This window comes from Rhopalosiphum maidis, chromosome 4 (assembly GCF_003676215.2).
Source record: "Rhopalosiphum maidis isolate BTI-1 chromosome 4, ASM367621v3, whole genome shotgun sequence".
Classification (NCBI taxonomy): domain Eukaryota; kingdom Metazoa; phylum Arthropoda; class Insecta; order Hemiptera; family Aphididae; genus Rhopalosiphum; species Rhopalosiphum maidis.
The window spans coordinates 28,455,036-28,587,309 of NC_040880.1; the positions used below are offsets into that span (position 1 = coordinate 28,455,036).

At 27.0% G+C, this 132,274-nt stretch overlaps 9 protein-coding genes and 1 pseudogene across 16 annotated transcripts; 6 read left to right on the forward strand and 4 right to left on the reverse strand.

Annotated features, from left to right (window-relative positions):
- The first annotated feature begins 3,980 nt into the window (after positions 1 to 3,980).
- Positions 3,981 to 18,765, forward strand: LOC113561335 (protein obstructor-E-like). Its single transcript, XM_026967682.1, has 7 exons — positions 3,981 to 4,145; positions 14,373 to 14,450; positions 14,520 to 14,577; positions 15,778 to 15,914; positions 16,114 to 16,308; positions 17,152 to 17,341; positions 18,507 to 18,765. The coding sequence occupies exons 1-7, from the start codon at positions 4,088 to 4,090 to the stop codon at positions 18,544 to 18,546; spliced, it is 756 nt and encodes a 251-aa protein (XP_026823483.1). The 5' UTR covers positions 3,981 to 4,087; the 3' UTR covers positions 18,547 to 18,765.
- Positions 18,589 to 20,730, forward strand: LOC113548682 (annotated as a pseudogene).
- A 1,622-nt stretch (positions 20,731 to 22,352) lies between these two features.
- Positions 22,353 to 24,601, forward strand: LOC113549942. Its single transcript, XM_026951477.1, has 5 exons — positions 22,353 to 23,020; positions 23,407 to 23,515; positions 23,757 to 23,861; positions 24,204 to 24,362; positions 24,524 to 24,601. The coding sequence occupies exons 1-5, from the start codon at positions 22,353 to 22,355 to the stop codon at positions 24,599 to 24,601; spliced, it is 1,119 nt and encodes a 372-aa protein (XP_026807278.1).
- A 2,802-nt stretch (positions 24,602 to 27,403) lies between these two features.
- On the forward strand, positions 27,404 to 40,698 carry LOC113550075 (probable cytochrome P450 6a14). The gene is made up of 7 exons (XM_026951687.1): positions 27,404 to 27,733; positions 34,904 to 35,136; positions 35,844 to 36,138; positions 36,695 to 37,111; positions 38,053 to 38,245; positions 39,460 to 39,726; positions 40,423 to 40,698. Exons 2-7 carry the CDS (start codon positions 34,940 to 34,942, stop codon positions 40,590 to 40,592), a joined length of 1,539 nt encoding a protein of 512 aa, XP_026807488.1. The 5' UTR covers positions 27,404 to 27,733; positions 34,904 to 34,939; the 3' UTR covers positions 40,593 to 40,698.
- Positions 40,699 to 43,929: 3,231 nt separating this feature from the next.
- LOC113550078 (bromodomain-containing protein 3-like) lies at positions 43,930 to 68,747 on the reverse strand. Of its 5 annotated transcripts, none has more exons than XM_026951707.1 (24): positions 68,061 to 68,746; positions 66,000 to 66,054; positions 65,006 to 65,239; positions 61,971 to 62,165; positions 61,730 to 61,903; positions 60,754 to 61,059; positions 60,606 to 60,689; positions 60,433 to 60,534; positions 60,218 to 60,363; positions 60,002 to 60,155; positions 56,067 to 56,580; positions 55,846 to 56,004; positions 55,518 to 55,625; positions 55,163 to 55,288; positions 49,329 to 49,381; positions 49,150 to 49,252; positions 48,093 to 48,263; positions 47,649 to 47,957; positions 47,296 to 47,447; positions 46,589 to 46,726; positions 45,575 to 45,739; positions 45,372 to 45,499; positions 45,160 to 45,310; positions 43,930 to 44,188 (listed from the first exon to the last, which is right to left on the reverse strand). In XM_026951707.1, exons 1-24 carry the CDS (start codon positions 68,084 to 68,086, stop codon positions 44,117 to 44,119), a joined length of 3,825 nt encoding a protein of 1,274 aa, XP_026807508.1. In that variant the 5' UTR covers positions 68,087 to 68,746; the 3' UTR covers positions 43,930 to 44,116. The 5 variants fall into 5 exon arrangements, with proteins under 5 accessions (XP_026807508.1, XP_026807498.1, XP_026807516.1 ...); XM_026951697.1 differs by having other exon boundaries at positions 55,834 to 56,004; positions 68,061 to 68,744; XM_026951715.1 differs by lacking the exon at positions 68,061 to 68,746 and adding an exon at positions 67,256 to 67,464 and having other exon boundaries at positions 55,834 to 56,004.
- Positions 68,748 to 78,321: 9,574 nt separating this feature from the next.
- On the forward strand, positions 78,322 to 82,120 carry LOC113548160 (dual specificity protein kinase TTK-like). Of its 2 annotated transcripts, XM_026948885.1 has the most exons (7): positions 78,322 to 78,585; positions 79,504 to 79,631; positions 79,818 to 80,646; positions 80,711 to 80,859; positions 80,969 to 81,126; positions 81,455 to 81,648; positions 81,712 to 81,999. In XM_026948885.1, the coding sequence occupies exons 2-7, from the start codon at positions 79,507 to 79,509 to the stop codon at positions 81,997 to 81,999; spliced, it is 1,743 nt and encodes a 580-aa protein (XP_026804686.1). In that variant the 5' UTR covers positions 78,322 to 78,585; positions 79,504 to 79,506. The 2 variants fall into 2 exon arrangements, with proteins under 2 accessions (XP_026804686.1, XP_026804687.1); XM_026948886.1 differs by lacking the exon at positions 78,322 to 78,585 and having other exon boundaries at positions 79,507 to 79,631; positions 81,712 to 82,120.
- A 116-nt stretch (positions 82,121 to 82,236) lies between these two features.
- Positions 82,237 to 87,833, reverse strand: LOC113560557 (protein FAM91A1). Its single transcript, XM_026966499.1, has 15 exons — positions 87,657 to 87,833; positions 87,305 to 87,389; positions 87,031 to 87,240; positions 86,518 to 86,702; positions 86,335 to 86,435; positions 86,099 to 86,258; positions 85,725 to 86,039; positions 85,336 to 85,652; positions 85,115 to 85,278; positions 84,901 to 85,049; positions 84,787 to 84,844; positions 84,571 to 84,708; positions 84,272 to 84,497; positions 83,040 to 83,109; positions 82,237 to 82,450 (listed from the first exon to the last, which is right to left on the reverse strand). The coding sequence occupies exons 1-15, from the start codon at positions 87,744 to 87,746 to the stop codon at positions 82,343 to 82,345; spliced, it is 2,376 nt and encodes a 791-aa protein (XP_026822300.1). The 5' UTR covers positions 87,747 to 87,833; the 3' UTR covers positions 82,237 to 82,342.
- A 4,373-nt stretch (positions 87,834 to 92,206) lies between these two features.
- On the reverse strand, positions 92,207 to 95,138 carry LOC113548725 (origin recognition complex subunit 4). The gene is made up of 8 exons (XM_026949761.1): positions 94,828 to 95,138; positions 94,357 to 94,539; positions 94,104 to 94,263; positions 93,353 to 93,504; positions 92,991 to 93,290; positions 92,774 to 92,882; positions 92,518 to 92,696; positions 92,207 to 92,452 (listed from the first exon to the last, which is right to left on the reverse strand). The coding sequence occupies exons 2-8, from the start codon at positions 94,534 to 94,536 to the stop codon at positions 92,285 to 92,287; spliced, it is 1,248 nt and encodes a 415-aa protein (XP_026805562.1). The 5' UTR covers positions 94,537 to 94,539; positions 94,828 to 95,138; the 3' UTR covers positions 92,207 to 92,284.
- A 169-nt stretch (positions 95,139 to 95,307) lies between these two features.
- Positions 95,308 to 104,642, forward strand: LOC113549679 (E3 ubiquitin-protein ligase arkadia). 3 transcript variants are annotated; one of them, XM_026951087.1, is made up of 12 exons: positions 95,308 to 95,686; positions 97,208 to 97,601; positions 99,700 to 99,919; positions 99,985 to 100,274; positions 100,663 to 100,838; positions 101,013 to 101,539; positions 101,809 to 101,998; positions 102,655 to 102,740; positions 102,808 to 102,922; positions 103,000 to 103,209; positions 103,290 to 103,375; positions 103,442 to 104,642. In XM_026951087.1, exons 2-12 carry the CDS (start codon positions 97,391 to 97,393, stop codon positions 103,605 to 103,607), a joined length of 2,277 nt encoding a protein of 758 aa, XP_026806888.1. In that variant the 5' UTR covers positions 95,308 to 95,686; positions 97,208 to 97,390; the 3' UTR covers positions 103,608 to 104,642. The 3 variants fall into 3 exon arrangements, with proteins under 3 accessions (XP_026806888.1, XP_026806886.1, XP_026806887.1); XM_026951085.1 differs by having other exon boundaries at positions 101,806 to 101,998; positions 103,442 to 103,607; XM_026951086.1 differs by lacking the exon at positions 95,308 to 95,686 and having other exon boundaries at positions 97,391 to 97,601; positions 101,806 to 101,998.
- Positions 104,643 to 105,694: 1,052 nt separating this feature from the next.
- Positions 105,695 to 112,856, reverse strand: LOC113549680 (protein krasavietz). The gene is made up of 8 exons (XM_026951088.1): positions 112,698 to 112,856; positions 109,625 to 109,696; positions 109,297 to 109,473; positions 108,923 to 109,227; positions 108,483 to 108,848; positions 107,598 to 107,817; positions 107,407 to 107,526; positions 105,695 to 106,179 (listed from the first exon to the last, which is right to left on the reverse strand). The coding sequence occupies exons 2-8, from the start codon at positions 109,683 to 109,685 to the stop codon at positions 106,151 to 106,153; spliced, it is 1,278 nt and encodes a 425-aa protein (XP_026806889.1). The 5' UTR covers positions 109,686 to 109,696; positions 112,698 to 112,856; the 3' UTR covers positions 105,695 to 106,150.
- Between the last annotated feature and the right edge of the window lie 19,418 nt (positions 112,857 to 132,274).

The window sequence follows — 132,274 nt, forward strand, 5'->3', positions numbered from 1 at the left end:
TATACGTATAAATGTGTATACCTTAAGAAGCTGTCACGATAGAATTTATTGTCTTTGTCCATTTCACACGGTTTACGTAGCATACAAACATGGGGATCTGTATATTTTTAAAACGCAAGGTTAACATGCGTTATACACTTATACTGTAATATAATAGATCCATTAAAAACATAAAGGGATACACGTAGTATAAATCCTCATAAGGGTTTTTATTTTAAATAATTTAACTTTATAACAAACCACGAAACATATAATATATATATATATATATATACTTTCTGCAGCTTCTCGATCATTAATGCGAGGTCAAAATTGTACTTCAAAACTTAAATACAGAACAAATTCTGTAAATGTATAATACGATTAAACGACAATTAAATTTATGTAACGCTTAAACATTTTTATCAGAGTTATATTCGTGAATTATACAAAAATTCAGAAACCAATTTTATTATTAATACTTAATAGATGTGTGTAGCGCTCAAAGCGTAAACAAAGACGATACAATCTAATTCTATAGGAAGTCGTCTATATACGTGGTTACTTCATTAAGTGTTTGAAACTCGGAAGTCCACATAATTAATAATACATTTTACAATTAGCAGGGTTTTAAAAATCACAACATATCCTATCAATTTGTACGTTATTAATGTATTGATTCGGATATAATAGCGTGCAAACGATTTAAAAAGATCGAGATAAAAAATTCAGTTAAACGGATTTGAAAAACAAGCAACGACAATAATATTAATGTATAATAATAGTATAATACTGAATGCTTATAACAAAACGTGTTTTTTCCTAATCTCTCAAAGCGATATTAACGATATTTTTGTTGGTGCTGTATTTTAATTGATGGCCATTAAGGTTGTAGGATTAAAAATATAGAATTGGCATCGAGTAAATATTTATACTAATAATCTTTGATAAAATAAAAACCCTGACGAGTTACTAAAATCTTCAATCACCATAGTCTCCATATATTCCAAGCTTATCGTGGACCAATTTTTATCCTTAATACACAAATCATTTCTTTAAGCACCTGTTAAAGCGTAAATTCGATGTATACCAAAAGGCTTAATTTTAATTAATTCATAGCTATATGTAAAGCCTATGAACTATTCATCTACTAGGTATTTTTCTGGAGACTATATATAGTTTATATTATGCTAGAACGTTAAAAATAAATAAATATTATGTCTTTCAGATAAATATTTACCTATATGAATGAATAATAAATACAAAATCTGTGCAGCTAATAAATGTGCATAGATAATGTGTATATTTCGGTAGCCAAAATAAAATATCGAGGAAAACTGTTGGAATATTGTAAAATCCATTAAAAAATTATCGAATACACGTGTATCGGATTTGCATGTTCTATTGCAGTTATGTTTATTAATTGTTTTTGAGTTCATTATTTATTTAAAATGCATTTTTACTATCGGTGATCAACGTTTATTGATGAAAAATTCGAACCTTTTATTAGAGTATAATTCTGTACTTATATAGTGATATCATGTTATAAGAATGACGAAAAACAATAAACCTATTAATGACATTTACTAATATGAGAAAATCAGAAAAATAAACCAAGCAATTGCATACAACTTATAAATGCGTCTATAGATCGACCGACGGTCGCAGGAACGCGTGGAAAACGGATGTGCATCGTTTAGGCTTACACACGACGTGACCGTGTGTTTTTGATTAAATTAAATGCACACGCTATATACTGGTGCCAAGAGAAAAGACCAGTCGATGATGAGCGGTGCTCGGCGACCTCGTGTCGAAACTTCCGATGTTCGGCGGCAACAGGTAAAAATATGTATGATATGTCTATCCGATAACGCACATTACCGAGAAAAAGATGTATACATATATAGTAGCAGGCATGTTCGTTTTAAATTACGAGTCTTATTCGACTATAAGAAGATACACGCGACTTGCGGGTAAATTATACCTATATTGATGTAACCACAGTAAAAAATTATATTAAATACATTAAGTGCTTACTTGTACTTGTACACAATACAGATATGAATATTACATATTAAAACTCTGTCGCGGCGGCGGCGCGTCTACCAACATGTTGTCGTCGACCTTGCCTTGACGCCGTCGACGACGACGACGACGGGTGTCGTAGTCGCCCCGAAGCCAGTAAGAGGGGGACTGCAGAAACGAATAAAAATAAAATTTAAATTAACATAATATATATTTTTAATATAAACCGACAAAAAAAAAACACCATCATCGAAAGATACCTGTATGGCAATACATATAGGTAGGTACAATAACTATAATAAGACATGAATTTAAACTAAAATTGCTTTGATCTTCGAATGCTCAGGAACATGATTATTATATTGCTTCTCAAGCATAAAATTCGTTTCATACATCAAAGAAAAAAGAAACTTTTACTTGGTTTTTTTTTTTAAGTACTTTTATATATATATTTGCCATTTCGTCGTATTCAAATGATGAAAGAAATAGTTTAAGATAAACAATCTCTAGTTTAAAGACGACAGTACCGAAAATAAAATCTTATTATAGATTTGAAGATTTTATATTTTTATGTCCCAAATTTATTATTGTAATAAATGCCAAACTATCTAGTATTAAATTCAAAACAATTATCAGGCTAATAAATAATACACACAATTTACGTGAAAAAATATTTTATACACGATAAACACTAAGCTATAGTAAATATATATAATTATGTATAATTTTAACCAACTATGAATTTTTAATATTTTTTTTATGACATTTATAATGCATTTAATCGATAATGATAAAAGTAATATTATTACACGCGATGCTACTGTAGTTGCAGTTCCTCAATCCTCACTACGAATACACGCCATAAATATAATATAGGTAATATGAATGCATAATAATATCTGAAATACCTATGGATTACTACATACGATATCATTACGTTATATACCAGAAATATTACCTATTTAATATGATAATACAGAGTGATTCGTCGATTATTGTATCGTATGTATAATAATAAAGAGTTTTTAAATTTTTAAGTTCAGATTAATGCGTGACGGAATAAGGTTAAAAACAAATCTCCACATCGCACCATAATAGACATGATGGTAACAAAATACAAATATTATCTGCTAAACGGCATTATCTGACGGATCAAATGAATTCTTTCAGTCCCCTTCGCCGCTAACCTAACCTAATCTTGTTTTGAGTAACCCAGTCTATTTTCGACCCTATTTCTGTGATCTACCCTCCATATTCAATGACTATATTTTTACATACCTACTTACTTATATTATTTTATAACTTTTAAGAAATATCCTGGACCAACTTCTGTTTTTCAAATAAAAATTGCCCTTTTCTTCCCATAGTTTGTATATTAGATGACTTTTAAAAAAATGCTGATGTGTCTAAATTGGAAGTTGGTTTTGAATTCTTTAATTTTGTATACTACGATAATATAGGTCCTTGCGATGACAGGTTTGAACGATATGGCCTCATGGCTATGATTATATTTTGAAATTCAGAGTATTTAATAGAAATCTATTACTTACATTAGTTATGTTATAACGTCTTATAATTTGTAAAAGTAGTCGGAGTAAAAAAATGCATTGATTCTCGCTCGAAAAAAATATATATGAAAAATAAAAAAAAAAATCTAAATATTCGAAAATATGGGTCCTCGATACTTTAAAAATTACAAAAATTGCAATTTAAATAAATGGATTAATAAAGAAGGAACGGGGGTGAGCACATGCTTGGAAAATCACTCTGTATATCTCTAGTATATTATTGTATCGGTGTGCATGTGCTCGGGCGAGATGGAAGAATGTTGTTCGGATCATCTGGCGCGAGCATTATGCAACTTTTGATAATGTTATGGCGGACATTATAATATTGTTATATAGTCGTGTGCGTATTATATCGTACGCGGTCCTTCCTCGTCCCACCGCCGCAGCAGCAACACCGACAGACACACTCGCGGCGGCGAGCACGCGCGGTCGATGCAGTGCGTTTTTGTCGCTCGAACCGATTCATCCGAATACGTCTAACGGACATTATTTTAATATATTATTACGTTCGTGTTATGTTTCGCGTACTCGTCGTCGTCGCGGTGATCGCGGCCACGTCGGTCATTTATGCAGGTCAGTGCACTACACATCACATTATTAAATATATTATAATAATATTATGTTCTACTCGTATCTCACAATGCGGCCAATAAGGGCATAAATTATTATTATATTTTACCAGCGAGTTACAACGGACTGTTTTGACTACCGCTGTTGCATACGCGACGAGGTGACTGATCGTGACTAATGTCTTCATCGACCAAATCACTTTATAAAAAACTGGACTTGAATTTCGAATTTATTTTTAGATAATATTTGTGGTTTTTAATTTAAATTACAATTATTTATTGATATTATAATTTTTAAATTGTCACGCTATACTGATTGAATTGTTAAATAATTTTTAATCAAAATCTCAACATTATTTTTCTTTTTCGATTTATATAACACCTATATCTTAGATTTTTTCGATTTTAATTTTGATTTTTACTTAATTACGATAAACCCCCGTCGTCGTTCACGCGTTCGTATTCGTCATAACACGCGGCTGTGAAACGGACCAAAGAAAACTAAATATTAATTATTACTCATTACCTACCGGTGAAAAGTATAACGGTAACTATTTGCTATTATTGAATTCTAAATTTAAGTTATTTTATTTTTACATTTCAAATGTATGTGCATATAAAAATCATACAACGATTGGTATAAATAATTACAACTTTTTTCAATTTCAATATAAATTTTTAATATCGTTGAAAAAAAATCGATTTTGATATTACTTTTGATTTCTTTAGATAGGTTTTTTTAATAAGTGGTGGATACAGAAACGTGCGTTGCCAGTTTGACGAAACTGATGCACGGCATCGATCCCTCGGAATGGTAATCGCGCGCATTTTAATACCTATAACATTTAAAAAAATAACATTAATAACGCAATGCCACTTCGCCAATAGTGCAGAGACAACGGTGGTTCATAATATTTTATTGTCTATAACAGATGCGTATGCGTTTCGTAATAGGTCGCATCGCGTGTTCTGTAATATTTCGTATTAATTCCGTTTCGGCTGCAGCAGAACTGTAATTTTGCCGGATTACGTATTCGGTGGACGAACGGACGAGCATAACACAAATCATGCGCGCGATGTTGTTGTGGCGTCGTCCTCTTAAAACTACTTATTTTTTTTCTGTTTGCATGCGCACAACACACTCAAAGTATTTATCGATCCGATTAAACGATTTTTGCGACGATGTTCACACGCAAACGTGTATTATAATACTGTATAATATTGTAATATATTATATATGTGTTCTCGAACGCGCGGGTTTTTCGATTATTAAAACTTTCACATTCAGATTGTTCACATTATACATCATCTGTTCATCTATCAATTCGCGATCGGTTTGCGTGCACCCATGCGGCGGTGTATTTATATTTCGTTTCAACTGTACCGCATAATAATAATAATAATATCATTTCCACGGACGACCCATATTATTGTTATGCTTATAAAATAATGCGCACGACCTTCTCATCGAAAACAAATTTTTTTAAAAATCCATTTTATTGCGCTATTATAGGTCGACTGTCGAGTGCGGGTTAATACGCAATTTTGTAAGCACAATGTAACATTTTAATAACGGCACTATATATAGAACGTTATGATAAACGTTAAGTAATAATAATTGCATTGTATTTGCCACGTTTGGTTGATGTGCATCGTTATTATAACATTTCAAAAAGATCCGCATGCGAGTATTCTCCAGCAATAACTATAAAATATAATTATACGTAATTTCTTAATATTGCGTAGGAAGCGTATAATAGGACATTAGAATTGAAATTGGACTTCTGAAACATTATAAATCGCGATTAGGTGGTGCACTCCGGTTGTTTCGTGGGAGTCGTAGACAATATAAAATATTATAATCCATTACAGCTTGTCTTAATTTGCTTTCTTATGTAGACTGTATGATGGCCAACATTTGCATTCATGATAGCTCAGAATGATCAAATACGTCATATTAAAATATGAGATGACATTGTTTAAGTAAACAATTTCTTTTTTTCCGAACAAAAAGAAAATAAATTGCACACATGGCTTAAAATAAATCGTTCGTAAAAAACTGTATTTGTTGAGGAAAGTCTATTGATTTCAAAATGAAATATCAAAATGTATATAATAAATATAATATATTAATGATTCAACTAATCTTTAGTCACTATTTTAGCTACATTTAAAATTGTCTGTTCAAAAAATCAAGTCAAAGTAAATAATAACAATACTAATTTAAAATAAAAAATTTGAAAAAAATTATGATTTCTTTAATCTTACTCGATCTTTAAGTACCTTCTTTTTTTCAAATAATAGTCGATCTGGAAAATAAATTGAGTATAAATCATGGATCAGTAATAAATCAGACTTTTTATATTTGTAGAAAATCAATTGTTATTCGTTAGTATATCCACACATATATTAAAAATGTCATAGGTATTGCACTTTCAATAGGCATTGAAATTATTAAACAACATAGAACAATACATTTATAGGTATAACTGTATCAATACATGTCAATTTATCAAATGATTTACGCTGTTACTGACCAATAATAAAGATTGTAGGTGGAATAAAATCTTTGTTTATTATAAAAATAAACATTTTTTTTTTATCGAACAGCTAAATAAGCCCTTACATGGAGTTAAAAAATATAAAAACAATATGATCAATCTGATCAAGGTTAATACTGATTTGGAGGTTTTTTTAGAGAAATTGAACGTATAACGAAATTTCACTTAATCGGTATTTTATCTTTAAAGCTTTTTAAAGCTCCCAGGCGTGGAATATAATGTATTATAATTCATTAGTCAAACGTGATTCTTTAAATTTGCAAGGACACTATTTTATCGGATAATCAATATCGCCCAAGGACGAGGTCCTTCGAGATAATCATTAAAAGGCATCACTGGCTATTTGCCCAAAACCACGACTACAACTTATACGAGACATCTCGATCACAATATTATAAAACAAAACCTTAACCTTTAACTTTTAAAATCAGTTTTTAATTTTTCAAATACCTATGGCATAATTTTTCACTCGTCTGTATCACTCAACACGGAGATGAAACGTTTGATTGTTCTGACTGCTATCTACGAACATTAGAATTAAATATACTTATTTATTATTATTAAATTTTCCCTTAATATCTTTAGGAATAATAAAATTGTTGGCATTAATCATTGCATTATATTATTCCGTCCTGGAATTTATGAGCTACCGTGCGTGATGTGATCTCCTTCCGTACGTATAACAAGCTAAATTATATAGCATTATATGATCATTAGTCGGATTGAACGGCGATCATGATATTACACCCAATCGAGTAAAATTCTTCGTTAAAAAATATACATTTTTCATTCAGACACGTTCGATAGATATGTTTACATATATTATTAAGTATTATTATCGTTGATGACTTAACCTATCCGTATTCTCGGCTATTTACATTCAATGGAAGCAGTTTTTGCGAACGATTTTCTACGATATTTTTTAGTTTTATATTGTATAACATATGTGAAATGTGAGTCGCATTTATGAAGACAACAGTTGTTTGGTTAGTATAATAATATATGTCCGTCATTGGAGTAAAAAAATAAAACACTTTATTCGATATACTTATTTGGTAATTATATGTAACTATTTTTCGTAGTTTTATAACAACTATAAATTATAAAGAACTACCTAGTATCGATTTTACGACGATATATCCACGGCAATTTCAGGATCGAAAAAATCAAAATCATTAGATAATATGAATAATATTATAAAATCTCTTTCTCTTAAAAACAACGCTTGAATTCATAATTACAAAATAAATTTCAAAAATTATCTATAATAAATACTAGATTTTGTATTGCGTATGTCATACGTCGTATGTTATAAATGTTTATCTTTCGTAAAACCATTTTTAAGGGCTGTCATCCTAAATATAATCATTTAAAAACTGAAAATTACTCGTTTAAATTTTAAATTAGGTATTAAAGTATTCAAAATAATAATATATTAAATAATTTACAGTAAAAAAGAGGGAGGTTCATATTTGAAAAACAGAAGTTTGGATCGCCACAGTATTCTCCTTAAGTACTACAATAAATCTCAAGAACTTGTAAATATGGTTGTTTAGTTTATTTAAAAATATCAAAAACCAGAATTTTAATAAATTAAATTAAAAAATGGAGGTGAGCATGCTTGGTGAATCATCCTGTCTATATATAGTTACAAGGGCCACTAGATAGCGGCCTGTGGACAAACCTTATTCAACCTGCAAACAATATATATTTAAATTATTATTTTTACGATTAATTAAACGAGGTTTCTATTTTTTTTCGCCTTTAATGACAAGTTAAATATAATACGAACATGGTAACTCGATATCTATCGAAAACTTCACAAATCCCTCGTTGTGGAGCCCTCCAAAAATATTAGTAGATGATATACGATATATAGGGATGAAGTCTTTAAAAAACAAAAACTATTATAGCGACAAAAAACCGCACCGATTAAAGTCCGCGGTCAAATCGTCCGATTTGAATCCTAAACGCTTTCTTCTACTCGGGCTACGATGATGACGATGATAATCAGTCGCATACAGACGCCGCTTTAAATCACACGCACGCGTATTGTTTGCACGTGATTGCGAGTGGATATATGTGCACGCGGCCCCGGTCGTTATATAAGTGACTATATTATTAAATATTAAAAAACCGCGAGCTCATCCTCGCCGGAGCCGCCGCCGCTGCAGCGTGATTACCTCGGGCTGGAATCTCGACCCGACTTTAACCTCCGACACTCGTGTGCTCCGACGTCGCATCAACAGTCTCCCCTTTTAGTCGTCACCGTAGCCGTGTTCCCTCACCACCCCCTCCCCGAGTCGAAACACGACACGGAATCGTTTGGACGCCGTTGCGCAACGTTCCGCCGCAAACCTTTCGCGGATCTTCACGCAGCGAGCGCAATCCACGACCCGTTTCCGCCAGCACAAATGTGTCTATTGTTTGTTTGGTCCAATCTGAGATAGATAATAAATAATAATAGTATTCATTACACCGACGAGCACTTATATTATTTACATCCCACGCCGCCGTCACTGTGTGTATTGCTCACCACCTGCAGCAGTCGGGTAATACCCGAGAAACGAGATCCCGCGCCAAAATTCCTCAAATAATTAATAAACTACTAGTCGAACATCGTCATCAAATTTTGTTGTTTCATGTTCCAAAACACTGGTTTTGCGCTCCTATCCGTGTGCATAATACGCAGTTCAATAAATTAGTATTATATATTCTTATACGAGGTTGTTAATTACTGTAAGCTGACGCGTGTTTTATATACCAGACAAACAACTTTATGTATATAATGACACATAGATACCAATATATCGCAAGAACTGAAGAGACAAGTTACTACTATTATACGTCTATTATACTGCTGTAATATTTTTCAAAACGAACACATCTTTCATTGAAAAATTATAATTTAAATTATCATAATATGGAAATAATATAGGTAGGTACCTAAAAAAATGAATAATATATATATATATATATACATATTTATAAATGAATGTATAAGTTTGTATGGGATCTATAGATTACTAAACCGATTGCCACCAAATTTTGCACATATATAATCTGAGATTCAAAAAGTATTAATATTGTTTCATTTTTCAACCCCCATTGATTACCGTACAATGCCTCCGAATGGTACTAATTTGAATTTCGGTTTGGCTTAAAAATCGAATAATTTTTTTGTTTGTGTATAGTGGAATACCATTGGTATCGAGTATTAATTCTTACATTAGATACTATTCGTTATTAATGACTATAATTTATTCAAGTATTTATATTATTAATGTGTACATATAATTTAAATATTAAATATGAATATTTAATTACGGGTCTGTATTTGAAAAAAATTGAAATCTACATAGGTAATAACATTATGGAAAAAATCGACCGTTCAATTTATAAAGATTATGATTTATACGATTTAAATAATATTTAAAAATACATATAATGTGTAAAATAGTATAAACTCGTAAGAATAAAATTGGGAGCATTAATTGTTATTTGTTATTGATTCTTATAAGTTGGTTTTCAATTGAATTATAATGTTCAATAAACATAAAATAATAATAATATAAATTTACAAAAATATAATAAATTATACCTATGCGTGAATCTAAAAGTGTAAATATAATATAATAATAAGTTACTCAAAAAGTGATTTCAACGATCATCTACGTTATTATTATTTTTTTCATTGGGTTAATATACACCATCAGGTTTGTCGGACATTATATATGATACACTTGGAGTTGTAACTTGTATTGGTTGTTCGGTATCAACGCCGACAATGGTCGCGATAGTAGACTGCAGTCATCACGTCTATCTTACTAGTTTTGTCAAACGACGAAGTCTTGGATATACACCAATCCAATAAGTGAAACCGGGCTTTAAGACGTGTATCTTAAATGTTCCATACTTAAATATGCTGTTTATTATATTTCATTAGTTTCCAACGATGGTCGAATAAATTTTAATATACTAATAATATATGTACGTTTATTATTCATCGCGATTGATCGAAAATCTTTAAAATTTATCTCATAATTACCGTGCAGTTGTAGGTTGGAAGTTCTTCTGTTACTGGGATTTCAATGTATGATTCGCTGTCACAACATTTTTCGATGTCTTTAGATGAAATTTCTTTGATGTCTACTGAGAACGATTCCAGATCACCGTTGAGTATCCATGGTATGTCTCATTTCAGGGAAATGTATGTGGAGTCTACGTCTGTTGTCCTGAGATTTCTCGATTTACCCAGTTTATCTTCAACTGTTTAGATTCGTTGTAAGACATATACTGTTATTTAACGTTTTTAAGACCAATAACAATATATTATATATTATACTTATATCTATCGCTGAAAATTAGTGACGACCAATGTCGTCAAACCACCTGTTGAATAGTCTAGTGTTGTGGTTTTTATCTATATAAAACAAACAATATTACGAAGTGTTATAACCTAGTTGTTTACAAAAATCTTAAATTTGAGATAAGATATATAATGTTATACTTGTATGGTGTACTACTTGTTTGGTATTAGGTTATCAAAAGTAGTGCAGTAAAATGTAGGCCAAGCAACGCATCTTTCGGGTTCTATGATATTTTGCTTTGCAAAATTATATTATCATCGATTGCAAATCACCATTTGCTTACACTGCGTTTGGTGCGTATTTTATTTTTGTTCGTTCTTTTTTTCTATGACATTATCGGGGCTATACAGTTGGCAATATTATAAAAATTAAATTTACCTATTTAGCCGTAGTATAAACAAAAATATTGTTGTTAATTTAAAAAAAATATAAAACATTTTTTATAAAACTAATAAATTGTATATTCACCGTAATTTTCACTGAGCCACTTGTTTAACGCAGTTTGCCAGTGCAATAAACTGGAAACATTATATTAAAATTCTTAGAAAACTCAGATCAACGAATCAACTTCACATAATACATCATAATATTAATTATAATATTATACCTACTCGATCTACTCATTACTCATCGTTGCCCTGTAAATGGCAGATTACAGATTTTATGATAACGCGCACTTGTAACAAACACATAATATTACAGTAAAATGTTAATAGTTATTAAATTCGAGCTACAGTTTGCAGTCAAGTTTTATCCGTAAACATTATTTATTTATAATGACATGTCGATTGCATGCTACTTCAAGTAAATCGTTTAACCTTTTTGATTGTGTGCAAATAAGCGTAGAACAACGTTTCAGTTACACGAATCGTATATATTGTCAAACGAATTTTACTCTACATCCTTTCTTTTACGTCATATAAGCTGTTTAGTAGTTATGAATAAATCGTATAGCACGTTTATTGTACGCGTTTTTGACACATCCGTGATGATACTGCCTAATTAATCAGTAAAATATAGTATAATTAATCAAAACTTTACAAAACACGTAGCCATTATTAATACTTAATCATAATATGTAAGTATATACAACGATAATAAATTATTAAAACTCTTAAAAAAAAAATGAATAAGACTATACGCGTTCAGGCATTCTTACGATTTCTTATACCAACCATTACCAAGACCACAAAGACAAGTGAAAAATGATCATTAAATAAGCTAAAAATAAAAAGTTTGTACGTTTGCGCCATATAGGTAAGTCTACTATAAAGACAAGGCTAAAAGTTCAACTAGTATAATACTGTTTGAAAACAAAACATAATATTAATATCAAAATAAGTAGATATAATATTTTATAGTTTCAAATGTCATCGTGACGAGAAAAGTGACACGGCAATTATTATTACTCAGCGTAAAAGGTTATCGTCAAAGCTACAAAAACTTTGGCATTGCAACGCGCCGTTTTACATAACAATAAATAATATTACTTCTGTAATCCTATAACATAACAATATATTAATATATACTAACATAGTGCCGAATATCAATATCGAATTTTGTCATTGTGTTCAAACATGACTGTATAGGCTGTAGTCCGCAAATACTGCAGTGTACGTATAATATATATGATACACGCGTACTATTATAATACGCCTATAATAGTACTTATAAACAGTGTATAAACAACATACAACGATCATAATTCAAAACGCGCAAGTCTCCGGGTGGTCGACGCGTGGTCGTCGGGCGACACGTATCGGCGTATTCACGAGAAAAGAACCATAAATCGCCACCCGTTGTGTAATAATTAATAACAACGACGTACAAAAACGTTTAAACCGATATCGTAATAATAATATTATTATTATCATAATACTCCGCCGACCGTATGCAAATACGATGATGAATAACGTATATTGCCTGATACGAATTTTTTCCCGCCTGTTCGTGTATTTAGATAGGCTACGTTATAATACTATAATAGTATTACTATTTCGCCGGTAGGATGACTACGATGCAGACCTAAGTTTTACCGTATGTACTATGAAACTTCCATGTAACGAACTCCATTCTACGAAATTTTCTGTTTAACGTAATATTTTTAAGAACTATGAGCTTCATTGCTAATAAATACGTAATTCTATTTAACGAATTCCTCCATACTACGATTTTTTTTTTTTTGTTGTTGTTGCTTATTCGACTTTGTTATATGGAAGTTTCACTGTATATGCATGTGTGTGATTTTTGTCTCGTACCTTCGGGCTGAATAAAATGACTACAATAACGTTCTATTTTTAGTTTTTTCAAAAATGTAAGACGTAAAACATTAAATCGGCTATCCTGATATTTTGTGTATTATGAGTGTATTTGGAGTAACTTTTTTTCATCACTAGTATTCCAAGTCGCTTGGAAAAAAATAATTTTTGTAATTGTTTTTTCGATATTTAAATAGCATTCACGAAAAAAATATAGCTGATATAAACCATATATAAAACAAAAAATGAAATATAATATAACTTTTTAATTAGTATTAACTATTTAAAACCTCAACGTAATTTTATATTTTATTTAATTATTCTTTAAATACCTATAAAATATATTAAAAATACTTCAAAATTGATGCAGCAAATAGTTAGAAAAATAAGTAGCATTTAATTATTTTTTATATACTGATTATACAAATAGTTTTTTTTTCTAAAATTATTTTATTGTGTGATATAAGTATTAATCGCAGTAAATTTTATATCTGAATGAATTCAGAGATTTTATAAGATCTTATTATTTTAAGACATCGCACGGTAACAACTCAACTTTTATTACGCGTGAATATTATTATTGTCTAATAGCAATTTTTTTTTGTCTACCAAAACTATTATCTATTTATTTACAATTTTTTTTAAATAAATAAAATACATTATTTGTGTGTTATAAATTAAAAATGCGATATATACGATTAATTATGTATAAATACACGCGTTCATCAACGTCACAGTCATTACGTTCTCGATTCGGAGACACATACATACATAGTAAACTCAAAACAGATGCAGTCTGTCATGTGTATTGGGGGGAGACTTCACCAGGATGGGGGAGTGTAGTTATGTGGAACTAGTGTGTTTGTGAGGGGAATCATTGCAAACACATAAACGACAGAGGTCACAGACAGAGAATAATATGAAAACGTTTGCTCTGGTCGATCCGTCAATAGTCTATACTGCATCACCTTTATCATTTATTATAATATTGTGGATAGATATTATCGTCGGATCGCATAATTTATTATATTATCATTTGCAGGTGGTGTTACGCGTAGGACGGTCAGGAGGCAGCGACAGTATTTGGACAACGGCGGATACGATCGCGACGCGGCCACAAGTATGTAGGCAACACACTGCATGAAATTAATAATCGGAAAAATGTTTGTGTAATTTTTGACGTGTTCAGGTAGTAACGTTTGTCCAGAAAGAAACGGACGGTACCCGTTGGGCAATCAGTGCGACAAGTGAGTTTTGACGTATGTCATTATGAGTAATAACATTATCGAGTTGGCTAAAAAAATACATAATAGATAACGTAGGTACATGTGCATACTATTGCACAGAGATAACGCCAACGCGTGCGATATAATAATATAGTACGACGATAATTCAGAATAAGCCCCTCGATCTATGTATATGAAACAATAAAAGAAATAACATAATAAAGCATAAATATTAAAATTAAAAATTAATTGTTTTCTTTTTTTTAAGAGTCATACTCCATATGTTCCATTTATCATTAAACTAAAAAAATTGATGATACAGTGTTGATTTAGGAAACCATTTTTATTTGGTTTATATTAATAGTGTATTTAAAAACCTAATAGTTTTTTTAGATACATTATAGGAAGTACAAAAGAACATTTTTTTTTTTTTTGATAAGTTATATATTTTACTATTTTTACTGTTATAATTGTTAAAAGTTTATTTTCTGTTTTAAATTATGCCACACATATTTTATTTCATTTTAGTTAGCAGAATATTTTTGTGAGAATTTCAAATTAGTAGTTAATTAGTTATAAGTACTTACGTAAAGGTCGGAAAAATGGATCAATGTTTTTCTACCCTTGCCCTATGCCACTCTACTACACTCATCTACATTTTTGTTACTAATTAATTACTCTTTTTTTCATAATTTGATTTTTACATAAATCGCTTTATATATATTATATTAGTCATTTTTCGATCAAAAATTTCGATTTTCGTGAACCATTTTAAAGGATTAAAAAAGAAAACTATAAACACTTCTCAAGTCTCAAGGTAATAAATGAAAACTTTTCGAGAAAATAAGTATGTATCTATAAAAGAATGAGTCTGAATATATTTTAATATAGGTGAATAGATTTAAAAGATAATAATAGTAAATAAGATACGAATCAATTATACGACATACACAGTAAAAAATCTCATGAAAGTACATGACATAAAATTAAGTTTAAAATTATTTATTGTTATTATTCAATTATGGTATATAACACGATTCAAAAGTTTACTGAAAATGTAATTTAATTTTATAAAATGTAATTGTTTTTTATCATTATTATTCTTTTATAACCACCTCATTGTTAATTTTATTTTAACGTCGTCGTTTTTAGTCACTGTAATAACTTTTACAATATTTTTTTTTTAAGATTTTTGTTGAAATAAAATGTATGTTGTATTAGATATTTACAATGCGAGAACGGCGTACCCACAGAAAAACTATGTCCCGACGGACTTTTCTTTAACTCTAAGTCATCGATATTCTCTTACCCGTGTCAATATCCACCAGAAGTAGATTGTGAGGGAAGAACCCAATTGCGTAAGTTTTATTTAAAATAATAACTTATTTATGATTTCCATTTACAGTACAATAATAATGAATCGTGATTCTAAATTAGTTATTTCAAAGCTTCAGATTTGATAGGAATCAGCGGTGGAGTTATACATTATTTTATATATTAAAATTCAGCGATAAGTAATGCCTTAAAACTAAAATTTTTGCTTTAATACCCTTACAGAACCCCCGCAATCCACCAGCGACTGTCCAAGACAGTTTGGTTACTTTCGGCTGGGCGACGAAACAAAATGTGGTAAATTTCTTAATTGCGTAAACGGCATAGGATATAAATTTGATTGTCCTGAAGGATTGGCATTCAACGAGTTGACGTTTAGATGTGACTGGCCGGATCAAGTAGACACGTGTGACGCAGAAGGTAAACTATAATTTAAAATATACACGTTATATTAGCTACAATAATTTAAATAATACAACATGTAAAAAACTAAAACCGAAGTCAAAATCTATGCTAATTCGTATTATACGAAAAGTGTATACCTACTGCAGACGCATACACACATAATAATAAAATGATATATTTACACACGTTGGTATTATAATGAGTAGTATACAAATTGATTGATATTATTATGCGCAATGCGCATCAATATGAGAATCACACTTATAAATCCAATTCCTCATAAATGTGCACTTGGTGAGCGTTATTAGTTTTCAAAAATCTAGTTAAGTATTGAATATTTGAATTGAATGCATACATCGAACATGAAGTAAACGAACCTTAAACATTTAAATTGACGATCTATGGTTCCGATCTGTTATTGTAAATACCAAATACAAGACCAATTTATAATATAATTAATCTGCATTACAGAGTTTTATGGAAATACGTCATAATAATAAAATGAGATGAATATTGATTGGTTTTCCTAGTTATTATATTAGACAGTTTATTTTTGAATAACTATAAATTTAATAAACCGTATTCGTCATTAACTACAACAATGTTGATAGCGAAGACTCAAACCCGAAATTGCAATACCAATTACTTTTTCTAGTTGCAGTACCTACATATCGCGCGGCAATTATACACGAATAAAATAATTTTAAAAAAATCTCATATAATATCATATTTGAAATAGGAATTACATAACAAAAATCACGATATGTTATGAAACTATTTCGTGTTCAGACAAATCTATATAATCATAGTAAATATAAATAAATATATAATTTAAAATTTAAATTACATTTGTTTTAGCATTTCTTGGATTCAGATGCCCACCTGAAGAGAACCCGCTGGAAGGTCACAAGCTCCATCCTAACTCTATGGATTGTCAAAAATTTTACCTTTGCGTTAGCGGTAGGCCTAGGCTATACAATTGTGGAACAGGACTAGGATTCAATGAACTTATTGGTGCTTGCGACATCAGGGAAAACGTAACTTCATGGTAGATACAAATAAAAACATTTTTATCATAATATTTATATACAAAATTAAATTTTAAATGTTTATGCACCTTCTAAGTAATTTATATAGAATCACATGTAACGCAATAAGATTTTCTCATATCTACATTCCAAAATTTAAATGATTAGATGAAAAAAAGTTTAAATTGAATATTTTTAAAAGAATTCATTCATACCTAAGTTTATAAAAATTCCACTCTAATGGAAAAGTGGTATCTTCGAATTTTAACTTGTAAAATTAATTTGTAACTAAATTGTACACTTATAATTTGTAAAATATGATTTTTTGATGGTATAGTCATATGAAGCTAGGGAAATGTACAAAAATTTACAAAAAAAAATCAATTTTAATTGCTAGAACGAGTGGTACTTACATACATTTTGGCATTCAACTTTGAAATCGACATAAATATAGAGCTCTAATATTTAGCAAAAAAAAAAAAAAATGTTAAATGTATGATTTTTATGTTAGGAAGGCTAAAAAATGCGCAAAATAAAAAAAAAAATTTTTATTAGTGCATATGTTGCAAAATTATAAATATCTGTAGCACAATTCATACAACTTCCTTAAGTAATTCACATTAGGAAATCATAAAAAGTACCTTCAAAAAAAAAAAATAATAATAATATAATATTTAAAATTTTAAGTAAATTAAGATTATCATAAACATTAATTTTACAATAAACTTGAGTTTTTATGTGAAAAATCAATTGAATTTATGACAGTGGAAAGTGAATGAAATTTTATTATAAATATAAAAAAATTCAATATAATAAAATTGGTATTAAACGTGACATAAATTATTTAGAAAAATATTTTATTAGATGTATAGTAACATTATAGGTTTAACGTTTAATTCACGTATAATTTAATATTATTATTATCCCTGTACAATGTTATCGTTGAAAAATCCATTATCGATAAACATACTATAAATATTCAGATACCTATTCTGCTTAGTAAAAAAATATACATTTTTTAGTATTATACCTGCTTTGGCGTTATATAAAATCATATTATAATTTGGTACGCCATGTGGTTGCCGATTTACCATAGTCATAACACCTATAATAACCAATATGGATAATGTCTTATGAACACGAGAATATGAATCAAAATATATTTGAATTTTTATGTTTTTACAGTTACTCCAGAACACCAGATAATTTTGTTCGACTAGGATGATATTTAAAAAGCATATGGACAACAATTATAATATGAGTATTTATGGAAGTTACCTTTAATTTCGACTTGTTCCTGTCGGATGAACACACACATGAAACTATAACGGAAGTATAATAAGCTGTAATGTGACTATAATACTTTATTTTATTTTACCCTTGTTATAATAAATTAAGTTTTAACCATCACACGTGCCAATAAACAATTTCGTTAAAATTTAAATTGTATCTAGTTTATGATTCCTTTAAAAAATTACCAATTCTTCATGTTATTACAAGTTTAATATTCATAAAAAAAAAATATATATATATAAATAGTATTGTTTGTTGTTATATTTAATATTAAACATTTTTTTTTATATGTCAATAATATTGAATATGTATTATTATTATTATATAATTAATGTTATGTAATCCAAGTCGATTTACTTGAATGTGTAATATATATTTGCTATGTGTGGTAACAATTAAATGGTTGGTACCAATGACATATTTTATTTCATGTGTTATTTTCACAGATTTCTATAAGTCTGTGGTTATTTTAATGAAATTTTTAAAAATATTAAGATAATGACACATCAGCTACAATACTTATACCTACAAATTTGATGATATTATGTAAATATCTTATTTTATAAGACTATGTAATTTAATAAAATAGTATGCTTTATTATTTTATATCCTCAATTATGTTTTAAGACTTAATTATAGGTTATAGAATACATTTTGTGCCATATATCACCTTAATTCTCAGGTGGTCACCCATCCAAAAACAAACAACCTAAGTAACAGCTTAACGATATACCAGCTTTAGTGTCTAGAATGTTCACTCTGACACTTCATACAAAAATAACACGAACTTTGAGTTAACGATTTTAACGCCGGTACCTACAACAATCAAACTTTACTAATTTAAACAAAGGGTTGCAATATACCTCGCCACTCACCAGTGTGCTACGTGTATGCATTATTGGGTTAGACTAACCTTACTTTTGAATAAGGGTTGCAAAATTATCGTAGTAACTTATATTTATATTTTATATCAATTAATAATGTACCTATTTGTTTTGTATTTTATTAATTTAGAAAAGTTTTAAAACGACTGTAGCGTCAGTTTTTATTTTTGTACAAAATTATTTATAAATATTATACTTATTAATTAATGATATTGTATTGATTTTATTAAAATAATTTATACAACAACGTATTACTTTTAAACCAAACTAATAAAATAACTATGTACAATTATTGCTATATTTTTACTTCAATATTTTTAACTAGAACATACTGTTTCTGGCTTGCATCAAAGAAGTTGTAAAAAAATATTGCGAACTACCTAAAATAACGATACAATTATCATTAAACGCATAGTATAATACAATTTTACTGATTATTATAAATATTAAATAATACTTACTACTTAATAATTAATTTAATATTTAATTTAAATTTTATTAACAATTCCATGAATTTTCTTATATCAGGATTTACTTTTACTAAATTCTAAATATAATTGAAATAGCAATAACTTTTTTTCATTGTATTGAAGTAATCTATGTATACTTCACAATGAAGAAATAAAAATAAAATATCTTAATTAGAAAATACAGAATGAAATCATCGAACTATAGGCATTTAATATTAAAAAATTAATTGAAGTTTCATATAGCAATTGTTCATCCTCTCATTGGTATAACTTTATTTCAGTAACGAAATTGATTTAAAGGACTTCGTTCTGTATCAAGAAATTTAGAATTTTTACTTCCATAAAACATATCTACCTACCATGAAAGAGTCAGAAAGAGTCATCTTGTTATAATTTAAGATCATTTTACAATAATGATGTGACATCAGATTTAATAAGACTAATTAATTCAAACAATTCAAAATTGATATTTTTTGTTATTGAAAATGATCTTTTATCCCTTTATAGTGAAATGCTTGATGCTTGTATTATATATTTAAGTCTTCCAGTTACTATCGCTACGATCGAAAGATTATTTTCCAAATAAAAACTATTAAAAAATTATCTTCGAAATTAAATTTTTCAAGAAAAACTAACTGCTGATCTAAGTATAGTATACTTATTACTTAATATTAAAAAATCGAGAATAAATTAACTTTATCTTGAAAACTAATAAATGACTTTGCAAATATGAAATTTAGAAAGAAAAATATTTTAAAATAAAACCAATTATATAATATTTAAATTGATAGTTTATTTTTGTTATTTAAATTTTAATATAATAATATTATGTTAAAATTTAAAAAATAAAAATAACTATTACCGTTTTTAAATAAATTATTTGCTTTTTAATTAACATGACTACTGGTTGATGAACTGTATAAAATTATAATGAACATGATATTATCAAAATTACTACTATACTGTACTTGTTACTATACTGAAAAAAATGTTAAAAATTTGAGAGCATAAATTTTGTCTTGCATTAGGACCTAGGGCACCTAGGGGCCTACCAAAGGTTAGTTGCGGCACAGTAACTTTATGTTTAGTATGTATATTTACGCGTTACCACTTACCGCTTGTGTTTATAAAATAAAATCCAACCGAATGTCTAATTTTTTCTTCAGACTTAACTTTAATTTTGGAACAACGCGACTGGCTGGCTGCACATACATGCGATCACGATGGTAATGAGAATCGAGTATATACTATTACAATATTTATAGTGTAATGTTTCATAAATACCACTTCTAGCTATAAATGTTATATTTACTTGATTATACAATGAATTACTGATGGTTGTACAAATATTATATTATAAATATACAAATTGTAATATATAAATATAGAATGACAATATCAGACGGCTCAAAATCGATTATCGTATCTATTACAATATATAAACGATTTATCATTGAATTCAAATTTAACACATTACAACGTTAGGTTCGTTCGTATGTATACATTATTAATTACTCGAAATTGAATGTATACGATTGGTAACCCCCCCTCCCTGGACTTGAAGGGACGTAACCCAATGATGAGTATTGAAGGAAGGGTTATTAAACTGTGTTTACATGGACGGATTACCTAATTAATATTTCTGATCAGGTGACTAATCACTTTAAAGAAGTGGAAGTTATACTAAAAATGAAGTATTAACAAAATTATTATTATTTTTTTACAATTTTGAAATCACTTCTTGAAAAAAGTTTATTTATAAACTTGTATTTTATACTTAATAAGTACTATTTTTTTTCCATTTTCAATATTTCCTGTTATTAGAAAACTACTCACCTACAGATTACATCCACAATAATGAATAATTGAAACACTTTTTTTCCTGAAATTGGCGCCACTGGTAATATGATGTAGGTTTACATTAATTATTATTTTTTCAAAGACTTAAATGTATAGGGTACAAATAAAACATAAGTATTGACCAAAGCTTCAAGGTTAGTCTATTATTTATAATATTTTGATAGCATTTTAGCATGTCAATAAAATTTAAAAATAAATAAATAATATTATAATACCTCCCTCGGAGGTCAGTATAATATAACAAAAAATAAGCTGTTAAGTAAATAATATATAAATTAGTGGGGTTAGCCCACGTTAGTACCAGTTCTATACTAATGTAATATAAATAGTAGTTAATTTTACATAATTAATTAGGTCTTACATAATTAAATGCGAACCTTTGGACTAGTTATGGCCTGTAATTATAAAATATTTTATATATCTTTACGTGTCAACATTAATTTATACACACCAGGTCGGCGTTAAATTTTAAACTGAAAAAATTATTACACTCAGTATGCCCATAGTGACACTACTGACACAACATGGAGCACATAGTTGATATATTTTTGAAAAATATGGGATGCAACGACGACCGCAGTTATGACACAATGTGTCTAGTAATTTTTACCTACTGTGAGTTAGCCGTCTCTCTGTTCTTTGCAGTGTTGACTTACCCGTCGATCACCAACTCGAAAGAAGATCTATCAGTTCGCCTCTATGGGCTACTATGCTTCCTTATCGAAAGTCATATTTTCATTTTTATAGCCATCCGGTTATATTATCAGTCACAATATCGCGATATGTACCAGCGTACGCTGAAAACAGGAATCCCGGAACACTTTAGACAGAAAATCGCTATGATGATCAAACACTACTTTATCATATCGAACGTATTCGTAGCAGTTTCCATATTGTATACGATTTCAATGGATTGGGTGCAGATGGGCGATCCATTCACATTTCCTTTCGTAGACATTCTGCCGATAAAAACCACAAACTTGGTTATTTACGTGTGCAAATATATATTATACACTTTGCCCGTGTACATCGCACACTTAGAAATTTGTTTCTTAAATGTGACTTTTATGTATTCGACGGGCGTTGTGAAGAGATATTTTCAGATACTCGACAAACAGGTCGAAGAAGCGATAGTAAACAAGGATGAACAGAAATTAAAAATCGCGATTAAACGCCATCAAGAAGTGTTGAAGTGAGTTGTGTTTAATACTCGTATAATTTTTAAGGTATCTATATTATTTGATGACATGACATATGACTTAAAGTTTCTGTCGGACAAAGAAAAATATTTGAAATAGATTAAACTTTCCTATTTATCCAAATTTAGCCATCTAATAATTACGGTAGGTACCATAAATATAGATAAGGAGTCTCTCATATTGGCATATATTTGTAAACATTCCTACTCGTATTTAGTAATGACTTTTGAATTAATCTATAATAACTTTTAATAACTATAACCTACAATAATCATACAAATAATATCGCCCATATACACAAAAGCGTAAAATTGAGAGAAACTAAAACAAAAAAGTTTATGATATCTAAAATTAACCTTATTATTTACTGTATTTTTAGATTTTTCAATGATATGAAGACGGGATATGAGAAACCAATATTATTTACTATAGAATTTTGTGGATTGTATGTTGGTTTGACTAGTTATTTCACTAGTTTAGTCATACAGGTGTGTGGTAGTAATATATTTGATTAATTTAATTAATAGTTTAAAAAATATTTAATAAATAGAAAATTTAAGATATTTCGAAACATTGCTACCCTATGCATTTGCAGTGCAAGTATAAAGTTTCTATTCAATCCTTAAACCAAAAATAAAATTAATATTCTAAAAATAAATAAACAAAATAATTGTAGTCTTGCAAGAATATAATACTATATATTATTAATTACACTTATATTATGTTTAGGGTTATATTCACAAAATAATATTGGGATTATGTATAGTTAGTAGTATGGCGTGCCTCTTAACAATCATAATTTATTGCATTAATGCAAGTAATATGTATGATTTAGTAAGTATTTATATGTGTATTACCTATGTGTATAGTTATTTTATTTACAACATGACATTTCATAAGGTAAACACTCGTTTTCTCGAAAACTACTAATGTTTTTGGAAATATTTTTCCTAAAATTTATCTTAATTATATTTAATAATATATAAAAGTATAACAATACAATTTGGTAAAAAATATTGTTTTACGATGACTTCAAATTATGTATAAAACAAATATTTCCAAGAACCATTATAAGCACGTTATATTACACACATAATTTTTAATATAATTATTGTTTGCCGTGTATATATAGCTATATTATACTAACCAATATATACAATTGTTTTAACTTTTCAGCACGATGGTATATTGAACGCACTTTTTGAACATCGTTCATGTTTTTTTCGAAACAATTCATTTAAAAGTCTTATTTCAATAATGATGATAAGAGCCACAACACCATTAGAATTTAAAGTTGGTTCCGTTTTTACCATAAACTCAAATTTACTTATAAAAGTAAGCAGTGTAATTATTTATTTATTTTAAAAATTATAATCAACGTTTAATTAATATAATAAGTGGTTCCAAAGTTTGTTTGGAATACTTAAAATTTCTCACTTGTTGTTTTTCAGAAAACATAAATTACAAAGGTATACGTACATTTGTATTTATTTCAGATTCTAAAATGTGTGTATACGGTATTTAATGTATTATTAACTTCAATCAACCGCAAATTTAAAGAAACTGCAATATGAAAACAAATTATACTGTCAAATTAAGTGATTATAACGATAAAAACTTTTTTATTTATAGTTCTGAAATATTTTTTAAGCCAAATTTTGTTTTAAAATGTTTTATTTTATTTTCATCCATCTATTTCAAATCTTAAAGTGTCTTCGCTTATGCTGTGTTTACATCTTTTCACTACTCACTACCATCATTCGACAAAATGTCACAATCCAAATGCTGTTTTTAAACTTTTCTCACATATCAAATTATTAATGTGGTAGAAAAATGTTTCGAGTGACTGTATTATAATCATTCTAATTTCTACACAAGTTAATAATTATAGTAATAGGTATTATAAGTATTATAGGTACGCAATCGTGGTATAATTAATACTTAAAATCAGACTACACCTTGGAGTACACCTAGTGATTACTAAATTCACTTTTATATAATATTGTTTATTTGTCCAATATCAAATGCATAAATTATTACTAGTAATATCTTAAACAAATAATTAGAAATTTACTAACAAATAAAGCGTAAAATAATAATAATAATATACCAGTGTGGAAAGGCTATTTAAATACGCCACTATCGTCAATAGAATTTCCTGATAAAAGTATAGTGTTAATTAATCTATCAAAGTTTGATATTAGTGAAGGAGTATAAGGTTACTAACTTATAGTATAAATATTTATCTACAATTGAATATAATATTAAATTACAGCTAAAAATGAAATAATTGTAATACATTTGTATTTTGAATAGGTGCCAACATTTTAAATTGCCTACAATTTAAAATGAAATAACTATTTTTTGTTAAAATATGTATGAAATGATACATACACATAATATCTCTCAAACCATAACATATTTTATATTCGTCATAACGTACAACTTGTACAAGTCGTAAATAATGTGGGTATTAACAATTAAGTAGATAGTAAAGTAATAACTGGATTCTGTAATTATATACCTTTTCTACTGTTTCGGTGATTGCAAATTGAATTACATTAGCACGATACTTTAGACTATTATTACTATTAATGATTATTGACGTATGAAGAATGTAAATATAGGATAATCGGTAGGTCACAATTATAAAATTATTACGCAAATATGAATAAATATTTGTTAAACATATTTTTTTGAGGCAGTAAGAATTTTTAACATAAAAAACTTTTTAACTAAAAATAAATGACTCAAACACTATAGTTATTTAACAAATTAAATTTCATAAATTATTTTATTTAAATAAATAAGAATTTATTTTCTCTTGAAAATAAAATGTACAAATAATATTTTAAAACAAAATAATATAAAATCATAATTTTTGTTAATTTTAATTTTCTAAAAACTACCTAAAACGTATAAATCGAACCATTGTAATTTACATATCATTGCATCGTGTCCCACTTTATGGTTTTTATTTTCAGTTTTGAAATTGTAAATGATCATAAAACTTTAATGCCTAATAGTAATTATTAGTTAGTATTAATTTGAATAAATTTTTTTTTATATATCCAAATCAATAGAGTTTATCTGTATAATAATAAGTATTAGCTATACGTAATTATTGATTATTATTTTTACTACATTTTATCTGTACAAGTACGCTCGACCTTTGTACAAAATACAAATCAATTTTTATTTTTTACCTACTATTTTGATTGTTTTGAAATTTTATCCTATCTAGGTATATTTTTATTCATCTAACTTAAATACTAGTACCTATTATTATATTATCTAAATCGTATTTCTGTAAAACTAGTATAAAAATAATGTCGTGTACACAACTATACAATTAGTAGTGTTGAAGAAGTACCTAGTCTAATTACATGTTTGATATTATGATACGCATACTAGTATTAAACAATTAAAAATGTAATACATAAATTGCTTAAATTGCTTAATAACTTAATTAGTAAAAAATATAAATTAACTATATTTTATAATACATTAATACGTAGTGTTTTTGACTTGTGCTAAATTGCAATTTTGGTAATAAATAGTTATTGATAAATATCTTAAAAAATTGTTTAAACCTTTTTAATTTGCTTATACGCTGTCGTTGTACATAATATATACTATAGATAAACATTAATTTTGTTGTAAATAAATTTTAAATATTATGTTCAAACTTACTCAAAGTCGCGGTATCATACTGAATTGTGCTTTGACAAATTTGTAACTTTGTGGCGTACATATTGTTACATTTTTATTTTCATGACCAACTAGACGCCTCTAGGTATAATGTTTCTATTATATCTCTCTTTATGTATAAACATAATGAGAATAATGATGAATTTCCAATCTAGTTTAGGATTTTATTTCTTCTTACTAAAACGTCTCTATACCATATGTATAATTCACATATACGACAACAAGATTTAAGAAAAAGCATATATAGTATAGGTACCTATACTATCTACTGTCAAACATACATTTTACTTGAATCGCAAATAGAATAACTTTAAAAAAAAATTTAACGTCAGACTGCTTAAATGGTATAAATATGGCATACCTCAGATACTTGCAGCAGCAGCATCAAGCTATAATGCTATAGATATATCATAGAATTTCTACTATCCAGCAGCTATATATAGTACAACACCACCGGGATGAAGGTCGTCCAAAGACCTAATGATAAATACTACTTTTTTTCATTCATACGTTTATTCTATTCTGCGTATTATATACGAGTACGTATACTCACCTCGACCCGCTTTTCGTCACCGGCCGGTTCCAGCCACAGCACTCGCATAAATTACGATATTAATATTTTATCGCCGACTATCGTCGTTTGAATGTTCAATACGGTGCGCAATTCTCCAACTACCGACGCTACGTGTCGCGCACATCAACAGTTTATATAATCGTATAAAATATACCTAGTCGAATTCTGTCCGGCCGCACAGCAACCGCTCGTATCTTGCACCATGTACTTATGGTATATGAAATGCGAGCTCGTGGGCTTAACCTCCGAATTAAAAACACATAACTAAGTTTACGATAATAATATTGTTTTCTCCAATTTTAATCGTTGAATTAATAACTTATGTGCCTTATAACACACTACTATAGTGATCGACGCCAAAATTCAAAGACAACTGCTACCGCATAATTACTGTTTAAAATCCAACGCAAATAGGACATAGGTAAGTAGTATACCTCCAATCGATTAAGTATATTATTATTTATTAAGACAAATATTACAGTTATTGTAAATTCTGTGTTCTGAGTCACTTTAAATTAATGGTAAAATAATTATGTTAAAAAATAAAAGAGTAAATATCTGTTATACTATACTTCTTAGTTACTAGTATAGTATTAGAAACAATATAATTCTCCGTCGACTCAAGCGTGGACTTCCCCATGATGTTATCGCTTAACAAAAATATTTTAAAAAAAATTTATGTATTATTATCTAGATTATATACTATTCTGTGTATCATTTATTCTATATCTCTGTGTACATTTTTGTAATTAATTAATTTTATATTACACTCAATTGTTAAATTGCTAAAAAAAAACTAATCAGTAAGTTAGGTGGAATTTGTCAGAAAGAAATCTTAAAAAGAAATACATACTAGTTACTAAAATATACATAGTTGCATTTGTTAATAATAAATAATACATTAGTTATTGTAACTTAAATTTTATTTAAAAAAATTACACTAACACAAAAAGTATTCAATTTTGGAATAAACGCCTACAAAAAATATGGCAAAAATAGTTCATTATTTTAATTTTAACATTCAAATTTAATATGAAATATCTCATACATAACATATGATACAGTTAGTAATTATATAAATTTAATAATGACGACATTAGAGCATAATTACTAAACAGTAACTTAAATTTGGTTAGGTACTATTCAACACTATACAAATGTTAAAATATATTATATTATCTATTTAATAAAATTATATAAATATTTAACAAAAAATCCATTTTTTAGTAAATTTTCAATTAATAAGTACTAACCACCAATAAATACTTGTATTTAAATAATTAACAGTTAAATATATTCTTTGGTTTCCCTTTAAGATTTTAATTCCAAGGAACATATTATCTTTATCGTGCATGCTTTATAACTTATTTTAGCATATAGTTATCATAAAATACAAGGGTATATTCGAATACGAATTATATATTATGTATTAAATATATTGTTTTTACACGTTAAAAATGTACTTAATAAACTCCTAAGTTATTTATACGTACAAGAAAATAAGATACAAAATGCATAGATATTAAATAATACTTTTTCTTTTATATCTGTTGTTAAATGTAGTTACTTGTTATATCTTAGTTATTTGTCTATACTGCGAGTAGAAAATGCTCATTAGTGAAAGATTATAAGTAGTGATTGAATAATATATACTTATATTATATGACATACTCGTATACCTATATATACCAGGACCAAAAATAATTTACTAAAAAGATTTCAGTTATATTTCAATAAATCTATAATTAAGACTTTAATGTATTCATGAATTGGCCATCAAGATTCATTATTGAAAAAAATATTTATTATTCATTCCTTCAATTAGTAAATCCAGTTATCAAAAACGATATAAAATATTAGGTTGATGGTAGTTATTCTATATTCCGCTTTTATATTCTTTATGCGAATTGGATGCAAGTTGATTATGCAGTGAAAATAAAAATACGAATAAATCTATTTCGAATATTAGGATACATATCAAAATAGTGAAATTAATTGAATTTAATGAGTTGGTAAAAATTCGAAAATTGTACGCGATATATAAGTGATAGGTATGTTAAGCAATTTTGACAACGCTAGTACAACATTGTATCACTCGGTACCTATAACTACAGTAGGTACCTACCTACCAACCAACCTACAACTGATTATTGACCCGATTCAGTATAATATGATCTATACATAATATGCACGTACAAATTAAACTTCAGATTATTATTATACATCAATGTCATAAGTATTCGATATTTCTAACTGGTGGGTTTATCATCAAGTATAGAACATTCGTTTTCGTCATCGCACACACACAGTGCCGTGTCAGAAGTTTGCATGGCATAACAATAATAATAGTAATATTACAAAAACGCGCACTTAACACAATATTTACAGTCGAAAAATATAAAAACCTGTTTTCATTGATCGATACAAGTAAATTTGTACACATAACGCTGCATGTTTATCAATATATAATAACGAAAATAATTAAACGGTAAAATTGTAATACACTACTCTCTGCTGCAATTATAATATGCAGTAACCTAAGGTCAGCAATAATTGTAGCCCACTATATAATAAAGATACACGATAATAACATTATAATACAGTCCATGCAGGTAAACGCGCGTTTACAACATTTTATCCAATTGACATGTATGGCAACATTTTATGATTTTAAATATATTCATCTATATACAATGGAAATTGCATTAAAAAGAAATAATACTTTTTCACTTAAAAAACTTATTTTGTATACAAGTAGTAATATATAATTATATATATAATATTACTAAATTAAATAAAATAAAAAAATTACGTTTAAATTATATAAAGTATGTAAATTATTATTTGTTTATTTTTTTGTCGAAGAACTCTTTCTGATATCCTATTGGACAACTGGTATACCATTATGACTATAAAAATTATCTCACTTGATTGACAAGTGCGTACTTTATATACATGTAACAATATAATACTTTTTTAAATTTTCTGTAGAAAAATAACACAAAATTAATTCGTTAAATAGAATTTTTGAAATTTGTTAGAAACGTTTTTGAATAAAAATGTGATGGTTCCATAAAATATTTCGTTATTTTTAGAGTTACGTTAAATAGAGGTTCCACTATTATATTATGTATTATAGATATAATATTATAGTAGTTAGCACAACATATGCACTTCTATATTATGCAACGATCCGGATGACAATAACCGCGTGCTGCGTTAAAAAATATACCTACCTGGCGATGTACCTGTAGTCAACACACATAAGTCATAGTAAGCTTATCTCATGGTTAATATTTAATAATAAAATATTCTTCAACCCATATATATTTTTTGTGCACGTTACGGCTACATTTTGTATAAAGCATATACCCTTTTATGACTGTCCTTTCCTTCACTTGGTCTCTCAAACTAGTATAGTTGGTACATAGACAATAATTTATTAATTTAAATAATATCAACTAACACTTAAACTCCAACAATTATTATTAATAATATTAATAATAATAATAATAATAAAGATGGTCAATTTTCCAAATTAAAGTGCCTAAAAATTATTACATAAAGATTTCAGAAATCTTCGTTTGTGCACTATACACATTTGAACATAATTTTTTTTATCATGTAACTACTAAGACATCTTGTTAAAATTATTATATATTATTACTTTTTATTTTCAACTTACCACGTTTACTCACTTTTTTGGGCCAAGGTTTTAGAATTTGGATACGAATTTAATTTCCCGAATGTAAAATGGTCTCAATCGTCTTAGTAGTCTAAAATAAACATAAATAATTAATTTTTTTTTGTAAAACAAAACTGAATAGAATAACCACATCTGATATTTTTCTAATAAATACTTATCGTATCACCTACTGTACTACAATTTAATATTGACATTTTATGATTTTTTAAACAATATTCAAGTTTATATTCAGTTAAGGGCCTTTTCTTGAAGCACAAATGAAAATAAAATTGCCTTGTACAGTATTCCATTCGATTTCAATATTATAAAAAAAAAATATAGATAGGTATTCAATAGTAGTTTATGTAGAGACTGAACTAAGTTTGACGCTTATCTTATTTAAGAACTACAATAACACATTTCACTCATATTGGTATGAGCCATTTTTTTTATTAGAAAGCAACAATAAATATATTCTAAGCAGAACTTGGTTTACTATAATATAAACTGTGTGAAATAAATAAATATGTATTCCACAGTAAAATAGATAACTGAAAAAAATAGCAATTTTTAACAGAAACAATAAAATTGGAACAATCGTAAATTATATATTCAGCACGATTCTATCCATTGAAATAATTTAAAGATGTGTACATGCAGTCCCATAATCAGAGGAAAGAGGCCACTGAAGTCACGTATCCACCCCCCTCTCTAGAAATTTTGTTTTTCTGGTTTGCTGTAGTATATTGTACAGACATTTTTATAAGTTATATCATTAATATACATATTTTTATAATTCAAGGTAAATCTATGATAATGATGAATTATTTGTAATTTGTATTCATGAATGTCAAATAGTAATGATAAGCACGGATTTAAATAATAAATACAAGAAGATCTCATTTTTATAGTGAACACAATAAATTATAGTTTGATTATTATGTAGGATTAATGTTTATCCTTTAAATTTTTTTAGCTGTCTCATCAAAATCTCCTTTATTTTTGACCATCGCATTTGTGTAAAGTCAACTATATAGATTCGTTTATACTCGTATTATATATTTGATAAAAATTAAGAGTTATGATCTTGTATACTTGTTATTAAATATTAATAATAATCGAGCAAAAATTAAATGTTGTGTTTACAGCATATATTAATATACTTAATTAATACATTAATCTATTATGGCTTACAAGTTACAATAATACATTGTTATGGTAATGTATGGAAATCATAGTTGTTATTTATTAACATAATTAATTGTAGTCATAAAAAAATTAGATATGTATAAAACACTTTATAAACAAAGAGGCTATAAAGTAATAAGTGATAAATAGGTATTCTAGCATTGGAAAAATTTGGAAAAATTAATTAAGTGCTCATAGAAAAAAAAAATAATTTCTGGTACAATACTATGTGCATATTATAAATATTAACATAATATACGGCACACGTGTACATTGTATTATAATTTATAATGCGTATTGTATAATAATATGTTCATGGAGCTTATAAAAATTTGATTTGTCACGATAGTATGATAAAATTAAATATATTTGTGGGTATCCCTACAAATTAACAAAAACTGTAGTTATAATTTGTTCATAAATATTTACAATTTTTAATTTACAATAAAAAAAAAAGTATTAAAAAAAATTAGGGGTACTCTCAAGTACCATGGCACTGATCTGAATTTCATTTATAATACGTAATTAAAATTTAAATGCTATCATAAAAATAAATGATAAGTTAAAAGTTTTTAAATCTTGTATCAAAAAAATTATTTTTAGTTGATTAGTGTGTTATAGAATTAATCTCATCTAAAAACATCAAATCTTTAAAATTAAAATTATACATTTTAATTAAATTAATATAAAAATATTATTTTTAATTATAAAATTCGTAAAATTATTATGTTACTCGTTATTCATAAATTAACAACTATAAACAGAAGAAACAATATTTGATTGTAACATCTTAACTATTATCATTAACTTTTTATTTCTATATTTGATTTTTAATACTAAAACTTATAATTACCTACTTAAATTTTTTAAAACGTACGTCTTTAAAAATAAGTATTGAATCCCAAATTCTTTATTCCTAGATCATATTTCAACCTGAATTTCTGAGTTTTTTTAAATATTTTCTAGAAAACTATACTTGGAAATGTCTAAATTGAATTCCTTATAGCATACAATTTTTATTTAAAGCTATATCCTAAAGAAGTGATCTTTATGGAACCTTTGTAATTTTTATTTCTTCCAAAGAAAAAAAATAATAATAAATAAATTTATGTTAATTGTAGCTCTATAAAACTATAAGAAAAACATATAAAATAATACAAAAAAACATTACAAATCCACCATTATGTTTCGTTTTGACCCTTTTTATAGTTGTGCGTGTTCATTTATAATAATATTACAAGTACATCGTTAAATATATTATTCTATGGATCTGTGTAGGAATACGAAATTCTTCACACACTTCGCATAAAAACGTGTATACCATACAGCCATACAGGATACGGTAGCGCATGCTTAACTGTAAATCAGGTCTACTAAATACAATCAATTTTAAAACTTTCTGTTTATGTACAGAATATAACAACATGCATGTTTTGCATTGACACGTTGAAATGAGATAGCGATCAATGCATTCCCTTTAATTATAATCATGTTATCTAAACTATCTAACATATTTTGAAAATATTAAATTTATTAATCTTTTTTAATGAATAACAGAAAGACAGAAATGATAAATATTAGAATGGTTAGAACTGTACAATTTATATATGTCTATTATATCATCTAATATAATACGTATCGTATCTAATAAGTACATCCTAACCAAAATATAAACTATACATTTATCAAATTAAGCTGTCTATATCTTGACTATAAGAATATTTTGCTTATTTATTTTATACAGTATTTTATTTATCTGTCTTATCAAGGGATAAGGTGTACATTTTAAAATTAGGATATTTAAATAGTTCATATGAGCTTAATTTGTTGTACCTACCTAATATTCCAATCAGATCGAATGGAAAAGTGTCAGTATATATGAAAATGTAATCCAAAATCATTTTTCTATTGAAAAAATTATTGTTTTTTTTTTTTTTTTATTATAAATTATTTAACTTCTTATTGATTTTTATTAGTCTTCTACTAAATTTACTTGAAATATTTTAAAGATGAATCGTTACTCTATCTTCATGAATCCTTTTATTTTCTACATTTTGTTATTTTAACAAAATATTATGACTAAATCATAACATTTTATTTTTTTATAACGTATTTATATGTTAATATAATATTAATATATATTATGATAAATTGATAAATATTTATCTCATGTTCACATCAATTAAAAATTACTTTACATAATACATGATAAAACACAATATGTCACCCCTAAAGTGAATATAAATAGAAAAAATTGTAAGTGCCCACCCCAACATCTTAAAAATGCATAAAAACAAAAAAGTAATAAATGTATATTTTTAACAAAAAAAAGTGTAATTTTACAAACCCATGGTAATTATAGAAAAAGTTTTTCTAAAAAATGTCGATATTACCTGAGAAATTTAAAAAACATAAGCAGGTCTGATTATTATACATATAGTAACATACGACAAAATAATCCAACGTGAATAACGTGCGTCAAACAGTGATGGGCAACATGATTTAGAAAGCCATATGTTTCAACGTGTCAACGTACAATATTTGAATTCATTATGGATATATATTTTTATTTTTCATTACGAAACATATAGGTAACTAAGTAGTAATAGTAAGTATAGAAGATAAATTTAAACCGTAAACTTCTTCGATCTACAATAACGAGACAAGTACAACACACGATGTTGTTATAGTATTATTATACCTATCCTCTGTTTTTAGATTCCAACGTACAAAATCGCATTAGGTACCTACATAATGTTTCCAGCGGCCGTCATAATCGTAGCGTGTTGTACGACAATAGTACTACTCATTTACAACTATACGACATCCACGTACAAGTATTGGAAAACGAAGTCGGTGACGTTTGCCACACCCGTACCACTATTCGGTAACATCAAAGACCAAGTGACGCTAAAAATGACTCAGGGCGAGTGCTTGAAAAATATTTACAAGTATGTATAATGTATAATAAACAACTTTATAGAACGAGCACAATGCTCGGCATCTATCACTGAATTTTCTCTCTCCGAGAAAATCACTATTGAAGGCTGCTGATTTAATGAATAACTACAGATTCTATATTTTAAATAATGATGATTACCTATACCGTTTATAAATAGAAGTCTTTCAGTGTTTATCTCTATCAATAACTTTTATACGGAAAATCCAACACAATTTCCTTAAATTAGCTTTTAGTATATACCTACTATTAGCTAATGGAATAGTACCATATTTAAAAAACATATATATTTATATATTTATAAATTAATAATTAAACATTTGATTTTCTGTATTTCAAATTTTTAAATAACATAGACATTTAATGTTTATCTTAATTATAGTAATTATACACAAAAAAAACTATTAATGCCATAATAGCATTCCATCAAAAATACAGTGAATGTACCTTCGATCTTCTGCAATAGTTTCAAAAATAATATTTTAATAACATATTTAATACCTAGAAGAAATAATTTTAATCGGCAGAGAATAGGGATAAACATAATAGGTTGTATAACAATAACATCTATAAATATTATACCATATCACTTAATAGTTAACAGTTATACTAATACTATATTTTCTATACCAATACCTGTGTAGTGTGTGCCTATAAAGCTACAACTTTGTCTACAATATTTTGTGACTTGTTACACAGTGATTTTCCTCATGAAAAGTTTGTGGGCATGTACCAGTTACAAACTCCAACATTATTGCTCCGCGATCCAGAAATCATTCGGTTGTTTCTGGTTAAGAGCTTCGCACACTTTACGGACAGAGGATTCTTGTACGACGGTCACAGGGAACCGTTGACCAAACATCTAGTCAATTTAGAGGGTGACACGTGGAGGATTCTCCGACAAAAGCTCACACCTACATTCAGCTCCGGTAAAATCAAAAGTATGTTAGGACTGTTACAAGGCTGCGGAGCACAACTCATTGAATACATGGAAGTAAGTAATAATTGTGATTGTAGTATAGTGTTCTTAATCATCAATATTACTTTTTTTTTTTTTTAAAAAGCAGTCATTTTTTCTTCCTATTTTTTTTATTTTTAGATTTCACAAGTAATTTAATTATTATTGCGATACGTTTAGTAATAAAATTATTAGAAATTTATATAAGCTATTAAAACAATATTTAGTGTTAAATATACGTGGGATTTTTTTATAAACTGATTTACTGAAAAAAGGCCGTAGCCAGCAAAATATTTTTTTTTTGTGGGGGGGGGATAGAGTATAAATATGTTATATTATGTAATAAAATATGAAATCTTATTTCAAGAAATAAATTTGGGGGGACTCTGAACCCTTAAACCCTCCCCCTTACTACGGCCGTGTGCTGAAATATATAATAACAATAAGACTGTCTTCTAACACTCATATTTCATAATAAACCAATCCATAATATATAATAAATTATATCATGTATAATCCACGCATAACACCAAATAATAAAAAACAATATTATATACAAAGCTCTACATTACGTTTCATGGTTCATTTGCAGGCAACCATCAATTCTGGAAAGACGGAATTCGAAATTCGTGACCTAACAGCCAAGTTCACTACAGATGTAATTGGTACGTGCGCGTTTGGACTAGAATGCAATTCACTGAATGACTCACAATCCGAATTCAGAAGGATGGGATGTGCGGTGCTCAATTCTTCGGCGTCTTTAGCGTTTGCAAAAATAGTCCGAATATTCTTCCCAAAAATTTTCAAAGCGTTGAAACTCCGTACATTCCCGGCCGAAGTACAACAGTTCTTTATGGGCATCGTGAAACAGACAATCGACTTCCGGAATACCAACCAAGTGCGCCGGAACGACTTTATACAGTTGTTGCTTGAGATTAAAAATCAAAATAACCATCAAGAAAACCCGATTAATTCAATTAAACTGACTGAAGAGTTGATCGCCGCTCAAGTAAATATCAACTTAATATTATATAGAATAATATCCATTAAAAATCCATAATTATTATTCCTCGTGTATAAAGTGTTCACCTATATATAAAATTACTCTTCTACCCTCGGCTCCTAATAAACTTAAAGATTTACATAACTATTTGAATATAATAAACCGCCATTTCATTGGTATCTTGAGGGATTTGATATTATTATCAATTTCAATAATATTTTAATAAAACAATAATCAAAACATATTTATTTGAAATATTTAATTTTATTTTATTTGAATATTAATTCAAAGCATTTTAGATAGTCCTATAATATTATTATTGGTACTTTTAATTTTACGTATTACAAAATTATATAAAAAAAACGCATCAAGCGTGTTGATATAAATATTACCTTGTATTTTATCTCCCCCCCCCGCGCGCGCCATTACCAAACTAGAAACAGGTGGGAACTATTTATCCCAATACTACCACCTACCATACTTACTTCATATTAAATTTAATTATTATAATTTAAGCACGTACCATCCAAAGAATCAAAAACTCAAAATGTTTTGATGAAATATAATACATCTATGGTATATATGAATGAATATATTCTGTATTTATGTTACAAAAATTTGTATATTTTGTATAATATTATTTACTTTACATTTTATCATTTTATAGGTATCTTTACACAAATTGTTTAGTTGTGATTAATTATCAACTGACATTTATATTTTATTGATTATTACACAATCGGTAATATTTATGATAAAGATTTACATGTTTAAAACACCAATTTTGGGGAAAAGAGTGATTATATGAATATTTTGATACCTACTTATTTAAATGTAAATTTTATCCAAAACAATTTCAGCCTCCTAAAATTCAACTAAATCTCCGCCTACTCGTATGATAATACAATGATATTATAGAAATACATTCATAAACTTATATTACAAAGGTATTCGTGTTCTTCTTGGCTGGCTTCGAGACATCCTCCACGACACTGAGTTTTTGCTTGCACGAGATGGCCGTCAACCAAGATATACAAAACAGGGTATACGAAGAAATCAACGAAACAGCCGATAAGTATGGAATGCCATTCTCTTATGAAGCAATCTCTTCAATGAACTACTTAGAACAGTGTCTGAAAGGTAAGTAATCGCGTTTTATCCGACCATCGTTTTTACAAGCCGTACACACGCATACTGATAAACCTACGTTATAATATATACATATTTTAATTAAACTATAATGTTAATACAATTCTAATAATTATTATACAATCAGGTAGACTCAAATGATTTATTTGACAATCAAAATATCGGTGTATATATGCATTTAAGCGATAAATCAATGGTATAATTTTGTTATGTTTGTGAGAGTAAGAGATGAAAATTACCCAAGATATTTTTTAATATTGTTTAAATTTTGAGTAAAAGCCCAAAGCCCCACTCAATATGGGATAATTCTATGGCTCATTATTTCAAAATCTATTTATGTCTTTGAAAATATTTTCTTTACATGATTTCTAGTTTAAATAAAATATTTTCTTTAAATACATTTTTTATCGTTATAATTTTTAAGATTTTTTTTTCAATTACAACATACATTTTTAATTTCATATTGAAACAGAATATTTTTCGTGATATTTCGATACATAAAAGCCAAAATTTGAAAGGTAAATAAAGTTTATAAGTTAAAAATATTAATGATAAGGTTCAAGAGGAGTGGATGGGTACGGGGAATCCCTGCAAAATGTTGGTCTACTACTCTGCTAACCTAAACTTTTAACTCATAAACTCATAAACTACTCGTCCGGATTTTGATTTTTATGTATCAAAGTACTATATTGAAAGTATATTATATATGAATCGTTAAATGGAAATAGCGACCTACTGATTTCATTAATTATTTTGAATAACTTTTTGGATTGATTTTTTTTTTTTACAAATCCACAATGTAAATATTGTGTTAAATTGTGGACTAAACTACATTTCAAAAATTTTACAAATTCCAGTTATTAAAGTTAATTATATTTTAGCAATTCATATGTATTCTCTAAATTTATATTCATAATATTAAAAATGCATGAAGGAGTTATACATAAACAAGTATAACCCTGCACCCACAACAACAAAAATCATATAGGTATTATCAAATTATGCTCAAGCATCTATAATAATAAAGACCATAAATTGTCGATTTTTGTGTAATTTTTTTGCTTTTTTTGTTCGTTTATCGGTCATTTCGCCATAAACACTAAATCACCAACTCTCTGATGCACGTACTCCCGTTGACGCGACATGCACCCCTGGAATCTAACCATTAAATATCATTGAATACTTCAAAAATATACCTACTGCAGAAACGATGAGAAAATATCCACCAGTACAGACGTTGGTCCGGGTGTGCACCAAACAGTTCCGGATTCCTGGCACAGAATTAGACCTGGACGTGGGCACGGCTGTGTTGATACCAGTATACGCGATACATCACGACCCAAAGTACTATCCGGAACCGGACACGTTCGACCCGGATCGGTTTGCTAAAGACTGCAACGGTGGTGGTAGCGACCACGGGAGACCCGCCGGAGTTTTTCTACCGTTCGGCGATGGCCCGCGCATATGCATAGGTATACACTAATTTTTATTTGAAATTTAATGACAGCTATTCAATCAAAACAAATCGGACGATTTTAATTCAAACAAAAATTTAATTTAAACATTACACCATTTTACTTAATAGTATTCATTAATACTTCCCTAAATACATTAAAAAACAACTTATGATAAAATGTGTATTTAATCTAAAAATCTTAATATGATTAACAAAAAATAATACGTCTATAAATAGCTTAAAAAGAAACAAAATATTTTAGAAATTACGCCATTTCTAAAAAATATTTATTAAAAATATCAAGTACCAATTAATATAGATTAGTAATTTTTTAAATTATTACAAAATAAAATGTTGTCAATTTATCAATTTTGACAGATATTAACTGATATCGCGTACCTAAACATTATACTGTTCTTCCTCAATTTTTTTAGTTTTTCCGAATCATTTTAACAAATATTGAGATTTGAGAACATTAAATTGTTGACAGCTGAGCTACAAATCCGTCGATTCACTGTATTTATATGAACTATACTTAGAAACTTTAAAATACAATATTAATAGATTCCTATTTAATGTGTGGTACGTCAGTAGAATCAATGGATTACTGATCAAAATATATTATATATTTATAAAATAACTTACATTTAACTGCGAGTCCATTCACTGCACCAAAATTTAAACGCCGGTTGTATTCAATTTTTTTCGACAGGTATGCGGTTTGCCATGTTAGAAATGAAACTAGCGTTGGCCCAGTTCCTGCATAGCTACTTGGTGACACTGAGCGACAAATCCTGTACACGCATCGAGTTCGAACCTGCTTCATTTCTGTCCTGCCCGAAAGGTGGTATATGGTTGAACGTCAATAAACGTACACAGTGAGATCGCACAGCGTACACCAATATTTTTATATTAGTTAATGTCATTAGATCACGTGTAGTTTTAAATATATTATAAAATCTATTCAAACGTTTATCTTTACTCTGTACAATTCCTATATATCAAAGTGTATTGATTAATACATCTTGCTATACATATATTTATATTGATGAAAATAATTCATTTTTTTTTTCTTTGATAAATATGATAAATTGATTAATTTTTATTGACGCAACCGTATTCTTACAAACGCCTCTCGGTTTAGACCATTATAACATCTTCTTTGCAAGATTAATTCCGTATAGGTGTATATAATTGCCATCAAATAAAATTATATTTTCTTTTTTTCAAATATTGTCAGATGATAGTGTGTTACATTTTTCAACTGATACAGCGCCTTACATGGTAATATCAAATATATGCTTAGGATATTTAGATATTTTATATTAGTGATATTATACGTTGAACCCTATTATATTTTAGATGAGTATAATAAGACATAATATATAAGAACATTTTTTATCCATCCTGCGTAGTATGCATTATGGTACACCTATATTGGGACACACGCCCATATGAATAGGCAATACAGGTACACCACGATCATGACATAATCCTACCTATTCTTATTCCGTTCTGAGTAACTCAAAAATGTTATTCAGTGGCGTCATTTGTGGGATGCAAGGGTGTACAAATGCATCCCATGAACAAAATTATTGTTATTTGTTTTATACTATAATTTCTATAAAATGATCTACATTTACAAGTGTTAAAAAAATTCATGGGATGACTCGACCATACGAGTGACTGGTATTACTTTAAATTTTCAATATTGGTTTTGCATCCCATGAAAAAATGTGAAATTACGCCCCTGATGTTATTAATTATTAAAATTTAACACTGTTAACATATAAAAGAAGTACAGTAAAGGTGTGAACAACCATCACAATAATTATATTTTAATTTAATAAAGTATATATTGTGTACTCGTTTATTTTATATTTGTATTACACATGTGTCATTTGTTCTGTATTTTTCATCCAGTCTCACCACACTACACAACCAATACACAGAGTAAAATTAATTTACCTGTTATAAATAGCAAATTGTGACAAATGTAACATCAAATTCCTTTGCTTGGTATTGATTCATCGCTGATACACCAAATTATCAGGAAAAAACTAAGTTCTATAGTTATGGTCAGATGATAGAATATACACAATATACTATAAAACATATATATATATATATATATATATATATATATATAAATTGATAAACTAGCAATATTACATATTTCATAACCTCCACATCAATCAACGGAGATTTATTCAAAATTAAAAATATTCTTATTGTGCCCATGTCTCCATACTTATAATTTAGGTAACTTGATTGTTTTTTTCATAGCCTGTTGTTCTTGTCTTAGGATATTAATAAATGCTGATATATGCAATTTGTACCTATACTTTTTTTATTGTTTAATATATCTCTGTTACATACTAACATATTGTGAATCTTATAAAACAATTATAAAAATTTAAATAAGATATTTTAGAATAAAAGACTGCTATTTCAGTATTAGATTAATTAAAAACATATTTATATTATATTATTGTTTGACAGTAAATTATGTGAATTAGGCTTTATAGAATGATTATAGAATTTGTAAAAAAAAAAAAATTAATCATTTCTACAGCCACATTTAAACACTCCATTTTCAATAGTTTAAAGTGAGATCTTCATTAAGTATCGCTTACAATTTAATTTAAATTAAAATTACCTATGTCAATGTAAATAATAATTTCCTCTACTTATTCTAAGCAAATTCTAAATAGAAAGTATAATTATGACACAAGTCTCATTTTAATTGAAATACAAAAATTAATTATTCAGCAATGCAATGAATGTGCAATTCAAAAACAATGGGAGCTAATGTATGTTTTCCTATAAATGATTGGGTTATGGCACCTATTTTTTTAAAAATTAGGTTAGGTATATTATATAAATGTCAATTCATATCTCATAAAATATAACAAATTCTTTAACCATTGTATAAATAAATATGTAAATGTAATTATTACATTAAAATATGAGTAATCCAAAAAATCTGTTATTTTTTACAAATTTAGTATATTACATACAATCGACTCAATAATTGTTTACATATTCGTTTGTATGTAAATAAGGTGTGACTTATACTGTATACTGTATCCAATATATACAACACCAGATTATAATTTCCAAAGTAATGTATAAAATAATAAAAAAAAATATACCTGTTCAGTGGCATGTTTAATGCTAAAAAAGTGACACTAAAAATGTGGAAAATATCAACCACACAATTATGCAGAATGTAAAACACCTGTATTATATAATTATTTTCATATATCATAACAAATTATAATTAAGTTTCAAGTTATTATTAATATACTAAAAAATAAAAATAAAAATTGGGCAATTTGTATACACTAACAAAAGTCCACTTATGACCACTTGATATATCTTGAAAATAATAAATAAATGATTACAATAATAATAAAAAAAAAAAAAGATAAAAACAACCTGTGTTATAGATTATTCTGTTATTTTAACTATGTTTAACAATCTTTACACACAAAACTTTGCATAATTATATATTAAAACTAAATTAATTTTAATAAGTTTATATATTATATGTTTACATATATAATACAAATATAAATTTTTTTTTAATTATAAATTATGCAAAAGTTATATTTAGTGAACTAAATTTAAGATAATACTGAATTCTAAGTTGCTAAGGGAGAAAGAAAAATGAATGAAATAATAAAAATTAGTTGATAATAAAATATTTTTCAAATTGTAATATTTTATTTTTATTATTATTATTACTTTTTATTATTTTCTTTGACATACAACTATTTTTAGTATTATACAAGGTTCTGTACAAAATTGTTGTTGATTTATGTACAATTTGATTAGGTACTTTAAATGTAATTATATGTACATGAACGAAAAATATAAATATGGTATTTAGGTAGCAAAATTTTCAGCCAACAGGCACACTGCATTCAAAATACTTGTATCAAAACAAAAATAATAATAATAAAATATGCAAAAATGTAATCCCTATACTTTTTATCCTAAATATGATTCTCAACACTAATAAGATATTTGAGCGCTTCGAACAAATTGTTTGTTAAATATAGTTTACACAAAACAAATAAATAATATGTGTCAATCAAGTCCAATTTGTCTTTACTACATTTTGGATTAATTATAGAGAAAAAAACTACCAATATGTCAAGTCTAGAAAACAAATATTGATATAAGTAAAATAATAAAATTTCTGTCTTAACAAAAAAAAAAAAACTATAACATTATTCCAAATTTGAAATTCATTCATAAAATGAATTATTTACATGGAAGGCACACATTTACTCTTATTTACACACATATACATACTCTAAATACATAGGATGAACAGACAAATAGAAGTTCTAAAGATAATTTCTCTCAGTATATTAAGTCATTAGTCATCGCAGTAATTAAGGTGCCAATGTTTGTTCGAATGCTGCCATCAGATCACTTTGGCGATTCATGTCAATCTGGTTCACCATCTAAATCAGAAAAAATCGTATGTTACTCAACTTTATAAACATATTATACAATACAATAACAAATAAATAGCATTAATATATTTTTATCTGTTATACTTAAGCTTGTAAAAAAAATAAAGTAAGTATACGAGGTATTTAAATTTGGGACTAAAATTTAGATAATAGGTTCAAAAATGTTAATTCCCATTTATAACAAAATTTGTTTATTGTCAACAATGATTTATAAATTAAATTTTTTATATACAAAAAATAAGAAATCATTTATTTTTAACCAGCAAGACAATGATTCTTGTTTTTTTTTTTTTTTTTTACTGAGAAACCTAAATTTCACGTCATCCTTTAATACAACCCTATTCAAAAAGTTAAGAGGACGTTATATCCACAAGTGTTGTCTTTGCCTAACTAATGTAAATCATAGCAAATTTTAGTTTAGCAGAACACATTTTGTGATGTTAGCTTTAATATTAGAATAAATTTACCTATTATCAAATTTAAAGGTAAAAATATTATCTAGGGAATCTAAAAGGCTTTTATTGATATCATAACTTTTAAGCGAGTTATAGTTATGTAAAATATTAAAACTTTAAAATGCTCGTAACTCGCTTAAAAATTAAAATACCAATAAAAGCCTATGAGATGTCCTAGATAATATTCTTACCTTTAAATTTGATAATAAATAAATTTACTCTAATATTAAAACTAACATCACAAAATGTGTTCTGCTGAACGAAAATTTGCTATGATCTACATTAGTAAGACAAAGAGAACACATGCGAATATAACATCCTCTTAATCAAAAATCATAATTTAGTCCAGTAGTCCCCTAACCTTTTTGACCAATTTAAAAAAAAATCTTTGATGCCCATTAATGACTAATGGCACACATATATAATGTATATATTATTTTAAATACATAGAATTTTATAAAATGAAGTATCCTAACCAAATGACAACAGTAAAAATAAACTTACAGCTTCTCGACGTCTCCTCTCTTGTTCCCGTAATCTCTGCCTTTCACGTCCCTCAGCAGCACGGTCTTGACTGGGACTTGAACTATCATCTGTATTGCTAGAAGCTTTCACTTCATCCAAGCGAGATGATTGTTGCTCGGCAACAATTTTTCTAAATAATAAAATTAAAAAATTAAATAATTTTTAAATACTTAATAAATAATATAATTTACCTAGCTTTTTCAAGAGCTTCTTCTTCTTCTTTTTCTCTCCTTTTTTCATTTTCAATACGAATTCGTTCTTTTTCTGCTTGTTCTTTTTGATGACGTCTCATCTCTTGTTGTTCAATCAATGCACGTTGCTATAAAATAATAATAAATAATAGTATTTTAGATATTTAAAAGTCTTTTATTTTTTCAATTTATTTTTCTAATACTTTTTTTGCATTTTCCTTTGCTTGCTTTTTAAACTGCTGAAAAGAATCAGCAGTAGATGGTTTTATTGAAGCTCCAGGTACTTGATTATTAGCTTCAGTAGCAGCTTGTTGAGCTAATGAACTCCAAACACTTGTAGCAGCATTAACAACTCTTTGATCAGATAGCTATTTAAAAAAAAAAAAAGTTTACTATTATAATATTATTAAATTGTATAAAAATAAATAAATAAAGACAAAAGAAGGGGTATTTAAGCTAGTTAAATATCTAATACGGTTGTTGTCTAAATATCAATTAATCAATACATTTTACATTAATCAAAATATCATTGTTCTAGCAATTTTAAATAGCTAAAAAATATAGATTTCTACTCGTATAACCATTTTAAAAGCATAATAAATTTGGAATTAGTCAACTAAGATTTTATAATAAAATGTTCTGTTTTTTTTTTTTTTATGAATTTGCAGCAAATTTAGAATACAATTAAAATATCAAAATTTAAACATTATTTTTATTACTAATTTTATGTTACTCTTTAATTAACTAAATGAAATAAAAAATGTATAAGACATTTAGTAAGATGATACGATATAAATATCTCCCAAATATAAATTTATAAACTTACAAATCAAATACTTAAAATTAAAAAAGCTTAGTAAGCAATAAAAAACAAACTATATAATATGAATCACAGTTATTACCCTACAAGGTAAATACATTATTCATTAGTAATAATGACCTTAAAATAATAAAATAATGAATATACATGCAAAAAAAAACCAAAAATCACAAAAATTATTAGTAATATAAAACTTTCATAAGAAAATTGAAAAAAATTCAAAGCATTAAAAAAGCAAAAACAAATGCATACAAATATACATGATACAGTTTTAATCTATTTTGAATAATGTGTGCATGCCTACATTACTACAAAATAAAATTATTTCTTTCATCAAATTAACTATATAGGTTAGATTCGCAAAAGTAGTTCAGTAAGCAAAAAATGTGATAATTACATCTGCTGTGTCATAAGAAGGCCCAATATTAGGATCCCATGGGACAGGGAAAGAATGTAGATGGTGGTGGTGACGTAATGGTCCCATAAATGACGCTGGAACCTGAGGGGAGGAATCTAAATTGAACTGTGGAAATACCTGAACCCCAAAATAGTGTTAAGGTTAATAATGTGTTATTCATATGTTATGTATTCAGAATATTTATGCCAATTTACTGTCATTAATCAATCATTTACGTCTTTACTAATTAACCATCACCTTTGTGTTATTTAAAGTGGCACAAAATACCAAGTTACAAGTTATGTAATAAAATTGATAAATTTGAATGAATAAAACAAATTGATAACCAACCATTAATAATATGAATATATAGTAAATGATTATAATTTTTTTACAACAGTAAACCAAAATATCCTAAATACATACATGCCATATTCCAAATACATAAAAAAAAACAATTTTATACTGTATAGTAATATAAATACTCATACTTAAACAATATTAAATTTTTAAAAACAAAAACTTTAATGTTATTAGTTTAAAATTAAAATTTATCATTTAGTCATAAGTATATAAATATACATGAATTATATCTTTAAAACACATTTCATTATTTATTTAGCAAACTATTTTAGTTTGTTTTATTTTATCTAAGTGCACAAGTGATAGGAATTAATTTTATTAAAAAGCATATTTTCGAAAATTACCTGATTTGTATTTTGAATAATTGGAGCAATTGGAGTTGGACGAGGTTTACTTTCTATTGGGGGTTGTACCATCAATGGTGGTGTAGCTGAATGATGAACAGCAGCTACAGAATTCATAACTGGTGCTATATCAACATGTGGAACTGAAAGTCCTAAAAAATATACAATTAAGAAAAATAATCCTTCACGAAACAATATTATATTATTATTAAATTTTCATATAATTAAACAAATATAGATAAAATTATCCATTTGTAAAACTAGTGAAATATAAGATATTGAATCATATATTTCATAAGCATCAAATAATTTAAATTTATTTATCATAAACTTAAAAATTAAACAAATATTACCATCATTAACAAGAGAGTTGTGCATGTTAGATGTGGGTACAACTGTATGTGCAGCTTGTTTGTCAGGGACACGTAATGAATTATTATTGGTAGGCTGACTGCTAGGAGGTGTAAGAGGATCAAACACTGATGCAATTGATGAGAGTACTGTATTTTCATTAGGTATCGTCCCTAAGGAAACAGTAGGCTGTGAGATGGTACTGCTAATTGGGAGCCCAGGCTCTGTTTTAACTTCAACTTTAGTTGGTTGTAATAGAACTCCATTAGATGTTATATCTTGAGTTACTGATGAAGTATTTGAATCCCCATCTAAAAATAATCAATGTTCTTAATATTAGATAACTAAATAATTAACAAAATAACATAAATAATCAAATTCATCTCATAAAACCAATAAGAATCAAAATTGTAATTAATAGGAAAACAAATAAAAAAATGAGTTACTTGATATATTTCCATTTGTTGTAGGAAGACTTGGAGCTGTAGATACAACTGGTGTTGGTTTAGAGTGAATAGCAGGATTTGTTTTTGAAGTGTTAATAGTCATTGAATTTGTCTTGGAAGTATTTATAGCCATTGGATTTGTTACTACTGGAGGTTTTTTAGGTGGAACGTCTAAAAATTTAAATTAGTTATAGTTTATGATCTTAAAATCTATTAAATAAAAAGCAATTAGTATTAAAGCTTAATACTAGTATAAATTAGAAACTTAAAATTAAAAGCAACATTCATCAACATACAAAATAGTTCATGCAAGATTTAAAGCATAGAGTATTATAAATACACAATATATATATTATATAAATAATGTCCACAATAACATATCAATAAAATGAATTATCCATTAAATGTTTAGGTATAAAAACATAAAAACAAAAAAAATATAAATTTAATTAATTAATTATAATCAAAATAACTCAATCTATTAATTCATTAATTCATTTTATTTGTTTCCTAAGACAGTGTTTCTTTTGTTTTATAAATAATTTTTATAACTAAATGTATGCTAAATAAAGTTTAAAACATGCATAAAAAATTTTAAACCAAAAAACCGAAATATTTAAATAATTTAAATAGAAGTATTAAATAATCAAGTAATTAAATAGATTGTGCAAATTATTATTTTTAACAAATGTAATTTGCAAAATGAGATATCTAAATTAGATACCAGAACGTACACATACGAGTATACCATTCAGAGATTAAATTTGATTAAAATATAAGTAAGAACAAAAAAAGTATATTATCTGACAATATTAAGACTGAAAAAAATATAAACATTGCCAAAATATGTTTAAAGATGAAATGTGGTTAATAAAAAATAAATAAAAACTGAAGTCAAACCCAAGTAACACAGACACGTGCAATATTAAACATAAATTTATAAAAGTATATGCAAAAATAAAAAGAAAACTCAGTAAATAGTGCAACCAACATCCAAAAAGAAAACATTATTTAAAAAAAGAGAATTAACTATTCCCATAATAATTGAAATACTGACTCTGTTGAGCATTAACAACTGGTTTGTTGATCGAATTGACAGATGTTGAGTTTGGACCTGTTTGTTTCATAGTATTTGTCGATTTTTGGCCTTCAGCTGATTTCTATAACAGACCAAAAATCGACAGTTGAAGAAACAAAATAAATGGCACAAACAAAAGAGAAAAGAATAATACTCACGTTTATCGACACGTCGTCGGACAAACGTTTCTTCTTTTTTTGCTTGTTGCCACCTTAAAAAATTAAAATACTTGGTATTTTTTTTTTTTTTTTTATAAATATTATGATCTATTGTAATTATTGTGTTAATAGAAATTTAAATGCGATTAACAACAAATTAGATTCTAATAACTTGGAGGACCTTAATATCTAAAAAATAATTAACTTAAAATGATAAAAATTTTAATTAATTAAGTAGTGACTGAAAAAATATCGATTTAAATTGAAAAACTTTTGATAGTAAATAATCAAATTAAATTAACAAAAACAAATAAATAAACCAAGAAAATTTTACTTCATAAAATATTACAATTTAAAAAATAATTTTAATTCATTAATAAAAGAAACTTAAATTTATATATATATTTAAAGGCCATTCAAGTTTTGCTGTAACATATTTTAATGACTGAACATTTAATTATACATATCTGCAGTATAAGTAAAATTGATATATATTATATACTTGAATGTAAATAATATTCATTGATCATTAAAAATATTAATAGGTAACATTTATTAAAAAAAAAAAAAAAATGTAGCCACATTTATTTAATAAATATAACATTGCTTTTATTGTAATATTTTTTATATATATATAACCATCAAACTGCGCTAAGTATAAAATGTTATCAATATAGTTTTAATTTGTTAATATTCATAAAAATATATTGTACAACTAATAACTGACTGCTTGACATTTTATGGTCAACTGAGAAATAATTTATATTGTTCGAAACACTTTCCATTATTATGAACTTGAAAACCATTTTTTTTTATTTAAATACTTTTAACTGCAGAAAATAATTTCTAATATTGTCTAATATTATCTACTAATATTTTTTTTATAAAAACTTTTGTAAGACATACAAACATCAAAATAAACAAGTAACAACATATAATATACATATGTATATATTATATATACACACATATATATATTTATTTATACTATGAACCATTGTAAGGTAATAAAGATTGTAATAATATTCGACTGGATAAAACAGACAAATTTTAAAACAATAAATAAATATTAATACCCTATTAAAAACTTAAAATATATTTATTGCCCAATTATTTGTTTATCATAAGATAATAAACCAGAGTGCAAATGTGAGCAAAAATTATAAATTAACAAATAAATTAAAAAATATATACATTTTATTATGTTTGTTTTGTATATTATCCAAGTATACAAAATTAATATTTTACAAGTGTACACAATGATTTTTCATGTCAATTTTTTTATACAAAATAAAAAAGATAAAAATTTAGTCAGTTTTGAACACATTTAGGTAGTTAAGCGTAAGAAAGTTAAGTAATGTGTTACTTAAAATTATAAATCTAATATGGCATCATAAATACAATAAAAAAATAATTTTAAAAAAAAGTACAAAAGAATAACATATGGACGGGTTTTCATTAAATTCAACTTACAAAATAATTATCTTGAAAAAATATATAAAAGTTGATAGATAACTGTCTTTATGAGTTCGGGACGAAGGCTAAGAGTGCAAACAATAAAAAAAATTACAATTGTCATAAGTAAATTCAAACCATTGAGAATGTGCATTGTTTGCAATCAATAAGGGGAACTACTAAAAAAACTGACATGTTACTTAAAATATGATAAAAAAAATTCACCATTATAAACTTAAAAACAAATGCTCACATGTTCTGCACTCTAGCCTAATCCCTGAAATATTTTAATTTAAAATAGATCTCCAAAAATCTAGCCTTCTGGTTTTTTCAACCCTTTATCGGTTATTGCATCACCTACAAGAGACAAACAAAAATTGTTGATTTTGAAAATTTAATCTACTTAAATTTTAAAAACACATCACTAAGGTTCATTTTCAGTACAATCACCAAATATCACATACATACACTACTCAGTACAAATTAATGGCCATTAATACTTGACAACTTATGCGAGCATTGAACAATAATTTAAACTAGTGACAAAAAATACTAAAATAAAAATATGAAAGACAACACTTTTTCATTCCTGCTGAAATAAAAAATTGTTGATTATACAAAAAGCAGGATTTTAAAAGTAAAATACAGGACTAAAGGTTGCAATATATAAATTGTTACATTTCAATAGTCTAAAAATTAAATTATTTCCTTATTTAAAAAACTTATTTTTATAAATAGATATTTTAATTTTAGTTTTTATGTAATTTTCTTAAAGTAAAAAAGAAATATTTCTTGAGAACAAATCTTAATAAACAATCAATAGAATATAGAGAATAATACACAACACGTATATTTAAATGCCCAGAAAAAAAGAAAAAAAGTTTTCAAAAAACATATGAAATTTTACTAAAATATATCAAACTTAAATGAAACTTAACTAATCCTTGATTCTATTTTCAAAAATATTAAAATAGAAGTTATATAAGAACTGATTATAAAGACACTCTAGGGAGATTAAATATCTATAAAAAAATTAATTAATAATAGTTTGAAATACAAAAATTAAATATTACAAAAAATAAATTAAAAGAAATATTTTTTTTAATGTTCAATGTATCAAAAGCTCATAACTATGAGTGAAGAAAATATTTTATTGCATATAAATCTCAAAATTAATATAATGATAAAAATTCACAACAAAAAAACAATATACATACATAAACTAAGTAAGTTTTTAACCATTGATAAAAACTAAGACTATCACACACAGTAATAACTAATAATATTTAAACTTAATGAAACAATTATGAATTATGAACATAACCACTTATTATAGTTACAAATACCAAAAGCTACATGACCATTTATTTTCACTATTCTTCTTAATTTATTATTATTTAAATACCAAAAATTTTATACCAATCAAAAAATTATTATATTCTTTAACTATACTATAACTACAAGAATTGAATAAAATAAATATTTTATTTAAAACACTTCTGTTTACTTTATCGAAATATGTGAAAAATAGTCATAATATATGTATTTATACCTATCTGTTTTACTTGAGAAAAAAATGCTTTGATTATTATTCACAATTACACAGACAACAATTGAATAATTTAAAATCATATTTTCAAGATTTGAGAAAAACATCAAGTTAAATTAAAATTGTATATATACAAATACAGAAAAATAGATAACATTTATTTTTAAAACAATACTATCAATTTTTTTTTTTTAATAACTTTAAAATAAATTATTTTAGTTATTTAATTGATATAGGCATTACGTCAAATTTACTTTACCATAGCTTTTTAATATTTAAAAAATATACTTTTAGAAGTAATAAAAGAATAGTAAGATTCATTTTCAAAGCATTTTATAAAAATGATTTAGATTTTTAAATCATGAAATATATAAAATTAGTGGTCAGTATTTTGATTAATAACATATTGAATTAATTCATAAGAAACGACTAACATGTAATATCTTAAAACATCTTATTAAAAAATAATATCTATTTTCTATCATGATAGTATGAAACTATTATCTTTAGATATTGATAATATGTATGCATAAATAAATCTTGATTTAAATAATTAAATGTATTTTAACTAAAAGTCTATTCATAATAAATACATATAAATACGGTGAACATTCTTTATAATAAATCCGAAGAAACTAAGAGGTTTCTTTCGTTAAAGAAAGTTTTTGTAATAGAGAGTTTAAAAAAAAAAAACATTTTTGTTAGGAATTACGTTGATAATAAAATGAACATATTCAACATCGATAACAACAGTATTATTCCGATATTAAAAGTAGATAATAAAAGAATGTATAATCGTTCTTGGAAATTTCAGCATTTTTGCACATTACTTTTATAATTTATAATACTATAATAGGTAAATTGTGTTATGAAACATAAAATATTGTTTTGCTATTGAGAGTGACTATACGTCATAGAGAATGAATTGAAAAATGGGTTATAAAGCAAACCAACATTATTATGTAATGTTTATGTTTTATCCAGTTTTTCGTTGTAAAGAGTTTTGTTATAGTTTTCACTGTATATTTATTATAACTGATTCTTGAAATATACAAATTTTATAGTATGTTATAAAAATATTAACTAATGATATTACAAACACTGATTTATAAGGCTGAATTTAATTTAACCCAAACCAATATTTTTTTCTAATCAACAAATCAGGCAGAACCAAATACACACATTTTTATTTAAACCCAACCAAACCAACATTATCAAATATTTAATGTGACTCAAACCGACCTTTAAAAAGTTAAAATATTCAAAATTCAAAAACAAAAAATGAAAAGACAGCATTATTTAAAATAAAAATCTGTTGTTCTTTGAAACAAAGTAGTTCTTAATATGCAATGAACTGTACCAGTGACAATGCTGAATTGATAGGATAATAGGAAAATATCAATGATTTTTCTATATTCATTATTCTATGCCATTTGCAACATGCAATAAAATATAAATATAGGATATATAACCGTTGACCAAAAAACACGAAAATTAATTTTACCATTCTCAACAGTTTTATTATTAGTATATAAGAAAATAAATTTGAATATAAAAAAAAAGAATCTATATATAAAAATTGCAATCTATAAAGACATTTAATAAAACATTTAGATTTTACGTAAAAATAAACTTATCAATGAAAAAAAATTAATATTTCACTCAAATTCCAAAATACTTATGTGATATTGAATATTAATATGAAAACTTACAATGTTATCAATTGATTTAACATTATTATTTTAAAATATATCATTAAGATTAAATAAAACTGCTATACCTACCATCATATTATGAAATAGGAAACAATGTACTAGGATTTTTTTTTTTTTATAGCAGCTTAAAATTGTTAATTCCAATTAAATTATACAATGTAGAATTAGTATTTAATATTAATATAAAATCTAATATGTATGGAAGTATTATGAGACATATTTTTTACCAAATGTACCAATTAATCAAGTGAAGCAATAAGAAATTCAAATCTGTTTTCAGATTTATTATTGCTTCACTAGATTTATCGGTACATTTGATTAAATCCACATCTAAACTTCTATTCTGCGTATGTTAAACAAAAAGTGTTAAGTATATATCATTGATATTTAAATGACAATAGTAAAAACATTTAATCATTTATAATACCAGAATATACCATGAAGAATAAATAATTTTAAAATCCAATATGTTATCATTCTTAACAAGTAAATCTTCACTAAATACCCTGTTTTAACAGTTTTAATTAATGGGTATACAAAATATTAACAAATTATAACATTAAATGAACATGTTTTCTTAAATTATTTTTTTCCCTAAAAATAAAATAACCAATTGACTTGTACACAAATTATACACCAATACACTTTGTTTATAAGACTACTAATTACTTTTAAATAATATTTTGAGTACTGGTTTGTTTATCAGAGAAAAACATAAATAGTAAAATAAATTTGTGAGCATGATATATATATATATATATATATATATATATATATATATATATATTACACATGAATGATAAATATAAAATAACACATAACATGATCATTCAAAATGATAATTTATAATATAAAAAACAAATACTAAAACCAGATAATAAATATAATACAAATTATAATAAGGACAAACCAAACATAAAGTGTGCTCGACATAAAGCTATCAAATACTGAAGTAAATTTAAGCAAAAGATTATAGCGACACTATTTTAATAACCAAATCTTTGATTATTACAATGATTCAAACGTTCAATGAAAAATTATGATGAATCTTTTAAGTCGTACATTTTTTAACATTTAAATTTTAAGAATTGATTAATCACATTAAAATCACTTACCATGTTCAGAATCACTTGAATCACTAGACGATGTTGAATAACTGGAAGAACTTGAATCAGAATCAGAGCTACTTGAACTAGATGCAGATAATCGAGATGGACCACTAATTTCCGTAGCTTTAGCATCTGTAAAATCAGTAAAAAACTGTTAAGTATATAATATATGTACTATATGTATAAAGGTAAATCTTTGAGTTACAAAAATCATCTTTTCAGACAACTCATTTAAGAAATCTCTAACAGAATTGTAGCACTAATTTAAGGTCAGTTTGTATATCATAGTACACCAAGACTAACTGATATATTCACATAAATAACTTACAAATTATAAATAAAAGTGGATAAATTAAATTACCTTTCTTGCCTTTTTTAGTTGACAGTTGCCCGCTAACGTCTAATCGTTTGTCTATCTCATGTTTTTTCTCTCCAAGTTCTTCTTTAGGTTTTCCAGAAACTTTTTTATCTATAAATGTAGAACATTGATAAAACAACAATAAATTATACAAAGTTATTCTTTATATTACTACTCATTTTAAAATAGTATAAAATACATTCATTTATATCACATTATGTACACAGATTAGCAAGTGAAAAATATATACATCACATTAAAATTAAAAAAGGCAAACATGTAAAGATAAAAGAAGAACCAGGCCAAAACCAAAACTTACTGGTGATCTTACGTGGTTTTTTTCTCAGACATGAAGCCACATAAGACTCGAGTTCCCGTAATGTTGATGGTTTAAGGGTTTCAAAATCAATCTCAATTTCGTCTGGATTAGAGTCCCTAAGTGATGGTTCACGAGACTGGATAATATGTACTACTCGACCAAGTTTATCACCTATGAATCAGTTGTTATACAAGATATTAATATGAAACAAGTACATTTAATTTAATAAATACCTGGTAACTTATTGATATCTAAGCTCAACTGACGTTTTTCATCATAAGACATAGGTTTAGCATTGTCTTCATCTTCAGAGTCAAAAGCTGGGGCACTTACAGAATTCTTTTTCTTCGGATTATTTGCTCTAGAATTAACTCTAGGGCGCTTGGGTTGTGCCGGGGCTTTAGCAGGACCTCTAGTACCAGCACCTTTACCTTTAGCCCCTTTGGTTGTTTGACCAGCTGAAGCATTTGTCATAGGATGGCGCAATTGCTGAGCTGCTGATTTAGCATTCATAGATGGCTCAATTGGTAACATTTTAATATCGTTGGTAATGGTAGAGTTAGCCATAATATTCATTGGTGTACTATTGAGAGCAACAGCTAATGGAGGTTTAGATGCAGATGAAGTTAATTTTTCATTTGTAGAATGTTTCTTCTTTTTAGAACTATTCATACTATTCTTTTTTTGTTTTTTCTTTCTTGCACTTTCTTCAACTAATCTTTTCATTTGATCTTGTAGAGCATTTAACTAAAATAATATTTAATCACAAAATTAATTGTTAAAAATTTCAAATATAATTTCTATCATTTATAAATAAACATTTTTTCAATTTCAGTATCTTAATATTTTATCATAATAAATAACCAAAAATTAGCTTATTACACATAAAACATGCATAATAAACATAACAAATGGTATATCAAATGACGCACATGAATAAAAGAACTCATCATAGTTTTCTTAAGTAAAATATATAAAATATTTATATGCCTTAACTAAATTAAGATTAATTATAATTACAATTACTAGCGATTGACCAAACAATTAATGTCTTCCAAATACAATTCCTCTAATAAATATATATCTTTTCTTACCTTAGAAATATTAATAGTTCTAATAATATATAAATAAGTAATTATTCTGTGCTTAGAAACAATACGTCAGAATTTATCATTCATATCATACGAAATATCTATGAACAAGCTCAATTAACATAAAACATGTAATGAACTACTCAATAGGCAAATCAAATGACGCACATGAAAATCATCATTTCTTAGTTTAATTAATAAAATAGTAAAAACTTAAACAGAAGAATCAGATTATAAAACTTGTATCATTTAGTGATGCCAAAAATATATTTAATTAACATAAAACATGCTTAATTAAATATAATATTAGCAAATCAAATGACGCACATGAATTAATATCATCATAAAAGCATTACCTATTACATTTTCTTTCTGAAATAATATTGAATATTAAATTATCTTCTCATTTTAGAATTCAACACAAATGAAATATTGTTTAAATGTTTCATTTCGTTTAAATTTCATATAAATATGAAAGGCAGGGAAAATTAACATGCTATATACTATTATTTATCATGTTTATATTTACTATAACTAGATTGTTATTTTATTATTTAGTGAATTATATTCATTTTTTAGTTAAATTCAAAATTAAATATGAAAAAATGTTACATAGCATATTCTCATTAACTCTCCAATTTATTAATTTAGAATATTTTATTTCAAAATTAACTAATTTTGTTAAGAGTAATATTACAACACAAATTAAAAAAAAAACTTTTATTATTAATTTTTTATTATTCAGAATCTACAAGATCTATCATTATAAATAACTATTATACAGATCAACTAACATAGAACATGCAAAATTGAACTTAGTATAAATGGTGATCAAATGACGCACATGAGTATATTTCATCATAATACTTTTAATAAATATATTAGTATATCAATATAGTATATAACTATAACTAGCATTAAAATTTAGCCTAAAAACTAAAATATACTAATTGAGTCTAAAAATATTAGAAATATACTAGTTGAGTCCCAAGATGTATAATAATTTATGTAAATTGAGTCCAGACTTTTAAAATTAAAATTTTTTGAATAATAACTTCATTTTAATTTTAAGTGTATAGTTTGATTTTATAAGGTGATTTTTCTTTTATCAAAGAATTCTAATTATTTCAAAAACTATTAACATTTACAATAATATTTTTATTACATAATACATAGCTGGAATAAAACATTTTTTTTTTTAATAATTTATTTTTTAAGATTTTTACTTTTTTCAATAATAACATAATTTAGTCTCATATTCTGAAGCAAAATATGAGGATTTCAATACAAATAAATTTAAAATGGACTAATAATTTATGAATAATAAGTATTTAGTTTAGGTGAGTGAGGAGGAATGGTATAGGAGATACTACGAAATATTATATTGGTAAATTACTTTAATCATTTAAACTTAAATACTTAGAACTCTTATAATTCTAGTACAATTGTTGATTTATATACATCAAAAAACTCCAAAAAGTATTTTGCTTTAGAATATGAGATTAAAAATGTGTTGCATTAAAAAAAAATTATGATAAAAATATTGTTGAAATGTTAATAGATTTTGAAATAATGAGTGTTTTTTGATTGATAAAACAATCATGTATAAGTTTATTTATATTTACTAAATTATTGTAAAGAAATAAATGAAAATTAAAACATTTAAATGGAAGTTATAATAGTCAATATCTATATAGAGAACTCAATAATAATGATGGTGTTTTTTTCCTTAGGACTCAATTGTTCTTTTTTTTGTGGGGGGGAGGGAGGGCTCAAATTAATATTTATTTTTTAATTTTTAGAATAATTCTTGATGCAGTAAATAATTTTATCATAGAAGTCTACACACTTAGTTATGTTATCTAATGATATAAATAGAGTCCGGATTTTTATACAAAAACATATTTTTAAAAAGCATATACTGTTTGATGGGAGTAAAAAATGTTTGCATTAAATAATCTGTAGAATCTGTCAAAAAAAGTTTTTTTTGCATATTAGTGCATATTTTGACTACAGAGAATATTACAGAATATTTTAGTATATTTCCGTAATATTTAATTATATTAAAGGATATTCAGCATAAACAAGACAATTATTATGAACCGCCATACTAACTTTACTCAGGAAAATTTAGAAAAATATATAATTGTACATTCTTTTAAAAACATTGTATAATATATTTTTTTTTTATGATAATGTATTGCATAATGTATCATAAGATATAATTATATAAATTGTGATAAACTATAAATTCATAATCATAATCAATAATCATATTGCATTTTTTTTTTTTACTTATTACTTTATTAGTTAGAATTATCAATATTTTTCAGAATATTTTTGGGAATATTTCATCAATTTTAGCTGCATATAAACATCATATTTCAAACGTTTTAACAGAATATAAATCAGGACGCTATATTTAGCTAGATTGCTAGATAAAAGCAATGTTAATAGTATATTAAATTTCACTAATAAAAAAAAATTAATATGAGCAAGATTACATTTAAAAAATCTAAAATTAGTCTGAATAAAATCAAATCAGGAAGCTTCATTATCTGTACATATAAAATTAACTACAAAAAGAACTTTTAAGAACAAATGTATAAATATATATAAATTTTATGTTATTAAAAAATGATTATTCAGTAATATTAAAACTTAAAAATAATTTTTTTGTTATTAATAAATACTAAATTTCTTAATGAACACATAATTAAAAATGTCTACCATAAAAAGTGCAAACTATTGTTCAACAGTTATGAAAATAAATTTCAGCAAAATAAAATAAAATATGAAAAATTTAAGTCTAATTATAATTTTAATTAAACCAGTCTAGGATAATCAGAATACTCCTTATAAATTTGATTAAAAACAAACAAAATAATTGTTTAAACGATACATTTTAAGTACAATAAAAATGTTCTAAGAATTTGAACAAGAATTTATATAATTAATATAATTTATATATTGATAAGAAATTATATGTAATATGAGCAATCATTATTGAAATAAAAATATCTATTAAAATGTCATGTAAAGGATATATTAAGAATTACACAAATTATTTAACTTACTTTTTCTTGGAATTCTTGAATTTTTCTCGAATTTTCTAGATCTTCAGAATCGTCAGAATCACTAAATGAACCAGAACTTCCTTCTGAACTACTTTCATCTTCAGGTTCCATTTTCATTTCTATTAAAGGTGGGTCTGGTGGTACTTTTGACATTCTTTAAAAAAATAAATTTTATTCAATATAGTTTTAATAATTAAGTATTTAAAATGAACTTACTTAGCTTCAAATACAGCTTGTAGTTTTTTTGCCATTGCTACTACATCGTGATCTTTAGGATTGTACTTATAGCAATTTGAAAATATTAAATTAACATCAGCTGCAAAATCTTTTGAATTTTTATATTCTCTGTTGTCTAATTTGGTCTGAAATCATAATAAATTGTATATGATATTTAATTCAATATTTACCTGAATGTTTCAAAGTTTAATTACCTTTACAGTTCCCAGGTCCATAGGCTTCTTAATAATGTCATGATAATCATGCAGGCCCAACCAAGCAGCATCAACTGGCTTGTAGAACGGCCATGCATATGCCTATAAAACCAGATTAGACATCAATCAGGTATTCTTTAAAATCCCATTTGTAACAAGCCTTATGGTATTACCGCATGTTTTTTGGTAAACAATTCTTTAAGCACTTCAGTACAACCCTTCAATGCCTCAGTCAATTTTTCTTTGGTTTTTCCGTCCTAAGATAATTATATTAAATTTTTAATTGTAATATTTAAGGATTCTTTTTAATAAAAAAATTACTGATATTGAGCCGGATCCAGTAGGTAAAGTCGTGTTTTGAGAGTATAAAATTCCTTCGTCGGGCACTCTTGGTTTTTTTATTTGTCGACCAGATTCTCTACGAATAGATGATTGTAAAGGTTGAACAGGAGTTGTTGGGGTAGCCATTGGGCCAGGATAAACGGTGGAGTCAATTGAATTGATGGGACTAGGATCTGCTTTTCTTTTAACTCCTTTTTTCAGTTTGCCACCAGTTAGTGAATTTGCTGCTCCTATAGGTATGTTTACTGGTTGTGCTACATAATCACTCGTCGTTGGAGCTAAAATCTTAAAATTAAAAAAAAAAAATACATATTTTGATAGAAATTAAAACCCATACCTTAATACGTAATATTTTTAATATTCAACATACAATATTGATATAAACCGTAATGAACTCTTTAAATATAATTTGAATATAGGTACTTATATTTAAAAAAACTTTTTATAAATATTTAAAATAAAATATTAATTTTTAAATAGTTAGGTAATGTAATAGTTTTTATAATGATCAATAATAATAATGGTTACTAAATATTAAAATTAATAATTATAAAAAATTCACAATATATGTTTAATAAATTTTTAAGTTCATCTACATAAATTAAAATTAAAAGCTGGACAATGTATTTCAAGTTGATTGTTTTCTTTATAATATATACCAGGGGTTGGCAATAGACAATAACTGGAACATCACCAAAAATAAAAAAAATGCTGGTTTTCCGTACAAAATATTTTAATGATGTATTTGGAGATTACGATTGCGTTCATTGTTTATTGCCGTTGATAATAATAGTCATGATAACAACAATTATTAGCTAATATTTGAGTTGTTTCTGACCCTTGAAATTTTTTTTCAAATTATCTCAACTGCCATAGTATATAATTGTTGACCCCCTGATATATACAATACTGAACACGTTAATTAATACAGCTTAATACTGTTTATTTAACATACTTGAGGTGGTAGAGAATTATGTTGGGAATGAGGAGTGGTACCCATAGCAGTTGAACCGGGAGCTACAGCTATTGGTTGGTTATGACTGGGAGGAGGTTTCTGAGTAATCGAATGATTTTTCACAGCTGGTTTATGTTGGGGCAATACAGTTTCTTCTTTTACCATTTGACCCATCTAAATAAATACATTTAATTAATTTTATTAATTTATTAATATGAACAGTTGTAATAATAATCCTTACCTTGGCAAGAAATATTTTTTCCAATGTTTGAGCCATGAGAACTACATCTTCTCCAGGTTTATTGTATGTATAACAATTGGAAAACATTGCATTAATATCTTGTATGCATTCATCAGCACACCAATAATAGTTATTTTCTAAACGCTTTTTTACAGTACCCAAATCCATTGGTGTTTTGATTACTTTATGGTAGTCCTACGAAAAATCAACAATATAATTAAAGGTAGAGACCAGAATTTTATGCATTTGCATATTTATACTGAGTGTATGCACTAATACGAGGGTTTAAAATATAGGTGATTCAGACCCAACTGATTCTATAGACCAAATTTAATTTTGCATATAAATGCATATTTGGGCATATTTTTTCATAAGTGCATATAATGTATACATTTTTTACAATCTTAGTAAATACTAAAATTATTTTGTGTTTTTATTTTGGAAATTGGAATTTTTAAATACTGTCATCCTGGCGAAAAAAAAATTACTGTTAAAACAGTATAGCATTTTCTCTTCTCTACTAATTTTATACCGTATTGATAAGAAAAAAAAATTAATATTAATCCAATAGGATACACTGCAAATATGGTAAGTGAACACATTGATTTAAATCATATCTAAAACCGTGATTTAAATTCATGATTTTCCTACCCCAAAATTTTACACCCATGATGAGTTTTTGCATGAAATATGCACCTATAACATCTGTGGACGTTGAACAGTCATTTAGTACATACAAAATTATATTAACTAAAAAAAGAACTAACATGACTCCAGAAAATATGGAAAAGTATATTATTATTAATTGTTATAAAAACAAAAATAATGGTTATTTTATATTTAAATATTTTATTTGTTTAAATGTTTTCAAATCATATAATGATGTTTTTTTTTTTATACATATTAAAATATTTTGTTCATTGATTTAGGTGTTGAAAGGTACAACACTCCAATATTGTTATAAAATATTATTTTATTTGTTTTATATGTTTTAATTTATGATGCATATTTGAGCATATTTTTTCAATTATTTGTGCATATTAATGTATATTATGACATTTTTGCTTTGCATATTTACATCATATTTGCTACATTTTTAGTGCATATGATTCCGGTCTCTAATTATAGGTAACAATAATTACATGTAACATATACAAAATGATTCACTGTGTAACTTTATGAATAATAAAGCTTAAAAAAATAGAGGTACATGAATGCAATTTAACAGTTTTTATAATATCTTCACCTATAATGTTTATTAAGTTGTATCATAATTTTTAGGTATAAATACTATATTTTAATCAAGACAAACATAATATTACATATAAATCAACTATTTATTTTCTAATGACACTCATGGATGTATATTTAACTAATCTATTATTTTTTATATAATATATAAATTGATAAAACTATTAAACGTAACTTCAAAATAACTTTAATAACTTCATCTATCATGCTGCTAACCCATAATATATGGTAAACAGTAATTTAGAGAAGCAATTAGAAGGCGGATGTATGCGATAAATACTAAATCTTACCTCTCAGTCATGCTCATAACATGTGATAAGTATAGAAACATCATGTAATTACCGTTTTAAACTACAAAGATTATTTTTTAAACTGAAAATTGATAATTTAGAAACTTGAATGTTCATTAAATAACAAACAAAATTAATGTAGAATATTTAACAAATTCAATGTACATACATACAATATATTAATACCTACCTAAGTATATTTCTAATATTAAATTTATGTGCCCCTAATACCAAAATTTAATTATTTTTTTTTAATGACTAAAATGTAGACAATACTATTTATTTTATATGCAATCAACAATATTTAAAGAAGATACTGAATCTACTTATGATATTTCCACCTCAATGAGTACAACATGATAGAGTAAATATACTCAATTTTGTGTTGTTATCTTTAATAGGTATACCTAACAATTAAATTTAAAAACTAAGAATATTATCTAATGAATCTCAGGTTTTTATTAATATTTAAATAAATTTTAATCGAATTATGAGCATTATAAAACTATAATACTTCACATGGCAACTAACTTTATAATCAGAATATAAAGAAAAAACATTTTTAGATAATATTCTTACCTTTAATTTTAATAATAGGTTATTTATAGTCTAATAATAAAGTTAGAACATAAATTAGCTAAATAGAATGTATGTAAGATAAAGACAACACATAGGTCTGATTCTCTCAATAGTTTCACTTGTTAAATACTATAGAGAAGTGTATCATATTATAGACCAGCGGTCCCCAAACTGTAAAGTGCGAGGTAAATATTAATATTTTTAGATCAACGATTTTCAACAGTTACGGTATTAACATGTTGACTGCCATGCAACCGCCGACATCCACAAGAATATTTAGCATGGGTACGCCAAGGGCATTTTTCAGTATCATTATAAATTTGTATATATACTATTAAATTTTAAAAAAAAATGTTAAAATTATATTTATTATATCAAAAAATAGGTAGCAATTATTCCCGCTACGCCACAGCGCATTATCTAGATCATTATTATAGCCCACGGAAAAGTTAATAATATAAATCTAAATTAATTTAAGGCAATATAGCCTCCTACGAATGATATGGTGCGACAGCCGGCAGTCTAAACATTATCAATACCTAATTATTTTTATAGACGCCAGAAGCCGCATGGCAGTCAACGTGTTAAAATTTAAGTACCAATTCAAACCTAATGTTGAAAATGAAATGCGAGTGGCAGTAACAACATTGATGCCTATTTTGAAGCATTAATAAACTGGTAACAAGCCCATTTTTCACATTAAATTTTTCAATATACATTAACAGTCATCGTTATTTTTTTAAATAATTTTTGTTATACTAAATAATATGTATAGCTAAATTTTTGTTTATATTTAAATATAAAATGGTAATTTATCTGTGGGAGGCGCATTTATTTATTTTTATTTTTAGGGATGCATGAATCAAAAAAAGTTTAGAAACCACTGTTATAAATTATAGTAAAAATAAAACTTACAGGTAAATTGAGTTTGGTGGCGTCAACTGGCTGATAAAATGGCCATGCATGTTGATGTTTCCAAAGAGCCTTCATTACAGTCTTTTGAAGGAAATTAAGTTTGTTAGTGAGTCGGCCTGGTCGATTTGGTGGAGGTACAACTGGTGGTTGAACAATACCATTCACCGGCTCAATATATGGCTCATTTCGTGGTGGCGGAACCTCTCCACCGTCAGGCTTTGCATTTGCAGTATCCTTTATTTTAATAGAAAAATTTAATTAAAAAATAAGTCATATTATTTACTTGCATAATGTATGTATTATTAAGTATTTATATTTATAATTATTTATTAAAAAATCTTGTTATTTCTATTATCTTTTGTTTTTCTAAATATATTTGTAAATTTGACACTACACAAAAAATCAAATGAATCCTGAATATTTTTAAATCTAAAATTTAAGTTTTCTTCAATTAATTAGATAATATATAGGTTAATTTTTTTGTCTTCAATTTCTCTTCACTATCTTTAATGAGTAAACTTTAATCAACAGACAAAATGTAATTATTTGTTTCGACTGTACTTAGCACGAACAAATATTTCAAATTTTTATTATTTTTGTTCATTAAATGTATATAATATAGATACCACTTAAATTATACATTAACAACTAAGTATAAGATAAATTACAAATACAAGTGCATAACAAAGCAAACTACGTTCAGCAGTTCATGTTTTGCACTTCATTAGTTTTAAATTTTAATAGTAGAGTAAATTAACCAATATTAGAAATTTACATAAATTCTCATGACTCATTTAAAAGACAGAATTATTGTAAAAAACCTACATACAATAATAAATTAAGTTTTTACCATTAAGTAACATAAAAAAAATACATCACTTTAATATTAAAGCTAAATGTGAACTGCTGAGCGCAGATGTGCTATGTTATGCACTTATAAGACAGAAACAATAAATGCAGGTATATCTAGCGTTCTTATGGTAAATATACTTACTGTCGGCACACCACTATTTTGAGTTGAAACTGGCACCTGCTGCATATTGAACCCACTGAAATAATATATAATTATAAAAATTAATGATGATTATTTATTATTACATATGATTTGTAGCGCTTAAAAGGATATAACATTTAAGATTCAATTATACAAAAATAAATAAGAACATATTATATGGTATTAGATTTAACATTATTCAGATTCCAGCTAATTGGTTCATTTGGATAGTATATAATTTGAATATTGACTTTTATTTATTATCAGATCAATTAGCCTATAAATACTTACTAGGTAGCATTTTTCAGATTATATCACTACCAGTTTCAATATAAGATTTATTTCTATGTTAAGACGCTAAATTTATACATTTGGTACCTATCTAATCAAGTATGGTACATAAATATAGAGCTATTAACCAAAAATACTGACTAAAATTGAATGTCTGTACAACAATTTGAATGTAGTGTACAATTGGGTACCACTAATAATCCTACACATTATCTCAAAAAGATTAAAATCAAATCGTAGACATTTTATTCAATATCGATAACTAATTTTATAACACATAAAAGAGCTAGATTGTGTCGATATAGGTCACCCTACAAATATAGAGTTTGGCTGTCTGAAACCGATTAATAATACAATTAAAATATTGCATATTACAAGTTGTAATTGTAACTGTTTTAGTTTCCAAAATAAATATAACCTGAGGATTTTTAATAGAAATTATAGATTTTTAATAATTATTCAAAACTGTATAATAAAAAAAAACTGACGACTATACACAATATAATAACTTGTACGCATAAAATACGACAAAATGGATAATATGAATTAGTTGATGACAGGCAAAAATGATAATTTACTAACGTTCACAATGGAATAACATAGAAATTAAACAAACTACAACAAGAACTACTTACATCGTACATAGCAGACAAGTAATTTTATCGAATAACAACACCACACGTACCGAACAGAACAGTGTCCAGTGGCTGGACCACTGGACGTATTAACAGCAGTTGTACCTGCCTGAATTCTAGACTGATCCCATCCAAGGAAGGTACGTGTGGGTCGACGAAAACCCAAAATGGGGGGCAAAACGAAAACGACGGTAACCGTCACTTACAACACGGGTGATGAGGAGCCCTCAGATACGCGTCGGTCGTACCGAGGCACGAGATATCGTCGTCGTCGGTTTGGTTAACTTAATAAATGCACGACGGGGACAAAACCCAAACACAAGGGGATACCTGTTTGATGGGGCAAACGTAGCGGCGCGTTGGCGGCGGCGTTGCTGGTGCGGTAGCTGTGGTGACGGTGGCGGCGGAGTCAGAGCATCGATGTGACGTTAACGGGCGCGCACCGGACTTGGGCGCGAAAATTGATCAGACAACACTGAAACAGCGCAACGGCGGCATTTAACGCGAACAAAACACGCGCGTACGAAACGCTAACACCCATGTGTGTCCGTAACGAAATAATAATATAATATTATAATATATTAATATAATACAACAATAACATTATAATATAGTTTTTATATAAAATTATATTATTATTATTATTATTTGTTTTGTTATTTATTAATAACCGCCGCGACCAGTAACTGGACGGCGGCCGCGACATGTACGTGGTGCGCGCGGCTTGTGTGTGCGCGCGTTGCCGCGCTTGTGAATGCGTGTGTATGCGTGCGAGACGTGTGTGTGTGTGTACGCGCGCGCTTTTACGTGTACATTACGTACGTACGTACGTGTGTGTGTGTGTGTGTGCGTAAGCCGCCAATACACAGTTAGCGTTATTTTACGGTTTTGGCGCTTACGCCGACATCAACATGGCGGGTTCCCCCGCGCCCGCCCCCCGACAAAAAGACGAAAGCGGTTCCCCGGGGGGGTACCGGACACGATTTTTTTGGCCAACGTGAAAAACCGCGCGACGTATACCTACCTACCTACCTACCTCTACAACTCTACCAATGTAGCTATGGCGCGTATTTAGCGGAAAGCTCCAGGGCACGCGCGTTTTAACTGGCGCCTAGCACCTGACGGATAAACGTACCTTTCGACTGTGGCTGAAACATACATAAACGGTACGCTGGGGCTAATAACGTGAACGACGGCGGCGACAGGACGTGATGATGGCGTATCGCGCGACGAACGACTTCCCGGCGGCGTCGAGGTGGTAACCCGACGGCGCGACCACCATTATTATCGTTAAACGAATTTATGTCGTGGACGTCGTCGTCGCGTTACTATTACTATTATTGTTATTGTTATTGTTATTATTATTACTGCGGTCTGCGACGGCTACGGCTGCGGCTGCGGTGGCGGCGGCGGCGGTAACACGGCGCGCACTCGTCGGTCGCACGTCGACGTATTTCCCGTGTGGTTGATGGCACGCGCGCACGGGCGAAAACACCTATTCCCGCTAATTCGGCACTACGCGGTCATTTCTCGAATGCCCACTGCGGTCCCGGCGCATCGGCGATAAATTAATTTCCGTACCAAAAACGGAGAAACTCACATATACGACCATTAATGCCCGAAAACTACCAACTAGCGGGCGGGACGGGGTGGTGTATTAGGATGCAACGTCCCCATTGGCCGGGCCGGGTCACGTGACGCGCATCATTACGATTCCGATCGATTTTCCGAGAGCTAAATCTCTTCGATTCTACCGATCTTTCTTGGGCTTGGACGCTCAACCGTCGTTTTCGACAATTGCGAACTAGGCCCACAGCGTTTTTCTGCGTACGGATAGTGTCCGTGTTTTGCCGCGACAACCGTTCGGTCGGAATGGTGATGCGATTAAAGGGGAGAAAGGGCACCGACGCTCGTTTTTCGCCCCGTCCATCCGCGCGACGACGGACATCCGTTCATGGAATAAACGCGAGACGTCAACAGTGGTCCCATTGTTTTGACCCACCAGGGCCGCCAACAACGTAACTGATATTTAACGTATTTTTCCTATCATTAACATTCGTAAATCGTGATTCGTCGTCACAACTCACAATCATTAGTCAGAATATTCAGATACTATACTTCTACGACTGTCGTCTACACAGAATTTAATATTAATAAGTATCATGATAATTTGATTCAAGATTTCAAACCTGTTTGTCGTTTATTAATTTGTTAGTGAATCGTTATTTTTTTGTTACTGTAATTAATGTACATTGCACATATTATAATCTACACTGTAAATGTTACATTATTGCAATTATTGAATTATTCATATTATTCTGGACATTTTAAATTTTCACAACAGGATATAATGGATATGGATTTTTTTTGAGAGAATGTCATACCCGTATTTGTATTTTGTTATCTCCATCTAATACACATGTATAATATGACAAATCTATAATATACATATCAAATTATTGCTAATATTTTAATTTTAAAATGAGTTGTCATTTATAAAGTTTAAAAAATATAGGTAAGAAGAAATAAAAGATAACTCCATTGATTTAAATTATTCAATTATATACAACTCATTTTAAAATAAAAATTTAAAAAAACCATCTTCCATATTAATAATAATTTAATATATTATCTATACCTGTGGTACTGGTAACAATATAATGTACCTATTCAATTTTCATGCAAACATGCCATTTATCCGTAACTAAATAAAAAATAAATTAAGAGCCATACTTATTTCTTTCAATATCCGGTTAAGCATCGGTGAACACCCGTTAATCTTAACATAAGTTAATGTATTAACATTAAACAGACGTTAGATATGGACAGTATGTCAGAATAACTAAAATTGTATTTGCGCATATTCTACAGAAATCGAAAATACGATTTCAATTGATTAATGTAGAATTATATTTTTTGAACATTCAATTCCAACTTCCAAATTATGAGAACATTTCGAGCACACTAATGAACTGTATTATTGTATTAACCGTATTGTCTTTATTATAGTTGATTGTTTGACCTTGTCGATCTTGATGCATGTTATTTTTTAGTCCTCAAATCCTGGTCCGTAGTCCTGTTCTTACAATTAGTCTTATAACTATTGTTTATGAAATAATAATTATGAAACATGAACCTATGGACAGATTCGTTGTGACCTACCACATAGGTTAAAGAATTTATTGTGACCTGTCGCTCCGTGAACTGTGAAGATTAAAGCAGCAAATTAACGTTTAGTTAAATCAATTTTTTGTCATTTTAGATTTAGAGCACAGACTAGATAAATCTACGGCCTAAATTTATCTAGTCTGTGTTTAGAGCCATAGGCGGATAGGCCTACCGGGAAACTGGGCATTTCCTAGTAGCCCCCCCCTTCGTATTTCGGTAATGGGGCCTTTATTAGACTTTTTTTTTCATGTGGGGGCCCTCCTTTTTAAAATTTCCCGGTAGGCCAAAAATGGTCTATCCGCCCGTGATTAAAGCATTGTATTAGCTATTAGAGTAAATTCACCAATTATTACCAAATTTAAATGTAAAAATATTATTTTAGAAATCTTATCGACTTATTGATATTTTGAACAGAGTAATATTATATTATGTTTTAAAATGTAATATTTTACATAATTATAACCATGGTCCATGATTAAAGAATTATTAACTTATGTCAAAAATTAAGTAGGTATTTCTTTAATGGTGGTTCACTTCAAAATTAAAACATCAATAATATTATAATACCTACTCAGTATAAACTATGAAATGTCTTGGATTATAGATATATCTATATAATACAATAATCTTGCCTTTAAATTTAATAATGAGTCTATTCACTCTAATATTAAACTTGACAATATATAGATGTATTTATAAACTATATTTAAAGATAATTATTAATTATTGAAGATTTTACGTCAAAGACGGAGACAACTACAGTCTACATGCGGGCGTATCTACAATGTCAATGAGGACAAGCACAAGTTTATGAAGACTGATATTGGCAATTTTCTTTCTTTATCTAACTATCAATACGTACAATATAACAATGTTAGTGTGTTCTATTTCCAACGTACCTACCAATTTATCTAGTAAAACCATAGAATTTTTGAAAACAAATTTAAATTCACCTGTAATAAATCTACTTAAAACCGGATTCCCTTCATTTTAGATTTTATCTCCATAAATTCAAAAAAAGTTAGAAATTAAAAATTTTTCATATTCTATTTTAGAATAAATTAAAAACTTTAAAAAAGGGGTAAAATCTATTTTTAATTCTTATCAATTCATTAATTTTAATTGGTACGTTGGAAATAGAACACTTCTAAATTCTTATGTTAAGAGTTTATATAACAAAGAAAAAATCACTACCTCCAATGTGGTGTTAAAATTGGGAAAAATTTAAGCAATTTACAGTAATGTTATGCAGTGAGCTTACCATAAATGCAATTTGGATTAAATTTATGAGGGTGTTAGATTTAAGTTCATAGTTATATATATCCATAATTCATAATTTATAACCAATAGAAATCGATGATGCTATTAAAAATTTGGGGAAGGGGATACTAATATGAAATTTGAGGGTGCCAAGCACCCCCCCCCCCCAGGCCCCAAGTCACCTTACAACAGGCTGTATTAGTTCTTTGTTTCTTACACAAGAATTACAGGTAAAAAATTACATACGTTAATACTTGATTGTCTTAATTCCTACATAAATTATGTTTAAATTCCTACACGAATATAAAAGTAAGATATGTAAGTTTCTACATTGTTAAAAAAGGTATGATTGTCAATTCTTGCAAGATGGGATAATTTATAAAGGTATTTACATGAGTAAGTAATTTCGAGTATTCAACAAACAAAATTAACTATAATATGATTATTGATTATGTTAAACATTTAAATATCTAAAATAAATGTATTTTTAATCTGCTAGGTCTTATGTAGCCGTGTAGGAGCTTACATTCGCCCCATATTTTAGGTTTACCTAAATAATAAAGGTACATATCGTTTTCGCGCATTTGCTTTTTTCCAATTCGTTTGAACCCAACAGCGTTAACAGCACATACCTTCTCATTTTAATACTTAGGATAAAGAGTTAAGACTATCTCTTTTGCACAATCGTGATTAAAAATGTGTATGTGTTTCAGTGTTTGTTCTAAATAAATTTATAATTATACTATTAAATATTAATAAGTAGTAATAAGTATTAAGTAATAGATAATAGGTACTAGGTAATCTGTTAATTCTGATACTATATACTAATAGGTATACTACTAAATAGTAAATGATATTTAATATACTAATTTGGAATGGTGATATTAAAGTCAGATTTTCTTCATATAAATTAAACGATCGATGGTTATATTTTTTTTATTCATTTTAAATATTCTTCAATTGTGCCTCCTTATTAATAGTCTATTTTCTTTTAAAGATTATGATTTTATTTTAATTTTATATCAATTTTACTTTGAATTTCAATAATTATATTGATTACTTAGTGTATATGTAATGTGTGGATAAACAGTATAAAACAGACTGTTATAATTTTTGTGATAACTTTCTGGACCATTAAAAGTCCAAGCCTCTACGGATTATTAATACTCAATAAGTTCGCAGCATTATAATATTGGAGGAAAATTGTTGTCTAATGTAATGTAATTTTTTTAAACATAATCAAAAAATACAGAAGTACCTAATACTAAATTTTATACTAGGTGCTATAGATACAAAGTCACAAAATCAATCTAAAAATTCTTCAGGGGGTAAATAATCAAATAAAAAAAAAAAAAAACACTATCCATTTATCTATTTTAGAATCGTCGTTTGTTCGAGTATGTTTAAAAGTAGTCTGTCAATAATATTTTGAGTTGTTGAATGTATCTAAATAAATTTTATCCTAAATGAAAGATACAGTATGCAATTTTGCAGTTAGGAAAAGTTTTCAATACTACATTATGTGCAGTTTTTAAAAATCATTATGAAAATTGCTTAAATATATTTTACTATCTCAACTATTTCAACATACATATATTTTGTAACGTTAATGTAAGTATCATCAGTATGTATATTAATCAAAATAAAACGTCATAGAATCATAAAAATTGTTTATATATACGTAAATTATAAATAGCATAAAGTTAAACAACATATATAGAAACGTATAAAAATTTCCCATCCCAAAAAACATGTTCTACACTTTGTAACAATTCCAATTTTTTTTACATGTAAATATGAATAGATTTCCATCATCATTAACAAAACAAAAAGCATATTATCTTCGTAAGTAAGATTATGCCGAACATCAAAAGTGAATTGTTTTTTATCATCTTCTAAACATTTCCGTAAATAAGTTTAGAAACAATATTTTTTGGGTTTCATAGAACTATATAAGTATAGATTTTCAAATTAATTGCATATCAGCATATTGCTAAATTAAAAATGTTTAAGTTATCAATATTTTTCAGTTCCCAGCATCCAGCGTATGAGTTTATTTGGTTTAATGTGTAAATCATTTTTGGCTCTATATGTTTTAAATTACTTACTTCTTGTCTTTTTACTACTTATTTATTAATTGTTCGGTTGTCGTACTCACAATGATTATGCATGTTTGTCATTTTTGAAATTTAATTTAATTTATTGAGCACTACACTTTCGTAAAATGTTTTAATTGTACACCTAAAATGTATATTACCACTACCACTAGATTTTTAAGTTTGATATTCTCTAAATGTATACACTTTTTATCTTATATCTTTTTAAAAAATTCACAAACTTGGATATTCATAGTCAGTATAGCTGTAGTACTGCTTGCTGACGAACAACTATTAAAAGTTTTAAACTACTAACTACCTAGTACTTACCTATCTGTAGTAATAAGTTTAATACACGACGATTATTTTTAATACTATTGTGTATTTAATAGGTAATAAATGAACACTACTAATGATATATTTTTATTACAAGATAAACTTGTATTGCTGATAATTTTTACTGATAGTTTCAGTTTGTATTGATAATTCAATTACTTTAGGTAAGTCCAAATTTAAAAATACAAATTATATGTTTACGTTGTATCTTGTACGCAAACGACATTCATTGATGTTTAGGAAAAAATGTTATATTGCGCGCAAACAAACGAATTGAATCGATTATTAATAAATGTTAAATCTATATGTATAATATATAAACAATATATGAATATGATTATAGACATAAATACATAATGATAGTATAAGATATTTCAATTTAAATACTTTAGGATCGGCTTTCATCATAAAAATCAATTCCAGTAATTAATATAACAATGTAATACTATAATACTATATATGTATAATATAGTTATTTTAATATGCAACAACAGCCTATATACATAAGATATAATTATAAATATATTTTAATTGATTTAATGAAAGATAGAAAAGATCACAGACTAAGGGACCAAGTATACTAAATCATTAATCAATGATTAGTTTTACGTATTAAAATTTTAAATGTTAAACTTGTTATAGTAAACTATTTACTATCAATACTATCCATGTAGACCATATCAGAGTACAAATAAGAAGCCCTTGATATTGACTTATTTTACAAGGCCTATAAGTAATTATTACTAATTAACTACAAGCAATTTTTTTTTAACCATTACCTATTCGTTTACACGACTTCCTATTAAATATTTATAGTTTGATCATTACCTAATAAATGTATTACCTAGATACTTATACGCATAGACAGACATCGGGGGGAGACTTAGGGTGGTTTAGCCCCCAAGTATTTCAATAGACCCCCCCATCCAGAAAAAATTGAAGGCAATATGTTATACGAGTATACTATTGTGTATAGAAAGGGGGTGCGGAGGTGAAGCTATAATAATATAATAATAATAATAATGTTATTCGGTATTGTCAGTGTAGGATTTACGGTGGGGGGGTCAGGGAGTCTGGACTCCCTAAATACCCAAAGACACTGATATATACACATATAATTATATAATAAGACTAGATTTTATTTAGAAAATTTTGAATTTTAGGTCCCCATACAATATAGTATATATACATAAACACAATATAGTATAATGAATTTTGTTTTTATAAAAATAATACATTTGAAATACATATTATTTTTCAGGACCCCCCCCCCACAAAAAATGTTTGAAAATCCGCCACTGGGTATGGTAAAGTAGCGATGGGTCTAAATGGCTTGAAATAAACCTAAAAAAAAAAAATGCGGTATAGCCAAGCCTGAACAAATTGGTGATATATTAAAATTTCTATAACTAATTAAAATTATAGATTATATATTTTTCTATAATTACTACGTTTTATCAGCTTATCACTACTATCACTAATATCATTGATTAAATAAATAATACTAATAAATATTATACTATTTTTGTCGTTGTCGTATGTGATCTACCATCTATCCAAGTCCCGAATATAGTATTGAATTTCCGTCCAGTATAGTATTGTATAATAATTATATGTACAATATTGATTATATTTATTTTCGTAATCATTAATATAACTAATGAGTTAATATATTATTATTATTTATCCCTTAAGGCTTAAATTATAAAAAATTCCTATTTAAATCTATAAGGAAATAGTAAAATATTGTATTCACAGTTGCTATCATTGCCAATCGCTATAACTCTTCTTTCAAGTAAAAGTAAATCTCTATTACTTTTACATATTTTTTTTCATAAAACGCCGAAAAATCTCGATAGATTGATTATATAAAATTATGCTGTACCTAAAGTGAAAACGAAGATTACCATGCATTAAAAAAATATAAACAACCAAAAATATTAAATACAAACGAAAACATCAAAAAAAATATTATCTGACCTTACCTGGTAACTAATAAATAATGATAGGCTTTATATTATATTATTAAGTAAAAAATATTAAATCATGTTTAAATAATTTGTTGTTTTAATGATTATAGATTTTTGTTTGTCAGTGCTTGATTCGAAAAGAAACAGGAAAAATAATCAACAATGTAATATTTTATAAGATTACAATTTTTTAAGGAGTTCTGTGTACTCTGACAACATGTATGTGGAAAGCGTAATAAGATTTGTATCTTATAAATCGAACGTTTTAGATTTAAACGATTGGCGTCGCATGTAATTTGAAAGTATTATACTATCTATTTATACTATACATGACATATGTTTTCAATTTATTTTTATCACTTAAGATTAAACAAATTAAAATAATGATTAATGTTTTCAAGTTCTATTGTATAAAAATAATTAAATACAATTTTAAGTTCTTAGTGAAGAAATGAATGTATTCTTTGATACCGTGCATTAACTTGTCACAAAAATTGAATGATCGATTTGATTTAATTTTACCTAACTATTTATGATTAATTTCATATATTCATTTTCTTTTGTATTCAGTATTTTCTATCATAAATTGTGAGCACGGTCATATAGATCTATATGGCTGTGATTGTGATTTGTGGGTATAAGAGTGAAAAAATTAGTCGACCCGGTCAAAATATCTTCGTTATGAAATTTTTGGGCAAAACATTTTTTATACGAATTTTTATCAACTAATTATATATAATTATATTTGCATCAATTTTGCGATAATAGTTGATAGTTTACTAGGTATTTGCTACGTATTTTACATTTAAGCATATGTTGTATAGAGTATACAAAGATCTATTTTATTCTAACATTTACATTTGGTTCTGTTCGTTCATTCGTTTCATTTCTTTGTATTTTTAATTTGTAAGAAATTGCTTTGAAACTCAATTATTTTAGAGATTTATTTTACAATATTTAATAGTAAATACTAGTTTTAATGTAATTTAAGTATTTTTATATAATGGTACATTTTTAATATATAATTATACATGTGTTTAAAATGTTTAAATTCTGAACTAAGATGTAGATATTAAATATATTTTTAATAATAAAACAACTTTTTCATGTATGCAACCAGTGGCGTACGCAGGGGGGGAGGGGGTGTCAAGGAGATATGACACTATGAGTATTTCATGAATAGAATATTATTTATAATTTAGATAGAAATAGACGACTTATATAAATATTATTATGAAGTAGGCAGTAACTTGGAAATTAATATTATGTTACACTATATTGTTATAGATCCGATGGATGTACAGTGGCGGCTATCCTTAAAAATATAGGTGTAGCAAAACATAAGAAGTAACCACCCACCCTCAATAATATTCATCCATATAACATGCCATCTACTGAATAGTTTATACACAGTAGCGTAACTTGATAATAAAGGGCCTATGAGAAAATTTACAGACCAGGGCTCTTACCTAATAATAAAAATGAAAAACAATCATACCCTATTATAACTTTCAAAAATATTGTTTTCTCACATGTCATAGTATTAATTAATTAAAATTTTTTTTATACAAAATCTAACAAAAATTAACTCTTCTTGTTTTTACGGCAGCAAAATCATTAATGATTTTGTTTGTATCCAATTCATTATTATTAGATAGTAATACAAAAATTCTATAGATAGATAGTTTTTGTCTTATTATCGTCAGACACATAGGTAATTTTGTCACGAGTTATGACTTACACAGTACACATACCAGCATAATTATTATGTATAATAGTAAAAGAAGTTTCAAATTTTCAATTATAGTGTATACTCTGTAACTCTTTACCCGCATTTCGGACCTATACTGTATTACGATATACTTAATTCTTCACATAAGTATTCGTAATTTGAATTATTCTTTAATTTAAAAGAGTAAAGACAATTATTTATTATATAAAAAAAATATTATAATATGTGTTTATATTAGAGATTATAGTATAGGAATATCGTGAGTTATATAGATTATATGAGTTTTTTAATTTAGGGGCCCTCAAAACCGGGGGCCCCTGTGAATTGCACACCCAACACTCTCGATAATTGCGCCACTGTTTATACAAAATGTTGAAAAAAATATTTACTATTATACTATTAAAATATTCCAAAGTATTATTGTATTATTCGCTTACGAAAAATTATATAGACAACCCACTCTATCCACCTCTAATTAAAGGTGTAGCAGGCACTACTACACCTCTACTATAGAATAGCCGCCACTATGAATATGTAAGGTGATAATGTGTTTCGGAATCGTATCTGATACTTTAAAAGCAACAAATTAAGAGTACGTTATACCCGCGTCCCACATGTGTTTTTTAAAAACGATACCTATAAATTAAATTTTTTATTTTTTAAATTAAATTAGTATTATGCAACTTGGCTACACTGTATATGGAACGTTATTTTTTGAATTTTCAAAATGGACGAATTGAGAAATAGTTGATAACGATAACTGAAATAAAAACAACATTCTAAACAATTACAAAATAAGAAAAGTAAATACTAAATGCTATATCGTAATAACGTAAAATTGTAGAAAAATAATTTAATACTAAAAATTAAAATAATTTCCAAAAGAATAATAATATATTCTGTGATTATTCCTGTATAACTAACTACTTACCTTGTGTTCTACTGTTTAAGAAAATAAACAAGTTAAATGCTTCTTTTATTTACTTTCAAAATCGTACAAATATTATGAATCATGATATTGTGTTGATGCCAAACTTAATTTAAGTATTAAATTAATCAAATTATATTTTTGTGGATTCAAATTATAGTTTTTTTGAGGTAAGTTTTTATTTTTTGTACTTTTATGATTATGCAGAAGTTACATCCTTTCTAAATGTAAATCGTACAATTTTTTATCAATTCGTATGAATCAAGATCTCTGGTTTTATTATTAAAAAAGATTTATTAATTAAAATAATGATACCTATATCTTCATGATTGATTCAAATTTACTTTTTTATAATTATGAAAGTTGTCAAAATTTTTTAATGATCAGTAATTACATTTTTATTTTATAAGTAATTAGTTAAGGAAAGTAGTGGCAATGGAAACTTCATTCCATCATGTTGCTACGTCTAGTACTCTATGTTATATTATTTACTCATCATATTATTTGTATTATTCTGTATATACAGATAGTAAGTATCTTTCTTATAAATTATTGTAGACTTGCTATTTTTTAAGATTTTCAAGACGATACTAATACTTATCAATATGGTGTAGTTACATTCCGACTCATATTAAAATCAGTCCAAGAATAATTTGTTTCAATTTGCTGGCTACACATTTTACTTTTTTAACGCTCAATATTGAAACAAAATGAGTCGATTCTTTAATTTTTTTTTTTTAATTATGTTTATTTTACTTTGTTTTTTATAATTTAGTCATTACATTTTTCTTAATATAATTTATACATCCTAAAATGTAAAACTTAGCTCTTACTAATGCTTGGACTTGTGCTGTAACTAGTTCTAATATTAGGAACTTTATTAGAATAGTATTTACATTATATTTGCTTATTATATAAGTAGTTCAATATCAATTAAACAATAATAATGTGTAGATAACAATTATAAATAGGTCATGATATGTTTATAGTGGACTGTTTTGTATAAAATTTTAGTTGTATACAGATTATATTATTATTATGATTATATTGTGTCTGATCACTATTAAATTTAATTTAATTTTAAATAGGTTATGATGAACCATAGTATAGAATCCAATTTCTACAATGTCGAAGAAAATGAAGGAGAGACTGATAATTATGTTACATGTCCATTATTGCAACTAAAATATTCTAGATCAAGAAAACCAATTACTAGGTAGGTTATTACTGTATATATATATATATAATTAAAAGAGATATGGATAGCTATTTTTCATATATTATGTATATTTAATTTTTACTCTGATATTTGTATAAGTCCTTATTGTATATTTAATACTCTATAGTTCATTTTATAATAAATATTTAAGATGAATACATAGAAATTTTTTTTTTTTTCTAGTCGTTTGGGACAAAAGGGTAGATCTTTAAAACATATAAATGAGAATCGACCTTTATTTGAAAATAAAACTGCAGAAGCTGATTTGGGAGGTTCATTTCAAATACGTACGCCTGAAAATTTAGTTGGTGGTTTTGAAAAACTTGACTTAGTTCATGATACTCCATTTGTCCGTCCAGCTATTAAAAATCAAAATGATAGTGATTTAGAAACTCCAAGTGACACACTAACTAATATAAAAAATGTAAGACCTAATATTGAATTAAGCACTAAACGCTCATTATACAGCAATAAGGAAAATTTACCAGAGCAAATAAAAGAATTAAGAACACCTGAATCTCAAAAATTAAACAAAAGTAATATTAGTACACCATCACTCACTATAAAAGAAATTTCAAATAAATCATCAGAGAGCATGAAAGATGAAACATATTATGTGTCACCTGAAACTTCAAAATACAATTATGATACCAGTTTATATCATAGTATTAGAGAAACAACTGTTATACCAGAAACATCACATTCATCTTTTTCAATAAATAATTCTTTAACAACTAAGCAATTAGAATGTCAACCCCTAGATGATCAACCTAAACATACTGCACTTGAACTGTCTCCTGCAGCAAATCGTAATAATTTTGTAATAAGAGCTCGATCTCCTATTCGTCATATTCCAGTTGGATTTATTCAAGATGGAGAATTTAAACGGCCAATTAATTCATCAAGTAGTGTGTGTGTTAAATGCGCCAATGAAAACTATATATCTGTTAAAGGAATTAATTATAGTATACTAAATACACTTGGCCATGGTGGTTCTAGTGTTGTGTACGAGGTAAATTTATGTTTGTTAGGATATTTATACTATTATTTCTAACATATTTTTGAAATTTAATAAGGTTTTACATCCGGACACAAACCAAGTGGTTGCAATAAAAAAGGTAGATTTATCCGAAGTTGAAGATATTATTGCAAAAGGATATTTAAATGAAGTTACTTTGTTACAAAACCTGCAATCATGTGAAAGTGTTATACACCTATTTGACAGGTAAATTTAATGTATCTTATTAAATTGTCATTTTTATTTATCAAATTAATTTCATTGTTTATTTTTTATTCAAAATCTAAGTATACACATAGATATTATATTATTTCAGTCAATATACTACTAAAGAAAAAATACTTTATATGGTTATGGAAAAAGGTGATACAGATCTTTCAAAACTTATTCGTAATACAAAACATATGTCTGTTCATATGATAATGTACTATTGGTCAGAAATGTTAATTATTGTTAATGAAATACATGCTAAAGGTAAATATATTGTTATATATTCTGATATTCAAGCCAAAGTTGAAAACATCTATACTTTTTTCCACTATTGTATTTTGAGGTTTTTTGTCGTGAGATGTAATTAGTATGTGTACTGTAGTTTAAAAAAGAAAGTATGGTATATTTTACTATTAGACATAAAAATAAAATTTTAAATTTAAAAAAGTGAGATTATTAATCTTAATTCTCAAATTTTTTGTTATTTAATTAATTTTATTGGTATAATAAACTTTAAATGACCAATAAAAACACACAAGCTTCCCCAAAAAAAATATTTTACTTGGAATTAAATAATTTATTTTTCCAATAGGTGTCATACATTCAGATCTTAAACCTGCAAATTTTCTACTGGTCAGTGGTCGTTTGAAATTGATAGATTTTGGTATAGCTTCAAAAATTCATGGAGATATGACAAGTGTGTTAAAAGATGTGACTACGGGAACTTGGAATTATATGAGCCCCGAATGTATAAGAAGTGGCGGTTCAAATTTTCAAGGACATAAAGTGAGTTGGTTGAATTGTTTAGATTTAATAATAAATACTGATCTTTTTTTACATTCTATTTAGATAAATCAAAAATCAGATGTATGGTCACTAGGGTGCATATTGTATAGTTTAATTTATGGCAAGACTCCTTATTCACATTTGACAAACACTTGGCAAAAGTTACAAGCCATTGCAGAATCTACTCAAAATATTAGTTTCTTGAATCACAGTAAAATATTTACTCAAGGTATACCACCTGTACTAATGCAAACAATGAAGTTATGTTTGATTAAAGACGTGAAAGCCAGACCTAATGTAGTCGATTTACTGAAGCTTATTGAAAATACAGTATTTAAACCTATGACTTAAGTACTTTTTAATATTATATGTACTAAAATGTTGTATTTATAATTCATATTGCCGTTTCAAACGTGTTCTTCAAATGTATATATTATTTTGAGTATTGATAAACATACAGTACTTAAAATAAATTGTGATGTAATTATATAAATAATATATATAATTGTTTTATTTTAATGAATTATTGTTTACATTATACATTTTATATAATTTTAGTGTTTTAACTTAGGTTATTTTAATTAAATTTAAAATTAATTTAACAAAATTGTATATAACTTGCATATTATTGGAATTATAGTAATAAATTAATTATGAATAATATGATGAAAATAATAATTTTTAATACACTTAATTACTTCCATACTGTCAATTTTCCATTTTCGAATATCAAACAATCAACAGGCCATGCTATTGATGATTTATCAAATGGTAATAAATCTTCAAAATCTTTGTCAGAGTCCTAAAAAAGAATGCAATTTATATCAATATTATTGTAAGACAAATTTCATAGGAGTTATGTAAATGTTTATGTAGTTTTTTACTGCCATTATTTATAAAATTTATCAAAATAATTAAATTATAAAATTAATTAAGCACATATAGGTGTATACAGTAATACTGTAATACTGCATATTATATAAAAAAATAAAGAGATTATTTAAATAAAAGAGATAATTGTATGGATATATATTGAATTTAGAAAAAAGAGTTAAGAGGAGATAGAAATCAGGATAATTGGAAAGTATGTAATAATACGTAACATTAACAAAGAAAACTAGAAAAGAGTAAATCATAGAAAGAATTGCTAAGCGTTGAAATGATCGTGGTGATTAGGTATTAGAAGTTAGAAAGGTTGTAACCAAGGTGTGACAGGAAAATAAATAATAAAGATATTAAAAGTTAAGTACACAACATTACTTAATATTGTATAAATATAGTGCAATTTTACAAAATTTTTAAATTTAAAAGGATGTATAAAAAAACATGGTAATTTTAGCTGTGTTAACCAATTTCATTTTTTTATAAAATAAAATATAAATACATCTTACCTTATATAACTCAATAAAATTTAATAAATCTTTTGATAATAACTCATTTGATTCCACAAGTTTCATAACACTATTAATAAAATCAAAAAATTTAGAAAATGTCATTTACATACACTAATAACATGGTTTAAAAATATTATTTTAATATTTAAGAATATTGTATAAGTTAAAAATTTATGTTTTATTTTATTTTCTAGATATTATCAAGATAATTATTAAAATTAATTTTGAAATATTATTTTAAGAATATCCTATAAATTTTGTGAAAGGTCTAAAGCAGTGGTTTTTAACCAGTGTGCCGTGAGCGCTATTGAAGTGTGCCGCAAAAAATCTGTTAATAGTTTTATTAGTATGTATTTATATGTATATATAGGTATATATTATATAAAATATGCTTCACATATTATATAGATTAGTGTGCCGCAAAAATTTTGTATACAATGAAGTGTGCCGCATGGTTTTAAAAAGGTTGAAAACTTCTGGTCTAAAGCCAATAATAAGCATTAATATTTAATAATTTTTTATTTGGTAAGCCGAGTAATCATTTTCAAAGGTCTACAATTTATATTAATAAGTCTTGGGTCCATGTAATTTAAGTTAAATTGTGTAGGTAAAATTTTGTTTTTTCTACAAATAAAAATATGTAAAATTATCTACTATTTTATAGGATTTTTAGTATTATTTAGTTTAAGGTTAACCCCAATGCACAGACACACACACATATATATATATATATATATATAATGTCACATCATTTAATTGTTCAAGAAAACACTGTATCTTGTTAATTTACATTCAAAAGTTCCAATTTTGAATTATTAGCTTAAATATTGGTTAAATTGATCCATTATAAACTTATAAGAGAATATTATCTGTGTTTTATAATTGATTTTTTCACAATATTTTAATTTTAAATGTTATTAAAAAATTAAAATATAGTAAAAATCCAAAAAGAGGACATGTATAATGCACTTTTGTTTAAGTTTAATAATAAATAATAGTTCAATTCATTCCAATATAAAGTATAAAAACATAGAATCAGAACTGATGAAAATTTGTATTTGCCGTTGTCTTGTTACCTAATTTACAAACATGAAATTCTTTTAAATTTATATGTGTTGATAATAAAAACAAAATGTGTCCCTATTTTTCCTGTAAGATGTGTCAATACACATATTCCATTATCTAATTAGAACTGTGCATTTATTTAAAAATTAAATATATAAATTTACTTTTCTTCATTCCACATTTGATTTTCTACAATATGTTTACAAATGTTTTGGTTGATATCTGAATTAAAAAGTGGCACTCCAAAACAACAGTCTAACAAAGTCCATTCTGATGTATCATAAACAGGTTCTAGTAGCAGTGTTTTCTTTATGCACGTTGCATCATTTAATTTATCTAATTCTTCTTTTAAGAGAGATACTCCATTTTTTTGAAAAACAGGTGAAACATCTATTAAAAATAAAAAATTAATTAATAATTAATTGATTGATTAATTAATTAATTAACTGTAAAATTTGCTAACCACTGGATTGTTCTGAAGTAAATTTCTTCTCATATTTAGTAGGTGTTGTTACACAAGTTATGTAACCACATGTATTTTCAATGTTTAAAACGTTTGATAGACTTTTTAAAAAATTTTCTTCATATAAAAATGAGTGTTCTAAACAATTAATTATATTAATTAATGTAATAAATTCTACATTAAATGCTTACATGTCAATATGTCAATATTACTTACCATTTTGTAAATGGTTCATTTTTGGAAATGGTAATACACAAGTATTTGGATTACAAGCCTAAAAACATAAAACTAGTACTGACTTGGGATAAATATATATATTTTTTCAATTACTTGTATAAGAACTGGTGATTCTTTTAATGTGTCATTAATAATGGTTAATAAGTTTTCAATAGATATAAAATGTGGATCATGTCCCCAAGTAGTTATCATTACTTTAGAACAATGTCGAAACATTTTAGGAACATTCCACAAGCGTACACCTATTAAAACCATTCATTAAATAGTAATAACAAGTAACAATTTATTTTCTATATTTATTATTTACCTCTAATCAATAGTAGTGATGGAGGTCCATAACATGTTTTATGATATAAATATAATTTAAACCAAACTGAATTAACTTCAGGTATAGGAGGACCAATATGTGGTAATTTTGGTGATGTTAAAAGAGGTGTTTCTTTGTTTAAAGGAGCCATTGACATTAATAAACTAAAAACAATTAAAATATATTTACTAAACAAATTTAATAAACTAAGACAATCTCACTTGTAATTTTTTTTCAAAAATCTAACACATGTATCTGCTGTTAAGGACTTAAGACTTTCCCATCGAATAAGATCCAGTTTACCGGAGCAATTTTCTGATCTCAATGCTTTCACAGTACTTCTGAGTGTTAATGCATGTTCAAAATATCTTCTAGCTTCGCCTTCACTTTCACTTGCACTAGGAGTTTCACTTCCAAAAACACAACTACCAGAACTATAACCGTCTGCAACTTTGTCAAGTTCATCCAAAAACACATTTAATGCTTCATCAGTCAATTTGCCAGCTTCAAATAATGTAACTGCATGATCTTTTAGACTCTAAATTTGAATGTTTATTTTAATGAAAATATCATTTAATAAAAAATGTTTTAAATAAAATTGTATACTTACAGGGGACAGATTACCCATCATTAAAAATGCTGTAAGAGTTGAATCAAACAAAAAAGCCATTCTTTTTTCAGCATTACTTTTATCTGGCGATGATTCAAGAATATCTGGTATTTCAGTAGGTAATATTATTGAAGAAGATACATCAGATACATTTTCTACATTTACTATTTCTAATTTTGGTATATTCTTTGAACCAGACCAGGATAAATGAGTAGAAAAACTTTTAGTACTTTTCTTTTGTGCAATTTTCAATCGGCAAAATAAGGAGACTGCATTTTTAACAGATTCCAAATCAATCTCTAATACTGTAGCCAACTTTTAAAAATAGACATTTTAAGTATATAAAAAAATGTATGTATTAGAAAAATAATTACCTCACTAACTGAAGTGTGTTCATCAATAGATACAAAAATTTTATAAAGTAGATTTTCAAAATTATCACCAAGCACTCTGTTCATAACAAAACCACCAAGCGTTGATACTATTATATGGTCATCATCATATATTGGAACATCATAGTAAATTAAACCTTTTCTACAAATAAATTAAAATCATATTCTATAAAATATATTAGTTTTAATAAGTAGTAAAAATATTAATAATTATTTACTTGTAAAGACTGTGGAGTATATTGTAATCTAAGCTTCCAGCCATTTGTTGTCCATTATCAATTATATGGTCAATAAATTTTTTTTCGTCTTCATTGATGGTCTTTAAAATAAATTATAACAATTTAATATTTAACTAAAATAAAATGATGTATAGTCTTATACTGATTTAAATTATAATATACTTTAATATCATCTTCAAACAAACATCCAACATCAACAGTCCACCAAGGATCTGGATTTATATCTATTGGTTGAGATGGTAACATTGGTCGTATTTCATTTTTCCTTCTAAAAAGTTTATTTTTTGTTCTGCATTGATTCATTAATTCAATATACTCATTACGACCGATTCCTAGTATTCTAAGACCTAAAAATAGAAGTATAAATACAAAAATAAGTAAATTAAGAACAAAACATATATAGTTAAATTTTTGTGGCATATTTATAGTAAAGGGGTGATTAAATTAATTTTTTTATTTTTCTAGAACTTATATAGGAAAAACAATTTTCACTGATAATGTGATCATCTGTATATTTATAATTAGTTTTAATTTATATTGTTATAGGCACTTATAAAATTATTCTTTACATTCTTCTTCACTGCAACTAACAATCAAAAAACAATATAATAAATATACCACTGAATCAATTTAATAAACTTCAGTAAATAAAACTAATTTATAAGGTATAAATACAATCAACTGCTGTGAAATTTGGAATTGAATCATAGCTTTTGTCTGACTCCATAACATGTATAATCGTTGATATATAAAATTGAAATGGTGTTATTCTTAGTCCTTTAACAATTACATCAGATAGATGGTATGGATAAAGCATCAAATTTTCTCTACTATATGTCATCAAATCTTCATAGTAATTTTGTTCGTTTCTAACAACTGTTCTCACTGCAATAAAATAACAATTAAAACATACTAAAACTATTACTAATATTATAACGTGTAGGGTTACCTAAATTTGTTTTGTATCGAACTTGATTCCTTATGCTGTACACAGAAATACATTTTTTATACTCTTTTAGAGAATTTCCAACTCCCTGAAAAATATAAATAGACTCATTAACATTTTGTAAGAATATTTAAAAGTTGAATATTCAGTTTAAAAAGTTATACACGCACAAAGCACCTACAATAATGATACCAAAAAATTCTTGGAATTACAATTAGTTAGTTTAATCATTATTTTTAATGATTTTATAATAAGCAGGTAAGTAAATTGGAATGTTATTGGTTTTCAAGTGTCTGGTTTCAAGCAATGCCCAGATTTTATTAAATCAAAATTAAATGTAATATTCAAAAATTACTTGTTTTACGGCTGGTGGTAAATTAGCCCAAGGAATATTTTGAAGTACACATTTTTCCATTTCTTCGTTCATACTTGGCAAATTTAACATACAATTTACAAAATCATTTTCGAATTTTTAATTCAAATTTCAACTATTTAGCATTTGGTAAATATTATTTACTTTAACATATTGTATTGATATATTTATCACTTATCAGACTTCTAATCATTACAAACCACCAATGGGCAATGATTATTACGGATTAAGGTATCTTCACATTCTGTGGTATCTTATTCCGTGGCACAGTTTTAGATATTACTATCTTATTTTTAATATATAGATATAGTACCACAGAATAACATAGTACTTTATTCATACTTTCATAATCAATAGAAATTATGCAAGTAAATATATATTATCACTATTTACTATATTAAAGTATATTACTCTATGGGTGAATGTAATGAACTAAATGAATTTGTGTCCAAAACCTTATCAATGAATTTCAAATGGTTCAGACAAGGTGGATTATGATTGTGATATATCCATTATCCACCTTGGGTTCAGAAACAAGTTCAAATAGGAAATACTAAATTATTAACGCCATCTAACGAAAACTTATATTATAATATGACTATTACTTATATTATCCTACAGCCGCAACACAGAACAATAGTTAAGTTTAAATATCATTTATAATTAAACCACCGGGGCCGTTGTCCGTTGATATTCCAATAAGTAATTACTAAAGGATTATGTAAAGTCTCGGTAAAAATGTATTTTGTAAACAATCTTAAAGATATTTTCTAAGACCGTGATGTAAACTATTCCTTTTATATATAAAAAAAGAGAAGCTGTTGATTATAAAAATAAAATAAACATTAAATAGGATAATAATAATACTAACAACTTGCTAAAAAGAGAAAAACGTTAAATTATTATTATTATTACATATTCTTATATTATATTATATTTTTATTTCAAAATTATATTTGTTTCCGGACAATTCTATCTATATTCTATAGTTCTGCTTTTTGCCATTCCTAATCACGAAAACTAAGAACGACATTAATATACAGAGTGTAACAGGACTATTTAACAATTATTGAAACATTTGAAATGAAAGTTTATGAAATAGTCTTTTTATACCTTATAATATAGACGTTATTACGGTAATCCCAAATCAGTAATCACCTTACATCAGTTACACTTTACACACTTACACCACAGAATAGATCAACCTTGTTACTCAAACACCAGCACTTAGATCATATAATATATATAATGTATATTATGATTAGAGCGCGTATTTTTATGCATTTAAAAATATCGAAATATGTCATATAATATGCTGTAAAAATCATGAAAATATGTAAAAAATATGCAACAATTTTTTATTTATTTAAAATTTACAATAAAACTTATAATAATTAATTACTTAAATACTTAATAAAAACAAATTTAGGGAATTTTCTGAACTTAATTTATTTTTAAAATTAATAATCATAAGCATTTCAAGTTTTTCTTCTGTGAAGCTGTGTCGTTTATCGATTAACATATTTTTAAAAACTGAGAACGAACGTTCGACGTCAACCGAAGTTATTGGGGCATATTTTAAGTTTACGTCGTAATCAATTATTTATCTCATAACTAAATATATATATAAAAATTATTATTTAGTGACTATGAAATTTAGTTTTAATTTTTCTACTTGACAAAATATTATTTTATACATTTTTTTTAAATTTTTGCTTTAATATGCAATAAATTTTGAATTTAGTCAAAATATGCAAAAATATGCAATACTCTTTAAATATGCAGAAATATGAAAAAAAAATTCACCATTAGCTTTAAATTATGATGATTCGTGGAAAAAACTAACAAAATCCAAAAATATTAATAGGAAAAAATATGCAATTGCATAGAAATCCACACTCTAATTATGATCAACTATATAAGCACCAGCAGTTTTATACTTTCATACATGGATTTGTATTTATAATTTATATATATACATTATGGGCAATGTGTAAACCATACATTTTTTTTAACCAACTATAATATTATTTTTTTATTTTTATTAAAAATTATAATTTATAGTATTGATTTTTTTTATTCATATGTCATAATATTATTACGATTATTTTTATGGAATAATAAAAAAAATAACAATTTAATGACTTTCTTGTTTTTTTTTTGTTTTAGATTGTTATTAACAAAAATAAGTTTATACACAGTATTTTAAAAATTTCATAATGTATTGTAAAATTGCAGTTTTTTGAAAATTGAATTAAATTGATTATAAAAATAAAATGATAATATTAGTTATTTCATCAAAATAATCGTAATATTATGACACATGATGAATAAAATTAATAATCATTGTTTTTAATAAAAAATTACTATAAATTATTACAAATAGATAATAATAGATAATAATTTATACTAAAAATAAAAAATTTCTAGTTGGTTAAAAAAAATTTCATAGATTACATTGCCCGGGCAAATGTGTAACTACTACCTACATTACCCAGTTTATTCCAAATAGCCCGTAGTATATATATATATATACATACAGTGGGCTAAATTGTCAGGGTTGCAATCAGTGTCTAGGTTGGACACAGATAGCCTGAACGACAAGAACATAATTCAAGATCTCGATTAGAACAATGATATAGTATCAACATCTTCTAGTTATGATTTCCGCCTTCATACCAATGATTTAGAATTTAGATGATCATAGTGGAAAAAATATGGACAATTATAAAAAATATACGTGTGATCGACGTTAATTAAACACGTGGAAACATTGCATTTAATTAAACGTCGATCATACATTCATACGTGTATTTTTGGTTGGTCAAACTTTAGTACTTATTTTGGTTATAACTGAAATAAAAAATACCTACCCTAATTTTCTTTCAAAAAACGTTGGCTTGATACTTATAAAGTAACAATTTATTATCTAATGAAAATTGCTCTTTGGATAATGTTGATAGTTGAGTGCAAACATTTTATTTTTGATTGAGTATGTATGAGTTAAACCACTTTTTATTTTATCTCAAACATTTTTAAAATTAAAAGGTTAAGGTATCACAGGTATGACTGTTGATTTTTTTTAAATATAAGAGCAATTGTGATAATTTTAATTTTTACAGTAGCTGATTTACTGCTTTGAAAATGTTATTTCTGTTTCCCCATGGCTCCAGTATATTAGACTAAACATTATAATAAATAAGCAAGCTAAAATACTAAATAGTCAAATTATTACGAGAGCTATATAACTAGAAACCGGATTCCCGTGCAATTGCATCTTTTAATGACGTGCTCTAAATCCTATAGAAACAAGCTACAAAACCAAACCAAGAAATGTAGATTATAGATTAATTTGTAGAAAGTTAGTACAAATATTTTTGTTTCAAAATCTATTAAAACATCTATCTACTCTGTCATTGCTATATTATATTGTTATGTGATATATGAACTATGAAGTAGCAGGTATAGTACTTTTCTATACGTAGATTGCAGCAGCAGTAGTTAACTCATATTTTCACAATTAAAACACATTAGGTGACAGAAGCCATAATTTTACAGACAAAAACTTGAAAATGTACATGATAATAAATTTTTATCAAATATTGTAAATCTGATTATTATTATTTTATTTAAATTTTATATTTTAATATAATACTTAATAGTTAATGCAAACTAATAAACAATATTATAAAAATAAAATTTGAAGTAGTTACCTATACTGAAAAAATTGACACAATGTCTAATAAAAATTTGTTTTTGGACAATTTGTCATTTTAATTGCATGTTTTTTTTGTGTTTCATACACAAAATCTGGTCTAACTAAAAATTATGATCTTTTGTTTTATAATTACTGTTATTTAGACAATTTTAGATCTATAGTGTTTTCAGTGAGACTGTAGAGTTAATATTTTGTTTAAATAGTCTATTAATTTATTTAGCTATTCAACGTGTTTTAATGTTTTATACATGTAAGAGAAAGGGATGTTTGAAATATATTTTCTTTTCACAGGACAATCCCAAAAAAAATTTATAATAACTTTAATTGTTCCAACTGTATTATGAATACCTGATACATCATTTAAGTCAGGGGTCACCAATAAATATTTTTGAAGGGTCAAACAAGGAATCTAAAAATTTTTGCAGGCCATCAAAATCCTAAGTACATATTTACATTATTTAAAAACCAATAATATTTAACAAAAATAATAATTTACAATCATAACACATAATATTTTGTCGTAATATGTTATTTATTCTTTGTCTGCGAGCCAGACAAAATGTGTTGGCGGGCTGCCATTTGGTGACCCATGATTTAAGTTATTAATTTCTAGAGATTAATTTTGTGTAAATTATAACAAAAAGGATGGGCGTTTAGAAATTTATTTTGTATTTGGTTTTTTAGCTTAAGTCAATTTTTCAGCCATAGTGAAACAGCTATTATACATCCTTGTCTTATAAATCAAGTTCAAAAGTTGTAAGAATAGACAAAATTATAATAAATAAAATATTATATTATATTACAAAACGTACATTTTGAGTAGGATAGTACATACATTATCAATAAAGTATTACAAAAGAAATAAATATACAGTACATAATTACATAGAAATTTAAATTATATTACTATCTATCCATTGTAATATGACTGGAGGTAGCCTGTAGTATATATTAGAAGCTGTCTTCACTTTATCTAGTTTGACTGAACACTTGTACAGACGGTATTCTCTTAAAACATTTTTATTCTCTATTACTGCTACAGGTAGTATTAATTGCATTACCTAAATTAATAAACATAATTGAAAAATGTAATTATAGAAAATATAAAAAAAATTGTAACACTAACTGATAATCTTTCAAAAGCTTTTATAACAACTTGTCTTTTTGTTACAAGTAATGTTGAATTTCGTGATGCAAATTTACTATATCGATCATAAATCATTTCAAAATTAAATGGTTCTTGATCATAGATTTCTGAGTGATGGCAGATTGAAATCACTAAACAAAATTCTAGAACTGATAGTCCTGTGAAAAAAAAAGATTCTAAAAATGTATAAAACATTTTTTTAAGATTTTAAATCTTAATGACATCAACATTTTACCTAATAAATTGACAAGAATCATATCTTTCTTAAACAATGTAGTGTAGCTATTTGTTAAATCTTCAACAGTTAACATTTTGTCTTTTGATATATTTGAAAGTGCCATAAACTGAAAACAAATTAAACATTTCTTTTTTTATTTTATGTATATTTATAGGAAATCCTTTTTTACAAATGAAAAATAAATATAAATTATACACATTATTTGAATACTTACAATGAGTAGATTTAGTTTTGTATTATTATTGCTTGATTTAAATAGATCTTTTATCAAATTTTCTATTCTTATATCTGATATTAACAAATCAATATTATTGTTCCAGTTTTTCAAAACATCAGCTTTTACTTTGCAATGTTTGCTAATTGTAAGAGAATGTTTAAATCTTTCTAACAGTTGAATAGTTTCTGATGGAGGTTTCAACATCATTATATTATGCGAAAACCTAGATTTAACTCGTTTCTCGAGTAATTCAATAACATCAATTCGTGATGTTAAGCCAATAATACACATTGGGTTCTAAAATACAAAATAATATATTAAATCCTATATAGTTATCACAGTATTATTTATTTTTTTACTTGTTGAGATTGGACAGAATCAAACAAATTATACAACAATGTTTGATTAGTATGAGAACAAAACATATCAAATTTATCTAATACCATAATAATTGATTTTGAAGCTGTTTTGTTTCCTGTTCGAAAGCTCTCCAATAAAAAACTTATATTATCTATAAAAATAATTATTTATTAATATTAGTATAGTTAGTTTTATAAATACATATTATTCTATGATTTAAATAATTTTTATTTCTCTTTTTCTTTCTCCTTTAGGATTTGTCAGCTATCAAGACCATCTCGACAAACATAATTTAAAATTTAGTTTTGAGTTAACAAAAAAATACTTAAATATCTATTAGAAAACACGGTTAATACAAGATAGAGCCACATTAGTATTATCAAATTAAATAACAAATTCAACAAGTTTTTAAATTTATTTTCTTTTAACTTTCAGTTTTGTTCACATTGTGACTGTTGTTGTACCAACAATGACATTCTTAGGATTTTTTAATAGAGGATAGAATTATTTTAAAATAATGAAAAACATCAAATATTTAAATATTGATCCTCTTACAACTTATACATATAGAATACAGATGTTAAATTAGATACAAATAAACTAATAACTTTGAAATTTTGTCTGAGCTACAAGTTCTGACTTCACTATTTTACTTAGCACTAAAGTCTAAAAGGTGCATTAAAAAAAAAAAACAAATAATTGATTTAGTTAAGGGTATGCTAAAGTGTATTTTCAACAAAATATACAAACCAGCATAAGATCCTTGAGCAAAAGTTCCATCCAAATTTTCCATTTGAAGTTGTTGTATAATACTTTTAAGAGCTAAATTATCATTAGTATGAATGAGACCATTTAATAATACTAGTGTATGAGATTCAGGTGAAAGAGATTTTATAACTGATTCCATTAACTGTAAGTACAAGTTTAAAAATAAAAATTTACATAATACATTATAAAATTAGAATGTGTTAGATAATATTTAAATATAATATAAAATACACACCATTGATTTTCCACATCCACGAGACCCAAGTATAATGACTGAGTCGCTTTCTCCAAAATCAGTAGTTTTTTTAATAATCTGTAAGAGTTCATTTTGTTCTTTGTCAAATCCATAAAGTTGGTCATTCAAAATAAGTTTTTTTTTTATATCTTGAATACAAACACTAAAATCAAATTCCATGATCTAAAAATAAATAAACAATTTAAGGTTTGTATGAACAGAATTATTAAAACTTAGTTTGATATGAAAAATTGTATAGAAAGATACAAATAATAGTGCATGTAGGCCACTGAAAATCTTAAAAGTTAAATACTCTACTAAATTTTTAAAAGTTTACTAAATTTACACGTGAATTAAGAATTGAAATTGTAAACATAAGAAATAAAGTTGTTGTGAATGAACTGTAGAATAAATCTTTTAAAGAATAAAAATTACTATGGGTGCAACCACATCATAATACTTAAGACTTACAATGGATTTTTTTCTATGAACAGTATTTTCTATTTATAATAAACAGGAAAATACGGATATGTTTAAAACCCTTGATCTGAGAAAGTTTGTAAATAGTAAATTATAAATCACAAATTGTTTTGTATTAGTGTAGGAAATCATAAAACAAAAAATATTTATTGTTTATTTGCCATATTTCTCGAAATCTCGACTCAAACAAGTTTTAACTTATATATTCCTTGAGTGGTTGAGTTTACAACTGAGTTATTGACTATGACCACGATTTAAGATAGTAAAAGGCTGCGATCGTGACTATTATTGTGGTCTGTGAAGACATTTGATAAGGGAATGTTTGGCGGTAAACGGATGATACATTGATAACGGACAAAGATTGACGTTATCAGCACATGATAACCTCAGTAGTGGTTGGCGGCACTGGGTTCGCATGTCCATATGGTACTACGCAAAATGGCGTTTCCACGATACGCCATAGTCCAACTCCATACGCATAGTACGCGTACTACACCGATTGTACTACGTTCGCGTTCGGTACTTTGGTGGCAACCTATACCCTCGATTGCCACCACGGCCCCACATCATCAGTCGTGTTTCGGGCTTTTGGTGTTTTTTTTGCGTGCGTGAAATGTCATTTTGTTTTTCTTGACAAAAACAAAAAAAAAAAAAAAATGAGCCGTACTAATAAGTTTAAATTTATCTCTTGAATTCGGTCGTCCTATCTGCGCCGCTCTCCACCCTCTCACTCACTCTATCTTACTGTCATTATCTTTCTTTTGTTTTTCACCATCAACAATACATAGTACACACACGGAAGCAATCGGGCTGCCGTACTCTACAGGATGGATGCGGACGTATCGAAAAGGTAAAATAGATAATACCTAAATGTTGTTGAATTGTTGTCAGTGGGACAAAACCGAATCAAAAAAACGTAGTACAAATACACGCGTCGCCTTTTGTGTTCGAGTTACGTTACATGTTTCGCCTAGGATTTCGTAACCAACCGGACCAAGAGTAAATTTATAACCCATCATTGCCCATTACGGAAGCGTATCAACAATAACAATTATCGCTATCCATCTTTCTTCGACTGACGCAGTGACGCGGCACTTGCGATTTTGCATTTCTGTCTTCATGTTTATTGTTTTTGATCGTTGCTCCGTTTTATTTCTTGAACACTTTTCATTTTCTTTCACCACTATCCCCTATACTTAATAAAAGCCATCACTTTTAATTTATCGAGCCTTTAATTTTGTCATCTTTTGTACACTAATCTTGTGTTCCACACTAACTGCTTAATTAAGATAACATAATGTCGAAATTCGTTCATCTATTATAAGTTTAGGTAACTTTAAATATATCTACTCCCTTTTTGCCCACTTATAAGTTTTTTTGATAAATATTTACAATTGAGTCCTATTTGTAGTACAATGTTGGTATTTTGAATATACTACCAAACATGTATAAAATATTCTTATCAAATGGAATTCTTGCATATTATTGTATTTAACTACAGAGAACACAGTGTCTAATATTGTTTTACTTAGGTATGCTATTATGTGTCTGGAATTTCAATAATAACTTAAACCAAGCTGTGTATTGTGTGATAAGTTTTGTTTTATCTTAATACTATATATTGTGGTCATGATTGTAGTTAATAGTATTTACCTGTCAGTAAAATGTCTAAAATTAATTGTATATGAACTTTGTTATACTTTAATTAATAGCTAAATCTATAAAATATGTTTTTTCAAAAACACTTGATTTGAAAAGGTTTGATTATATAATAGGTACTATTACTCATTTGTCAATTAAATCTTCAGCTTATCAATTATTTTCACTATGATTAAGACCTACATAATATCTTAATAATATTTAGAATTTTGTACTGTAGATTTATTTTATAGTAAATAATTAGTAATCGACAGGTGATATGATAATTCATAAGATAATGTATTTATTATCATCAAGGTTTATTTCATTGAGTAGGTACTAATTGTTCTCTTAAAAATGTCTGTTTAGTATACAATGTAATCTCTATTATACCTAAAAATATTTACTTACACAAGCTTTAACAAAGATTTAGAGCTAAGTGTATATAAAACTTAAATTATATAGAATCTTGTCAATGAATTTTTTTTTGTTAAATATAGTAGTTAATAACAATTATCAAATGTTTACATTGTACAATGTATAACATTTGCTGAGTTACACGAACAATTAAACAATCTCAAAATTTCTTATGAACCAATAATGTGCTAATAGTCCACTAAACGTGATTTAGTGACTCACATTTGAACCATTAAATTATTCTATTTTTCATGCAGTCCAGTAATTGTATATATATATATTTTTCTAATTCTAATTATTGTTGTTTTGTTTTTAGGATGAAATGAATTGTTGACGGGTTTCCTGACCTGCTTTTTAAATCTGATGATAATTTCTGAAATTCTCTAATTTTTTGTTGTTATTAAGACCCAATTTTAAAACTTGAAAGTCCTGTTTGTTTTTAATTTTCATTTAATCAATTAAGTTATCCTTGTCCAGTCTGCTCAATTAATTTTTATCAATGGCGGATCAGTTGAATGAAACTAGTACTACAACCACTGATCATGGGAATAATTGGCCAAACACAAAACTACCAGCAGATGGTGACGTTCCTGATGATGTTTCTAATGGCCAAGAAACTCATAGTTTTGCTGATATATTAAGCACTGCATTCACGGCCACTGGACCTGTGCCAAGCCCACCAGCAGATACAGAGTCAAATATGCAATTAGGTAAGTACAATGGTAATTTAATTGTTCTATATAATTTTCATTATCATAATATTTGATTTTATTCTTCCATTAAATTATTTACTAAAATATTTTTGGGTATATTATTTATTGAAAATTTTTAATTGATATTTAACATTTTGGTGAAATCAGAAATTACGCTGGTATGCATAGTTAGCATCTATAATTATTATACTTGAATTTTACCCTTTAGGATTGGTTTCCTGCTTAATAATCTTAGGTTTACACTTATCCAATTTTCCTTACCCTGACCCCAAAAGGATAACATCCCCTCTAGTTAAATTATTTCTATTGCCCACTAGGGTTTGATAGTGAAGCCTCCAACTGAGAGGTCTGTAGGACTAGAACTGGTAGATATAAGAAGCGACTACTTGTTAAACTTTAATTTTCCTTTTATAGATTAAGACATTTAGTCGAAATTTCAATTGCTGTATTTTTAACACAGTTCATGTCAATGTGTTGTATACGTTGAACGTAAACTTACTACTATACAACCATAAATTTGAAAAATTGAAACTTCTGGAAAAAAAATAGTACTCATCAATATAATAAATTCACCAAGAACTTCCTTTGTCAATGTTGAGTCACTTTAAAATGGAAATGTTTGAAATAACTTCTTAATTAAAATTATCAAAAAAAAATAAGTATGATAGGTAACTTCTGATTTGACCAAAATGTTAAACACAAAAAACAAATATCTACAAAAAAAAAAAAAAATATCCAAAAATGTTAATTTTTTGGTATTTTAAATTTAAACTAACACAAATTTTGGAAATATTAAACATTTTAAAGTTTTTTGACTATAACTTTCAAAATAATTTTGAGACTGAAAACACCATCCATCTAATTAAGTAAGCAAAAACACACAATTTAAAAAAAAAGTTTCAAAAAATCACTTAGGTGTTAAATTTCATTTCTCTTTAAATGTTATAACTCGATATTGATATGGTTAAAAGATATCCTCTTTGTAATTTTTAGTCATACAAGATAATTTCTACTTTTGTATGTCTTATGTAGTTACAATTATTTGTAAACTATCCAAATTACAATAAAAATTATTACATATATAATGATTACAATGTTACAATTATAATCAAAATTCCACTTAAATATATAAATGTCCAAATCTGAGTGAAAATATCTTATACTCAGTCAATACAGATGTTAAATGTTTTTTTTATTTCTTAAAAAGTAGTGATTTTGACTAATTCATTTTTATCATTTAATAAAAAGTAATACTAAAGTATAAATATAAAATATATGTTTAATTTTTACTAATAAAAATAGCTTAACTTAAGGATAATATTGCATGGTTATACGTTTTCACAATTGGTTGAATTATTTTATTTTATTTCTTTTGGTTTTTTTAATTATTTTTTGTTAACTATGTTGATTAATCAGTTAAATAGTTGAAGAATGGTAGCAGCCCATTATATTATACCATATTCAGTTAATCAAATATAGCTATTTCAATTAAATTAATATTAAATTATATTTTAATACATATTATGTTTTCTTTGTTAATACAATTCTAAACTATGATTTATTAAATTCCTTAAATACCCATGTTTAAAAGTATGTAACAATCCTTGGTATTATTTTCAAAATTAAATTAAATATGTATTTATAATTCTTTAAATCATTTATTTAGCTTTTGTGGATACTAGATTGCCAATTTCTTAGTAAATATTGTCATTTGAACAATTTGGTTATAAAATGCATCATATAATAAGTTTTATTCCTATATTTTGGGCCGGGTGAGCAAAGAAAAAATATCCTGGTATTCTATCCTGAGTGAGTTTGTTCAAGTATAAAATATGTATTGTATGTAATATTTTTATTTATTAGGTATTCACAATTTTATAAAAATAACAATATCAGTTGATGCGTTGACATATTATTCTATAAAATCTGCCCAAAGCCTCCTTGTTAAACTTTGTTTCAACACTGATGATATATGTGTTTGACAGATTTATTAAGTATACTTTGATAACAATTCTCAATTATTATTTTAAAATAATAAAAGTGTTATAAAGTTAATAACATATTTTATTAAAAATTGTTAAATTATATTTTTTAGGAAATGAAATGGATTATGATCCATTATTTGCGGATGGAAGTGATTTAGAGACTGAAGATACACCACAAGAATTTTCTCCATTAAACTCTGATATATGGCGCTATGGAAATACTCTTATAGAAACACCTTGGTCTGTACCACGCACTGATGAATCGTCCAGTCGATCTGTTAACCATCCAGTTCCATCTACTCCAACATCATCTGAGATGGGAAGAAAGAGGTACTTAGATATATTTGTTTAATCTGTTATTTGTTATTATTTTTTTTTATTTATTATTTTGTTAGATCATTATTGTCTGGTGATAACAACTTACGAATGAAAACTGGTAAACCTGATACAAATCGTCCATTGACTTATCCCAGACATCCAATGTCTAATCGAATGTATAGACCACATCGTTATGGTCAAGAACAAATGTCATCATCAGCATATACATCCATGAATAATCATGGAGGAAATTATAAATACACCCAACGACCAAATTCTCAGGTTCATACTACTACAGCACCAAGTGATCATTTAATACCAAGTTCTTCAAATCAAAACAGAATGATTAACCCTCAATCATCATCAAGTAAAATATACATTTTTTGTTAATTACACTTATAAAGCATAATTGCTTGTTTATTATAATATGATTATCAATTAGCTTGTAACTTACAATTCAATAAATAAATTATAGTCTATACATTAAAACCTCAAAAGTTAAAATAAAGAAAGTATTCTTTTTTATGAATTATACTTGTTATGAAGAAATTTATAAAAAATATAAATGTTCCTAAGATGTATTTATTATTATTCATGTAACATTAATAATCTTGATTTTGGTAATGTTCTTAATGTTAACAAAACTAAAGAAGAAAAAAATTAGTAGTTATTGTTTTAGTATACCCACCCTTTCCTTAGACAAATATCAGGATAATAAAAATGTTTAGCTTTTCTTATAAGTTTTTTTGTTTTAGCTGAAGAATACACTGTCTACGGGATGAATAATATGAGTGCCCCTCAACCAGGCCGTTTTAATAATGATCCACGTAGAGCAGAATGGACAAACGTGATGGATGCTGATGATGATGAAGACAGTGGGATAGAGTTAGTCACAGTCAACAATTTTCAACAACGAAATATAAATCAACTAGTAAGTTGACCATTATCTCAATTTATTTCATTTTAATTATATATTTAGTTGAATTATATAGTAAACATTAAAAATTAAAATACAAATTATAATTTAACTATTAAGAATATTATACTTTTTAAATATTATGAGTACCTAAAAGTATTAATATTAATATTATTAATATTTCAACAGCCAACTGGTCCACCTGTAGTAGATTTAACTCTAGAGTCTGAAGAAGTCAATGATCCTTTAATGAATCATTCAGGAAGAACACCTCAAGCTGACATATCTATGGGCCATACAATGTTTAGTAGTCGTTTCCCAATTATACAACCACAACGACAATATGTCAGTCACTCTGCTATGCGTTCTATGCCTGGATACACTCAACAATTTCCTCCTAATCCGTCCCCTCTATATCGAAATGATGTCATTTTCATGGATCAGCCTCCTCAAGCTCCTTGTATACACACAGCTCATCCACCTCCAGGTACTCCCGGTTGGCCGCCTCCGTGTAGTCAGTGTCATAATACATCTAGGGTTGTATTTGGAATGGGTAGTCACATACATCCGGCACACCACCATCATCATGGTATGATGGCTACACATCCAATGACTCCATGTGTACCTTCAAATGTACCTTTATACCACCAAAGATTATGGTATAATCAACATAGGATACAAGAAATGCAAAGAAGAAGAATGGATATGATGAATGGGTAAGAAATTTGATTACTGTTTGAAATAAAGTGTATACTTGCAATTAGTCATTTAGATTATAAAAATAAAAAAAATGTTATGTTCAACATCAAAATAACATTTCTTTTTTAAAATCCCCTAATTATTATTATTTTTATTAGGTTATTAATAGATCTTGTGTAACACAATGTTTTTGTTTTTATGTAAAAACTGGTTTTAATATTTTTGTATTGACTTACAAATTATCTTATGCATATAAGACATTGTTACATTTTTCTCTTTTTAGCAGTTCTGTACGTTCATTAAGGAGTATACCACCAGTGTCATGCATGCAGGGATATCAACAACCACCTCAACCAACACCTGTCCATCCATCTATTCAAGCAATTCATACAGTGTTACCTCCACCTCAGCAACCAAATGTGTTCAGCCGGCCAGAAGTAATCACTTCACGTAGAATTGGTCCTACTGCTGTCATTGTAAGTAAAAGTTTTTGCATCCTTTTTTGTAGGCAAGACTTGAAGTGTATTGGAATAATATTAACATTCCGGTTCATAGTATTAGTTTTTGCATCAGGTCTTGTTTGTTAAATTAAAATTTAAGGATTCTAGATCAAAAAAATAAAGAAATTTGCTATTCTTAAAATGTTTCTGAAAGTATCACGATCAAAGGGATTAAAATTATTAATGATTATTTTTAATAAGAATACAATTTTTAAAAATGCAAGTATCTATGTAAAATTAAGCTTGTTACTGCAGTTAGTACATATTTTGAGAACTATATCTATTGATTATATATAACTACATATAATATTATGGTTAATAATTTTGATTGTAAAAGAAAAAAAATATACTAATTATAGTCATATTACAATCCTAGAATGAATTAAAGTTAGGAATGCAGTCGAAAAAAGTCTTTATTTTTAATTGTGCTGAAACATATTCAAGAAATTCTAAAAGACGACCCCCCTTATAAACTTAATAATTTTATTATTCATTTAAAATAAAGTTTATCTGCATTTACCATTTTGTATTATTTAGATTTAAATTTTAAAGTTGCATGTAAATATCATTAATACATCACTAATTTCAGTTAGTTACTAGTTTATAATAATATATTTTTTTTACATTTATAGACCTTATCTCCTCCTACCGATGGAATAGAACAAGTACCTACATCATCACTGCAAACAGAAATTGTGGTTCAAAGTGGGTCTACGAGGTATTAATTCAACTTTTATTACATTTAAATATATAATATAATATACTTATTTTGTTTTTTTTTTCAGTGATAACGGTCATCCTCATATTCATCATTATTATAATTATCATCCTCCTGGACCACCAGGTCGAATGCATCATGTACGCATTAGTATTGGAGCTCCGTCAGGAACTATTGTTAATGTAATTTGGAATGTTTTTTTTTCTCAACTAAACGATATATATATATTTATTTAAATACATATATGTTTTTAATATAGACAACTCCGGGCTCAACAATTCCATCACAGCCAGGTACTGATATACCTACGATTCCTCCATTAGGATCAATACCCATGTTAACACGTCATTTGTCATATCGGCTAGAAGATTACTTACGATTAATGGAACAACGCCGCATTCACATGATGAATCGTGGGGCCTCAAAAGACACAATAGAAAAGAATACTTTCCCTCATAAATATAAACGTGTAAGTATTTCAATTATTATAAGTTTGATTGTACATTATTATTTAGTTAAATATTCATTAATTATTTGGTTATATGGTAGATTAAGAGATCATCAGATGAAATGGAAGATAACACAGAAAAGTGTACCATTTGTCTTTCAGACTTTGAGGATACTGAGGATGTTAGGTAAATATTAAAATGATAATAATAAACATAATTTAAAATAATAAAAATATTTGATTAATTTTCTAGGCGTTTACCATGCATGCATTTATTTCACATTGAGTGTATTGACCAATGGTTGTCATCTAACAAACGATGTCCTATATGTCGTGTGGATATCGAGACCAAAGAAACTAAAGATGCTGCTTCTGGCTCACCTTTGCCGTCTGAAACTCCATTCATAGTTCCAACATGACACGGAGAACTGGTGGTTTTACCACCAGCTAATTCGTGTTCAACCTCTTCTCGTTGAATTATGTGTAAGAGAAGAGGAACGAGAATGCATAATTGTTTTGCTGTAATAGTATTCCACTGCTAAATATTATACTTCTAAAGGTTTTATTGTAACCATTTAATAAAATTTGTTACCCTCACTATATACTATAGGGTCTTGCGTGTGATAAAATTTAAAACAAAAAACCAGTCACACTAGTGTGCGCGAGCTTTTCCATTCATATGTGATAACTTTTTTTTTAGCAATTTTGCATGTTTTCGTTTTAGTAGAACTTTTAACTTTTGTGTTTTATCCGTTGTGCAATTAGTTGTCCCTGCCCTGCCTTTAATAGTTATGGGTATTTTTTTTAAATGTTGAAGATTTTAAAAATATGTCTTATACATTGTATTATAGATTATCCACAAAATAATACTTTTATTTTTTAAATATTTACATACAACAAATACCTAACATTTTTTGTTGATTTTACTATGAGAAAGTTTATAGTTATTAGATTTCTTTTTTTTAACTATTCATTATTTTTTTTTAAATTTAATCTCTTAATGTTATATAAGAGTGCTTTTCTTTCCAACTTTGACAATATTTACCATTTATTTTTTACAACATTTGAATCAAGAAATCATTTTACTTTTGTGACTTGTTGGCAGTGTTGAACTTTAACTATTTTTAACTTAATCGCTCATTATTATTACTGAATCATGTAGTCTTAGGTATCATTACGTATGTATTATATATAATGATAATAAGCATTTAAATTTTATTTTTGTCCACGGTCTCCTTTATTTTCTGAAGCAACTGCACGTATCGAGTATGAAAATAATGTGCAAAAAAACATATCCGAGTTTTTTTAAATTCATTGTTTTTACTTGATAATTATTGTTATCAGAATAAATATGTCGTGGTCGTGAGTAGTTATTATGTTATATGTAGTGATATATATATATATATTAATAATTATTACATAATATTATAGTTTAGATATTATTTTTACTATTATTTTGTATTTTTAATTAATTGTGTCACACTTATCGAATTTACCTATACCCTAAGTACCTGCAATACAAATTATTTAAAATAAATAAATAAATATTGAATATCAAGTTTAACTATTTAGTATCGGTCGCTTTATATAATATAATCTTTGGATATATATAATATATACATATATTTTTTGTCGTTTTAACAGATCATCGTGAATAATTTCTTATTAATAGATTTTTATCAGAAAATATTTATAACGTGCATAATTTTAATATTAATATGTATAGTAAAATTTCTTTTGATTAAATTACCAATAAAATTATCGAAATATTCATGTTAAATTAAATGTTTCTACCACTACCATTACGTGCTCGTTAATAATATTTTAATATATAATGCTATGTTTAGAGAATATCTGTTTGCGTATTAAATTACAGCTAAATGTTTAGCCATTTCGCATTAAGAAAAAAATACTATTTTCTATCCATAGCAACTTAATTGTCATTGACTATATTATTGCTGTTTCTCGTCTTTTTTAATTGATCTCTTTAGTTTTTAAGCACATTTGGAATATATATTTTTAAAAAATAAAAATAACTTGCGGCGCAAAATCACAATAATTGTCAACAAAACCAACCTTTTTCTCCAGAATATACTAATATTGTTTCCCCCCCCCCCAAGTGTATTGTGATAATAATTGAAAACTTTTTAAAGAAATTTGTATGTTTTTTTTTCTTATTATTATGTAACATTATTATTACTTTATTATGATAATTATTACCTCTTCCAGTTTCCATGTAAATGATGTTGCTTTATTATTATTATACATATTATTTTTTTTTTTTTTATTATTATTAGTTATTGTATGCATTTATTTTGTATAACTATATTGTTATATAATTATGTAAGATAAAATCGAAAATCAATTAGATTTAAAGTCGCCTATTTATGTGTGACAGTTTTTTTTAATGATCAAAACATAATTGAACATACGCACATTGAAAATAATTATACATCTTGTGTAATGTATATATGCCAAATACAACATGAAAGGCAAAAAAAAATAATTATTAAAAAATAATTTTGTTTATTAAAAAAAAACAACACTTATAACAGCCATACACCACTGCAATTATTACATAAATATATATAGAGACATTAACTGAGACATTTTTTGTTGCTATGTGACCATCTTGTGTAGGCACGACAATTATTATAATATAATCTTTGAATGACTAAATTGATTAAAACTATTTTTATTTGTTTGTTCATTACTATATTATGCTCAAAAAAAAAAAAATAATAAAATAATTATAACAAATCTTTGTTTTTCACCTATAAAAAATTTAATATAATCATATACCTTGGTGTTTTTATTTATTAAAAAAAGTAATGAAACAAGTTAATAGTAGAATCCTTGGTAAGTTATGATTTTGGTCGTTGGCTGACATCTTGTGTGTTAATGCTTCTTATTTTAATTGTTTTTTTTCCTTATTTATTTTCAGGTTGTTTTGGTTCTTAAATTAATCCTCATCTTCACCAGACTCGGATTCTAAAACAAAAATGATTAACTTGTGTAAGTACTAAGTACTATAAGCAAAGTCTACCATTTTTCTAGAAGAAAAAGAAGATTATTGTGTCGTTGAAAGTTATTAATCTAGATTTTGATAATAATAACGTATGTTAATGTTGTCATGTGCAATTATTAAAATATAATTTTTCTAAATTAGAGTAGTTTACAATTTATATTAATATAAATTATAAGTAAAAATGTGAAATAATGAAATTATATGAACACTAGAGGGTGGAACTCAGACGAAAATGTGTGAGCACCGAAGGCAACTGTTCATTTACTATATAATATTCCTCTGTTAAGCATTTGATCCATTGCAATATTGAACATAGGCATCACCAAGACAGAGGTTAATAATAACTAATACTCAGGGAAAAATTGACAGTAATTAATTGAAAAAAAAATGGTATGTTTATTGAGATTGTATGAACATAAGAGGGTGGAACTCAGACGAAGGTGTGTGAGCACCGAAGGCAACTGTTCATTTATTTAATATAATATTCCTCTGTTAAGCATTTGATCCATTGCAATATTGAACATAGGCATCACCAAGACAGAGGTTAATAATAACTATTACTCAGGGAAAAATTTACAGTAATTAATTGAAAAAAAATGGTATGTTTATTGAGATTGTATGAACATAAGAGGGTGGAACTCAGACGAAGATGTGTGAGCACCGAAGGCAACTGTTCATTTATTTAATATAATATTCCTCTGTTAAGCATTTGATCCATTGCAATATTGAACATAGGCATCACCAAGACAGAGGTTAATAATAACTAATACTCAGGGAAAAATTGACAGTAATTAATTGAAAAAAAAATGGTATGTTTATTGAGATTGTATGAACATAAGAGGGTGGAACTCAGACGAAGGTGTGTGAGCACCGAAGGCAACTGTTCATTTATTTAATATAATATTCCTCTGTTAAGCATTTGATCCATTGCAATATTGAACATAGGCATCACCAAGACAGAGGTTCAAAAGACCAGTCTTGTTTTATTTAGATACTTAAAACAATTGCAGTTATTAATTCTAAATTGACATTCAAAAACTTGGCAAGTGACAAGGGTTATTAACTGTGGCTTATAACATAATTTGCCTTGATGATCATTAAACAGATAGGCAGACATCACTAACAATGAGGAGGGTGATAGATAAATAACTGCCATATTTAGTATGAAATTAGTTGTATTTGATATTTACCTTCCTCGGCATTTTGTAGCCATTCAATGAATTTTTTCATTTGTTCCAAAAATGTTGTTTTACCCTTAGAATGTCCTTCCTTGTACCATTTCAAAATTACTTCTTCAGTCAACACATCAGCTGTAAAACATTATTTAAATTTAAAAAAAATGATTTTTAAATAACTGTACAATTCAGTAACAATTAAATACTTTTATAGAAGAGTAAAATTATTTTTTGGAAGACTCTCATGAAATTCATATTTTCGTAACAATATTCTTGAACCTTGAGCATGAGTGCCAATTCAGAACGTGCAGTAGTTGAGAAAGCAGAAAACAATGGTGAATATTGCTTCAAATGTTTAAGTGCCTGGTCTGCTAGAAGTTCTTCTTTTTTGTTCCATTCAACTTGTGTCATTACAACTGTCCATACCTGTAAAAGAAAATTTTTTTTTTCTTGGTTAAACTTAATTTAGCAAATAATAAATTAGATTTTTTTGATTAAAATATTGAAAGAAATCATCTGAAATTCCTATCCTTAATTCTAAAGTAAATTTGTCTGTCTATTAAACTTTCAGCTAAATCACTGAAACGATTTTAATGAAATTTAATAGAGATAGATTAGACCAATGATACCCCTTTTTTGTTCGGCGTGCCACTTAGGTAAAAAATATCTCCAAGCGAACCACCAAATATAAAAGTACAAATAATCCCAATCTTAATCTAATAACATAATTTTATTATACATAATAAGTGTACAAAATATATATGGCATATATCTTTATCTTTTATTGACTATTGAAAAGATCACGGATTGAAATATACATTTTAAGTACAATTTATCGACAAATGAAAATTTTTTTTTTTATAAATTTGTAACGGCCACACAGAATACCTTCGTGGACCACATGTGGCCATGAGTTGGGCACCACTAGATTAGACCTTAGAGAAGAACTAATTTGTTACAAAAAGAACTCTAAGTTTTGACCTTGAAAGTTTGTAGTAGTGTGCTGTACACTTTACTAACAGAATACTAATATGTAGTGATAATCTTACTACTCATATCAAATGTTAAACTTAGAAGTAATCAATAATTACCAAAACAATAATTTCATGTTCAGGAATGTCATGCTTAGAAGACAATTCTTTAATATTTGAAATGATCTCTTTCATATTTTTGTTGTCATTAAAGTCATCATTTAGCTGAATTTCCAAGTTGCGCTTAGCTTCCTGACTGGCCTGAGCTAAATGTAACTTAACCACATCGCTCAATCCCTTTTCTTCAAACTGTGCACGGAGATTTTCTTCAGTACGTTTGTTGGGAGGCAAGAAATCCATCAACCGACCTTCGAGTCCTCCTTTTTTCAATACGGTTAGTAGATGGGCATTACCTACTTCTTGTTTATATGTCACAAATAGTTCAATGAGAAACTCTAATGCCAACCCATCTTTAATCAAATGCTCCTAAAAAATGTATTCATATTATAATTATCAGTCAAATAAAATAATTATTTAGGTATATTATAATGAAAACATACATTAGTAAGTACTTGAAGAACAGTAGGTGGGATTGAACCATTAGAAATCCACAATGTAGTCATACGTGCAAGTTTAATACGTTCAATGTCACTAAAACCTTTAATGAACAGCAATATTTTTTTCATCTCCTCCTCGAACATTTTCTCCAAATATTTATATCGGCGCATGAGTTTGATGAACACTTGTTCATAGTTTCGCATAGATACCATGTCCTCGGGCGCCTCAAAAACACATGCATTTGTCTTCCATAATTTGTCTCCATCCTGAGATATTGATCCATCTTGTGATATGGATCCTCCCGGAACTAAAAAGTTTTATAAATAATAATGTAGTCAATGAAAACTTGAAACCGAAAATATTAAAAAAATCTCACCTAAAAGACCTCCAGCAATCAGTATATCAAAGAGGACTTCACCGTAACGGCGATAATCAACTTTAGAACCAGCTTGATCAAGGAATTTCCAAATTGCTTCTAGGTCAGTGCCGGCACCATTGAGGCCCCCAAGGATGTAGTCCCGGAAGCCAAAAGGATCGTATTTTTCTTTTTCATCTTAAAAATAAATAAGATAAAATTAATAAATATTTAACCAAGTAATAAAAATGTTCAGTTTTTGTAACCAATAATTACACTACTTCCAGAAATATATCTAAGGTATATTAAATAAATGCAATTAAAAATTAACCTAGAAAAATATGTTTACCTCTTTTTCTGGTCTTGATGCGTTGACCTGACAGTACCGGTTTTTCTGTTTTTTGACTCATACAACAACTCGCTGAAAAATATTTGTTTTAATGAAACAAAATTGTTATAACATTTATGACTAATTAAAAATTTAGTATATAGTGTATTATTCTTTTGCTGGTCAACAGTATGTTGCATATAAAAGCTTCTGTGTAGAGAAAGAACAAAGAAATTTCAATTGAAAGGAAAAATGTATTTCATCCATACATGTATGGAATACAAAAGTATAAATCCAAATAAAAATAACTTTTTAAGTCTAAAAGATTAATAAAAGTATACATACATTTTAAAAGTGTTAAATTCAATGTTTAGAATATTTTGTGATAGATTTTTTTTGTTTAATTACCTAGGCATTAAAAATTGGTAAATATTTTTTATTTATTCACAAGGACATTAGAAAAATGTGTTGATTAAAATGGAAATTAGATAATTATTGTTTCTAGTATATGAACAGATTGTTGATGATTGGTAATCAATTCATTAGAAAATATAAGATTGTCCTGTCATCTAAGTAACATTAAGCTTATACTATTTTTTTTTTACATACATGACCCAATGATATAATTGCATATTGAAGTGAAATTATTAATTATTTTATCAAGCAATTTCATTGAAAAAATTATTGGTGTTGCAGTAGTTACTAAATTAAGTGCATAAGAATCTGAGCTCTACCTATAAGTAAATAACTCATAATAAGCACCTATATTCTTTCATGAATATGTGTTTATTCTTAAAAAATTAAAATTTTTTCTTTAAAACCTAAATTGTTTAGCACATAGGCAATTGTAAATAAATATGATATACATCAAACACTTATAACTTTCCTAATACATATATCGATACTAATCCATATTATTAATACAGAACTTAAAAAATTACTAAAATTATACAGTTAATTAAATCAATTATAAATTTAAATACAACAATACTTTTAGTTTTATAATTAAATTCATTTTGTCACACCTATATGGGTCATTTTTTATTATAATAAGTAGAAATATATTTTATAATTTCGTTTAAGTAAACAAAAATTTCTTAAACTTGTTTTTTCAGTCAAATTTTAAGTATTTATTTTAATATTAATATTATATCCATATATCACCTTAATTTTTTAGAATTGACAAATTCACAGAATGTTGATTAATGTTTATACATTTACATAAGTTTTTTTTTTGCACAACACTGTGTTTCACACCAATCGAATATTATTTCTATTTTATTTATATGTAGGTATCTAAAATCTATTTACTGGCATATTTAATGTTTTTCATCAGGAAGAATATCAAATTAACAGTTGGTATACTTTCTACTAACTGCAATAAAATGTTGAATGACTAACAAGTAAAATATAAATGTAATTGTAAAATTTTCACTGATTAAACACAAGAAACAATGATCAATTTTTTTATTTTTTTTTAAAGAATAAAAGGTATATTATATATATATTTTTTAAAATAATGCATAACATAAATCAAAAATGTCTACTCTTGGAACTTGCTTCCACTTTATATACAATTTTACTGCAACACGTTGGCACATTCAAATTTATCTTCTCTTGCTATCCCAGATAGGCCTTCTCAATGCTTAAATCGTAAAATAGTCAAGCAATATCCTAAACGCACAGTCTTTGGTTTAAAGTACTAAAAAAATTTAAAAAACTCATTCAAGCTGAAGTAGTATTACTGAATTGGACCCCCTCACTCAAGTCATCAAGCCCTGTTAAGACATATTATAAGTATTGCTTATTGTATTAATGCTATAAACAGATTGTAAATATTAGTTTAAAATGTTTTAATAAATAAAAAAAAAACATAAATCAAGCCTTTAGATAGTCGAACATTTTAACCAATGTTTTACTTAGAAATTTCAATAAGCTGGGTGTAATCTATTTGTTTATAATTCATAGGCATGTATCAACATATCACTAAAAAAATTATCTATACAAGCCAAACAAAACCATACATGCCCAATATAAAACAAAAGATTAGTCTAAAATACTTAAAAATTATATTTCCTTTCACTAACATGATCTAAGTTGCGATTAGGTGGCATATAACTTGATAAAAAATACTCAAGATTTTAGAATGAATAATTTTATGCTATTATTCTATGTATCGACTAAAAACTGATTATCATAACTATGATTTCAAATTAAACCCATTATAATGGTATTTTAAGATTGCACATTGAAAAGACTCTGTAGTGAGGGTAATTGGACAGTCAACAGGTAGGATGATATAATCAAGAATAAAAAGAGCACCCACGCTATGAGACTATGAATAAGGGTAATGAAGTAACGGAACACAATAAGTAATTTTAGGCACATGCCATACCAGCGTCTAGCAGATTGGAGTGGACAAATGATACCCATTGTTAGTGGGCACACACATTGTATCTGGATATCAAAATGACGCTGCTGTAGAGTATCCGGCGCTCGAGGACAGTAAGAGCAGTGAATTCCTCAAAATTGACCAGTTGAAAAACTGTGGGTACGACTAAGTAGGTTATACGTTATAATCAGCCGGGGTAAAATTAAGCTTCGTCGGGGTGGTCGAGGGGTAACGTTACGCGCACATGACCATGTGACTGACGCATTCGTCACACCATTTTGACCGCCCTAGGCACCATTCCGGCATACGCGGAACGAAAAGAGAAGTTCAAAGAAACTGAAAACGATGTCAAGGCCGTACGCGGGCGAACTCTGTAGCAAGAAACGATGGATTTCCGTGGCCATTGCACAACGGTCCATCTCGCACGCACGCGCACAAAGAAGTACGCGTACCCACCCGATATGCAAACACGATAGAATGAGTGAGGAAAAAATATTACGTGCGCTCGATGGCCGCCATTGGTGTCGTGCGACCACGAAAACGGACGCAACCGACGACAACGTGACAACCGCCGCGTCAGGGGGGGGCCGCCGCAACATCGAAATGGCCGTTCGTTCGTTCGGTCGGTGCGACTAACCGACGGGCGGCCGTGTCGATCAAAACGTTTTAATGTTTTAAAAGCAATCTCTACTTGGTACTTACAGATTAACCTGTTGTCGACGCACGTATGTAGTTGAAACGGCGTGAAACGATCGAAAACGGACGCGGAACGGACAAAGGGACAACGACCGGACTGGTAATGATCGTGCGTAAAATTGTGTGCGTCGTACTGTTTTTCGTTCGTTCCTGGTCGTCGTTGGTTGGCTACACATCTCGGTGTTCGTGGTACCGCGGGGCGGGGTGGCGGAAGTCTCCGTGCGGCCGTTTTATGGGTGGACGGTGTTTAGGCGGCGCGGAAAGTAATGCTCCAAGCCCGAAAACCGCCGAATTTTCTAACCGAAAATCCTTTTTTCTAAAGAAATTGTCGTCAGCCAGCAATCCAGTGCTGTGGATCATAGTTGTTTCGGCCAAACGTCCAAAAATTTTCTGAAAAACAATTTCCACGCGCAGTATGTCCACGTATCGCGACGGTTGCCGCACCTGCCTGTGTTCGAAAACGACGCACGGTAACCACGGGGTTGTACTCACGGTATTTATTGTACCTTCATCGTGTCGTACCTCACCGATCGGCAATCGCCGAAACTGGTGAAACTGTTGTGATGTCGTGGCCTCGTCGTCGGTTGACGCCTGACGGTCGTCCGATGGGTTTATTGGAATCGCAAGCTTTGTGACTCGTCAGCCTGCACTTACACTACTTACAGCTCATTTGATAATACAGTTACAGTAGAACATGACAAAATATATTTTAAAATGTTTCGTCATGCAGTAGAAGTAGTAAAACGTAGAACCTCGTTGGATCTACTAGACCGGACAGCTTGCTAAGGCTGTTTTCATATTTATTTTATTCTAAAATACAAGTTTTAACAAGTTCCACAAATTGTCTACTTGTTATCGCGATTAAATACCAATTAAATTTTGTCATTCGCGTTTTTCTTCGTACGCCTTTCGCTTAGTACTATGTGTGTGTATCTTGTATATTATAAATTATAATTCATATTCTTAAATTTGAAATACCTAAACATTTTTTAAATTATTTTGTTTAACCAGGACTTGCATTAAAATGGACAACCTAGAACCCCAATTAATCCTAATTAATGAGGTCCAACTGTAATTTATTTATACATATTATTATTTATTATTATTATTATTATCGTTCCTTTCTTCCACTACCACATGAACACGTACACGTCATAGTATGTTGCTAACCGACGACATAATAATTAATATACGTGTTCCGTTCCAATCCGCCAATATGTATTATCTATGCTATTAAACTTTTATGTTAAGTTCCTAAAACATCATAAGACATCAGTACATCACTATTAAAAGACCTTTTTTATTGACCAAGTTGTTGTGGGATTTATTTAAGTACTTAACATTTAATTATTTATGCGGCTTGATAGCTAACTCATAATTGAACTACGATACATTTATTTATAATGTATTTATTGATTAATTAGTAATTAAATCTCATCCGAGTTCAGATAATAAACTGCCAGCTTCATTGACAACTAGTTTATACATATTTAGCAATATAATTAGGTATATTTGTATAGGTATTTTATTTAAAATAATATTAATTTAATTAAAATTTAAAAAAAAAAAAAATTTTTTTTTCCTAATAAATAATTATAAAAAAGGTATAAAGTGGTAATGCTCTGCTATACGCCTATACATTTGATGACGAGTAGGTCACTTTTATAGGTGTGTTGAATTTGAATTTTAAATCTAATTTTAAAGATATAATTCGTTTTAAACAGAAAACTATTGTAAGCGGAGACGGTATATTATATACGTTCAGCGGAGTAGTTACGGCGGACGCAAAGGGGGTGCTTGCCCCTCCAACCACCCCTGAAAATTAACTTTTAAACAAAATTTGGTAATTTAAAAAAACTGTATATTAAAGTTGTATAAGAAGTTGCATAGTATTGTTTTATATTGTATCATTATATTATATTATATTGTATTATTTTATTATTTTCATTTGCTGAAATTAATTACTAATTACTACCTATATGGCTATATACTTGTGTATTTGACGTTATATAATCCATGATTATTATGAACAATTTTGAAATTTTGCCCCCCCTCCAAACTAAAATTTCTAGCTACGCCATTGAATATGTTTATAAAAATATTGTGAATATACATTTTTTTATATTTTTAATGAGTAAATTAACAACTTATTAAGAAATTATTAATTCAATTTTCAAGGATTTTGACCCATTTAAATTTTTGCTATTAAAAAACACTAATAAAGCACGCAAATATAATTGTCTATAAAGAGCTCAAAATGAATTACAATTATTTTAAAATTATACCATTCATAGAAAAAATGATAATATAAATACTTATTAAACATTTTAAATTTTACGGCTATTAGTTTTTGAATTTTGAGAAAATCAAAAATCACTTTTGTTGAAAACTGGTTAGAGTAAAAGATTAAGAACAATGATTTAAGAGGAATTTTAGCCTATGGTTAGCAAAATCCAAATGTGTACAATCACATATTCACATGCAAACATTTGTATTTTATTATAAGACACAAATACCTACGTAACCAATGCGTCAGTAATTTAGTAAAATATCAAGTTTCAAATTTATATGAAATAAAAATAAAATACATAATAATTAGTAAATAAAAATATGTGTACATTCAATGTTTTAAGTAAAGTAATAGATACATACAATATTTCTGGCAATATTAAACTTGACCTGCTTTTGTTAGTGTCATTGTAAAATAAGAACTTATATAATAACTACTTGGAGTCTTTTTATAACAAGTCAAAGAATATTTTTTTTTCAAAACTATTTTATTCTAATACTTTATAAAACGTTAATATTTCTCGTTTCTTGATATAAATAATTATTTAATTGGTATTTAATAAAAAAATGTATGCAAGATAACTATAAGATAAGAATAATAGTGTTAGGTAATTTTCCACACCACCTTTATTATTAAACGATGCACAATAACATTGTCCGTATTGTTTAATAACTTTATGAGGTATTACACGAGGCGCGTTTTTTTATTGTGGTGTCCCCAGTAGGCCTAATCCACATCGTAAGTGAGAACACATCATATGCAGGGGCATATTTAGGTAGGGGCTTTGGGTCCAGTTGCCTAGAACGGCAAATTTTTAAAGATTTAGAGGGGCGAAAAATTTTAATTTCGTACTTTATGAGTACTGGCGCAATGACGTCAATCATTAATATTGTTCACAACAAATGTGTGCCATAGAGGCATAGAATACTGTACTATTTATATAACATGGTATTCTATGGTATTAACAGTTTCATCATTGCGCGGCATAGAAGTTTTTAGTTGTTTTTTACTGGGGGGGGGGGTGGCAAAATATGTGTTGCCTTTAACCTAAGATTCCTAAATACGCAACTGATCATATGAATGCGTTCAATTAATAAAAAAAAAAAATACAACAACTAAAACTACGTAGATACCAATAATACTACATAATTTGTTTCAATAAGGAAACCTAGGAATAAAACTACGATTTTCGCTATTCTACAAGCTACAAAAACGGGTAATGTGTATAATATATGTGTTGCCGGCCGGCGATAGTCAATGTGTTGGATGAATGGATGAGTGATGTGCTATTAAATAAAATTAAAATAATAAACTACTTAAATATTATATACTACATCATTACAACTATAATATATACTAAAAATAATTTAATAAGTCTAAGTACTAAGTCCTCCTGGTTGAAACGAAGCAGAGTGCCGACACATTTCCCATCAGCTTTGTGACAAATTCTTCTTCACTAATAAATATTATATATAATATACTATATACCTACTACGATTCTAAAAATTATAATATTATACAAACAAATCCTTTCGACAGTTGATTATCAGTTGAATTTGTTTTTGCTGCAGCCAGACGTCCTCCGTGTTGAAATACAGCCGACACATTTTCCATCAACTTTGTGACAAATTCTTCTTCACTAATAAATATTATATATAGTAAACTATACGTACTACGATTCTAAAAATTATAATATAATACAAACAAATTCTTTGAACAGTTGATTATCAGTTGAATTTCTCTTTAATGCTGCCAATCTTCTTCCGGGTTGAAACGAAGCCGAGTGTCGACACATTTTCCATCAGCTCAATGACAAATTCTCCATCGGTGGGTAGTCCATGATCCAGCCAAATGTTCCGTTTCCTATAAAACTTCAACTAATGTGCAGATTAAATGTAATTTAAACTTATAATATAATACAAACAAATCCTTTCAACAGTTGATATTAAGATGAGCTTCTTATTAATGCTGCCAATCTTCCTCCGGGTTGAAACGAAGCCGAGTGCCAACACATTTCCCATCAGCTTTGTGACAAATTCTTCTTCACTAATAAATATTATATATAGTATACTATACCTACTACGATTTTAAAAATTATAATATTATACAAACAAATCCTTTCGACAGTTGATTATCAGTTGAATTTGTTTTTGCTGCAGCCAGACGTCCTCCGTGTTGAAATACAGCCGACACATTTTCCATCAACTTTGTGACAAATTCTTCTTCACTAATAAATATTATATATAGTAAACTATACGTACTACGATTCTAAAAATTATAATATTATACAAACAAATCCTTTCGACAGTTGATTATCAGTTGAATTTGTTTTTGCTGCAGCCAGACGTCCTCCGTGTTGAAATACAGCCGACACATTTTCCATCAACTTTGTGACAAATTCTTCTTCACTAATAAATATTATATATAGTAAACTATACGTACTACGATTCTAAAAATTATAATATAATACAAACAAATTCTTTGAACAGTTGATTATCAGTTGAATTTCTCTTTAATGCTGCCAATCTTCTTCCGGGTTGAAACGAAGCCGAGTGTCGACACATTTTCCATCAGCTCAATGACAAATTCTCCATCGGTGGGTAGTCCATGATCCAGCCAAATGTTCCGTTTCCTATAAAACTTCAACTAATGTGCAGATTAAATGTAATTTAAACTTATAATATAATACAAACAAATCCTTTCAACAGTTGATATTAAGATGAGCTTCTTATTAATGCTGCCAATCTTCCTCCGGGTTGAAACGAAGCCGAGTGCCAACACATTTCCCATCAGCTTTGTGACAAATTCTTCTTCACTAATAAATATTATATATAGTATACTATACGTACTACGATTCTAAAAATTATAATATTATACAAACAAATCCTTTCGACAGTTGATTATCAGTTGAATTTGTTTTTGCTGCAGCCAGACGTCCTCCGTGTTGAAATACAGCCGACACATTTTCCATCAACTTTGTGACAAATTCTTCTTCACTAATAAATATTATATATAGTAAACTATACGTACTACGATTCTAAAAATTATAATATAATACAAACAAATTCTTTGAACAGTTGATTATCAGTTGAATTTCTCTTTAATGCTGCCAATCTTCTTCCGGGTTGAAACGAAGCCGAGTGCCAACACATTTCCCATCAGCTTTGTGACAAATTCTTCTTCACTAATAAATATTATATATAGTATACTATACCTACTACGATTCTAAAAATTATAATATTATACAAACAAATCCTTTCGACAGTTGATTATCAGTTGAATTTGTTTTTGCTGCAGCCAGACGTCCTCCGTGTTGAAATACAGCCGACACATTTTCCATCAACTTTGTGACAAATTCTTCTTCACTAATAAATATTATATATAGTAAACTATACGTACTACGATTCTAAAAATTATAATATAATACAAACAAATTCTTTGAACAGTTGATTATCAGTTGAATTTCTCTTTAATGCTGCCAATCTTCTTCCGGGTTGAAACGAAGCCGAGTGTCGACACATTTTCCATCAGCTCAATGACAAATTCTCCATCGGTGGGTAGTCCATGATCCAGCCAAATGTTCCGTTTCCTATAAAACTTCAACTAATGTGCAGATTAAATGTAATTTAAACTTATAATATAATACAAACAAATCCTTTCAACAGTTGATATTAAGATGAGCTTCTTATTAATGCTGCCAATCTTCCTCCGGGTTGAAACGAAGCCGAGTGCCAACACATTTCCCATCAGCTTTGTGACAAATTCTTCTTCACTAATAAATATTATATATAGTATACTATACCTACTACGATTCTAAAAATTATAATATTATACAAACAAATCCTTTCGACAGTTGATTATCAGTTGAATTTGTTTTTGCTGCAGCCAGACGTCCTCCGTGTTGAAATACAGCCGACACATTTTCCATCAACTTTGTGACAAATTCTTCTTCACTAATAAATATTATATATAGTAAACTATACGTACTACGATTCTAAAAATTATAATATTATACAAACAAATCCTTTCGACAGTTGATTATCAGTTGAATTTGTTTTTGCTGCAGCAAGACGTCCTCCGTGTTGAAATACAGCCGACACATTTTCCATCAACTTTGTGACAAATTCTTCTTCACTAATAAATATTATATATAGTAAACTATACGTACTACGATTCTAAAAATTATAATATAATACAAACAAATTCTTTGAACAGTTGATTATCAGTTGAATTTCTCTTTAATGCTGCCAATCTTCTTCCGGGTTGAAACGAAGCCGAGTGTCGACACATTTTCCATCAGCTCAATGACAAATTCTCCATCGGTGGGTAGTCCATGATCCAGCTAAATGTTCCGTTTCCTATAAAACTTCAACTAATGTGCAGATTAAATGTAATTTAAACTTATAATATAATACAAACAAATCCTTTCAACAGTTGATATTAAGATGAGCTTCTTATTAATGCTGCCAATCTTTCTCCGGGTTGAAACGAAGCCGAGTGCCGACACATTTTCCATCAACTTTTTGACAAATTCTTCTTCACTAATAAATATTATATATAGTAAACTATACCTACTACGATTCTAAAAATTATAATATAATACAAACAAAGTCTTTGAACAGTTGATTATCAGTTGAATTTCTCTTTAATGCTGCCAATCTTCCTCCGGGTTGAAATACAGCCGACACATTTTCCATCAGCTCAATGACAAATTCTCCATCGGTGGGTAGTCCATGGTTTAACCAAATGTTCGTTTCCTATAAAACTTCAACTAATGTGCTGATTAAATGTAATTTAAACTTATAGAAAAATTTTAATGTTTAAGAAATCTATGTTGGTGTTCTTTTATTTTCTGAATTTAAATTAATTTTAAATTTTATATTTATAATTTATCAGTTAAAAATGTTAACAAGAACTAAAAAGATTATAGTATATTGCAGTTTAACTTTCTGTTCGGTGGCCACCTTTTTAATTCCTCACTCTCTTTTATAAGAAAGTTAAACAGCACAATAACTATAAAAAATATAAATTTAAATATACACAAAGACAAACTAGCTATGTGATAAGAAAATAAATTGAAAAAGTTGGTAATTTATCAACGTATTATTAAAATAAAAAGAACACCTAAAACCGTAGTACAGTATATTATCTGAAAAAAAAACCATAAAAATTAAAAATAATTTAAGTAAATATTCATAATATACTGCTCTACTGTTCAAAAAATTATAGTTTTAAACAAACACAGCTTGCGACACTTATTTTTGTTATTCAGATGAGCTTCTTAATGATACTGCCAATCGTCCTCCTGGTTGACATTATACCAGGATATAGTGTAATTATTTCAGTTTTTTTGTTTTTCCAATATTATGGCAAGATCTGAAATTTTTTGTTTTATTTTACTATTTACCAACCAAAGTACTAAATTGATCCATAATTGCTACAAGAATTCATGACAAACAAAAAATAAACTACGTAATTGTAAAATCATTATACATTTTTCGCTACGTCCACGTCCAGGATCTAAGGTGTACTATTCAACTACTATTTTAATATAATATAACCGCGAATAATACGAATAATACATCGTTGTTATTTCTCACAATTTTTATATACTATAACTAATGAGTAAAATAAGTAGGCATTGTGTACTATTTTTTCATTGGACACCCCGGAGAATAAAATATGCGTCTACATCAACTACATCGTCCGACTAGCGTGAATTGTACATATAAATTAATATATTTTATTTTAAGTTTAAAAAATAATTTTAATCTCAAAAAAGAATAATAAAAAAAACTTACCTAAACGTCGACTCTTCCCGGGAAACCAAGTTGTACCAATCTACAGTGTATACGGAGTGGTGCACCGCCGCCGAAGAAACTCCAAATTTTCTTCATACAATCTTCATCGTGATTCTAAATGAGAATAAAAATACATTTTATGAAAATAAACAGCACGCAATGAAAACGAGAGTACTTGTCATGTACTGAAGACTGTTGTTTAACGACTGTTCATTAAGACTATTATAGAATTGTTAATCGTCTTCGACGAATGTCATCGTTGTCGTATGCCACAGATGACGAATATTATAATATGATAAATCTATGGTTTTTTTTATTGAACTCTTTGTGATATTAAACGATATATTTTTCTATTTTAGATGTTTGACGTATTAACGTAAAATTGAAACATATAAACTATAGACCAAATCTTTGTAGATATTGCAAAGTATTAATATTTTATTCTAATGAACATGATTGCAAATTATTTTATTTAATCTATAAAAATAGTGAACTAAACAAAAATAATTATATTATTATATATATTAAAAAAAAAAAGGAATTATTTTGATTAATATCGTTATGTTTCTGAGTTATTATTTCTGCATTATTTTGGTTCTAATCACGCAGTACTTTAACTTAATCTTACATATTCTTACATGTAAATTTACATATATATATATCTGAAGACACCTATCATAATAGAAACAAATTCATACATTTCCTTTATACATTTACATTTTCATGTAACAAATAGTACCTAGTCAGTGCTTTGAGAAATTCAATTTTCAGTACCATTTTACAAAACAATCAAAAATTACATTAAGTTAAAGATAAAGAAGAAGTAATTACAGTTTCTTTATACATTATTGATTAAATTTATTACTGTAATTAGTGTTTGAAATTTGAATTTGAAAGAGACAGTCAGAATACTATAATTTTTGGCTTAATAAAAAAAAAAAAAAATTTAATTGTTTTAAATAATGGAAATGCTTTTAAAATTATACAATTTACCTATAGAGAAATCATAATGTAGATAATTGGTAAATTTTTCAACATTCTATAATTAGCATTTTTTAATTAAAATTAAATTAATTAATTAATTCTGTCGATATTATACAAGTATATAGCGTAATAATGCATTTGTTTTTTTGTATTTTCGATATTATGACAAGATTCGAAATTTTTATTTTATTTTACTATTAACCACCCAAAGTACTAAATAAATCATATTTGCTACAATAATTTATGACAGAAAAGAAACTACACAATTGTCAAATCAATATACATTCATTGCTATGTCCAGGATCCAAGGTATACTTGACGACTTAATTTTATTCTTGGCTATTTTATACATTGAACCAATGGTCTATAACCTTTTTGGGCCACATTCACAAACTAAAAACTGTTTGCGGGCAAGAAAAAAATAAAAATTTAATATTCTTAAATTTGCCGGCCATTATATTGGACGATTGGAAATAAAATATAAGTATGTCATCCAAGTATAGCAGCTTGTACACGTCAATAAATATTTATTTTAAGTATAAAAGATAAATTTAATATTCCATAATTATGGGAAAATTAACTTACGTAAATATTCTTTGACGCTGTTCGGCGAAATCGAGCTGTACCACATTTACAGTTCAAATGTGCACCACTACCGAAGAAACAGCTGGCTCTTGTTTCTTCATTCGTTTTCTTTGCGCTTCAGAATGAAATTATTAAAATACTCTATAAAAATAAGAGCACTTGTCATACACTAAAGGCTGTTGTTTAAATACTGTTCAATAAAACTATTAGAATTATTAACAGTCTTCTACGAATGACGACTATTGTCGATTGCCATGGATGATAAATATTGTAATAATGTGATAGATCATATGTTTTTTTTTATAGAACTTTTTGTGATATTATAGGATTTATTTTTATATCTCAACTATCTTACATACGAAACTTTTGGTATTTAATTAATTTCATGCGTAAAATCATAATAATTGTATATCCTGAATTTTTTTTTTTAATTATAATTTTATTATTTCAATAGTTTTTTAGTAAAATTTTTCATCAAAAAATAAAACCATATAAATATGGTAATATTTCCAGCTTTTATGTTTTTCCGATATTATGGCGAGATCTGAATTTTTTTTTTTTATTTTACTATTTACCAACCCAAGTACCAAATAGATAATATTTGCTACAAGAATTCATGGCAGACAGAAAATAAACTACATAATTGTAAAATCATATTACATTTTTCGCTTCATATCCAGGATCTAAGGTGTACTTATAACGACTTTATATTATTCTTGACGATTTTATCATTAATGCATGATCGGTAACCTTTTTGAACTCTCGAGCCACATTCACAAATTAAAAACAGTTTGCGGATCAGATAAAAATAAAAACTTTATATCCTTAAGTTATATACTATGTAGAAAAATATTGTTTAAAATAATAAAATATAAATAAATAAAAAAAATGTTAGTGTTTTAGAATTTAAAACAGGTCGTATATACCTACAATAACCCGCCGGTTGCCGGCCACTTCATTAGACTGGATGATCGGAAATAAAATATAGGTCTAAGTAATTGGGTGGTAGCTTGTACAACTCAATAAATATTTATTTAAAGTATGAAAATTAAATTTATTACTACCCTAAAATTATAGGAAAATTAACCTACGCAAGTATCCTTCGATGCTTTTCGGCGAAATCAAGCTGTGCCATATTAAAGTTCAAACGTGCACCGTCACCGAAGAAACAGCTAGTTTATTTCTTCATTCATTTTCTTTACGCTTCGGAATGAAATTATTGAAATATTTTATGAAAATGAGAGTACTTTTCGTGTACTTGGCTGTTGTTTGACGACTGTTCAATAAAATTATTGGAATGGTTAATCGTCTCCTACAAATGACGACGATTGTCGTTTGCCATGGATGATAAATATTATATTTTTTTTTTTTTTTATAGAACTCTTTGTGATTTTATGGGATTTATTATTATATTTCAGTTGTCTTGCATACGAAACTTTTGGTATCTAATTAATTGTATACGTAAAATCATAAAAATTTATATTATCCTGAATTTTTTTTTAAATTATAATTTTATAACGGTTATTAACAGTTTTATACGGTTTGGCTGAACTAAATAATTAATAATTTTAAAAATATTTAAAAGTTTAATCATTAAACTGATATTACATACTAAATAGTTAATAGATTATGATCTATTACATATATAATAAAGAAGGACTTACAAAATTAATAAAATTAATTTCTAAATACATTTTTCACATTCAACTCGTTATACACATATAGTCATATATCATTTCCGTTTCGGTGCCGTCCTGTTTAGGAATAATACATACTCATACTATTTTTACTGATTTTAAAATTAATTGATAAGTTCTAATTAATATGCTCAGATAATTTGCGATAATAATATATATATATATATATACAATAAATGCATCTATTTAAGGTATTATGCTATATTGCTATGTTTATTTTATCCTATAAGTGTATAGTCAAAATATTTTGAAAATTATAATATTTATAAGAAATACAAACATTAATATTTGTTAAAATTATCAAATAACTATAGTAATTCGTTTTTAAATTACTACAAAAAACAAAAATTGGTTAAGGAGAAATAGTTATCACAGAAATATGAAGTAAATATCTAATAATGTCATCAAAATTCAAAATTCAGATAATTATAAAATATTAATGTGTCTTTTCGGAAAACTTTATATTTTTGTTAGGGATAAAAAAAACTTATCTTAGTCGGGTACTCTGCCGGTTTAAAATGAAAAATGCTATTTATACAATTAATATAAATATAAATTATTATTCTATAAAATGGGTCTAGTAATATGACGATTATGTATTTTCGGTCTCACGTATTTTATGCATTGCGTGTTGGGGAATAAAATATGCATACGTATACGTCACCCGGCGTGAATAGTAGAATAAAATATGTGCTTACGTCGATTACATCGTCCGTGTAGCCGATTGTTCATATAAACTAATATATTTTATTTTAAGTTTAAAATGTAAATTTAATCCTAAAAAAGAATAATAAAAAAAACTTACCTAAGCGTCGACTCTTCCCGGGAAACCGAGTTGTGTCAATCTTCAGTCTATACGTAGTGGAGTACCGCCGCCGAAGAAACTGCAAATTTTCTTCATATCAATCTTCATCGTGATTCTAAATGAGAATAAAAATACATTTTATGAAAATAAACAGCACGAAATGAAAATGAGTATTTGTCATGTACTGAAGGCTGTTGTTTGACGACTGTTCAATAAAATTATTAGAATTGTTAATCATCTTCTACAAATGACAACGATTGTCGTTTGCCATGGATAATAAATATTATAATAATGTTTTTTTATAAAACTCTTTGTGATTGTATAGGATTTATTATTATATTTTAGCTAATTGACATACGTAAAACTGAAGCATATAAATTAGACCAAATCTTTATAGATATTGCAAAGTATTAATATTTTATTCTAATGAAGATGATTACAAATTATTTAATTTAATCTATGAAAATAGTGAACTAAATAAAAATAATTATATCATTAAGTATTTAAAAAAAAGAATTATGTTAAATATCGTTATGTTTCTAAGTTATTATTTCTGCATTATTTTGATTCTAATCACGCGCAGTGTTTTAACTTAATCTTACATACCTATTACGTTAGATGCAATTACCTCTGTTTGTAGATATTGTGTCTGAAGACACTTATCATATAGAAAAAAATTCATACATTTCGTTTATTGTGGTTTCTTGTAACAAATAGTACCTAGTCACTAGTCAATGCTTTGGGGAATCAATTTACTTTTTAAACTTAAAATAAAAGATATTCATATTTATGAAAAATCCGCTACCCCGATAATGTAATCGATGTTCATCCATATTTTATTAATTTATATATACATGATATAACACTGAACTTCAAACAGTCATAATATAAGTTTCCAGTGAGCATTTTATTTTTGTTTTTGCATTAAAAAAAACTAATGAGAATTCCTATAAAACATTTTAAAATTTATTGTAGATATAAAAAGAAAATATTTATATGAATACTAATGAAAAAAATAATTTGAACATTTTAAAAATTTTAAAAATTTGTAATAATAAAAAAAATATAGTTTGAAAGTATTTTTAAAATAATAACATAAATAAGAAATACTCTCATAAAAAATTAGTTAAAACTTTAAGTTATCGATGTAGAAGATTATTTGTTTTTAAACTATATAGTATTATATATAAAAAAAAAAAACAATATAAAAATCGTTTTACAAGAATTAGTTTTTTTTGGGATGAAAAATTTATAATCAATAAGCCATAAAATATTGAACTTCAGTCATAAAAAAATAATGTGACTTTCCAGTAAACCTTTTATATTTGTTATATTTAAAAAAAACTAATGAGAATTACTATATTAAATTTATATATAAAAAGAGAATATTATATGAATATCTGATGAAAAAATAATTTGAAAATTGTATAGATTTAGACAAAGTTTGTCAACATTTTGATTTTAAACGTTTATACAAATATATCGTGGCTATACATTTTTTATTACAGTAATTTATTGACTTATGAAGAACACTGTATTAAATTTTAATCATATTTGCTATCAATAATTTGTATCGGCTTAAGAAAAAAAAAAATTTTAATTATTTAAAATTGTTAAAATGTTTTTATAATTATGCAATGTATAGTAAATCATAATGTAAACAGTTGGTAAAATTTTCAACATTTTATGATTAGCATTTTTGAATTAAAACTTAGTAAATGAATAAATTTTATCGAAATTATACAAGTATATAGCGTAATGATTCCAGTTTTCCGATATTATGACAAGATCTGAACTTTTTTATTTTATTTTACTATTAACCACCCAAAGTACTCAATATATCATATTTGCCACAAGAATTTATAATAGATGAAAAAAAAACTAAATAATTTTAAAATCAATATACATTCATTGCTACGTCCAGGATCCAAGGTATAATTGACGAATTTATTTTATTCTTGGCTATTTTTTAACTTTAAACTTTTAGAACTCTCATGGCTCATGCCATATTCACAAATTAAAAACAGTTAGCAGGACCAGACAAAAATAAAAATTTTATATTCTTAAATTATTTACTATGAAAAAAAAACATTATCTAGAATTTTAAAATAATAAAATATTAAAAAAAAGATTTTATCGTTTAAGAATTTAAAACGGGTCGTATACTATAACCCGCCGATTGCCGATCAACTGCATTGGACGATCGGAAATAAAATATAGGTCTAAGTAATCGGGTGGTAGCTTGTACAACTCAATAAATATTTATTTAAAGTATGAAAATTAAATTTATTACTACCCTAAAATTATAGGAAAATTAACCTACGCAAGTATCCTTCGACGCTTTTCGGCGAAATCAATTAAAGTTCAAACGTGCACCGTCACCGAAGCAACAGCTAGTTTATTTCTTCATTCATTTTCTTTACGCTTCGGAATGAAATTATTGAAATATTTTATGAAAATGAGAGTACTTTTCGTGTACTTGGCTGTTGTTTGACGACTGTTCAATAAAATTATTGGAATGGTTAATCGTCTCCTACAAATGACGACGATTGTTGTTTGCCATGGATGATACATATTATAATAATATGTTTTTTTTATAGAACTCTTTGTGATATTATAGGATTTATTTTTATATTTCAGCTGTCTTGCATACGAAACTTTCTAATTAATTTCATACGTAAAATCATAATAATTGTATATCCTGAATTTTTTTTTAAATTATAATTTTATTTTTTCAATAGTTGTTTTATAAAATTTCTCACTAACAAATAAGACCATCTTCAACCAGCATAATTGTACATTGTACACAATGCATTAATGTATTATAAATTGAAAATTGAATTCAAATTGTACACATTTGTTAAAGTGACATACTTAACCTAGTCTGCATGTAGTATTGTAGTCACCTACTATAGTAGCTATACAGCAGTTTACGGTTTGGCTGAACTAAATGATTAATAATTTTAAAAATATTTAAAAGTTCAATCATTCAATTAATATTACATACTAAATAGTTAATAGATTATGATCTACTTATAATAAAGAAGGAATTACAAAATCAATAAAATTAATTTCTAAATACAAGCAGTTATTCACATTCGACTCGTTATATACACATGTGACTATATCATTCCTGTTTCGGTACCGTCCTGTTTAGGAATAATACATACCTACTCATACTATTTTTTACTGGTTTTAAAATAATCAATAGGTTCTAATGTTAATATGCTCAGATAATTTGCATATCCTATAGGCTATAAGTGTATAATCAAAATATTTTGAAAATTATAATATGTATAAGAAATGTAAACATTAACATTTGATAAATTTTTCAAATAACTACAGTTATCGTTTTTAAATTACTACAAAAAAACAAAAATCAGTTGAGAAGAAAAAGTTATCACAGAAATATGGAATAAATATCCAATGTCTTAAAAATTAAAAATTCAGATAATTATAAAAAAATATTAATGCGTCTTTTCGGAAAACTTTTTATTTTTGTTAGCGATAAAAAAAACTTATATTAGTCAGGTACTCGGCCAGTTAAAAATGAAAAAATCTATTTATACAATTTATATAAATATAAACTATTATATAAAATGGGTCTGATAGTATACTAATATGACGATTATGTATTTTCGGTCTCACGTATTTTATGCATCGCACGTTCGTGAATAAAATATGCATACGTATACGTCACCCAGCGGGTAGCAGATTGTCCGGAGCAATAAGTATGTATTTATTTTATGTCTAAAAAAGTAAATTAAAGCTCCAAAAGTATAGAAAATCAAACTCACGTAAACATCGATTTTTTTTGTCAAACTTAGTTGTGTTATTTTTAATGTCCACACATTCAGTAACCACATCGCCGACACAGGAACACTTTTCCTCGTCCGTTTTTACCGCGTTTCGAATTGAAGATATTGAGATATTTCATAAAAACAAGCTGAACAGAACGGCATATGCGTGTAAAATATCATATATATTAAAGTATGGTTTAACGATTTGCACGTCTATTTTTTTTCTCCGTTAAAATTATTACAACTGTCAGGCGTCAATCGTCTCCGACGAATAGCGAAGATTGATGATTGTCATAGATGATCCATATCCATAGATCATAATATACTGTATTATTATATTGTAATATTATTATTAGCCAGATATTTAAATTTATTCGGGAGTCTGCCGTTCGAGAGACTCAGTTGTGTACTTATACAAATTTTATATGCACGACAAGGCGGAGGTCGGGGTAGATTATATAGATGTTGTTCAGTACATTGAAACTAGACTCATTCTAAGTTTCTGCCATTGGCATCGCATAAATTAGTTGATGTTATCGATATTTTTCGCCCGTATTATTATTGAATGACACCCGTCTCCTCATTATTAATGTAAAAATATAATACGAAATATTATAATATTATCAATAATCAATATTAATATTGAAAACCATCATAATTATTTTTAAAATAGATAAAAATATTAAATTATACTACAATTTTCTCCAAACTTTTTTATTGCTTTACTACTTTTTTTTTATGGTGAGTCGCCGTCTCAAAGACCCCTGACAAGCCGCCATTGCAGGTGTTAATAAGTTTATGGCATAAACAGCTGTTAAGCTAGCTTAAAATTAATCTACGTAATATTTTGAATACTTCTCTGTTAGTGTTAAATAATAATACACAAATTGGTGTCTTTAAATAATATTTTTGTAATAATTTAAAACAAAATAGATTACTATACCTATAATCGTTATTTTTCTTTAAAATATCCAGTTTTGTCAATATTCAAATTTGGTATGTACTAACAGTAGCACCAAACACAGGTATGAACTAGAGAAAATTCCTCAGAAATATTTATGGGTGGGTGGGTGGTAATCAAAAATAGTTTGTTATGCAGTATCTTGTATGTATATAGTTAGAAATAAATATAGTACCATTCGAACGTAACTAATTACACATTTTTTTAGTAGGTGGGTCTAACACCAGCATTTTTTTCCTCATAACATGAAATATAGATCGGTGTCACTGGACTTACGACTAACCTCTGAGACTGGAAGTGAGAATATGAATAAAGTTAAAACTTTTAAGCAATAATAATAATATAACAGTAGCTATAGTTATATAGTTATACTAAGTTGTATACTATTGTGTATGAAGATAAAATATAAAAAAATGCTAAAACCTGGGGTGTCATTTCAATATATTTGCTAGGGTAGGGCATAATAATGACTGGCCTTATTATAACTATAAAACTTATAAGTACATAAAAAAGGCGCTCGCTAGGTAACCCAATTCTCATTTAATATATCTTTTTATACTTAATTATTTATGTAACAATAACTGTATATCCACTTTTGTTAACATATTACTTATTAAAACATAAATAATCTAAACTCACATAATTTATAGACCTGCAAGGGCCATATATTTTCTGCCCAGCTCGGTCTAAGAAATGTTGTAAAAAAAAAGCCCAAGCCCAGCCCGAAAAGGCGAAAATCATCCTAAGCTTTTAAAAAGCCCGGTCCGGTCCAATCCAAAATATTTTTGGAGAAAAAGCCTAGGCCCGGCCCGAAAATAATTCTAAGCTCTTAAAAAAATTCGGTAAAAATTAGTTTTAATATATCAACAAGTCCAAAAATATTGCAAATAACCATGCTATTTTTTTTATGCACACATGTAAACGATTTTTTATTTTAATATTTCACCGTTTAGGGTCGTGATAAATAAAAATAGGTTATTGATACATACTAAGTACTGCCGTTTACATACATATTTATATGGTAATGAGATGAAATCAAATAATTGCATGATTTTAACTAATTATGCTCATATGGTTATTACCTATTGGTAATAAATATAATGATATCTTAAAATAGAACTGTGAAGCTATTCTTTATTAGTAATATTGTATTGTATCTACTTGATAATAGGCCGGGCAGTGGCGTATATAGAGGGATTAGGGGTTCAGCCCCCCCTAAATGTATCGTTAGTACAGGGCATTGATATTGATTGTATAATTAATTGGAATTTAAGAATGGACATTTTTTTTAAACCTGAAATTAATTTCTATTTACGCCACTGAGGCCGAGTGCTGACACTTTGACAAAGTGACAGATCACCCTTGCTCAGAATCGTTTTTTTCTTTGTATTGATTTAGCGTCGATTCGAATTTTTAAGTCATCTAAATATCCAATACCAATAAATTACCAGGTGTCCAATACAGTAGTACAGACGTTGAGACGTACAGTGACAAACTAATAAGTTATAAATTATGAGGTACCTACTTACATTAAACACCTATAATGTACAGACATACAGTAACAGTAGAATGATTACCTACTTGCCTACTTTTTTAAGTGTGTTTTCAATTTTCCTGGTACCTACATTTTTTGTTGCCTGCAGATAAGCAAATTAATTAAACAAGATGTGTTCACTGTGATTAATTTTCTAGGGAAATTTCAGAACATTATCTACGATCGACCTTGTTATTACATGCTACTGTAGCCAAATGACAAAATGACCCAGAATACATATCAATATTTTTATTACATTTTATAAAAAATATAAAGTTAACAAATCAAAGTAAATTAAAAATACCTAGCGCGTCAGTAAAATATTTATCTTTTCTACAAACGTATTGAAGGTAGCAAACAGATTATCATTATCCGTATTTCACACATTGTTATTACTTTATTAGGTATAATAATATATTAATGAATTATTGAAATATTAAGGTATCATAACAAATAACAATTACATAATAAAAAATAGAAATAGAATAATTTTTCCTATCTGTGTTATGTTAAAAGCTGTTTTTAAAATAACTTCGATTTTTATTAAGCAGCTATTTATTTTTAATGTAATTTATAACTCAAAAAACAATAATATTAAACAAAATACAGATAATATAATTCCTTAAAGGTATTTGTTATTGTAGGTTACCTATATCACCCATTCTGTGGCTATAATACAGTTTCTACAGTTTAATCAAAATTATAGTCAATGAATGAGATTTTAAATAAGTACAGAGAAAAAACTTATAACTTATACTGCCCTCACCCCTCTTATGTTAAAGGTTTAAATTAATCGCATGGGTAATATGCTATTTTTATTTAGTATTATTGTAGTCTCAACGTCAAGGTCATAACTTAGATATAAAATGTACAATGTACAATACATTATAACCTACAAGTATACATTGTATATACCTATAACCAGACGAGACGATCGAGAGGGTAGCTGCCGTGGCTGTAGCCCTGAGGCCCTGACCTCAAGGAAGGCCCAGGTCCGGCCAAAGCAACCAGATCCTATAATTTACCTAATTTTTACTTAAATATAAAAATTGACTCTCCGCGGCCCTGCCTATATGCCTATATATATACAAGAAGATTACAGATTAAACTTTTTATTTAAATGTTC

Excerpts from the sequence above, each read along its gene's own strand:
- LOC113561335 (XM_026967682.1), top strand. The coding sequence starts at position 4,088 with ATGTTTCGCGTACTCGTCGTCGTCGCGGTGATCGCGGCCACGTCGGTC. Across the intron at positions 14,578-15,777 it reads TTGGGCAATCAGTGCGACAA|ATATTTACAATGCGAGAACG; the intron begins GTGAGTTTTGAC and ends ATGTTGTATTAG. Across the intron at positions 17,342-18,506 it reads AGGGAAAACGTAACTTCATG|TTACTCCAGAACACCAGATA; the intron begins GTAGATACAAAT and ends ATGTTTTTACAG.
- LOC113549942 (XM_026951477.1), top strand. The coding sequence starts at position 22,353 with ATGGAGCACATAGTTGATATATTTTTGAAAAATATGGGATGCAACGAC. Across the intron at positions 23,862-24,203 it reads CAAGTAATATGTATGATTTA|CACGATGGTATATTGAACGC; the intron begins GTAAGTATTTAT and ends TTAACTTTTCAG. Across the intron at positions 24,363-24,523 it reads ACTCAAATTTACTTATAAAA|ATTCTAAAATGTGTGTATAC; the intron begins GTAAGCAGTGTA and ends TATTTATTTCAG.
- LOC113560557 (XM_026966499.1), bottom strand. The coding sequence starts at position 87,746 with ATGTTAAATTTGCCAAGTATGAACGAAGAAATGGAAAAATGTGTACTT. Across the intron at positions 85,279-85,335 it reads TTTTTGAAAAAAAATTACAA|TTTATTAATGTCAATGGCTC; the intron begins GTGAGATTGTCT and ends AATTGTTTTTAG. Across the intron at positions 84,709-84,786 it reads AATGAACCATTTACAAAATG|AACACTCATTTTTATATGAA; the intron begins GTAAGTAATATT and ends TTAATTGTTTAG.
- LOC113550075 (XM_026951687.1), top strand. The coding sequence starts at position 34,940 with ATGTTTCCAGCGGCCGTCATAATCGTAGCGTGTTGTACGACAATAGTA. Across the intron at positions 35,137-35,843 it reads TGCTTGAAAAATATTTACAA|TGATTTTCCTCATGAAAAGT; the intron begins GTATGTATAATG and ends CTTGTTACACAG. Across the intron at positions 36,139-36,694 it reads AACTCATTGAATACATGGAA|GCAACCATCAATTCTGGAAA; the intron begins GTAAGTAATAAT and ends GTTCATTTGCAG.
- LOC113549680 (XM_026951088.1), bottom strand. The coding sequence starts at position 109,685 with ATGAGTCAAAAAACAGAAAAACCGGTACTGTCAGGTCAACGCATCAAG. Across the intron at positions 109,474-109,624 it reads CATCAAGACCAGAAAAAGAG|ATGAAAAAGAAAAATACGAT; the intron begins GTAAACATATTT and ends TTTATTTTTAAG. Across the intron at positions 106,180-107,406 it reads GCTACAAAATGCCGAGGAAG|AATCCGAGTCTGGTGAAGAT; the intron begins GTAAATATCAAA and ends TTTTTGTTTTAG.
- LOC113548160 (XM_026948885.1), top strand. The coding sequence starts at position 79,507 with ATGATGAACCATAGTATAGAATCCAATTTCTACAATGTCGAAGAAAAT. Across the intron at positions 79,632-79,817 it reads TCAAGAAAACCAATTACTAG|TCGTTTGGGACAAAAGGGTA; the intron begins GTAGGTTATTAC and ends TTTTTTTTCTAG. Across the intron at positions 80,647-80,710 it reads GTTCTAGTGTTGTGTACGAG|GTTTTACATCCGGACACAAA; the intron begins GTAAATTTATGT and ends AAATTTAATAAG.
- LOC113550078 (XM_026951697.1), bottom strand. The coding sequence starts at position 68,086 with ATGTATGTTTCAGCCACAGTCGAAAG. Across the intron at positions 61,904-61,970 it reads AAAAAATATTTCTTGCCAAG|ATGGGTCAAATGGTAAAAGA; the intron begins GTAAGGATTATT and ends GTATTTATTTAG. Across the intron at positions 56,581-60,001 it reads TTCAAGAATTCCAAGAAAAA|TTAAATGCTCTACAAGATCA; the intron begins GTAAGTTAAATA and ends ATATTATTTTAG.
- LOC113549679 (XM_026951085.1), top strand. The coding sequence starts at position 97,391 with ATGGCGGATCAGTTGAATGAAACTAGTACTACAACCACTGATCATGGG. Across the intron at positions 100,839-101,012 it reads AACGAAATATAAATCAACTA|CCAACTGGTCCACCTGTAGT; the intron begins GTAAGTTGACCA and ends ATATTTCAACAG. Across the intron at positions 101,540-101,805 it reads AGAATGGATATGATGAATGG|CAGTTCTGTACGTTCATTAA; the intron begins GTAAGAAATTTG and ends TTCTCTTTTTAG.
- LOC113548725 (XM_026949761.1), bottom strand. The coding sequence starts at position 94,536 with ATGGAATTTGATTTTAGTGTTTGTATTCAAGATATAAAAAAAAAACTT. Across the intron at positions 94,264-94,356 it reads GTGGATGTGGAAAATCAATG|TTAATGGAATCAGTTATAAA; the intron begins GTGTGTATTTTA and ends TTGTACTTACAG. Across the intron at positions 92,453-92,517 it reads AAGCTTTTGAAAGATTATCA|GTAATGCAATTAATACTACC; the intron begins GTTAGTGTTACA and ends TTATTAATTTAG.